The sequence below is a fragment of the Pelecanus crispus genome, chromosome 4, assembly GCF_030463565.1.
Source record: "Pelecanus crispus isolate bPelCri1 chromosome 4, bPelCri1.pri, whole genome shotgun sequence".
Lineage (NCBI taxonomy): Eukaryota > Metazoa > Chordata > Aves > Pelecaniformes > Pelecanidae > Pelecanus > Pelecanus crispus.
Genome location: NC_134646.1, coordinates 6,193,530 through 6,337,708, shown reverse-complemented (window position 1 = coordinate 6,337,708; position 144,179 = coordinate 6,193,530). Strand labels below are relative to the sequence as shown.

Sequence of the window (144,179 nt, the reverse complement as noted above, 5' to 3'; positions counted from 1 at the left end):
CAAAGCAGGTCCATCAGTGCCTTTAGGAGACCTACGTATAAAAGCCTACACTTGAGTTCTGAGTTACGTAGGTTGCTATTTTTAATGGGAATGACAGACAAAAGTCTGGTCATATCATACAAATAAACTTCTATACACAAAAAGTATCTTCTGCGTTTCCTTTTCTTTTCCCCAGAAAGTTTTGAGCTTTGAGCTATGCAAGATGGATGAATGAGGACGTAGTCTTGTCTTTGGAGTTTATAGTGTCCAGATTAAACTGAAGATATTTTCCAAAAGCATGTGTTATGTATTTAAGAAAAGAAGTTCACTGTGGGGTGATAGAGATCAACATTTTTTTTCCTGGAAGAAGCTTTGTTTAGTTTCCATTAAGTAATGAGCTGCGAAAGGATTTGGTGCTCCAAGAATCCAAAAAAAGACACCTAAAACACACTAAAGCAAAGCATTGTCCTGTGGGACAATTCCGTAGTACAAATTGGTGCCAGTAGGCATTCCATCACTGAAATATCAACTAGAAATAGCTAAACACTGAAGATTTGTTCCAGAAACATTCTTGAGAAAATTGTTTTCCTGAAATACATAATCATGCTTATTTTTTTTACATTCCACTGTTTTTACTGGTTTGGTAGCCTTGACAGGAGGCATGAATCACAAACTTACAAGCAGACAGCATTCTGCATTCCTTTTTGTGGAAAAGTCAGGCCCTAACGATTTTTGCAAGATAGACCAAGGGAATATGCAACATGATTATTGCTTACTTGAGTTTCATTTACATAAAAATGAGAAAATAGGATACTTCTACAGTTAGTTAGAGCTAGAGCTAGACATAGGCAATGAAATTGAAAGTAGTGTGAAAACCATGTTCTTTATTCTTTACTTAGCCAGGTAGTAATTTATTTTCTAAAAACAATTTGTTTTAATGGAATTCTCTGTGAAGTATAACACTAGTAAACATGAGTGAGAAGAACAGAACAGAGAGGCAGTGGAGTCAGCTGAACTTCATATTGAGGAATTGTCGGTCAACATACCATCCAGCCTTTTTTGTTCAAAAGGTTACTCACTATTCATTTCAACAAGATAACCAATGTCAACCCATATGAAATTTTTCTGAGTGCTGAATATTCACAATTCAGTATCTGAGCTGTTTGCTCAACTTAGTTCTTTGATATCATTTCCTCTTCCTGACTGGATAGCCTTCCAGGCTAAATTTGTTTGAAACAAACTATGTCATCATTAAATTAATCTCAATTTAAAGTCCAACATTCACTTTCTGCAAACATATTGTCACAACAAGCAAATAAAAATGAGTGCAAGCATTTGCTGGAAAAACAGTGAATATTTTCCTGTAATGTTTTTGTGCCTTTGCTCCTATCATGCAGTCTTCTGTAAAATATACTAGCAGTAAAAAGTAATAAACAATTGACCAACACATATCCATTTATTTAGAAACAGTTTCTTGGTGAAGATTTGAGACTAAGACTTTGCATATGTCCTCAGTTGTATGAGAGGATATGTTTTTTATCTAGCCACACAAGAAGATCTCATCTTTAGTTTCTACTTGTGAAAGTAAATTTGCCATGATATCAAGCCATAGCTCCTTACACATAGACCTTTCTCCGAAACCACATCTATGTGGACCTCAAAGCAGTGTTTTTAGGCTTACAGTTATGTTGTAAGGCTTTTGGGCTGTAACAGCAATCACTAGAACCAACCCCAAACACCAAAACTCCACATATGCTTATGAAGAACTCAGCACACTCCAGCCATATTGGACGCGCACAGATTGCAGCTCATTCTAAACAAATTGCAGTTAGCTGAAGGCTGACAGAAATAAATCTTATTGGCTTCAGGATTGAATTTCACTGGAATAGCCTGGCCCTCAAGACACTCATAGAGAAGACATGTGTTTTCAGAGGTACCAGGACCCCACGCTGACAGCCTACCCTTCCACTCCAGAATAGATTGGAAGTAGTTTGGACAAACAACTTTGAAAAAAATCCAGATTAAGAGTTCTTCCTTGCAAGGGCATCAAACTCTGGTAGCACACAGAGTTCACTTCTGCTTGAAGAGCAAAGCTCACAAGTTCAGAGACCTGTGTAATGTAAACAGTACTATTAATCTGTACATTTGCATAAGGGTTTTCCTGGGTGAGCACCGGGAAAATATGTTGTGAAGACAGTAGATCAAGTTCTACACAGATTTCGATGGGTATACAGTTCAGGTCACCTATTATCACTTCAAGATCTCTCTGTAGGGCAGAAAGACAAGTATTACTTGTAAAAGGGCTACTTATAAAAGGGCTACAAGTATTACTTGTACAAAGTCTGGGACTCCTTCACTTCTTGGCCGTTCTAAGTGCTTCCCAACTTGTAGCATTAAAACTGATATTCATATAGGAGACAACCTGGAGCTCAAATCTGTGTTTCTACTTTGAATTGGGGTAAGCAACTTAATCCTCCAGAGACAAAGTTTCAACATCTGTAAAAAAAGGTTTGAAAGTACTATTTTCCCCTGAAGGGAGCATTACAAAGTGAACTAATTAACACTTAGAAAGGGTTTAGGGTTTCAGGAAACTAAGTGCCATGGAAATGAAGGGTGCTGTGATCTCCTTATAGTGGAATATTTGCATTTGGCAAGGAATTGAGAACTTTGGCTTTTAGCCTGTGCCTTAGCATCTCTGAAGTGTCATGCATCCTTATCAACTTTTTATCTACACTCACATCTACTTATCATTTCCAGAGAACTGTTACTTTTATCATCCAAAAGTGGCAATTTCCTAACAAGTCAAACTTTGTTTCACTGTTATTCCATGATATCCTAAAACTAGATACCATAGGTTTTTCCTTGCATTTTTTATTTCAGCTAGACAACTCTTCACTCCCTCTGCTTTAGAAAAAAAATGAGTACAGTAATGGTTCTGCTTTCAAACTACAGAACATTCTGAGTTTTACACTTCACAAATCAGCTACTGCTATATAGGAAATACTAATGGTGACAGCTATGAAAGGAAACATCCTTTCTGAGTCACAAACTCCTAGGTGATCTGCCTTTGTTTTCTGGAGTTGAAACATGGTATGAATGTTCTAAATTAAGAATCAAAGCATTCCATATTTCTGAGTACAAGTATAAATTACAAGTAAGCATTTATAAAATATTTCAAGCCCTTGAACAACAGCAGGACGTCACAGCCCATTCCACAATCACTTTTGGACTGGTCCATTAACATTTTATATACAGTTGGGTGTACATCTGATAAACACCCCTGCATAACAGCAGATAACTTAAATATACATTGCAGATAACTTTGCATATTAAAACAAAGATGCAAGAAACATGGGGAAAACCAAAACACCAAATGCAAACACCTGTAAATTTTCAGAATTTTGAGATCTTAACAATATGTGCATCCTGGATCCAAGCATTCTCACACTGATTTTGAGTTTACTGAATGGCTGGAGACTTCAGAATGGATGAAATCCAGTCACCAAATGCTCAAAGCTTCTAAAACTCAAATACTTATCTGAATTTGAAATATGTCACGAGTTTCTCTTTGTACAGTAGAGATAATTTATGTTGTAATTGGTACACATCCATTAAATTATGCAATAATTTTTAAAATGTAACTTTTTTTAAAAAAAGTTATTTTAAAAATAACTTTTAAAATGTGCAGGCTTACAGTAAGTACATCAAGAGCATTTAGATTGAAAGAATATTTCTTGATATTTTAATTCTGTATATTGAAAAAGAAACAAAGCAATACCAAAGATGTCATTTTTGGTCTGTGCTTTCAAAGGTTACTCTGTTAACTGCATGTCAAGCCAAATTTTTCAGAATTGTGTTCTTGAGAAATAAAGCTCTTGAGGAGATACATAGCCTGTAATGATGCTACAGTTGCAGTGTTCAGTTTTAAAAAATCCTGAAAAATAAGTCAGAACAGATTTGAATGCTTTGTAGATTTTCTTTATCCCTGAAAAGAGCAAAGTAAAAGTACGGATCTTAAATATTTAGCATTCATTAGTGTTGTGTCTGTAATACTGTCTCATGTGACCACATCGCTCATCATAAGCCAGTTAGGCAAAAAGGATCTCAAATGTGACTGCAAAGCTGAATAGTTAGGTTCCTTATCAAAATGGAAGGATCAATCAAATGGATTTTCCACTGGGGTGTGTCCTGGGTCCAGTGCTATTCAATATTTTTACTACTGACCCAAATGGCAGAACACAGAATAGGCTCATTAGATTTAGAGACAAATGAAGTCTGGTACATTGCAAGTACTTTGGAGGACAAGAATAGGATTCAATATGGTTGTGATAAATCGGAGATATGAACAGAAAACTTCAGATATTTTTCAGCTTGTACAAGTGCAAGCGCCACGCTCAGGAATAATAACCTGCACAGAGCCAAAATGGGAAAGAGCTGAGGAGGAAGAAATTCATATGGAAAAGGGTATAAAAATTATAGCTGACCACAGACCGGACATGAGTTAACAACAACATGCTGGGGCTAACATAGAAATGTCATTCTGGAATGCAGATAGCATGCAAGTTTGTGGAGTAACCCTTTTGCTCTACTCAGCATTGATAAGGCTTTCACTGGATTATTTTGCCTAGGTCAGGGACCACACTTCAAGAAATTTATGAACCTGTCAGACACAGTCCCAAAGATAGCAGTAAAAATGATAAACAGCCTATAAAATATGAATTATGATAAAATATTGGAAAAGTGGGATTTTTAGCCTAAAAGACCGAGGCAAAGCTTGAAAACAGTCTTTCAGACACGTAGAAGGCTACTTTGTGTCTACAGAAGTAACAGGCTGAAATTCAAGCAAGAAGATTCAGATTATATCTTCAGAAACTTTTTATAATGAAAGAGTCATGAACAGCAGAAGAGTTTGACCGAGGTTTTGAAGATGTCAAGGCAGGCTGACAAGTGCCTACCATGAAGGACCCAAAGGTTGTTGCTTTTGCCTTGGATTAGATGACTTCATGTTCCTTCTAGCCCTATGATCCTATAATTTCTGTTTGCCCTTTAACCTGCTTAATTCAAAGCACTAAAGGTCATGACATACACCACACTGTGAAATACCTTTCATTTCAATGAGCCCAGTACGTGTTTCTGCTTCGCTACCTTCTACTTTCACTTTCTACTGAAGGCAAAAGACAAATTATTGTTCTCATTTGAACCAATTGTTTTACCGAAACGCCAGCTTCTCAGTGACGATCTAGAAACTTCAAGGCTCAAGCCTGAGAGATATGAACCTTGTGGTCCTTATTCAGATAAACAATGAAGGGCAAGAAGAGTCAAACACATACTTGCTGTTTAAGGAAGTGTGTCAATATCTGGCAGCTTGTTCAGGAGGCTCATTATCTTGTAGGATTGAGCCATCAGTGTTGTTCAGGAGACCGAGCTGTATGTATTTCATTCAGGCAGATAGAAAACAGAAAGTTAAATCTTGAGCACTGTCATAAAATCTCCAAAAGATTGTTTGCTGTTTAATTTACAACTTGAAACAATCGGTACAGCTCAAACCGAAAGGACAGAAATTATGCAAGTGACCACAGGAACTAAGAAAGAAATTTTCTTGTATTACCAACAGTGGCATTAATCCTTCTATGGAGATGACTAGAAAAGTTGGAGTGTAGGGAAAAATGTATTAATTTTTTCAAAAACAGCCCTATTGCTATATCAAATTTCCATCCACAGCTCGTTTGGAGGTATTGTAGGGAGTAGCCGAAAGGCATAAACTGTAATTACAAGTCAAACCATGCCAAGACAACATGGGCATTGTTCAAGAAGTCATGCCAAATGACATCCCAAGCACACAATGTGGAAAGAGGGTTTGCCAACAATTTTCATTTGTGAAAAATTATCTCGGTATTTTGTTTCACTTCAATATTAACCCTGTTTGAAAAATGCCAGCCAGTTACATAGGGGCTGGCTGCAGTCCAGGTGTGAAACAGTGATGAAGAGGGCCATTAATGAAAAATGCCAAGCCCTGAGTTTCATGTCATTAATATTTATGACATAGTGGGAAGAGTCTTATTTAAATGCCACTTTGTGTGTGGGTTGGGGTGGAGGAAGAGTGGGATGGTAGGGGAGGAGAATTACAGTATTTATGCTAAAGCGTCAAGGCGTCTTGACAGGGAACAAAGCCCTTTACAGACAGAGGGTAGTAATAATTAGTCTAATGTTTGGATAGTTACACTTTACGTGACCTCTGATTTTAATGGCATAAAATTATAAAAACTGCCTATTCTGTCAAGCTGCCAAGTGGAATGCATTTGGATGGGTATTTGGAAACCAAATATAATTTTTAACCATCATCTATTATTTTGGGCAAATTGCCTAAAGTGGACTGAACCTCAAATATTTATTTCATGCCGGCCTGCTCCTCCTGAAATTATGTTGTAATTTCAGGCAGACAATATGTTTTGTTTAACATGATGCTGTAACTCCTACCAGTGCCTGCTGAAGTCCCAACGTAACTGATTTCCTCCCTTTGCAGACAGTGGGCAAGAAACTGTGTGCTGCCAGTCAGTACTGCCCTAGATCCTTCCCAGGTCACAGGAGGGGATCAGGCATTTGCACATCCAGGACTTTCATAAGCAGTGGGGTTTGTACACTTACTAGATTTAGTACTTAGGTTCTTCCATAATGAAACGCTACTCCATACTTTCAGTGTAATCTGTGCTGGAATGACAATGCTCTGCACTTTGTCACATGGACGCAGCAAGTCACCTTCATACTTTTATACAATTCGCCTAAGATTTGCATGAACTATGTAGCCAGTCCTCGTCTCTCTCTTTTTAATTGCAAATCGTCTCCTTCTTTTGACATAAATAGTCTGGTTTATGTCATAACTTAATTCCTACAAACTGCTGTGTTTTTTCAACTCACGTTGTTATGTTGAGAAATAAATGAAGTGCACTATACACATATTTTTCATGCAAGTGTCTGGCATGCGTATTGCTTACATAAAAATACAGCATTGTTTAAAAAAGAGAAAAATTTTGAGGGACCTGGTATGAGATATCCACTTTTTCAAAAGCAGCAATCCCTTGGAGATTAATTTTTTTCAAATGACAGTATTTCATAGGCTACAAAGAAATATCTGCTTTTCAAAATGCAGAGAACCATCAAGTGAAATCAAATTTACAATTTTATATGAAGGAATCCTCATATTGGTAGCACTAAAATATAAAATGAAATAATATTGGAATTAATTGTTGAAAAATTGTTTTAATATGTGTTAATATAAGCTTGGTAGCATACTCTATTACCCAGGAAATGTATTAACCCTGAAGTCAGTGTCTCCTGTTTCTATTCAGAGAAGGTCAAAGCTGAGGTTCAGCAGGAATCTAGAAACTTTTAAGGCAAGGATGAATGAACCCCTGGGGCATGTTTTCTTAAATTACGTTAGGGGTGCTCTATAACTCTATCCATCTAGAGTATGCAGCAACATCCAGAAGTTAAGAATGGGGTGATTGTACTTTGGACTTCACAACCAGGCCTGAAACAACAAAGAGGTTAGCTTCTCACTGACTTTAAACCTGTAAGTGATGACCATGGAGAAACTCCTCCTAGTGAATGCTAATGAAATTTTCATTAGTAGGGAATTTCTTACATGGAGCTTAGCATGCAGCGCTCGGATGCCGTGGCGGTGGGGATCTGGAGTACTCAGTGCTAGCTAGGGGGATTGCAAGGGCGTTAGCAGCTGGAGAAGGCACCTAAGCACCACGTTATGTGTCACAGTTCTGTTAGCACTTTAGGGCAGTGACCTCCCTCTGGGCCCAGCGACTGCAATACGAATGGCATGGGAGGAAACTCTACAATAAGGAGCAGCAGTAGAGGTGTCAGTTCCTTGTGGCACAAGCCATGCAGTACAGAGAAATGGTGCCTGGAGATGACAGGGTGGCAACAGGTAACCAAGACACACAGTATTTTCTGGCTCTAAGATGACATCTACCTATATGTGCGCTGAAGTCGCTATATATGCCATCAAAATAGTCAGAAGCCAGTCTAGACATATTCCTGATTCTAGAAGTTACTTTTTAACATACATTATTTGCATTAATCAACAAATTAATACAATTTTCAGCTGTGTTATCCACTTACTGAGTTTTCTTAGATGTCTCTGACATTCCTTATCATTCTCTTTAGTCCTGACTAACCTAAATAGGTTACTAGAACCTACCATATGATAATTCTGGAGGTTTGCTACTTTGTTTGCAACTATTATTTCATTCAATTTACTGCAAATAAATTTAAGATTCACTTGATCTTAGGTTACCTCCAAAACATTTTATATGCATTGGCCCAAACCATTATTTAGCTCATCAGATTGTCTTTCTTGCTAATTTAAAAAAGAACAACTGAATTATTCCATAACCCTGGAACGTGCCTTTGTGCTTTAATACAATACAAAAGAACCAGCACTTTCAGAAGCATTCACTAAAATTGTGTGCCTCCCTTTGCAGTGCCCAACTCGGATTAGAATGATGAACACCCAGATTGCCAAAGCCATCAAAACTCTAAGTGTTGTCAAAAGAAGGTGTAGATCTCCACCATTCCTGAAAATAAGAAATGAGTCACCTCAAACTGAGCTCACAAAATCTGGGAACAGTAACCTTAACAGATGCTTCTCACAATGTGATCCTGATTTTCAGTGCTTGTGTTTAATAAATGCGGATCGCCAGAGCCCCACTCTGCAAGGTGCATTTATTTGTGCATTATATATAAAGATTATATGCACACTCGATGTTTGTATTTCCCTTTTGTAAACTCATACAGTGGCTCTTTAAATCTAACTTTGACTTTTATACATTTGCCAGCCTCATCTCAGAGTCCACATTAATAAATTCAGAAATGCTGGTTGCCATTTCAAAAGAAACCTCCTTTGAAGGAGAAAAAAGTCTCTCTGATAATTCTAGGATGGCCGTGTTCAAGACGCACTTAGGAACCAGGCTGGCTAGAGGGCTTGCCCAATACTTTTATGCTGCAGCAGCGTTAAGTTCAAGGGGAGGTTGTCCAGCATCTGGAACTGTTTAGTTTTTACTGAGTGTTTTCCACTGAGCACTACGATTATCTTATCGCTCTTTACTACTTCTGTGCAATGTATATATGTGTGTTTCAATAAGGTTATCATTTAGTGGGATTACTGCATCCACATAATTGCATCAATCAAGTGACCATTTTAGACACAGTTCCTCGGCATTTGATCAATTTTCTGAAAAGAGGGGAAGGTCTTTGATTTCAGGCCTAAAGAGGGTCACTGGAGAGTGATCCCAAAGATGCTGAACACAGAATATGCTGACTCTTAAATGATCATGAAAACTGTAGCAGCCTTTGAAGTGAGACTCACGTACTTGTGTGTCATTAAAACTCTCTTCTAAGTCACTAATAGAAAGCTATCTCCTTCAATGGAACTGATGATCAGGACATCTCAAAAGCAAGTATTTAGGTGAAGAGTTCAGCTAATAAGGTCCATGACTCCTATGTGCTTCCGTACCTCCTGGGAGGTACCGAGACCCTCCAGCTGCCCTGGCAGTTAATGGGAGCTGAGGATGCTCAGTATTTTGCATAACCCAGCTATAAATCCATTACACTTAACTGAATAATCTCAAGAGTAAGAGAACATCTGTCATCCAGTAACAGCAAACACCATCTGGTTTTGTATCACTATATTCCTACTTACTTGAACAAATGAAGCTCAAGTGACACTGGGCATTGCTTCAAAGAAAAAACAAAATGTATTTACACTTGTTACTTTGCCCTTTTGCACATGTTGAACAGCTATAATGAAAGGCTTTGCCTACAAAAGCTTTCATTAGCATAATTTGTTATTTGTGCTTTCTCTGCTATTGTTTCAGAATTATATCATTTTTCTCTAACCAATTTGTGGAAGATATCTAAACTAGTTATGAAATAACTCACCTCCCATTACTCCTGACCTTAGCAAGTAGCCTGTTTTGTTTTTAAAGATAATATCAAGAGTCCTTCTTGATCTTTTCAGCTTCTGCCCCGAAGAAGAATGGTTGGTCCAGCCTTCTGCTTCTCTTTGCTGGTGCTAAAACAAAAGAACTGCAAAAGCAGCACAGTATCAGGCCAAAAATCTTTTCTGTAAGAACAGACTTCTGGAATTTCGCCAAAAGAAATTTACAGTTGAGTTGGTTTGAACACTTTGTACTGTTCATAATTCATAGTGACTTCTTATTAATATTTTTAATGTCTGGAGGAAAATGAAATTATACTTTACTGCACTCTGGAGTCAATTTTTAAAGATGTTCAAATTATCTGACTAGATAATTATTCCTCTTCTGGCTTTTGACTCTGGTTGTTTCTTCTGTCACTTGGTTAAACAGATAGCAGAGCATGTGCCCTGGTCTAAAGTAGGAAACGGTTCTTTAGGAAGCTTTGGGAAATCCATCATTTAACTCACTACTGCAATGTACTCTAAAGGCAGTTAATCATAACAATTGGTGCTATGCTTTCCAAATTTAGCCCTCGAGGGACTGATGTGCTGAGCACCCCCAGAACAGTACTCGACTTGAAAATCAAACTTAGGGACTAGCAGGAGAAAAGGTTGCTCAAGTAGGCCAAATGAACCAAATATAAACACAGCTCTGAGAACCAAGAGGAAGTTAATGGAGAACTAGAATAGCTTACATAAATCTAGAGAAGCAAAAATACATTTATTTGGAATCTTGGAATTCAGAGTCAGTTTCTATCTAGTGCTTGGTTGAACATTTCAGTCAACATTTTACAATGTTATTTTCTATACAATTTGTACATTTTATTATAATTTATAGAAATAATCTCTCTGTTTTCCTAAGTATGTACAGAGGCAAGTTCTGTAGGTAGGGTTTTGTACATACTTGACCAATTATGTCCATGCACACACCTTCAAAGAATAAAGCATTTTATTTGAAATGCCTGCAAGCTCACAAATGAAGTTGCAGCTTTAAAATGACTAGCACTTCTAAAGCCCCCAAAGTCTTCATCCACACAGCTGAATTCCACACTTGCATGTCTGTTCTCACCATAAGACTGAAAAGTGACCTCTCAAGGTAATGTTTAATATTATTTATTACATGTCTCACAACAGCATTTGAGAACCTGTGTGACATGTTCCCACTGTATTTAGAACTGTGCAATATCTGTAACACGAAGCTGTCTTGTAGATTTAGATTGTTAGCTCCTAATAGACTAGAGGTAGGAGGAGAAATAAGCTCTGAGAGTTGAAATGTTAGAAACCAGCTCTATTGACTTCCAATCCAGTGCATTACACAACAGAATGTGCTGACTCTTAAATGATCGTGAAAACTGTAGCAGCCTTTGAAGTGAGACTCACGTACTTGTGTGTCATTAAAACTCTCTTCTAAGTCACTAAAAGAAAGCTTTCTATCTCGTTGCAAGTTGAAAATAAGAATTTGTGAAAACTCCCCATGAGCACATGTGGAATAGTCTCAAATATTTTGCTGCCATGAGAGCTAGCCTTCAAAAACAGACACTGCAATATTTTTCTGGTTTTATCTACATTGCACGCTGTAGTACAGCACAGACATAATCGAGCTAGTTCTGACCACACTACCTCAGCTGCTGAAAACAGGATCCTTATTAGTGCTGACATTAGTGCAAGCTTATATATCTCACTCTCCCTCAGCTAAATTACTACCATGCTTCTCAGAATGCCTTCTCAGCATTAAATTAAATTGGAAATTGTATTGTAAATTAAATTGTTCTTTTGTCTGGCTATCTTTGGTTTCAGAGAAGCCTTACTTCTCAAACAAACAGTATCATCAGGCCTTGGAAAGGAAGACATAGGGAGAAGCCACTTGTCTTCTTTTGGCTGCAAATCAACTGGATGAAAAGGTTTCTGTCATGATCACACTCCTAGATTACCATCTCCTTACATTTGTTGACATAATTCACAGGTAGTTAAGTCCTTAAGACAGATATTTCAAAACAATCCAGGTTAGTTTAAGTATTACTAAGAGTAGTTTGAGTAGCTTTTTTTTTTTTCTCTAAATGAATGGCGTTTAGCACAAATTTCATGCATACTTGCGGCACCAAATTTTAGGGATCGGTAACCTCTGCTGGAGGAAGGGCAAGTCTTGATGGGAAAGTTTAACTAATCTGCACTGGGGGGCATTAACCTTGTCAGTCCAGTTAGCTGTAGCCTGAAGAGGACCCAGCTCAGCAGCCTCACTAAACAATGGGCTGACAGAAACAAGTCCTGCATCTGGGATGTGAAACAAGTCAGGAAATTGTCCTTCTCTACACCACTGCATGTCACACGGCCTATTTTCAGATCATTAACCATTTCACTAGCACTGAACGCTTCTCTGTGAATTATCTACCCATTTTTCAGGAAAAATCATTTTAATGTAAAGTCACTGCTCAGGACAATGAAAGCCTTGTGACAAGCAAAGGCATAACAAGTCTTCTTTTCCACTTGGAATATGACCTGCCATACTATAGAAAGCCCTTATGACACTGAAGGAAAGAATACTATGATACTCTGATCCATTTTGTTCCCTGATAAGGTGTTAGTGGAGCTTGCCATCTCCCCTTTTAAAGGGGCCAAACCTAGCTGGCATACAAGGCGGCCTCAATTTGTCCCAAGAGACTATCATTTGGCAAAACGCCTGACCACTGCAGCTATTTCGCAGCAATTCCCCATGATCTTAATCACAGGTTAAGATTATTAAAAAATGGCAATTATTTTATTGGTTAGAGCTGACATAACCAAAGCTAAACACTGTCTGCTCCGCCTTGCCAAAAAACGTACCTGTGAGTACCCACCAGCACTCTCCACTGCTGCACAGCCACTGCTATGCAATGGTATGCTGAATCTGTGCCACGTGGAGCTTTTAGGTGGGTGTTTTCTCTGAAAAAGAAAATTTTCCCTGAAAACTTTCTCTGATTAAGTTCCTGGAAAGATCATAGGGGTTTTTTTCCCTTTTAATAGAAGACAGGTTCCAAAGTGACAATTTTATTCTTGCAGTGGTAAGAGGAATTTGAAGTTTCCCTAATAACCGAGTGTTTTATGGTAGTGTGCAAAAACTTGAGAGAGAGAGAGATATGAGGTTTTCCAGTCTGGTTGGATAAAAGACTTAAGGAGGCTTTCAGGGATCACATGCAATAGTATCCACTCACTGGTAGAGACTCCAATAACAACCTCTCTTCTCCTGCTATTTATAACTGATACAGACCAAACCCCTTTCTCTCCTTCTCTGATCTCCCTTTATGCTCTTTCACACTGGTCAACCTAGAGCATTGCCTGGTGTCACCTACAGTACAGGAAATTTCAAAAGGAGACAAAATTCTTTCCTGTACAAGCCATAGGTGGATGGTAGACTTTTAACTGTCCTGGCTGGAGATGTCAAAGAAGGCAGTGCAATCCTTCGTCCTTCAGCAACAGGAATAAACCTTTGTTTGACAGTTTGCTGATTCCTAGATTATCTCTTAGAAAAGATAAATTGGCAACTTTCTCCACTTCCAGTCACTAACCTACTTTCATGTATCAAATGACTTGATACATGGAGAAACAATGATTCAAAATCAGAGATCAATGCTTTAGTGCAGCAGGCAAGCAAAACGTAACCTATGACAAAGTAGATCCCACGTATTTATAGAGCACCTTACGGCCAAGTTCAGTTAGATGACAGTGGCAGGCTGGTGTCTCAAGCCTATGTTCAGTGCACTTCTCCCTCTGGGATTCTGAATATTTATTGTGAATTGACCACATCTTTCTCCTCTCCTCAGTAATACTTTGACATGATATAGCACCTCTTATTTCTCTTATGTAAACATTTTTATAAGTGTTAATGAAGGACAGCTTGCAATGCCTTTGTAAATTAAAATAAATATTTTATACCTGCTTTGCAGCTGAAGTAATCTGAGACAAAGATAATTAAATAATGTAAATTATTGCTTATGTTACATTATGAACTATTTTGGTCAGGGACTGTTTTTTATTTATTTAAGCCCAGAAATAAATTAATAATTAGTTATGGCAAATAATCAGTTATAACAAGAATAATCCTAGGTCGTGACAATGGTAGAAATGGAGATAAGGAATTCTGACTCTTTGCTATATCAAGCCACTAAAAATTAGCCAATTGGACAAAATGGGCAGAAAATCAGAAGGAAGCATAACTAAAACCCTACTTGCATATGGGAAGAAATCACACTGCTGGAAGCCCTGCTCATGAAACTGAGAACTTGAGCTGCTAAGGTACTCAGTGTCTTTCTCTGGTTCATAGCTCCAGCTTTCCACCCATCTCTCCACAGGTACTTTATTGGTGGTCTCTGCACCGCAGCCATAGATTAGTTTGTGAGATGGAAATTCTTCTTTTCTGTGAAGAAGCCAGTTCAAACAGCAGAGCAGGCTGAGCGAGACTGGTGTGCTCCTGGCCCATGCTGAGCCCCCCACATCGCATACCTCTGGCTGTGCCTGAGCATCGCCTCTCGCTATCCCAGCAGCACAACTGTCGGGACAGAGCTGACGGCCAGGTCTGACCACAGCCTGCCCGCGCCCGCTGCACACTCCCTCCATCCCACACGTGCACGGCAGAGCGCACTCTGGCTCTAAGACCACCACTGGCAGCAGTGGAGATTCAGGGCAAAGCACTTGTGCGGGGCTACCCAGCTCTCCGTTACAGCAGGGCTGACTGCATGTGCATGCCTCTATCAAAAAGTAACAGCCACAAAATATCAAAGGCTGTTTTTCCTCTCCGAACGGACTGCCTGTTGTTTTTTCTCAAAACATGAGTCCATCTGCGTCTTCCCAAGCTATGGATGTGCGGAGACATCTGCGTCACTGTGAAAAAAGCATGTGTGTTTGCTTCTAACGGGAAGTCGGAATTGCCAAGAAATAATTGTCAAGACCCTTTGTTGTTTTCCTTTTTATACCTGTTATTTCTGAGCAAAAATGACCTGAATCTCCTTACCAATGTAAATCTGAATTAAGCTCACAGAGTTATGGCGAATAAGGTCCTTAAAGCATCAGAACAAATATTCTTGAATCCAGAGGATATCTATTGACTTCATTTGATCGTACAGATAACCTATGTCTACACTGAGCTCTTACTGAACATCACTGTGCTTCCTGTGTGGTAGCAAAGTTCATCGGGCTGATCTGGCTCATCCACTATATTAGTCACTCAGAGATATTCAGACTGATGGACAGTACTAAGTATTCCCATGACAGCACTGGAGACAAAGACAAGACCATTTCTGTAAACTCTTGTGGTACACAAGCAGTAAACATGTTATTTTAGAAAAAGCTGAATTTGGTAGTGTAAAGAAAAATAGTAAGAGCTTTTAAAGCAAAATTACCGAGGTGAAATAAACACATTATCATCATCCAGATTTGATGCTTCCTTGCAGTTCTGATAGAAATACCACTTCAGGTGCAAATCTCCCAAAGAGGACAAAATGTCATTTTGAATAGCCTTCTCCTTTTCACTACATTGGCGTAAATCTAGGTAAACCCTAGTGAAATGAATTACTCAAAACATACAGTACAGGGTAGAGAGAAGAATTTGACCCACTGCACAAAGAGTGACTGTGCTTCTAAAATGTATTTAGTTTTGCAGTAGTGATGAGAATATGACGGTGAAGCTGACAGCAAAGATGGATCCAGGTGTCACTGTAGCCATTTCTCATCGTGAGCCTGTGATGTTTCTACTGCATTACTGCGTTTGGCAAGGTTAATGATGGGCACGAATCTATGCATCATATCCTGTCATTATCACGGAAATATGAAACAATGAGCCACTCCTTGCCATAAAATACCTGTCTTTCACAATTCCTCCTTTTTTCATCATTACAATTCATTTAACTTATTGCAAGGCGGCTAATACGTAAAAGCAAAACATTTTGTTTCAACTCTGCAAAAGATGTGGGACTTTCCTGCGGAAAACCAAGCCACACAATGACAACACTGTTCATTAAAAATACAAGCTCTGCCATGCAACACAGTTTATGACTTATCGTTTCTGTGGCAGGAAGGCCATTATTTTGATAACTGGGATGATAAGCTCTGGAAAGAAATCAAAATCTTTTATCCAAATCTTTCAGATGGATTCTTAAAATGCAACAACAGTTCTTCATTATTTTTCCTTTTTCTTTGGAGATTGCATTTGGAAGCTGCAGCTCAGCCTTAACTAGTAAAAGTTTACTTACACACAAGGGAACTGTAGCATGAAGTGTTCAAAATGAATGAGAGGAGAATAAAAAGTAAACAGAATTTAAATATTTTTGCTTCTCAAGACCAAATCATCTTTTCAATCACATATTTAAAATCTGATTTACATCTCCCAAAGTAAGAACTTCTGGCATAATACCTGAAAACACAGACTTATGGGAATAGAGTACAGTTTCATAAATATTGATGTTTGTCTTCAGAAGCTTCCAGATTAGTAAGTGAAGTCACAGGTTTATCCAGCAAATGCGAATCTATAATACCTTAGCTAGTAGTGGCATTACATAGTGGTTTGGAATTAATCTAAGGCAGCTATCTGTTTGAAAGAAATCATCTTCCTACAGGAGTATCCTTGGTGTTCATAAGACCTCTATCTTAAAATCACATTACCAAAATACTAGAAAGTCAGGGGAAGTGATAGATTTCCTCAGAGGGAGTCCTATCTCTGGACACTACTGGCTTTTTTCTCCCAGACATGATTACCCTGTGGGAGTTGTATGAACTTATTTGAAGGCCACAATTTTTGCTTCAGAATGGCTCAGACTGTTCTGAGCTGCAGGTATTTTGAAAACAAAATTAAGTTTCCATACAAGGTTAAAAATATTCACTGAGCCCTCTCCCACATCAGACTGCAGGAGCTGAATGCTACTATGCTATCAATACAGTCAGTATATTTTGCAGGAACAAAATATAAACATTGAGTTAGAACACTTAATATAAGTTTGCTAAGTACTTTTGCTTCCTTTCTTGGTCATGGTTATGAGAACATGTTTGTTTAAATGTGGAGGAAAAAGAATAGATTCCCCAGACTTCCCTCCTTTGCCAGCAAATACAGTGCTCACTGTACATTGCATAACATGTGGTGAGAAGGGAAAAATCAGATTCTCTTGTTAAAATACTTGTTGCCTGTCACTAGTTTGTGTTCCTCTTTTCCTATAAATGGACACTTAGGGCCACCTCAGTTTCCACTGACATCTACAGGGACAGGTTTAGTTCTTAGGAATAATGAGAAAGGTCTTTGGTCTAAATTCTGCGCTCTCATGTACTGGCATCAATCCCAAGCAACTTTCCTACCACTCCGACAGCAATGCTGAGGAGGACTGGGGAGACGGCAGTATTCTGTGAAACTGCCCTGAGGGTAAAAGCTCTCAATGTGGAGGTTTAGTCAACCACAGCAAATGTGTGGTACTGAGAAGAAGAGAAGGATGCTACTCCAGCCTCACACCTCTGCTGGGCTGCTGAGATGCCCAGCAGCAGCAATGAATTCGAGAATCAGAGGTTGCAGAGCAGCCAGGCATAGTGAATGAGTTAAACCGCAGCTAGTAGGAGAACACGCGCTTAACTAAATAGCATGTATGTGCTGCCTCAAGCTTTCTTCTTTCAATGAAATCTTCTAGTTAGTAGGAACTAAGCCCACCACCCATCTGGAGGCTGTTTGGCAGTGTGCGAGAAGTGAGGTTTTTTATTTCAGTCGCTTTCCAGCAGACCGTGTTAACATAAGAAACTCATTACTACTTTCACTATTGGAAAAACTGCAGTGACCTAAGGGAGCCAAGGGATGTGAACAGGCAGAGACTCATCTAGGACAAAGAAATCGAAGTCGCTATTCAGGCACATTAACAGGCTCTTTGAAGAGCAAGCCATGCACCATGCTCTGTGGATAAGGACCTCGGCCCCAGCAGTGACAGATCAGTGCCTTTCACAAGCACATCGAAACTCTTACATACAAGTAAAGCAGAAAGGGCTTCTTTCCTTAATTTCTGGGATATACAACTTCCAAGAAGGAATTTTAATGCAATGTGCATATATCATTTCCTACCAGATCCACAGAGATGGACTTTATAGAGTCTGATAAAGCCAACAGTAAGACGAGTCTATGTATTAACTTCATATCCCTTTTCAATGAATTTGTGTCTCATCCCTGTGTGTCAAACATCTGTGAATGATCCTGCCAAACTCTGGAAGCTGGCTAGGAACTACCGAGTGCAAGTGAAAGCATCTCTGCTCCAGATAGCATGGCTGCATGAATGCTGCTGCTCGTCTGCCTGCGGAGCACACACCGTGCCAGCTGTTTGACAGGATGAATTGGAAGGGAGATCGATGAGAGGCTCTCTGAGAGAGGCCATGGCACACTTCAAAACATTTTGTCCTTTCACTCCCCTGCTTTTATGCACTGCTCATATTGCTTCAGCTATTTCACTTCTTTAATCTGATAAACATTAATAAAATGACAAGTTCTCCTCCCAGCACTGATTTTCTTTTAAGAATTTCTTTAGGCAGTGAGCTTACAGTCTGCTACTTGGCCAGGGTCAGACAGCTCAGCTTACACAGCCACCTTCCTGCACTAGCACCCAAGGATTTATGTAGAAAGTTTCTATTCTACTTCATGGTCAGTGAAAATCACAAGGCCTGCAGCACAACCAGCTTTCTTGTAATGTCCTGTACTGAAGGGGACATTGTTGGTGATTACACAGATGTTTTTACCTTTAACGGCTTGCTTTAATTTGTTTCATTTCACTGCGTTGTGCTTAGCTTGCTGACTAATCTGCTCTGCTGAGGAATAAAATATCAGTTATATTTTTCTGATTTTTGGAATAAAGCCAGATTAACCTGAACCCAAATTGCCCGTTTTGTCAACAAGAAAGAAAGTAAATATTAAGAAAAGCTTTTCTCATAATTTTGAAGGCCTTTTCTTCTGTGTTTACAGCTCTTTTTTTTTTGAGCTTCATGAACTTTTGTGTGGGCAAAGTTGGGTTGGCCTGAACAGTACGCAGAGAGAATTTCAGGCCTGTAACAGAGATTTGCTATCTCTGAATTAGATTCTTGATTAAATGAAACACATTTTGACAAGCTCAGAGTTGCCTTTTGAAGGTCAAGCCAGGGAACAGAAACAACACTATGCACAAAACACAAAGGCCTGGTCCGTCTCCCAAGGAACTTTACTAAGCAGCACAGATCCGTGAGCAGCATACAGCGAGATCAAAAGGACAGCAATAAGCCAGAACCACCAGTGTGCATGGTCGGATAACGATGGCTCTCTATTGCTATTAACTTGTGTTTCTAAATGCTACGGAAGAAGCGTTTTCTGAGGGAGATTTGAATAGGAGAGGATATTGTGCTTTTGCACTAGAGTGTAAAGTATTTTCAAGCACTGGTGATGGTAAGAGCATGAACGAAAAGGAATATGGTGAAATGTGGTGAGAACACTAGAGATACCAGAAAAGAACTTTGCTCTTGAGCTGGAAGCAGGAAGGTTATTTAGAGGGTGATGGGCAATATGCAGAGAGACATTTCTCTGATTCCTTCCAAAAAGAAACTAAAAATAGGAGGGCAAAAGAAAGTTAGGCTATCTCCACACTGGTTTTTTGAAGTAGTGGGTAAGAAATGTTTAAGCAGATGGAAACCTTAGCAGATGGAAAGAAGCAACAGAGCAGGTAGATTCCAGCCTGAAGCAGGAGCGCCATTTGTTCTGGGAGCATCAGAATAAATCCAGCTACGTTTTTTCTATTTCTTTTTTGTGCCTGACAGATTTTTAATTGAATTATACTAACACTGTAGACAGTGAAGAACCCACGCAGGAGAGACCTCACTGTCTAACACCTATCTGGGACCGCACAGAGCTCCAGCTGAAGCTCCAGCGCCGGCAGGCTGTAAAGCTCTCTGCTGCGTGGGTGCTGTCCTCTCCTGAGATGTTCAGTGACACCCTGACTCTCAAGGAGGGTGTTAACACTCTGTCTCTTTTCAATGGGGCTCTTATTTTTTTTGCGATGTTCACACTACTTTGCTATCTTTACCTTTCTACCAGAATTGCCTGATGCTGGCTGGTGGATCTGAAGGGTCCTGGAGTTAAAGGAACTGGCAGATACTCAAAGACACAGATAAACACACAAACTGAAAGACATTTCACTCTTTTTTATTAACTTGTAGTAAGAGCTTCAGAAATTATTTTATATTACTATTCATGAGCATAGCTCTTCAGAAACAGCAAGAATCCTGGGGAAAAAAAAGGAAAAAAGAAAGAAGCTCCACGTTTGCCTGACGGAGGTTGTTTCAGTCTGAAGCTTTCCTACTGAGATGTAAAGTGACCAAACTGTCCTAATGCTTTGAGCCACTCTGAATGAAAAACAGCCTGAACCCTCAGGGGCCGCCGCAGCAAGTAAGGACTGTTAGCAAATGAAAACAATAGTACTATGCATGTTTTGGCTCAATGCACAGAGGTGTTGTATCTGTGTTCAGACCTACTTTCTGCAAGTTTTTATGGGTGGAAAGCACTTGGGAGCACTTGCAGCTCACTTTCAACTTTACTGACTAGTTTAAGAACAACTTGTATTTCTTTATTTTCTTCCCTTATTAATAACTATAAGCATTATAGAATTCCAATTCCTTCTGTCTATACATATAAATTTATATCCTTTATTATTATACAATTTCCATTCTAAATAATTCATACTATAGCAAGCAATAGAATTACAAGATTACAGCAATGGCAAAATTTGGTTTTCCTAGTAGTAATATTAAACTCCATGCATCAGTTAAACTGAATTAGTCCATATAAAATGAACACCTTTCAACCTCACTAAAAATTCAAAACCATCAAGAAGACCAATTTGGGTTTTTTTTTTCCTTTTGCTAGTTTTCCTTCCATTCAACTCTGTATTCTCTTCTCTCCCCAAACTACTTTTAAGTAGCAAAACAAGGTTGTATTTTTATTCACGCACACAACAGAGATCACGACATTAAGAGTCAGCCACTAAGAAACCAAAGGGAATAGATGTGATTTATCCCCTATAAATTTGCCTAAGACAGAAATGCTGGAAGGATAAATCAATCCATGTCTGAAAGACACTTAAACAGCAGATTGATAGAAGACATAAACTTATCAAAAGAACTATTCTGGTCAATTATCAATAACATGTGGGGTTTACTTTACACTGAAAGAACATACAGTGGCAAATGTTTCCTGATTTATCCCGGGTTTTCAGGACCTTAAAATAAGAACAGAGGAAGAGACGTGATTCAGGGGAGCCTGCAGTAGCCATTTTCCTGTAAATACAGAATCCAATCCTGTCAATACAAATTTAATCAGTGGTGATTTTTCCTCACAAGACCCATAAAGTCAGCTGTGAAAGATAAAACAGATTTTGGCAGTTACAATCAACATGCATGCAATGCAAATTCAGATCATGCAGTACAAATGAATCTGAAGTCTGTACAAATGTATTGAAGTCCAGTGCTGCAATACTTTCTCTGGATATGGTTTTATCTGTTAATATCACTGTACTGGCAGTGTTTACCATGCGCTCTAGGTAGCATAAAATTCTTATAGAACACAGAAAGTCCCTCTTCTAGATTACTAACAGAAGAAAACACAATGACAGATAAAGGCCATGTACCACACACACAAAAATCCTGCTTTTTGGTCCATTTTGCACCTCTGGCATCTGGTCTCGTAGGGAAAGGAGGAAAATAGCAGGGCATACGTATGTGTTCGGAGCAGGATAAACTGAGAAGCCAGGCTGCAGCCTGCAAGTACTCAGCTGTCCTCGCAGGCTGGCCCATGCTGTGCCACATTTAATTTCCTCAAGGGTGCTCATATTATTACTTGAGCTGTGAGAACACCACACGGACTTCTGTTTCCACATAACCATTTTACTTGGGAAATAAATAAAATTAAAATAAATTCAATAAACTTAAATAAAAATTAAATGGTTTTTCTTTGGGTTTCTAAAAAGAGACCAGACTTTGCAGCCAGAAAGCAGGAATGTCAGGCACAGCCGGTAGCTCACAAGCAACTGGAAGGAGTTTTAGGCTCATTGAGAGTCTCCTTAATATTGTTGTTCTGAACTGGAACAGTTTCACAAAATTTTGTGCTTATTTCTGTATCACTGTCCCCGTGTACCTAGCTCTTTTTGGCAGCTTTGTTCTCACACAGTTTGATTTTCCCCTGGTCTAAAATCTACACTGAAGGCCTTAGAAGTGGGGTGCCACAACAGCTAACATGCAGGTACTCACCTCCTTTACTGGATAGGAGACTTTTTGCTTTTGAAGGATGAAAGCCACAGTTCATATTTTCACATTCTACCAAAATAAATTTATGCCTAAATTTTTAAAGTGAAAAATCCCAAGTAGCTGGTCACTGATGCTTGGCTGTGGCTTCCAGGAGTACTTACATACGGCACTGCTGGCATTTTAAATCCCAATGTATCTAACCGACTGCTTAAAGACATGAACAGAGCCACCTACATCCATTTCAGTGTCCTATTCAGGCACTAAATCCCCGTTATACTCCAGAACTGCCTATGGCCGAGCTCCCTCAGAGTACCCCTATGAGCTTGGTCCTGCTCAGGGATGAGCCAGCTACCTGTCTTCAGGGCTGAGTGGCCAAGTTTCTCCTCCACCACAAGCCCACAGGCCAGCAGATCAGGCAGTCACCAGTGAGGTACGTGCTGTTTTCAGATGCTCACATTATCCATTTGGGAGCAAAGACACCAAAACAGGTCTGCCACATCTGAGAATCGGGTGGTGTCGCTTGCAGCCCATGACACGCTGTTGACATAACTCTTTCTGTCTCTCCTAGGACATGGTATAAGCTGCTAGAAGAAGCTGTGTAACCCCCATGGCTATAGAAAGCACAGATAGATTAAAAATCACCTCCCCTGTGGTTTAGAAGACTAAATGCAATACTAAAAACAAGTGACTCATCTGAAGTAATTTTAGCTATGATGGAAACTTTTTCTATAGCCTAAGTCAAATCACATAATCTTTCCACTTTGTTATAGCCATCTGTAATATAGGACCGGTGACAACTATTGCTGTCCTCACTGATCTAATGAGGAAACACTGATTAATAGATGCAAATGGTATTTGGGTTCCAACAAAAATTGGTTTACTTTGTCATTTGTATTGGTTTTACAGCAGCACGTGAAGTACCAACTATGCTAAATGCTGCAGAAACACATGGCCATGGACAACCCCTGCCTCAGAAAACTAACAGCATGCAACCTGCCGGTGATGAAATGTAAGTAGCAATTTCAGAAACGAAGCACCAAGTGGGAAAAATTATGTAGTCATGACAATTTGGACCTGGTAGCCCTTGGATCACTCACTATTTTCCTGAGATATACAGCTTCACCTCTTCAGGAAAGCAGGGTGGTGCTGACCCCAAGCTATTTGATGGGAGACTGTAAAGATCCATTTCGTTGATTTGCTCTAATAGTTTTCTTCTTTTATTTACCAGACAGAAACTAGTTACCTAGTATCAAAAGGTTTTGAAGGCTCCAGGTTCTCGGGTCAGCCAAAACTTAAAAAAAAAAGAGATGAGGCAGCATGAACAGCCACTGTGGGGAACACCTCTTCTACAGATAGCAGCTGATTTGGGATCAGCAATGGTATGTTGTGAATGCATTCATTCAGATTCCCTTGGCTGAACAAATGTCTACACCACAGATGTCTGGAGGGATAGGCATGAAAACTGAAGGAGAAAATGGAAGGATCCTGAGTATGCCATACCCCTCTGAAAAAAATCAAATGGGATCCAGAAATAGACTCACGCTCATGTATAACAACCTCTTTTCAATCTGACTGTTCTCATACATTTTGTTCTTGAGTATCATTAAAATGCCACGCAAGCCCAATATATTCATTTAGCAGTGCTGCCGTTAGCCTCAGTTACAAACTAATCTCTTACACATTTTCCTTGCTTGTTCAGAACAGTGCAGATTTTGTGGTTATACCTTTAGGTTGTAATATCAACGTTATACATAAGTAATCTCTCTATTCACCTTGTTTACCGTTTAATTTTTTGTTGGTCTTTCACAATCGCAGATTAACACTTTACTTAATTACCAGAATATGCCTTGTGCATTCCTAAAATGCCCTGAAAACAATTTTTATGCCCACTGCATAATACTTCAGTGATATATCCTGCATTTACTTGTAGGCTCTGTATTGGACTGGGTACAAACCTCCATTCCCCACCCTCCTCCTTCCATAAATTAAAAAAAAAAGAGTGAATATTTGATGACATACCCACCCAAGCAAGAGATCTATTTGTGGTACAGCTTCCAGAACAAAGGAGTCCTGACTCCAGTTGTGGTCTTTAGAAAGTATAGCAATGATCTTCATTCATAATTATTTTTCCAGAACTAGTGATGCATATAGAATACCAATGATGTTTGTTCTCATGAGTAAATCAGATCACAGTTTTACTAAAGTATGTGTCCTCCTAATGGGTCAAAAGGAGTTAATTTATTCAGTTAAGTACAGTGTAAGCTGGGTCAAAGGAACACCTCATCTTTCAAAAACGTCTTCCACATAGATCAATAGGAAATGTTCAACAGTTTAATTACCTTGGGGTCTGAATAAGATCTATTACTCTAAGTAAATAATGTCAGTAAAAGAGTATAATTTTAGAATCATAAAATACTTTAAAACTTTGGCACTAGCCAGATTTATTACATTTATCCATCTGTAGCAGGACCGCACTGTGATACAAATTTTCTAGGCATGTTAGACAGTGTACAGCAGATGCTTCACAGAGTTTCCAGGGCAATGACTAAACAGCAGTTTTACTCATGATGTTAAGATAGAAAACAACAAAATTAACTGCATATACACTTTTGTGAATGTTATACCCTGGGTTATGAAGATTTCACAGTGATAGTAACAAACAGTACTAGAAAGATTAACCAGCTCTGTGCCACTAAAATATTCCTCATGTGGTCTATCAAAGCAGAAATTCATATGTTCATTACTAAGATTCCAAAATATCAGGAAGTAAAATAGTACCTGTTTAACAGGTATTAACCCTAAACCTCAGTAAGCTAAAATTAAAAAGAACCAAACCAAGAAAAACATGTCTTGAAATCCAACATGAATTCCTGAAGACAGAGGAGAAGCAAGCATTGTTCCATTATTTAATAAGGAAATGGCAGATCATTTTGCCTGACATCAATGTCAGGAAAACTGATGGAAAGGCTGGTACAGGAAGCAATCAGTGTACAATTAAAGGATGATAGTACAATTAATGCCAGTCAACATAGAGAATGAGTTTTGTCAGAAAAAAAAACCCTTCCTATTTTCCCATGAGATTATGAATTAGTTTGATGGAGGAAACTTCTGTAAGATTTCTGTAGGGCTTTGGCTCACAACTTTACAGCATTTTTGGTAAAAACCCCAGCAATGTATAATATCAGTGTGGTCCATACTAAATGGACCCAAACCATACTGAATGATCTCAACAAAAATATAAAATTATTGCTGGAAAAAGCTGCAAATTACAAAAAGTTATAGAGTGATAAATAATGCAAAGGGCAGGCCATTTATGTAGACCAACTAAGATCACTTAGTAAGGTCTGGACTGTATTTTAACACAGAGAAGACAAAGTTGTTCATTAAAAGAACAAAGAAAATTGGTCTTGTGTCCAAGATGGAAAATACTTTGTGAAAAGCAGTGACTCTGAAAAGAAAGACATGGTAATAGTAGACCCAAGCAGACATGCGTTCTCAGAGCAAAGTGTAGGCAAAAGTTATTCTTATTGTACAAGATGGGGGATAGCTGGTAGGAGTTGTTGGTGCTATTACACCTCTCTGAGGTTTCAGAGAGATCATTACTGGCAAAATGCACTGAAAAAAACCATCTCCAGAAAACCAAGGGCTTTACTGAGAGAAACAATACTAATAATTTGTGATAGGGAGCCTTTAGAAACTCACATGGTTAGGTTAATATGTGAGACATTTAACAGAGAATTATGGTCTATGAATACAGAAATGGGAGAGCAGATAGCTTTTTAATCTATTGGAAAAAACATAATAGGCTCCATACATGCTACTGAAGACACATAAATGCAAAGGAAAACCAGCAGAAATGTTCAGCAGCCAGGAAAACTAACTGTGTGAACACCACACTTGGGGACGTGTTGGATTCGAGTCCCTATATAAAAACAATTGTCTTTCTAAAACCGTGCATGAATACTGAATTGCTGGGTAAGGTTCCATGGCCTTTTATTAGGAAAACATGAGGACACCATCATAAGAGCAATGTATTTCAGACTGCTGTGGATTTACTTCTTGTTTTGCCCCACGAGAATATTCCCCCCGTGTTCCATTTCTGGCATGCTATGTTATGAAAATACCCACAGCAGAAAACGTTGAGCTGTACGTCATGCTGCCCACTGTGCCAATGCTGGTCAGATCCTCAACAGATTTTGATATGTAGCCTGCTCTCTTCTGCAGATACAGAATTTATCTGCTGCCAAGCCTCGAGCAAAGCAGCATTATGTTTAAGAAACATGAAAGAAAGAATAGCATAGAGCTGCATGGTGGTGGGAAAGATGCCTTTAGCTAGTGGGCACTGGGGCAACTCCTTGTAACTGTCAGTTGAAAATGCAGAGGGAGATTGAAGCCACGAATTGAATTAAATTCTGGATCCACTGGCTGGGGTGAAAGCTATTGCACTACTCCGGTGGAGTCAGGGTTTTCCTTCTCACACATGCTTAAGCAGCCCATACAATCGTAAACAGCATGGTCCAAATTGCAAGGATCTGTGCTTGAAAAACAGCTGACTAATCTTTCATTTATATAGCTTATCACTGAGTCTCCTTCTCCCAACAACCACAATTAGGAAAAAAAGCCCCTTATAATTTGACTTCATAATTATCACCTACCTGCATCATACCCAATCACTGCCCAGACCTGTGCAGGAATGTAGCCTGCAAGGTACCCAAGTATCCCTTCCACTTCATTTAGTATTGATATGTGTTCAGCCGGATTACTTGATCCTAGCTTGGTGAGACACCGCAGGAATGGTAGAGACAATCTGGGAAACACCCAAAGTGAAAAGGAACGGTCAGAGGGCTGGAAAACATGACATTCAAGGAAGAACTGAAAGAAGTGGCACTACTTAGCTTGAAGGAAAGAAGGCCCAGAAAGAGAGAGAGAGACTTGGTAACACTCTTCAAATGGATCCTGAGACTTCCAATAGAAAGTTGAAAAGGTTAAAATTTCAGCATACTGGTCAGCTGACATATTAAATGCTAATATGTTAAACTCAAATTCTAAATTACATTTTTCAGGAGATAAAGTTAGACAGTATTTTCCAGACAAATGTCTGTGTATTACAAACGACTTCAAGAAGCTGCTGCTTTCCTGAGGCTAACAATAATTTCGCACGGTACTTTGATTGACGCAAACGCTCAATCACATTCAAATCAAAATAGGAGGAAGCTACTATTTTACATGGCTTCCTGTAGGACATATGCAATGTTATCCCAGAGGAGAAGGCAGGTTATGCAATGAGTGAGCAGCTCTGCATAGCAGTGTTTATTTGGGAAGCATTTCCAGTAATTATTTGGAAAGGACTGAGAGAATAAACTGATAAGACATTCTCATGATTTAGTATTTTCATCACTAAAGTAACAATTAGATTTTAAATGAATTGGATTTTGGTTGCTATTTCGCTCTCTTTACGTAACTTAAATAATGGAAGGGAAATGGAAACTTGCTTTACTAACATTAGGATTCTTCCACTGCGTGTGTGTTTGCATGTGTGTGTAAAAGTGCTGGCTAATAAAGAAACGGAATAGTTTTATCTACCTTATCATATTCTAGCCTCACTGGAGATATAGTACAGCCCTAAACTTGTTTTAGGAGCCAACATGGACCAACTGTTTTCCAAATTTAAGGGATGGTAGAAAGACAGCCAATTCCCACTTAGCAAAGCTAAACGCTGCTCCAATTCACCTAATGAGTAAGTCAGACAAATAAGTCAATGATGGTGACATTTGAAACCCTATTTTCTTCTCTTTTAAAGGGAGACGATATAGAAAGAAATTCCTTTCAAAGAAGTTTAAATAAATATAGAGTTCTTTGAGCATAAAATATCACATAAATACTTCTTCTCTGATTACATACTTCCATATTTGTTCTTACCAATTATCATGAGTTAGCAGCATTTTTAATTTATGTGCCTTGGACATAAAACACCCCCCCACCCCACCCCCCCGCCCCATCTTTCTTATCTCCTTACATGACAATATTTGCAAGACATGCAAATGAAAGACTTTGGCTATAAAGCCTTTCCATCAACCTGTCCTGCTATAGAATGGCCTACTGCTGGAAAAGCATCCTGCCTTCTATACTGAGTTCTCAAGCGTACTGCTTTGCCACAAACAGCTTTTAAACTTGAACCAGGCATATTTATTTGTATGCCATTACTACAAATCCTTTTCAGGTTTATAGCTACGGCACATCAATTCTGTCATCTGAGTTCTGGAAACAAACTGGAAAGCTGGGCGTGAGCTAAGATACACAGAGCTTTTTCAGAGCACTTTGGAAGCCAAAATTATGGAAGACTTTTTCCACTTTTACCATGCACTTTGTTATGCTTGGCCTTCATCCCCTCCTGTCACCTTAAAAATGAAAACAGCGTGTTCATTATTATTCATGGAAATTCATTGGATATGGAGAAAGTATCCCGTTTTTCCCCCAACTGTTCCATTTTTATTTCTTTGGGGAAAGACTACGCTATTCTTTGCTTGGCTAGCAGTCTCTTGAACTGCTGCTTTGCCACTGAATTGGCAGGCAGATAATCATTGGCATTCGCTTTACTGATTCTTATCTGCAGGGTAAATAACGGCGTGGCCCGTCAAGCCCCAACAAAGTGCCCAGTGCTGTGGCACTGCCCAGCTTCCCCCTCCTTTGGGACACTGTTGTAGGTGTCCTGGCTCAGCCTGGGTGGCTGTCCACAGGAGAGTCAGCTTCACCCACAGGTCCCAGTACCTTGTGGCATGAAGTACAGTGATGCTGTGTGCTTCTCAGCTAGCCTAGGATTTCATAGTACGTGTTTACAGTGCTCAGTACAATTATCTGTTCTTGACTAGGGCTTACTGCATGTTACTATGGTATAACTGCTTACTTCTATTAGTGCTATGCTTAATTACATGAAATGAGACGCTATGTATTGCAGCTGACATAATTTCATTGACCATTACCTTGTTATCCTCCTATGAGACAGAGAGAAAATCCTATCTTATGTTTTAAATAATTAAATTATATATTTGTATTCATCCTTTTGTAAACAAACTCTTTCTGCCTCTTTACAGAACAGATATTTCCATGTGTTTGGTCATTCTTGTTTTTCCTGTCTAGATCACCTCTAACAATGCTGCAGTTGCTTTTTGAGATGGGATGAGCAGTACTATGATCAATATTCCACATGAGACCATTCAGGAAATGGCATTTCAGACATTTATAAAATCTGCATTTTATAATTGTATGTTTTACATTTCTGTTATACTTCTTAAGCATTCTAACATAGTGCTATTTTCCAGAAGATTTGCCTAGCTTAGAAACTTTTATTGCCATGTCTACTGCAGCCTTCAAAACCCTTTTCCTGAAATGAAACGGTTAATTAGAAATCTGTGAGTTACATGACAGGTTTATTATCTTTTTTCTAACATACCACAGTTCCCAGGTTTTGACGCTAAACATCAGCTTCATTTATTGCCATGTTGTCTGTTTATGCAGTTTGCTTGGCAATTCTGTATTTCCCTGCTGAAAGATTTCTCTTTGCCTTGAATAGCAGCTTGACTCTTGCAGCGTGTCTTAACTGGCTTGTGCTTTATCGTCACATTTGCTTGTTGGTCACCGTGCATATTTCTCGTGAGATTCCTTTTATAACAGAGTAATGTTCACGTAAAAGTTCCCTTTCTGTGTGCCTCATATTACACACAAACTCTCATAGCCAAAAGGCACACGTGTCCAAGCGAGTGTTATGTGCAGATGTGACACAAAGACACAGAAGAGAAAACTTTTCCCCCAAGCTCATGGACAGGCTCTTAATCCCTTTGCTGTGAAGCTCTTGCTGCTGCCCCTTCTCAGTCTGCGGAATCCCAGCTCTCTGGAAGTCGAGTCTCTATGAGCACTGCAAAAAAATTGCTAAGGTGTGCAGGCACGTGTGCTCTACCTGAAGTGCACTGCCTTGCATACACCAAAAGGGGTTTAAGAGTAGCAGAAACCATGTTACATGATATTTCTCAATTGATTACACAGGAGAATAACTTTAAAGACCCCGTATATCCCTCTCCCCATAATCTATCTGTTATTCATATCTTACCTTCAAAGATACCGCATGTGATGACACAGGAAACCACACCCATGCATCGTAATTTGCGCAAGGTCTTTTGCGAATGCAGATTATCAATTAGTATAAATGTGTGCACGTGCATATCTTAGAATGGAACTCAACACGTGAAAGTGATGCTCAGCATTAACCAGAATTTCGATCCGAGCTGTCTACTATTAGAGAAAGTAGGAGCTGCGAGTCTGGAGCATCATCAAAGCCAGGCTGTGCTTACTAAATGTCTAAAATGGATCAAGAAGCCTCACTGTAGGCATGAAGGCTTGAAAAGCCAGGGCTTTAGGACTCGTATCCAGGCTGAGGTCTATCAAAGATCATATATTGACACCCAGCAGTGAACTGCGCCGAAGCAACACCCGATTTACCACTTTTCCGAAGCGGGCTGAAACAGGCCGTACCTTGAAAAGCAAGTAACTGTGAAGTGGGGACGGGGGACGGGGGGGAAATGCCTTTGCCTGACTCCGGGAGAACAATTTACTTCTTCATCGCTTTTCTTTTTTTCCCCAGCCCCGTGGGGACTGCCTGGGCCAACCGCTCCAGGTCAGCCTGGGCGCAGAAGAGCCGCCAGCCCCGGGCCGCGCAGACAAACGCCTCCTTCTGTCCTTCTGCCTGCCCCCCCACCCCGACCCCGACCCCCCGCCCCGCCGGGCATCGCCAGCACCGGGGGCTCCCGCCGGTGCCCCCGCGGCGGGGCCGGGCGGGGCGGGGCGGGGCGGGGGCGCGGCAGCCCCCCGGGCCGCTGCGGGGCCGCGGCGGAGGTGGAGCCGGCCGGCCGCTGCGGGACGGGCGGCCGGGGCCGGGGATGCGCTGAGGTGCCGCCGGCGCGGCGCCGGGGCCGGGGCTGGATACCGGGGCTTCCCTGCCGGCCGCACACCTGGGAGCGCGGCGAAGGCAGGGCGGGGGAGCCGGCCCCCCGGCGGGCCGAGGGCCCCGGCAGCAGGAGGAGGAGGAGGAGGAGGAGGAGGAGGAGGAGGGCCGGGAGGGGGAAAATCGACGGGAACGGCAGCGGCAGCGGCAGGAGGAGGCAGAGCGGCGGCGGGAGCGGCGGCGCGGAGCATGGAGCGGAGCTGCCCCCCCCCGCCGGAGCAGGAAGCGGTGGAAGCGTGGCTGGACGATCACGGCGACTTTGCCCGCTCTTACTTTGTTAGGAAAGCTACAAGGTAAGACCGGAGCGGCGGCGGGCAGAGGCGGATCCTTTCTTCCCAGCAAAAGGTGGCTCTTCCATTTGCCTTTGCTGTCTCCAAAGGAAATAAAAAGAAAAGCCATCCCCCCGCGCCGCCCCCGCCTCGAAAGAGCAGAAACGTGTGGGCAGCGAGCAGCAGCCCCGCTCGGCCGCCGCCGGGGCGCACATGCGGGCGCTCCTCGCCGAGCGCCGCGGGCTCCCGCCTCCTCCCGCCTCCCTGCCCCGGCCCGCGGGGTCGCGTCAGCCCCGCACCGCCGGCCGAGGGCTGCCCCGGCCTCGCAGCTCCCCGCCCCGCGCTTTTATTCATTTAGTGCGGGCTCTCCTAGGTTTAAAACGGGCACAGTCAACTTGTCGTGAGTGGCGAGCCATGTTCTTTCTCCCTGCCCCGCGAACTGGATAGACATTATGCCGGAGCCTCGGATGGCAACATCTGATCTCTCCGGGAGAGCGGCTTGTGTCATTACTGAGTAATCTCAAAGCGCTGCTCTTGGAGAGCCCCGTCGCCCTCTGGGCTTGTCACCTTTTTGACATCTCGGCGGGCGGGGAGGGCGGCGGGTTAAGCGCCGCGGGAGCTGCCGGGCTGCCAGCGGCCGCTGAAGCCGTACGCGGGGCGCTCGAGCGCGGAGCTCCGCCCGCGGAGGGGGAGGCGGAGGTCTGTCCCGTGGGGCGAGCCTCTCAGGCTGCCGTCAGCGGGGCGCGGATGCTGAGGGGAGCGGGCTCCTGCAGCGGGGCCCGCCGCGCTGCGCGCCGGGGCAGCGGGAGGGGAGCGGGGGAAGGGCCGGCGGCGGGGGTGGCGGCGGCGGGGCGCGGCCTGGCCGGCAGGGGGCAGCCTCCGCGGCGGGGCGCGGGCGGGGCGGCGGCGCTGGCGCAGGGCCGCGCGCACGGAGCCGGGGAGCTCGGCCGGGCCCCCCCCCCCTTGGCTTGACATGCTGCCGTTTGGAGATAAGACGAGGTATTTGCTCACCGTTGTCACACTTCAGCAGTGGGACTGCAGTCGAGTAGATGCGGCTGGTTTTAGAAGCGGAGGCAGGTTTCCGTTGTGCGTGTTCTCCGATACGCAGAGCCGTATCCCGCGGCCCGCCGCGGCGGCCGGCTCGGGGCCGTGCTGTGCTTCGCTCCTCGCCCCGCGGGCTCGCTTCTCGCCTCCTCCTCAGCCGCCTGCACCAGCTGCGCCCCGCCGCCCATGGACTTCTTCCCCGAGTCCCTTAGCGGGGATGGACGCATTCTGAGCGAGCTTTTGCTGCTGCTCCTCTCCGCATGGGATGGGGCGGTAAGAAGAGAAACCCCATTAATAATTGACTCGCAGCAAGCTAGAAAGCTTCAGGGGTCACCTGCTCGCTTGTGACCATCTGTCAGGCACTCCCCTTTCCTCTGCTGCTTCTTCCTTAGGTGCACTGAACAGAAAAAATAATAAAAATGCCTTTAAAAGTGCCTTTTAAATGTTGATTTTTTTTTTTAAAAAAAAAAAGGCTGCGCATAGGTGTAGGATGCATTAGATGGAAGTAGTTAACCTGCATATTCTCCAGAACACCAGTGCATGGTACGGAACTGAAGGGCAGCTTGTTTGCCCAGGAAATAGGGGGTTAGCAGCCTTGAGAAGTAACATTTTATTAGTTCAGCCTGTCACACTTCCTTTGCAAACTGGAAGTAGTATTGAACAAATAGGAATGCTAATTAATAGTAACCGCTGTGTCAGATTTGTTTTCCCCATGGAGAGGTTTGGTTAGTCTTTTTTTTTTTTTTTTTAATGCTGAGATGCAGTTTTGCGTTTGTGTGGGTCCGAAACGGGCAGTAGTTCACAAAATACAATTCAGTCATGGCTCCGTGACGGCGATGCCTCTGCAGTTAGAAAGGGTTTTGCAGAAAAACTGTTGACTTTGAGTTCTTGCTTGGCAACAATTCTGTGATGTTCTTGAAGTGATGGAAACATTGCATTTGTCTCAAAACTCTCTTCTCTGCTGTCTTGCATGGAATGTGGTTTTTTTTTTTTTGTCCTTACTGTATAAGTAGAAAACTATAACTATATAATAAGGAATACCTCTTCTATATGTAAGTTTGTATTTGAAAAGACAAATGACAAGTTACTTGACTGTATGTTGGTTCAAATTTTATCCACTAAAATGATATCCTGTAAAGCTGAGCAGTTTGAAAGAACTGATGTACTTTGTAAAAAGGTGTAATATTCTACGTTGTAGTGTTATTTAGAGCTTGAAAAGAGAAAAACCCTAAAATTTAATGCCATGCTTTGTTTCACTTGAATATTTCTACAACAGCAATACATTGAACACAGACTGTGCTGTTAATGTTTTGTTATTTAGCATTATATTTGCTCTGTCAAGTAAAGCAGCGTTCCTTGAACTAGTTTCAACTGTTTTCTAATCTTAATTTACTGCTTCTCATTTTTTGTTTTGCTTCATAATATGCCAAAGTCCTCACAGGTCCTAAAAGCAGTAGACTAAGAAGTTAGTTAATTTGGCATCTTGCGGGGCACAGAGGCATATTCTACTTCACATTGCGAGGCACAGTTGCTAATGGATAGTTTCTGTATCTGTTTCTCAAATACTTACACACAGGAATAGGAAAAGATCACCAGCTCAACCAGTTATTACAGAGTAGTACAAGTCCTTTCCACTGATAGTGATGAGCTTTGAATCAGAACCTAATTTAGCAGTTTCATGATAGGTATTAAATAATTTATTTTCTCTGCAATTAATTAATTCCCATAGTGTTTTATAACATAGTTCTTTTGGTAATTCCCACAAAAAATGTTTTAATTAGGTGTCTAAATAATACTTAGAAATGCTTTGGGTGGTCTTATGCCTGCTGATTTGTTTTGTTGGTTTTTTTTAAAGTATGGGAATCACATCATCTCGTATAGTCATTGAAAGTTACGTCTTGTTCCATTTTGCATAGGTCGGTTTGATATTAGTATCTGTTTTCATAGTTTAACTAAAAATTGTATTTTCTGGCAAGGTGGCACTTCAAAAGCAAATGTTTCTTTTTATTCACAACTAGTTTGTATTAACTATCATTCATAATGTGACAACTGTTAAGAGTTGCTAGGCTCCCCAGTCCATATTCTGGATTCTTGGGGAGAAGGGCTGCAGGTCGTCTACTTAACAAATTTGCACCTGCTTTCCTCCTCTCCCCTAAAATGTGTTGTAGAAGATAAGTATATACAACTGGCTTACACCTCGTACTTTGATCCTGCAATGCCTCGAGGTTGATAGCATCTACAGGCAGGCCACATTACTGCCTTCCTCCAGTCTTTGATGGCTAGGTGGACTGACATATTCTGTGATACAGCTACGGTGATTGACTTCCACCTGTACAGTGCAAGGTTGTAATCCTACAAGCACGTAATCCAGGTGAATAGCTTTAAATTGCTCCCTCCTTCGAGCATGTGAATAAACTGTGATCCCGCGAGTAGGAAGCTACCGAATCAGTTAGTTTTTTACTTGATTTTGTACCAGGGAGACAAGTGGTGTACAGAGATAATATAAATAGCTATTATCCATGAAGCGTTGTTACAGTATGATCAAAGTGCGGGACAACAAAGGGGAAATGTGTCACCAGCACGCTCGGTGATGAGATGAATTTGGTTCACTCAGTGATACAGTGTGCTGGTTGACAAACCTTCTGGCTGGAGAGTTTGTTGCTGCACACTTACGGGTTCAAGAGTTTCTAGATGCTTAGCTTCTAATAAATTTAAGCTATTTATTTTATTCCTTTTTTTTTTCAGCTCTTCTTGTTATTTTTCCCCTTTCAAAGTTTTAGAATCGCCTATCATATTCTGGCTTCCCAGAAAGCAGAAACGTTTTGAAGTAAAATGATTCTTTTAGATTCTGTCTTGTATTTACTCATACTGTTGTTAAAGGCTCTTTGTAGCTGCTGCTACAAATAGAATTGTTCTAACTAGACGTTATAAAGGCAAAATCTGCAGCCTTTTTTGTCACAAAACTGTACTGCATTTATGGCTGAATTTGTTACACTTTTTGTCTTCCTGAAGTTTTAGCTTTCTATGTTTTTTCCCTTAAAAATAAAATCCAGGCATTGTCATGTTCAAACATCATACTTCTTTTAACCCCCTATGGAATACTTATGTATTTCTGACTTCCTGTTTGTCCGTAGTGTTAAAAATATGGGAGTGATTCTCTCTTAGTGCTCTTTGCGATCAGAAGCAGCAGACTGCCAAAACAGCCAAAGTAAAAATTCTCTTCTCGGTTAGAGGCAACTGCATTGTTCCAGGCAGTTTTTGTCTGGTTTCCTAAATGTATGGCATGATAGATACAAATTATTAACCCAAGTCTTGTATGCCTTTCACTGGAAATAAGATTATTTCGTTCTAAATACATCTTGGCTTATTAGCAGGGTTGGGAAATATTTACAAATGAATTAAGGTGGGGTTGTATTTGGAAAAATAAATGTCCTTAACAGCATGGTACTTCATAGCGCTTCACTGAGGATTCCAGAAGTGGCGTTTACTGGGAAACTGCTGGAATTCAGAGATTGCACAACTTGAATATATCATTTACATTTATTACTTTGAAAAAACTCAAGTACAGTTGTGGGGTTGTTTTATTTTTTTCTTCTTGATGGCTGGCGGACAATCAGTTTGTAATGTACTGCTGCCTGCAGTACTAAATTGCTTAGGACATTTGCCTCCTAATCTCTGTGTCTAGAGGGCTTTTAAAAAATGTCTTTGATGTTTGATGTTCAATCTCATAAATATTATATGGCATATGCATTATGTCATTGTTTTGTTTGGTAATATATGTGTGCTCAATTTTTTCTAATTGAAAGGAAATTAATTTTTGGAGCAAGTGTATGAAAATTCAGATTTTCAAAAATAGAGCTACTGAAGATTTTCTGCATTGAAATGTGCTTTGGCCTGTATTTTTTCTTAAAAAGATATTACTGACATTAAAAAAAAAAAATCCTAAAAATATACAGGTATGAGCCATACTCATCCCTAACATGACCTTGGTAGGTAGGCAGTGAGTTTTAAACTTCTCTGACTGAAAGAGCCCTAACAGTTTTCCAGTGGAGGCACAGAATCCTATGCAAATTGTTTGAATATGCTGAAAGGGGACTTGCTTTTCTAAGTTATCCTATGTGAAGCATTTACAACAGGACTGCAGACCCACTGATTCTTTGGACCATAGCTTGAAAACCACAGGAAGTAGTTGTGTTAATGCAGGGATCAGAATATTTTCTCCCACTTACTTGGTTTTATTAGATGTTTACAGAGCTTTTCTGAGAATGAAGGACAGAAAAAAAAAAATCGATTTTATGAAATCTTGGAAAGTTTTCTTGTTGGTCTAATGATTTCTGTAATTGTCCCACTTATAAATAACATATCCATATCCTTATGCCTTTCTTGATAACTGCAAAGTATTAAGATCATCCCAAAATATTTTAAACTCCTGATTCAAAAAGCACTCAGGAAGGTAAGGAATGTTACCCACATTCATGAAGTTGTAAATGTGATTAAGTATTTTTGGCATTTATTCTTGGAAATAAAGCTAGGTGTGTGCCGGAGTATTTTGGAAACAATGTCTAAAACAGCAATTATGTAGACTGAAGAAACTGTCATTTGGGAAATGGTAAGAAATCCCTTACTAGCAATTTACATCTCTAATTCCCCAAAAGCTATAATCTGAACTCCTACACAGAATCTTTGGTGCGAAGATAAACTAGTCAGCAGATAGTACTGAGCAGCTAGAAGGAGAAGGTGCTTTTACTATGTACTATTTGCCCTAGGTAATAAAGAAACAAATGGGCGTGCACAATACATTAATTAAAATCCAACTGGTAAACCATAGAGGACAGGTAGAAAATACAATGGGGTCAACTACTTTAGCAATTAACATCTTTTTGCCTTCTTTGTTTCAGGGTAACTATTATCATATTACAGTACTTTTGATAATGCCAATAGACATGTCAAATCTCATTTCCAATTTTTTGCTCTTACTAGGAAGACTTCAGAAAACAGGGTCAGCTTTCTGGCAACTGGGAAGAAAAGTGGGGCTGAGGCATACGTTGCCTCTGTGGGAGGCAAGAAAGTTAGACGCCTTTCTTTTATTTCTAAATTGTAGAAGTTCATGGAAGTTTTGTGTTGGGCACCTGTTGAAGAATCATCATGTGAGGAGGAAATTCATGTCTTTGTACAGGATTAGGACAAAGATTACATATATAAAATAAAAATACCAAATAGTCTAATTTTGAAGCTGAAGTGAGACTTCCATAATGTGTAGACATTGTGCTAGCTCTCTGCACAAGGATAAAATTCATGATACCTCACCTATGGTGTCTCCAGATCAAATAAAGGACATCATAGCCTATGTTCATGCTTATTTGAATGCTAGATTAAAGCTGAATTATGTGGGAATATATGACTTAGATCAAGAATTACAAACAAAGCAATTTTAGACAATACGTTCTTGACTTGAACTAATATGCTACCACCTATTTTCATTTTCACCATTAAAGAGGAAGCATTTTGCTTTTGTCATGAATAAATATAATTAATACAACCACAGAATACAAGTCTTTCTCTTCCTTACTGGCAAAGAAACACACATAAATTTACATGGAATGCTTTCTCATTTATATGATTTACTTGAAGAAAAGAAAAGGGAAAAAAAGGCATTAAATACAAAAGGAGCTATTTATGAAGTGCCAGAAAAGAAGCCCTACTCAAATGGCCCTTGTGAATAACTCAATGGCTGTAATTTCACATTAGGTCTGGCACTGAAAATATAGCCACAAAATATATTTGCTTAGTAAAAGATATATATTTTCCCATTTATTTGTGCATTATGGTGAACTCACCCCAGCACAGAGAACCATCCCAAAGCCTCCGCACCACTTACGTCCTACTTAGCCCCTATTTTAGGAATTTAAGTGGAACTGGAGTGGTGCCTGAGACTTAGGTGAGGTCTCCAGGCAGGTGTGAACTTAACTTTTAATCTGTCTTTCACCAAAGTTGCTGGCATTGTCCTGTTGCTTTCCACAACAAAATCATTAGGTACATAGTAATTAATTTAATGTTTTTGAGCTTGGAACAAGAGGTAAACATTTGGAGGAGAAATAAAAGTCATGTTTTAGAATCTGACCTTCAGTCCTTGAGGATTTATTCTGTCTTTCTTTATAGTGTAAATAGAAAGTCCCTTCTATGGAGGAAAGCTTTCTTGTGAAAAGTTAAGTTTGCAGTTTGGTTGCTAAAGAAAACTTGAAAATAGCCATGAATAGTCTGTTAGTGTTAGTCCTCCATCTCAAATACTTTTGCTTCAAATAATAAAGCAACCTCTGCCTCCTATTTTAGAAAAATAATCTGAGCATTCAGACAAGATTTACATTATTTCATAGTTCTAAAAAGTAGTTGTTTCACTCTTTCATAAGCATGGTTTGAATCAAGAACTAGAGTGTTTAATTTATATCTGTATTCAAACAGAAGTCAGTCGGGCCACTTAACATGTTCAAAGCTAAAGGTATGCTTATATATTTGACTGAGCTGTGCCAAAAAATTGGCACCGACTTTAAGTCATACTTCATCTTCAAAAACTGTTTGCCTACCGCTGTTAGAAATAGTATCTTTAGCAACTATAATTGGGAAGGGTTTAAGGAAAGACAACTATTGTCTTTGTCAATTTACTTTTTTAGTTAGTTTGAAAACATGTCTTTTACAATCAATTTACTGTTTCCATCTAATGAGGCCTTCTACAGTTTGTTTAAATCTTTCCATGCCAGAAAGGAGACAAAAACACTTAGAAAATGATGGTGAAATAGGAAGTACTGGAAAGAAAATGGGAAGGCAAGTATAACATCAAAGTGACTTTGACTTTCAGACTCATTTGTTAAAACCAAATAGTTTTCGAGTTGTTGCTAATGCTTTAAATGATTTCGATGTCTAAATTATGTCAAGATGAGGGAAAGAAATTTGAAGACATCTAGTGGTTATTTTAAGGAAGGCAACTGAGAAAATAGTTAGGAAGCTTGGCTTGAAATATTGTTGATTTCAACACTAGCAGGATTAGGCCACAGGAATTCAGACACTTGAAAGTTGGCATCCGCTAGTAGGCAAGTTTGGGTTGAATCCCTCTCCTGAAGAGCATTATCAGTAACTGCTGTTTGAATGAAAAATGAGTAAAACAGTCCACGCAGCTACTGAAATGTTACACATTGTATATATGAAAGATTTATGAGCAACAGAGAAAATGGGGAATTATTAGTTGTTTCACTGAAAGCTACTCATCACTCAGTACTTTTATGGTACAGTAATTATTATGCATTCTTTGTGCAAGATAAGTAAGATGCAGTATACTACCATTGTTGCATCTCGGTATTACTTTTGTGCTCAGTTTTTGCACATTTTGTCCAAAGATACCACATACTTGCTGAATGGTCACACTGGTGTGGTCTTACATATGTAGCATGGTTACATGTGTGAGCAAGACAATTGTAAATCTGGCTGTTACTCTTTAAATGTCTTCACTGTTTTGTTGGGGTTTTTTTGAGAAGTGTGCTGTGTATTTTGAAGATAATCACACTGAAGCAAAGATGTGTGTGATAAATTATGTAATATTTCCAGTGTATGAGTAGAATATTAATGAGTGTCAGGTCAGCATGGTTTGATACATATGGCACAACAAATAAAGCAAGGTTCTCTTCAGGTCTTAGACCTGAGGTTCTCTTCAGGTCTGCTTGGGCCCTTCTGCATGACCTGGCTCGAGCCATGTTGCTTCCTTCTGCCTGTGTTTTCTCACCCAGTGATTTTCCATTTTTGTTGCCTATTCATATTGAAAACTTCTTGCTTTAGGGACAGGTCTACTTTCTGTACATTGTTTAACAAATCGGGGCCAAAGAGTCTTAATTCCTCTGAAGTTCCTGAGTTCTCATGTAATGCAGATAATGTGTACTTGTATACAAGTGATTATAGAGGGGAGGACCACACAATCAATTTTTGTCTTCAAATGTTTTATCTGCCATTGTATTTGCATCCCCTTCTCATCCCTATCTTTCCAAAATTCCTCTCCAATTTTGTCACCTGCTGATGAGGTCGCTAGCCAAATTCAGTAGTCACTGTTGTCATGCTGCTTTGAAATTGTGTTTTATAGAGGAAAGACTGGATTTTGCTGATAGAAGTGACTAAAAATGGTTACTGTATATTCAACTATTCCTGTTTATGAACTCTGGGATAAATTACAGCTTTCTCGAGTGGAGGCTCATACTGCCGTAAAGGATGATAGTGCAGTAAAGGATGCATGCAGCTAGCTCATGAGGAATGGATGCTGATGCCTGTAACTCCTCAACATGCAGTAATTGCTATGCTGGGATGGAGACATTGCATTGGTTTTAACTATCTGCGTAGATAGCTATGGATCAGTATCTGCTCCTGTTTAATACACTCCTGCAACTTCTGAACTTCTACAGCAAGGGTCTTGTCCTTACAATCAGCTCTTGACAATGCCAATGCTTACTGAAGACTATTCATATGAATAGAGCAGTCACAAGTGTTTGTTTCTTCCTGTAGGCCTTTCAAAATGACATCTTAATCATACATAGCACTTGTTACTAACTTCCAGTAACCTCACTTGTGGTTCAGTATGTCTCTGGTATTGGATATCTGTTGAGCTAATTCTGTGCTGATAAAGTAGTTGTGTTAGTAATCATACTCTTCTTGTCATGCATTGTTAAATAGGATTGAGTGTCAACAAGCAAATGCATGCCAAGGCTTTGATAGATTTTAAATAGAGTTAGAATATGTCAGTTAATGTGAAATGCTAGTTCTTCCACCCATGTGTATAACTGTGTGAGTAAAAGGAGCTAAATAGTTTCCTTGTTAGAAGAGGCATTCAGTAAAGGTCAGTGAACACTGTTCTTATTCCAGCTGAATTTGAACGGCTTTCCTGTTGCCCAAATAAAAATGCCTAAATGGTTTGAAGTTGAAAACCATGCTTTAAACAGTATCGTTAAGGATTTGTTGTTGTTGTTAACCTACAGAGTTTTTTGAGAATCGCACGCTATGTTGGCAAGTTATTGGACCATCATCTAAGAGACGTTAAAGGGGACAGGAATATGTTACTCATAATTATGCAGCTCCACATACAGTTCTGTTCAATGTCAAAGTGCTTCATAAATAGTGCAGAAACCTAACAATTAGTCAGTTCTTATTAAAAAAAAGTAATTACTTTCATGTGAAAGATCTTACAGTTATGTTCCACACCCCTCAATAACCTCCATAAGATAGAGAAATGAATACTTATTTTACATAGTAAAAAGGCAAGAAGGTAAAAACTAAATTATCTCATGGCCACAGTTTGAGAACTGGTATTAGAATTCAGAATGCATTGTTCTTACTGGTTACTATTACTACACCATTAAGACCAGGGGACGTTGTTACACAACACTCCAGAATTAAATGGCAGGTTTCAACTGATAAACCAAACTTCTGCTTTAGCTTTTGCTTTGTCCACAAAGGGTACCTGATTCTTCCTCTGCCTTGTATCTTACATCAACACATCCACGTATGTAAATTCAGAGTAAAACAGAGCTAGGTGAAATGATGGCATTTTATATTCTCCTTTCCTCATGTGTAAACAAGCAGTGAATCAGATTGCTCTACAAACTGCTGTCACTCAGCAATAGTACAGGTTCAAGCCTGTGCATTTCCAAACATGCCTAGACAAAGTACACGGCTTCCTATGCCTAATCACTTGCGAGTTTAAGAATGCTCTCCATCTGATACTAGGTTATTACAGTTACTTTTACATCTTATTTTACATTAATGCCAGTCCTCGATGTTCAACAATCAAGTCAGCACACACAATCATGAAACCGGGTCAAGTCACAAGACTTCTTTTAAAACGGTTGATTATTCTACCTTCTTGTGTCTGAGGCTTTAAATGCACCCAGCTCGCATTTTCAGGTTCTTTTCTGCAGCCTTAGTGCTAGATGCTAAATTTTGTTTAGAAAAAGCTAAAATTTCCAGGTAGTATCTTTTGCTGAGGAAATTAGAGTAAAACAAAGAGAACCTGCATATAACTTAACACATATGATGACAAGAGTTATCAGCACCGATTTTAGAGGTCGTACTGTGTTTACTTACAAAGTTTTGCATTTTAGAGCTTTTTATTTTTCTTAAGGATACTTTTGGTCATTTTCATCACAACTTTTTATTCTGTTTTCTCATTCAGTTTAATAAATGAAAATTCCAAATGTTATCAAATGCTAGCTTCTTATTTTGACTCTCATTGAAACAGCTTTTGCAAATGTGATATTGCCCTATGCAAATTATATTATGCATTTCAGTAATACATGGTCATGGCTCCCACTTTTAATATTTATCCTGCTTAAATACTGTAAAGTAATCTTGTTAAAGTCAAAGTTCTAATCTATTAATTGTTCTTTATGCTTCTTCCCTGCAAGAAACATTTGGATGAGGTAACCCCACAAAAAAATATGTATCACTGCTGTAATAAAGAAGGATCATTGGTAGTTTTCAGTAATATACTTAAAAAGCAGAGCTTACTTCCTTTAAAAATAAGTAGCTAAGCAATGAACCAAAACTCTTTCAGAATAACAATGGAATTTCATTGTGTTCTCTGGCACCATGTTTCCAGTAATTGGACTAGCTTTAGGTTGCTGGGAAATTTATAATAGATGTTGATTGAGGTATATTGTTGCTACAGCAAGTGCTGTTCCAGGAGCTTCATGGAAAATGTAAAAACATGGAATGACATCCTAGCTCTGTGGAACTCGGGCAAAACTCCCACCACCTTAATTGTGTCCAACTTTTCATTCAGTGGTTTTGGACTCTCATCGTCAGAAAATTCACAGATGTCCTATGTGACCACACTGACCATTCAGCCTTGAAGATCACTGGGGCTATAAATGATATTAGCCATGTATGTAAGGTTTTGCATGGTCAGGACCAAAGTGCACAGATAGAAGCCAAAATAAAGAATAGTCTATCATCCATTTATTTGGAGTTGCACTGGTGTGAATAAGAGAAGAATTTGGTTTTACAGTGCTACATTGAGTGATATTTACCTCAGTCAGATGTAGTCTTTTGAGGGGAAAAAATTACCAGGTAGCTCACACTGAAGTGGAATGGGTACAGTAACATAACACCTTTGTTTTGCCCAGATGCTCCCTTTACACTCACGCTATTTCCTAAATCAATTCAATTTTTCATAGCATGTTTGTCTACAGTTGAGGTCTCCAAATGATATGTGATTGCAAAATCTGAAAAACTCTTTCAAACCTTCCTAATAGAAGACAAGTAAGTTTTCTGTTATGCCTTGCTTGCTAATAAAAATAATACTGGTGGACTTTAGATTTTAATTGGTTGCTTTGCTTTGAATTAATGGTTAATTACACTTGCAGTATTGCATTCTACAAAATAGATGAAGCTGTTCTGTAAGGAAAAAAAGGCTATGTACAGTGCTTTTAATATTCAACAGATACCGATGCATGTAACCGATCAGCGGCTGACTAACCTGACTAATTTCCATGGTTTCATTCAGCTTCACTCTCGAAATTCCTGTGGTCTGCTGAGCAAATAAAAAATATCCCAAATTTAAAACATGACCACCATGAAAGGTTTCCAAAAGATCAGACTTTTTAATAGGATTTTTGCTGTTCATAGGCCCATACATTATGTAATTCAGAAAAAAACATTTCTTCTGAGAGTAGATCATGTGGTATGAGGAATCCTTGACACTGAGTAAATGAAATAAAAAGCCCTGTATTTAAAAAAAAAAAAGACGACCAACAGATTTTGGACAAGATAGTATTATAGTGATAAGAAAAAGTATACTCATGTCATTGATGATATCTGTGCTTATGGATAATTCAAGATATGCTGTATTTAGTGAGGACATTATTAGGGTGGACATTCTAGCACTAAGTTAATTTGAGAAACAGTTAAATACTAGAGATACATGACTTTTTAAATTAATGGTAAACTCTTCAAAAATACAATTTTGGGGGTATTCCGTATTTTGGGTTGAGTTAGGCAATGAGTTTCATCTGCAAGTAAAGGAAATAGGAGAGATGCATGAAAACAATCTCTCTTTTCATTATTTTGAAGGGGACTGAATTAGAAATATTCATGTTTGTTTCTGACAGTTTTTAAGCAAAACTTTTGTGCTTTGAGTCAAAACAGCATTTTTCATTAACTGAGAGTGCGGGGAAAGTTAACTTAAAAACAGTGTAGAAGCAACAAAAACAGGAGGGCTGCAGGTGATTTGACAGAATTAAAGTTCAAAATTATCTTTTTAGAAGTTAGAAATGGTCTAGAAAAACAAAATTAAACCAGAAAGTTTTGTCTTCATATGAATATATATACATCTTATACAGAAATCCAAATCTTAGGAAGGACCAGAACTTTTCAAGTACAGAATTACAGTGTAAACTTCTGATCTCCTATATTCTGAAAGCCACAGCATAAGCAGTCTTCCTCTGCCGTATTCAGGTATTTCCTTTAGGCAGAAATAGGTTCCTTTTTATGGGGCATAAAACATTACTGCTGAATGTAGGCTAAGTGCTGTGTAAAATTGAAGAATATTGATACAGAGGAGCACTAAAGGTGCATTCCTGTCCACTGTATGAAAAGGTTTAAAGTTATCCTTTTTGCAGTGTACTCTTCAAATATGCGTTTGTTCCTGAGGATTTTTAAGTTACATCATTTACTGTATTTTTATTTTTGTTTTACAGAGAAATGGTTAATGCATGGTTTGCTGAGAGAGTTCACACCATCCCAGTCTGCAAGGAGGGAACCAAGTCCCAGAGTGAATCCTGCACTTGTCACCAGCCGACCTGCGCTGAGACCACCAACTCTGGGGCGCCAGCAAGGAAAATCTCTGCTTCTGAATTTGACAGACCCTTAAGGCCTATTTTTGTCAAGGACTCAGTAGGAGCAGTGAGCTTCCTCTCCGGCTCTGAAAAGAAGGAACAGATGCCTCTGCAATCTCCAAGGATTGAGACCAGTGCAGGAGATCAGTGCTCAAGACTGTTAGAACTTGTGAAAGATATTTCTAGTCATTTAGATGTCACAGCGCTTTGCCATAAAATTTTCCTACATATCCATGAGCTTATAGCAGCTGATCGCTATTCCCTGTTCTTGGTCTGTGAGGATAGCTCTAATGAGAAGTTCCTTGTAAGCAGGCTGTTTGATGTGGCGGAAGGCTCCACCCTGGAAGAAGCTTCCAACAACTGCATTCGCCTGGAGTGGAACAAGGGCATTGTGGGTCATGTAGCAGCTATAGGCCAGCCTCTGAACATCAAGAATGCGTATGAGGTAAACCAAGAAAATTTATCTTGAACAATTCTTGAAAAAAGAAAAAGCCGTATTATCAGCTGTTGTTAATATTGCCATTGTAGTATATGTATTTGGAGCTACATTGACCTAAATCAGTCAAGATGCAAACCTGACACCATGTTTTTGGTTATAGTACATGTATTACAGATACAGGCATATACAGAAATATGTAGCTATGACTAATGCTAGAGGAATGCTAACATCAAAATAAATTATGTTAAGTTTGACATTAGCAGTCAGATGTCAGCCCCATCTTAACCAGCTATGTGCACACCAGTATTTGCATTTCTAGCTTTGGACACTGAAAGGTTTACATTTCTGCTTGTATAAGGACGTAATATACTTCTGCACCAAAATGAATGAAATTGTGAGTGTAATTGTCTGCAAAACTGAAGTCCTATGACTAAAAATACTTTGGAGAATTCAAACAAGCAATCTCTGGTAAAGCACAAACACTAACCACATTCATTAAATTTTGTTCCTCTGTGGCCTTATGTCTTTCAGTATATTTCTGTAATTTCTTCTTGATGATAAAAGCTGTACGAGGGATGGTTAGTCCATGTATACATTTATTATAATGATGGTCTAGGCTCAAGAAAGGCTTATCCTAGGGTTTGGGGGTTTTTTGTTCTTTCTGGCAGTTGTATTTATCCACAGGCACTCCTGTTCCACACAAATGCTTTTTTGTTGTTTTTTTAACACACTGATAGTAACAACTTTATATAATTATTAGCTAGTAATGGAACCTTTGCTACCCAGGGTAACAGTTAAGTCAAATATGGTACTTTTCTTAACCTTTAAAACAGGGAAGAAAAAGAACTGGTCTTTAGGGAACTAGTCAAATAATTGTACTTTTTTCTTGTATCAGGATCCAAGATTCAATGCAGAAGTTGACCAGATCACAGGGTATAAGACTCAGAGTATTCTCTGTATGCCAATAAAGAATCACAGGGAAGAGGTAAGTTCAGTATTGGGATCACTTCATGTAATACTGTTTCCAGCTATGCTAACACTTTAAACTTTTATTAGCTGGCAGTCATTATCTTACAGTATAAAACCATCTCCTTTTTTAAAAAGACTGCTTATGTTTGCTTGGACTTCATCTTATCTAGTTCAGTAATGTAAGCCAAAGGGAATTGTCAAGAACAGTTTAATCCCAGATGCAGAAGTAGAATGTATGTATTTAACTCCAGAAGTGCTCCTCCTGGTTCCTGTACCAAGCGTCTGTCAGCATTAAAGTTCTCTGCGCACTTATCAGTCTAAGTGTACTCTCAGATTGCAACGCAGAGTTACTGTACTTCAGCTTAGCTCTTATCTACATTCTTTTCTTCTGAGGACACGAACTGGGTTTTATCATTGTCTAAAAGGATGGTTTTTACATTCTATTAACTCAGCTTATAACTAATAAATTAAGAAACGTGTTAAGTGCTTAACATCAGGCATTGAAAAACACACAGTGTCGATTCAGAAAAGTCATCCACAAGTCATAAAACTTAAATCAGTCCTAATTTAAAACAATGTCAATCTGCCCATTGAACTCTTGTACATATTTCCCATCCATGCTACTTCTCACAGAAGTTCTCTCCTCCTGTCTGATGCTATTGCAGTAGGGAGAATTCTTATTATGGGCTAATGATGTCTTCTTGCACTGAGTAGTTGAAGAGTGAATTCAGTAAAGCCAATGAAAGGAAAAAAAGTGAGATCCACTGTTTTACTTAGGGAATAAGTAAAGTAAGTTTGGGGTTTTTTGATCCTGAATGTAGTAGCCTTCAGCCACATCACCAGTTTTTAGAATACTCACAAAGTGTAAGGCTCTCTATAGAGTGTGTCAGAGCTTTAAAATGGAGATTTTCTCTCCTGTAATTCCTTTATTTTTCAGAGTATTTATAGTTTGCTTCCAGAAAACTCAAACTCCAAAAAGAAGTGCTGCTAAGATTGGTTTGAAGACATCATACCTTCTTTTCTTCCTCTTCTATCTTTCACTCCCCTTATGGAATGTGTCACCTTGGCTCTTACTGCACTGAACCTTTTTTCATTAAATAAATTGATTAAACTCTTGACTTAACCTGTTTGTTGAATCTTGCTCTAGCTGACCCAGATGATCAGCCAGGACTCCCTTTCTTCACCTACTGCTAATTTTGGTTTAAAATATTTTTTTCAGTTCTTCCAAGGACAGCACTTGATCCTCTCCTACTCCCACTCCCACTTAAAAGTCTTCCCCTAACCGGCAGCAGCCGCTGCTGGCCCTGGGCCAGCTGATGAGCAAAGCAGATGTTGTGTGAAGAGCTGTCAAGGACCAGTGGTCCATGTCAGGCTGATGCAAGGCTTTAAATTTCACCCAAGCCACCCCATTTTCTGTTTGTTGAATGGAAAAAATGTTATGCTCTATGTAATTGGGGTCAGAAATTAATTACAAAATCTTGCTGGCTAGGGAGCATGAAAGTGCTTACTTCTCACCGGGTCGTGATGGTAGGTGGGGGAAGGAATAAGAGCTGTAGTCTGTTGGTCCAATACACCATGACTTACAGGCTGAGTAAACCTGCAATTGGCCGTATCTTCAGCTAGCTTTCTACTCCTAAGTGCATCAGCAAGTGGAAGTGAAGCAGGAATTTGTTTATTTTGAAAAGTTCAGCCAACCTGAAGTTTGAAGAGAGTGCTACACTCTACTCACATGCAATAGTTTGAAGGGGCTAAACTACAAGATTTCTTATAGGAAAGGACAGCACTTTTTAATTTTTTCTGATTTTAAAGTATCTACCAGAAGATATTTCTCCCTCTTACTATAACACATGGCTGACATGTTTCTGGACAGATGTTGGAGTCAGTGAATCAGTCCTCAGTTTGCCATTTGCACTCTGCTGCTTTTTCTGTTTAAAAAAACCCAAACCAAAACAACAAAACCAGAATACTGGTTCCTCCCCATTAAAAAAAAAAAAATCCCCAAAGGCCCAGTAGTAGTATTGGCTAGTGAATACTGCCTTAGCCCAGGATGGCAGCAGCCACAGGCAAAAGAGGATTCTGGAAGTCATCTAAAAATAAACACTGAGAAAGAGAAGCAACTGGGGTTTTCTGATTGTTTGTTTAGTATTAGTACTATTTTTTTTTTAAACAAAAAAGTTAGTAATTGAGAGGAAGAAAATGTCATGCTGATTATTAAATCCTCTGGGCCTGCTGAAGTATGGAGATTTTTCCAGTAGATGTTTTTCACATTTGCCTATATTTCCATGAGGCATGTGAGAAACCAAAGTCTCACTTAAAAATAAAAGCTGAGGCAGGGACTCATCACAGCTGCTGTAGAATGTCTACAGGAATGACATAATTTTCTGTTATTTCTGCATTGTTGTCTTTCAGCTGTGCAAAATAATTTCCATAAAATTCTATTTCCATTTAATTTCTACTAAAAGCTGTAGGATTTTCTCATATGGGAACTTTTAGCTGAATTAACTGAGACCTATCTCCAAGGCTCTGAGTATGTGAGATTGAACTTCCTACTAATTGGCTAGGGAAATGTTTTATTCTGGCAATGCTCACTCCAATTGTTTAGTTTGTTTACTTTGCCCCATCTCCTGTCACTGGGAAACTCTTCCCAACAAATCAGGGGTGCTACTCCATTTACAACAGCCTTTGAAAATATCCTGTTGAATTCTACTGTATAAAATGTGACCAGTCATGTTGCTGTTAGCCACTTAAGTTATTTTCTCCCACAGTGAACACTTCAGATATAATACATCACAGTCACTGCAGTATAGTGTAGATCTAGCCAAGCTAACTTTAAACAAACTAACTCAAGTTCCAGTAGCAGTCTTGCTGCAGGATTACGGAGATCAGTAATTTGCTTCTTGGGTGGATTTTCAGCTTATGCTGAGATGTGTGTTATAGTAGCTAGACTGCTGGAAATCATGCAGACTACTGCTGGCACGAATGACAGATGAGGATGTGAAAGTTTTGTTGATTAAAAATGAAAGTCTGTAAATACAGTTCTGTCCCTGCAGGATAATTTTATAAGCCTGAATCAAAATGCTACAAGACCAGGAGAGCAAAGTAAGGTTAAAACCACTTAGTTTGTCTTCTCAAGTGGCTATGTTCCTATCTTGAAAATGAGATAAAAGTTGAGTTTCCTTCTTCCTGTTACCATTCTTTGGCTTAATGCAATTTTTCTTCAGGTACCAGCAAAGTAAATAAAAAAATATATCTTCTTAGGAAGCAAAATTACATTAATTATATTTTTAAGCCAGCTGAAGTAAGAACCAACTAAAAAGGTAACTAGCTACCTGTAGAGCTGGAACAGCTTTCAGAGAGTTAGGCCTGTAATCTTAATGCACAAAAAATCGCAGCATGGAACAATCCAGATAAAATTCAGAGCACAGTCATCAGCACTGAAATCGCTAGTCATCATCTACTGGGAAATACTCTAGGTAGCCTGCTACTTTTAGAGGCAGGAGTCAGCTATTGCAAGAAAATAGTAAAAATAAAGCGCTCTGATAATTAGAAGAAATCTCTCCTTGTAATGTGGATCAGGTTTTATTAAATGGGATAACTGGTACAGATCAAGAAGAAAGGTTACAGAACAAGTAGCAGCACTGGAAGATTACCTATGTTGCCAGCAAAAATACAATTAGGAAAGCTGTGTTCAGATGTGGTAAAACAGGTGTGGATATTGACTCAGTAATTGTCAGAGGGTTTCCCCCACTCCTTTTTGGGACTGAAAGAGAACAATTCCATCATCAAAATTACTTTTTGTTTTCATGGTGTATGTCTATCTTACGTGATCTGAATGGAAAATAACAAACTACTTGGTTTCTGATCCAAGGGGAATTTTTCCAACTGACTTAAAAGAAAGCTGGACCACTCAGGTCCTTTACATACAGCTTGTTCCTTTCTGCCCACCCCTTATGTGCTTTCAATACAGCAAACCTGGATGAAGGCTCTTGTGAGCCTTCATGACTACTCTAGATATAGCTTGTTCTATAATCCCACCTACCTAGTCAGACTGGGGGTGAAGCTCATGAGAAAGAGTGTGTAGCACTCAACAGCTGACTGGTTACTTTAGGGATTAGGCCAGAAACTCACGGGTATCAAAGTATAAGCAGGTAGTAATTCAGGCTTTCCTCTCCCTTAGTCTTGGTTTTCTTCAGTTCAGAGTACTACCTTAAGCTTTTCTAGTAGTCATCCCCTTTCATAGCTGTTTTTAACCCCTTTCTTTCCTACTAGTTTTGTCTTGCATGACCAAGAAATATACAGGATAATTCTGTAGGCATAGTAGGAGAATGACAAGGAATCAAACATATGTATCTTTGCTTTATTGCTACAGGACTCAACTTTCAAAAAAGTTCACTTGGTGCCTGCCTGTTAGAGAATTAAAGATATACAATAGTGTGCCTAAGTAACTTAAAAAAAAATCTTTATTTAGACAGGAACAGTGCTTTCATGAGCAAGTGTTTGAGTGGACTGTCATTTTTTTATGACATTCTCCAAGCTTTACAGAGAATTAGCTTTATCTCACATATGTCTTGTTTATTGCCACAAAGATTTCACACTTCTAATGTACCTGTTATCTGAATAAGTTTTCAGCTATATGTATAGCTGAGCTCAGAGCAGTTAGTCACCTTTGATTCAATTTTTCTGCTGGTGCAAACATAACTCCCAACTGGAGATCACAGATCAGGCCTACTGTTATTTCAGATTTGTTTATAGTAAGTTTTAAAAATGAGGATTTGGGTTTCATGCTGTGCCTAGTATTCTCTAAAATGCAGGCATATGTTCTCCATGGCCTAAAATGCCACCACGTGATTTACTTTCATCCTAATTACATAACTACTTTAGTAATAGGAACAGATCCTCTTGAGTTTCCTACACCTTCTCCTAATTACCTGGTTGCAGTCAAGACTCCAACGGCTAAATAACATCCATCTGAGGTTTTTCTCATTACTGTTTCTACACCTCATTCTACAGAATTTAGTGAAGGTCACTGGAATTTGTACTGATATAAATGAGGCCAGAATTTGGATCAGCTTGATTTTTAAAACTGTTTATTTTGTAGGAAAAAAATGGCACATACTACAAAGTTGTCTTTAAAAGCTTAGAATGCCACTGAAACAACAACAACAACGAAAGGTTTGCATCTGCACAAAATGTTTATCATCATCAAGACAACCGTGAATTTTTAGCAGGTTTATTCTCCTCATTACTCCCTCCCTCTTCAGTTAAAACCTTTTATTGAAAGAACTCAACAAAGATTTAAAAATGACCATTTCTCTTGGAACACATGCCTTTGTTAATGTAGCAGAAACCTGCAGTGCTAATAAAGTGAGCCTAAATAGTCTTTTTGCTATATTAATATGGTCCTTTTACTGTTTTCTTATAGCTTTTTTAAGCACCACAGACTTTCCTTTCATGGAAGGGATGTGTTTACACAAGATGAAAGTACTCACCTTTTGGATGCCTTAAAAAGCCTCTGAACCTCATTAAAGTTGTCTTAGCTCATGCTGGATCAAAACTGAAAAAAATAAAATAAATTCAATAAATACCCACAGAAGACAGTGGTATGAGAAAAGGCCTAACCATTAATCTCCACACATGTAGGTTAACATAAAAGCATATCGACTGGTTAAAGGATTTGCTTACTATTAAAAATCTGCTATAGAAGTATATAAGGCTAGTTGTACATTGTTGCTACAGTAAGAACGTTCACTGGATAAGAAATATTCCTCACTGAAGTAAATGAGAGGTTGACTGTGGGAAAAACTGGGTTGTATGGAATGGAGCTGACAGTTAAGCTTTATTTCAGACAGACATTTTTGAGCCCACAGTTGGCAGTGATTCACGTTGCGGAACAATGACCTTATTTGTAACATCAGTATTTTGGGAAGGCTAGGCTGAGAGATAGTAAATTGTCTTCTTTTCCATTACAAAAATAAACCTGTATGCCTTCCATCAGTTTAGCAATTATAAATTTAATGATTAACAGTTAAGTACAACTTTTTAAAGATGCACACCACACAGTTTTCTTCTGATACTGTTTATCCCAAAAAAGCAGGATGAAAAAAATACCATCGTTAACACCTTGCACTGGTCTTACACTACTTGGATCTCAAACAAAGGAAGTTCTTTGCAGCTTTGTCAATCATTTGTTGTAAGTGTGCCAAAAAAATCTGAAAAGAACCAAAAGCTTTGCATATACTTTATGGCTTCTTACCACGTACTCTTTCGTGTTATTGTACTCGGCTAGGTGGGCTTCATCTGTGCTAGCACATTCTAGCCTCTGAGTTTATTGCACAGCAGATTTACTGAGTTTAGCAGAGGAGGAGATCCAGCCGTTTAAACAGATGAACAGTCTAACTGTAAGGAAGTGTAGGGTTTTCGTGAGTGACTTCCAGCTCCTCCCAGTTTCAAGCCTCCCTCTCCTACCTTTTGCTCTGGCACTACTCCTCTCTTTCAGCTCTGTCCTAACCTAAATTAATTCCAGGTGCTGCTAGTGGCTATTCAGCTTGATACCATAAAATGCGGGCTTCCTTTCTGGGTACCAGTACAAGTAGTGGCTCAGATGTAATTGTCCCCACCCTCCACCTGGCACCTTCCTCAGAAGGTCACCTACTTTGGTACCTTTCTCATCCACCCTGATAAACAGCATTGGGTTCACCACTTTATAGCTCCCACTCTTGATATCAATTACAGAAACCTGTCATTACTCACTAACAGAACATTTTTTTACTTCATAAATCAAGGAAACTATACTTTCTACAATTCTTTTAAGCCTGAAGTCAGATTAGTAATAATTTGCAGAGTCTCAAAAGGAATGGAAGCATACTGAATTACATTAGGGAAAGGCTAAGGCCTTGAAATCCTATAATCTAGGAAATGTTTATGCATCAGAGAGAAACATTTATTGTAGTAACAATTTGATTTAATAGAGAACAAGAGTGTGCATTAGTAACATATAGTATAATAAAAATAAATAGCCTTTTTTTGATGGAATCACAAAACATTTGAGATAGAAAACCTGTCATTTTCACCTTATCGACAGTGAAAGTCAGAAGTAGCTCAACTGAAATTAACCTGTCTCTCCTTCTGAAAGCCTTCCAGTTTTAGTGTGCTGTGAAATTACGTGGTTAATTTATGACTCAGAAGAGTAGAAGCGTGGAAGTACAAAGACAAGAGCAGAATGCAGAAGAAGTTTAAACTAGTATACAGGACAGAATGGTCACTGCCAGTACACAGCTTGAATAACTGCAGTGGGGAATCTACAGAAATACTATCCCAGTGAATTAATTTTTTAAAGAAATGCTCACTTTGTCTTCATACGGACTTGTATGAAGGTCTCTTTAAATTCTCTTGTTTTCCTTGGGCTCTGAAAAACAGATCCAAGTTCCCGGAGAAGATGTCTGTGTTGAGTATGTAAGAGTGAGTCCAAAGCAACCACCCAATTTCATTTCTCCCCAAATATCAGAGTTAGAGCCTGCATTAGAAACTGGAATCAGGACTAAGCAAAGATCTGAATTCCGTTTTCATTTTTATAAGGAGTTCTGCTGTTTGCAGGGCAGATTGGTTTCCTGAGAGGCTCTCACCAGCGTACAGAATTGAACTCCACAAAGACTGGCAGTAACAAAAGCATCATGCTTAAACAGTTGGGTTGTTCTCTCACATTCATTTTACATTTTTTTAAAATCTAAGCCAACATTCTGTATTGAGAAGTCATGTTCATTGGCTAACTGTCCTCTATGTAGAAAGTTGCAAAAGCACCTGTAGCTTGGACTCTAATTGACTGTCCTTAAAGGGACTGTTTTCTATTTTGTAAGAAATCATGTTTTAATCTCCCAATGCATGGAATTATGTCCAGAAACTTGAAATCAAATTTTACCACAGATTATTTCTACACTAAAAAAGCATCATCTGAAATTTAACATAATTTAGATAGAACTTTATAAGAATAAAACTGGATGTGTAATCTGGCTTGGTTTATTGTTACACAGATTCCATTTTCTTCCACTTAAATCCAAAAGGAGACAAGCCAACACAGGAAGTAAATGGAGCCGGTCTGTTGATGTCTTTATGTCATAAATCATAGTAGTTTTTTTCTGGGTCAGGTAAACCCTCCTTGTTACTATCTGTGCACTGATTTACTTCTGTGGGCAGCCTTAATTTATTAAGCCTCTTGGCTGGTGATCTTAATACATAGTCCATTTGAAAGCTAGGACTTAAGCAATGTGCCAAGAGTAGAAAGAACTACTTAACAGAAAGCTGTTAGTGTTGATCAGGGCATATGGGTTTGCTTCCTAGGTCCATTGCAGATGTCCTGCAGGACCTGTGAATGACTTTTTACCCTTTGCTTAGCTGCTTTACCTGTAAACGAGGATTCTTCCCTACCTTCTGAGTTGCTCCAGAGGGAAAATAATTACACAAGTGGTGAGATATCAGCATATCTTGGCAAGAAGGACAGTCTAACTACCAGCTGAAGCATAACAAAATACCTCTTCTCAGTGTTGGTTTAATGTGGTCTTAGTAAAAGCCTACCTTTAAAAACGTACTAAGTTTGAGTAACAAACTTGAGTCTGGCAGGAACACCACCTCTGTATACTATTTTTTCAGCAGATGAAAATCCGTCCAGATTCAGAGAGGTACAAAATGCAAAAAGATCACGGTAGCCAAACTCTAGATACAGTAAGGAGGCTACGTTTTGGAAATTTTGTCAGAGCTAGCAGGAAGGGTATTTTCTACACACACAAGCAGATGAACTTTAGAGAGCTGTTGCATGGTCTGGCTTATGACTGCAGAAGCATAAACTGTTGTTGTCTTTCTGGGAGATGATTGTTCCAATTTATAGAATCAATGTTGGATCAAATCAACCCCTCCTCATAAGAGCATCGTAAGGACTCATGCCACTTACTTTTTTTGCTATTTCAGGTTCATGCTCAGCTATCTGTAATATGAATAAATTAGGAGAAAACAGGCTTAAATACCTTTTGTTATCCAAAGGTCAACCAAATGAATACCTGTAATGATCATTTATTATCTTCTACAAATATGTCTAGAAATAGAATCCAATGACAGACTCCTAAAAATTGTCTAATTACTCCATTTTGAATACACTAGGTTGTTGGCGTGGCTCAAGCAATCAATAAGAAATCCGGAATTGGTGGCACTTTCACTGAACAAGATGAAAAGGTATAAAAGCTGGACATTTATGTCTCTTTTACTTTCATAGGGCAGTGGGGGATGGATATGTTATTACTTTTCATGCTGATCAGAAATTTTAAATTTATTAAAAATTGAACACCTCTGGAAAAGTAAAAATTCCTGGTAATACTGCAAATTTATTTCTTTATGAGGCCATGAGAAATGTGGATGTGAAATAGTTTAATTTCTGGATCAGCATACATCTCTGAAACACAGGCTTACTCTACTGAAATGCATTGTAAAACAGTTTCATAACTTTTAATAGCCATCATTTTTATTAATTCGTTCCAACTCTCCTGGCATTCCCAACAAACATATTCTGAATATTAGAATTTGTGTAGTGATTCTTTTTTAAATACTATATCACTTCTCAATATAGCAATTGCAAGATGAGAAAAAGCTTTGGATAAATTATGAACAATATATGAGATAATCAGTAGAGCAGACAGCACCTTGATTCCTAATTCTCACACTGCAGTTCCTTTCCAAACATTTCCAGACTTCACATTCAGATTGATGTAGGAAAAAACAGACTGCACTCAGGCTGAAAAAGTTAACTTAATCCTCAGCAATAAAAAAATCAGAATTCACCCTTTCCCTTTGAAAACTTCCCCTTTAAAACAAAATGCATACTGAGTATCTGCAGTATATCAGAATTAATCCCATTCCAAAAGGGGAAAAAAATTGTGGTTTTGCTGTGTTAGCAGAATTTTATTTCCACCTTCCAAGAGATTGAATTTCCCCAAATAAGAGAGGCACTCAGTTTTTCTAGATAAAATATGCATTGCTGCAAAATGAGTTGATTCCTCTGAGCTGCTTCTTATATCAGTCCTTCTTTTACCAGGATAAACTGTGAAGATCATTAGTTTAAAAAAGGGAGAAGAGATCCTTGAGGAAATAACAAATTATGAATAACTGAAAAAAACCCCAAACCCTGAAAGTGTGGTTGCCAAATATAAGTTTAAAATATCAATTAATACTTCAAAGTGAAAACAGAAAATTGTAGTAGCTTATCTTTGAATAGAGTTAAGATGCTGTGAGCCATTATCTTCATGAGGTGTTGATGTTCATTTGTCTTCAGGATTTTGCCGCGTATTTGGCATTTTGTGGAATTGTTCTTCACAATGCTCAATTGTATGAGACATCTTTGCTTGAGAACAGGCGTAATCAGGTATGGTCAACAGGTTTGTCCCAAGAATACAGAAATTACGATGGTTAGCTAGTAATCAGTGCCTGCTCTTGATACTTCTCATACAGTAATTATTCCTTGGCTATTTTTAATTACTCTAATTGAATGCTGTGTATCTCTGATAAAGCTCTAACTAACTATACTGAGAAGTAGCTGGGTACATTCCAGCTTGGGCTGTGAGAAGTGGACCGTCTAGGGGAAGAAGGTAAAACTACATGTCAGAAAATTCATTCCATGTCAATACACTTGATATTGTCTGAAGTCATCCTGTAGCTCACTGTATGTATTATACAACCAGAGCTGTGTATACTCCAGAAATTTCAGACAGCATTATCCCTACAGAAGGGTAGAGGTAATACAGATTGCTCTTTCAGTTTACTACAACTATAAATAGTCAGTAACCATATTTTCAGTAATGATCAGATGAAAAACTGAATTTCCTTCTGATTAATGTAACTGTATTTTGCAGCCATCTTTATAACTGATGGATTATTAATGCCATGGCCTTTACAGGTGAATATGTCTGCCACATACGGTATAAAAAGGTTTTGGAGAAACAAGTAGGCAGCAGTTGTTTTAAAAATTTTCTGGTAGGTCTGAGTTTCCAAGTGGCTATCAGTGTTTGTAAATTGGTACAAATTTGGATAATCTTTTCAGATTGGTTCCATGCTTCTTGTGAGGAAAAAAGGAATATAATATGAGCATATCAGAGCAGCTAAGTCCTTCAGCAGCAGCTCTGAAATACAGCAGACTGTATCTAAATGTTTTCACCAAATGAGATCATTAGGATCTGTTAGAATTACAACAGATAATAATTGTGTTCAAAAGTCTTAAGAAATGTAAATATCACTGTTTTTAGAATGCACACATGAGCCATGGGAAACTACTAGGTTTCCTAAGGGCAAGTAGCTGTGTGTTGTCTGGATTTCTCAGGTTTCATTTGATGAACTGCTAATGCCTAAATCAATTCTGTCTCTCTGACCAAAAACATCAGACAGCTAGCTATGCTATTTATTTCTTCCATTGAAAATGTCAAACTGGCTATTATTTACTGTTACCTTGCAGTCAGTGTGAGAGCCAAAACTTAATTTTGGTCACAGATACACGTGTTGACTTCCTTGATTCAGGGAAGAGGAGAAGAATCAAAGACAGTAGTCATGGTAATTATTGCTTAAATCACAATTAGTCAAAATTTCACAAAAGACCTTTTCCCCAGGTGCTTCTTGATCTTGCCAGCCTAATTTTTGAAGAGCAGCAGTCTTTGGAAGTAATTCTGAAGAAGATAGCTGCCACTATAATATCCTTCATGCAAGTGCAGAAGTGTACCATCTTCATAGTGGATGAAGATTGTACTGTGAGTATGTTTTTTGTCTAAAAGCAGAAGTGCTTATTCCCTGGGAGCAGCGTGGCCTTTTTCTGACTCAATAGTATTTCAGAATCATGGCCTGTCCCAAGATCCTGGCTCACTGAAGCAAAGCACAACCCCAACTCCTTTCCAATCTGCTCACCTGTGTTTCCTTCCTATTGAAAATAGGCTGCAGAACAAGGAGCAGGATATTATGTTGCATGCCTCAGTCTTGTACTGGCATTGCTAGTTTTACCTTTACTACTCATTACAGATACAGGTATACTAAGATCTGGAAATAAGGAAGCATTTCCAGGTTGTGTAGCACAGAAACAACACACAGCACTTGTGATCATCTGCCACAATCCCATCTCTCACTGTATTTAGAAGAGTCACTCCTGCACACAAGAACACAGAATAGGAATTTACATAATTTTTCTATTCACATATTCACACTGTCCTTACAAGTTAGATAAACTCCAGCACCTAGTTTGCAGTCTGTAGTTTGAATCTTTAGTACAGAGAGAATCTAATTTCTCTTTACATTTAGGCTTCTCACCTGTTTAAAAAAGCTGCGTGGAAAGCAACACAGAGATCAGTCAATATGTTTACAACATTTTGATGTCCTCACCTGACCAAGCAAAGCAGGTCTAGAATTGGATGAATGTTAAAATAAAATTCTGTGCTGACAGATAAATTTGGCACAGCTTGTAAATACTGGCATTTCTTCTCAGAGTGATCAGTAGAGATTCAAGACACTTCACTGATATTTAAAGTTGTATCAAAAGATATTTTCATGGTAGGATCCTATATGCTTGCTACTAGATGTGAAATGAGGTTAAAAAATTTTACACTTGTCTCTATTACAGAATAGGTTTTGATTAACTGCAACAAGCTTTTCATGAATACTACTATTCTAACTTATGACAACCTTATACACCTATATATTAAAATATCCTCTCGGTCTTCCAGGATTCATTTTCTAGTGTGTTTCACATGGAATCTGAGGAATTACAAGGTTCAGCTGAAAACCTGAAGAGGTAAAACAATGAAGTCAAACTTTTGTTCATTCCAGGGGAATGTTGAAGAAACAATTTCCACTGTATTACTGCTATTTTGATAGAGCAGGTTTTGCCCTGAAATGTACATAGACAAACTCTGTTGCCTTACAAGGTCATGCTGAGCAGAATAGGAGAGTAGGGCCTGATCTCTTCACTTTTGTCAGGTCTAAGTACATAGTTGTATCACAAGGCTAAGCTATGGAAATGTACAAAATATAAGAAGTAAAAATCTAAGTTGTTGGGCTGCTCTAAAACTGATCTGTAAGAAATCTGTGTAGATGATTATGTTGTAGACATATCCACATTAATAGATACTAATCCTATTTATTATTTTAATTAATTATTTTAATAATTATTCTTATTTCATAGATAGAGAAGCTGACTCAAACATGACTGACTAAATCAAGAATGAAGTTCTAAAGTTCTAACTGTCCATCCTCTTTGAGAAACCATTAAGAAGTTCAACTGGAAGGGAAAGTTGTAGAAATAGCTGAATTAAAATACCCAAATTAAATAGTTTCCAAATTTAGTCTGAACCTCTGTATTGAAGTTTGAAAATTACTGTCTCCATTACCTTTCTCTGTCATCAAAACCAGTTGTTTCAAATAATGTCAAAAAGTGAGACACAGTTGTATATAAAATGCACTACTGCAGATATAGTGTGCAGAGAGAAAATGGAGATTTCTGTATCCCCTTGATCTTTTTTTGCAGTGAACATTTATTATATTAAATTTAATTCCATATATTAGAAAATTATGTCCCAAGTATGTGGCTTGAGCAACTAAAAACTGTTGAGCTGTATTATGATTTTAGACAATGTACAACCAGAAAGTACAGAGGTACAACAGGCTAGTAAGAACACAGGGTGGAAGAGAAAGTTTGTGTTTACTTCCTCTTCTACACTGTGGGAATGATAAAGAGAATTTACCCTTCCTCTTCATTATCCCTTTCATGGTTACTAGTTAATGGACTCAAAATGTAATTTACTGCTTGCATGGGCTATCAGTAAATTATTTCTCATAACTGATAGGGAAGGAATCTTGGAGGCTTAACTGCATATCTGAATCTTGTTCATGAGACAGCACAATTATATGCCAAGGACTGTACTGTGAGTGAACCACTGGAGTCAGAACTTCTGCTATGCTTGAAGGGCACGATTTTGGGCAATAGAAGAAATACAATGACATGGATTAGATGGGAAGTATTACTTTACGTAAGAAAATTTCAGGCTTATTATGTAATCAAGGACCCTGAATCAAACTCCAAATCAGACCGGTTTTCAGAACTGTGGGGCATTGCCTTGTATAACCAAGTTTGTGAAATAACGAAAGACTAATTCCCTTCCTCCACCACTGTGAACATCCTCACAGCAGAAGGATAACTAAAGTCAAGTCAAATGTCAGAGGGAAGCTACAGGAGCTTGATGGGAATAGGTTTATTATTAGGACATACATCCTCCGCAAAAGCAGGCAAAGGGTCCAAGAGAATTGAAATACCTTAATTAAATACATTGTGGCTAAGAAAGTAGGAGATGATTGATTCTGTAAAGATATTTTATGTCCTGATTTGAAATAAACAGTTCTATTTCAGTAACAGAATCCCCATGCAACTGATTGTGCCTTTACTTTTAGAACAAATTTGAAATCAACTTAGAAGAAGAAAATTCAGAAACGTTACCTGCTGTGCTCTGTTTAAAGAATAAGTGAATTTCATCCAGTATTGATTTTTCAAGTGTGTCATATTTGTGAATGGAGCTTGTTTTCAAAAAGTTCTGTTTATTTCAATATAAACACAGTTGTTCATTCTTTATCCTTATCTGTGTAAACTGTACTGATTTGTTTATTTCTTAAGTTTGGTGTTCAGTGTTAACATTCTTGAATATTAGAGAAATGGTGGAATGTATAAATCAATCCACTCTGCAGTTCTGTGATGACAGCTGGATTAGGATCCAGGATTTGAACTCAACTCCGTATCTATTGGTTATAGCCTTTCCTTATACAGGAAATAAATTACAATTACCTGCTTTGCATAATGAAATGACCCATTTTCATACTAAGTGCGTAATAATAATGTTGTATCCTTCAGGGACTATGACACAAACAAAATCAATTATATGTATGCTCAGTACGTCAAGAATACGATGGAGCCTCTCAACATCCCAGATGTCTGCAAAGACAGAAGATTTCCCTGGACAGTAAGTAAAATAAGCTTAATTTGAAATTCAGAAATGGAAAATGTTCTTCTCTTTACCCTTCAAACCTTTTTTGTTTTCCCTAATTATTTCTATTAATTTAATGGCCACAGTTAGAATTATGCAAACACAAAGGAAGGTACATTTGCCTGGTAAGATCCACTACTGGTGAAGAAATGGTACAATACTCACACAGTGAGCCAGGTGGCCAGGGGAGGGATTTATCGCTACAGCCATTATTAAAAAAGCCTAACGTTAATTTGTCAATAAATAGTGTGATGTGGAGAGCTTGCTGTATATTCTATGGAAAACATTTAAGTGAAGAACAGCTGGAGGTTTTCACAGCAATCCTCGGTAGTTTACTGTGAGTGTTGGGAGTCTCTCAGAAGTTCCTTCCCTTTTATGCTCTCCTTTCCCTTCTTGTTCTGGCAAAGATTAATGTTATAGATGCAGATTCTTGGCTGTTTTGGAGAAGGAACTACTTCACTTTTCTTTGGGAGCTTTTGCTTCACACTTCAAGCATGAGCTTGTGGTATGGTGTACTATTGAACACACAGATACTGGAGAGTTAGGAGGGTAGGTCACTTGGCAAGACTCAGATTACAGTCAGGTTGCCTTCAAAGTTGTCATCAACAAAATGCAAACTTGTAATTCTGTATTCTCCTGTCAATGCAGAAATTAGAAAGATGCCTGCTCTCATTATATTTAAGCCTGCTGGCTAGAGGGTCTCGGGGAGAGGGTAGTAAGAGGGAGAGGAGTTATTATGATCAGATAGCTTCTTACCAAACTTGTTCTGAGATGCACAACAAAAAGGTCAGAAAATACAGTGTTCAATGTGATTGTTCCAGTAAGCGGAAAGAAGAGGCAGGCTCATGGTGGAGAGCTGTGTTGCTTCCCTTTTTCTCTGTGCAAGGTTTCCTGGATGTTCTGGAGTGGGTATTAGAATTAGAATTGAATTGCTGATGTGGCTAATAATTAGCAATAATTGCTAATGCTAACTGTTGCTCAATCCTTCATTAGGAATTGAGTGCTCACCACTTTGCAGCACAGGGCCCAAAGCTCTCTTAACTGCAGGAGTTGAAGTAAAACCAGAATCAGACGGATGTATTAGATCAATAAAGAAAGAGGTGATTATTTTGAAGACATTTTAAAATAAAATTAATACCTTGAGAGATACAACTGCTTGCCTGAAACAGGCCTTTCACTTTGTCAGTAGGGTTAGAGTTCTTTTGCATTTTTCGCTGGAATCTAGATGACTTACACCTTATACATGAAACTCATAAAAAGAAAATAATAGTACTGCTAGAAGGAATTTTGGATAATGTTTTTCAACACACAGTGGCTGCATTTTCACTACTGCGTAGGAGCAGTCTCAGGGCAGAGCTATAGGCTGAATGTTTTGAAATCTGATGAACCCTGACATGAGGGGAAATCCCAGGTGTACCAGGTGCCCTAGAAACCCTGGCTTGCCTCTTTGGAGGACATTCAACAGCATGCTTACTCACCTTATGAAAATAACTTTGTGCTTTCTAAATGCTTTGGTGGCCTCAGCTACCTAGGTAGTGACATGAGGCAGAACGACAGCTTGGGTTTATTCATGGAAGAGCCGTGATGTTGCCTGCCTCAGGTTCAGGCCACTTACAAGGACAGTATGGAAGACAAATGCTAAGCTTCAGCAGGCATGTGTATATGTTCTTCCATGAACCAACAAAGTTAGTGCAGTGGAGACAAAATTCAAATATCTAAAAGACTCCTTAAAGGCATTTAAGCCTCTTTTTGCTTAATCTCCTTCCTGTTCATTAATATTGGGTCAGGCATTCTTATTAAGCACTGTGGTCTTATCTCCAGTCCAGTCCAGTTTGACTTTCAATGCACCTGAACTTTACCATGAAACAGCAGGTTCTTCTCAGGGTAGCCATAAACCAATTTTCATGCAAGCTTGACTTTGTGCTTCTCAGCTGCCCTTGCTGGAGAGGTCTAGGGAGAGATGCTGATTCTTATATCCTTTTTTACATCTCATTTCACAGGTATGTCACAGTCAGAAAACAGCAAATCCTACTCTTGAGTTATTCCATATACCCTCTTGATAATGGGCTACTATGAAGTAGTAGTACTTAAGTTCCTTGGGGCATGTAAAGTATCTGGCATGATGTAATCCTTTAATGTTTTCTTTAAAGAATCACATTTCCTATTGCCACTTGTAGACATTATAGTGTTTGTGCATTTGCCTGCAAAGAATCTGTCTACAATCCTTGCACAGCACCAGAAAGCAGAGCAACAATAGTTAAAAAAACCCCAAACAAATAACCTTTTGATCTGAAATATTAGTGTGTACCCATTTTTTTGTGTTGCATACAATTAGAGATTGGACCAAATGTACTTCTCAGCAACTGCCATGTTATTCCAGGAGCGGTCAGAGCAGAACTATGTCCTGTTCTCACCAGGTATTTCAAAAAGATGCATTGTCTTTTTGTCCCACCCTTCCACCCCCCAAATAAATTCAGTTTCCTTCTCTTGGAGCACGAGACATGATAAAAGGTCTTTGGAAGACTGAAGAATATTGCCCTAGTTGGTGGTAGTTTTCCTACCTGTTGTTCTTTGGATCATAATTTGGTCTCCACTAGCCCCCTTTCATTGCCTTGGTGGATTAATTAAAGCATCTCCAACAAAACAAAAGAGTTTACGAAAATTTTAGTGCCACAAAATGCACAGTTAGCTTAATGTCAGGTAGTTACTCCTATTTTATGACATCTGTTCCTCACATTGCCATATTGCAAGTGAGGGGATATGCTGGAAAGGGGAGAGGTCAGTTCCTTTAACAACTCATCATCTGATGAGAGTAAAAAGGTGTCCTAAAGCCCATCTGATCTCTTTTCAGCTGTACTGAGTGGAACACACTGTCTTGGTGCAAAGTTGTCATTTTCATGGAAATGGTACCTTCTAATGAAAGAACCTATTATAAAATTAGCACATTTTTAGCACAGTTATGCAAGTCACTGTTAACTCCTACTGCATGAAGATTATCATCATTATCTGTATTATTATTCACCAAAGCTTGTACCAGATACAGTGTTTATTATACCATCCAGCCAAAGATGTGCAAACTCTTTGAAGACATGGTTGCTTTTTGAAGGAGTATGTAAACCAAGAATAGTTGTAGACCGCATCTCTACAGCTTTTTCACTTCAGCCACCTGAACATTAGCCTTTAAAATTGTAACTGTATTTTTCTGTTTATTTAACAGAATGACAAAGCAGAAAATGTAAATCAACACATAAAGAGTTTGCTGTGTACACCAATAAAAAATGGGAAAAAGAATAAAGTGATAGGTAGGTATCTTTACAAAAAATATTTTTATACATGTCATAGAAATATTTCTGTGCTCCACAGTAAAATCTCAGCAACATGGAATCTCAACCCAGGAGTAAAGATCCTTAATTAATCATGTTTTCAACTAGTAAGTCCCCTGCAACCCTGACTGTAAATTGCTTACCTAACAAGTTACCAAGTATCTACAACACTCTTGTGATACTTCACCATTTTTATAAAAGCTTCTTTGCATTTGAAAATTTTCTGTATGCAAAATTATTTTCATTGCTTCCTGTTCAGAGAGTCAGTTACCACTCTTGCTTGTGTAGATCTTTTACAAGGCAGTGAAAGGAAGAGAAGATGTAAATCAGTAAAAAAACTCTTCAGGCCTGAGCTCTCTGTAGTGCTGGGCTTTTAGGGAACAGTGGTGGCATGTGTAAAGGCAAGCTGAACTGCACAGACATTGACGGTTTCCTCAAATGAGACTCAGGTACAGAAAGATTCATCCATTCGAAGGCTAGCTGCCGTGCAGTTTTGGTGCTACGAATTGCCCTTTGGAGGTGCCTGCTTCTATCTGTGGATTACATAGGGAGTCTACAGTCCTATCGTAAGACACTAATTTAAGTGTCTAAAGCTACCCAGTGTAAATATCTCTGCAGCATCTCCTTTGTTTTGTCTAGAAGTACTTTTCTTCTATTTTAAAGAGTGGCCATAGTACGGCTGGTTTCCTGGGGTAACATTTTCAGAAGTAATTTGACATCCACATAGGTCCACATAGGCCTAGACGCTTATGGAAACTTAGAAGCCTAGTTATCTCTAGTTCCCTAAAAATAATTAGGTGGCCTTGGTGTGGGTCCTCGAAGATGAGTATACACTTAAATAGTTTTGAGGATCTGGTCAGGGAATAAGCTTAATGAGCTTTCAGTCTTTCAGTGAGTTTCAGATTCACCTTAAACAAAGGGATGATGATGCTTTTGGAAATTACCAGGACTTCCCTGTCCTGTGAAGAGTAGAATGAGTGTCAGCCTGCTTGCATGGCATCAGTAAGTCCCACAAGCAAACAGAACATAAAATACCCTAATTCCTAGATAGCAGCGTGAATCCAACTTCCTCAGCTTTGCAAAATTTGGCAAGTAAATGTTAAGAGTTCCAAGAATGCATTTTTTAATGGTCTTCAAATATTTTTCCTTGATAATTATGGCAAAACTGCATAACCCAATGTATGTAGTAAATATGAGGTCCCTTTTCCATGAAGACAGATCTTTTTTAACTCCTGAAGCAGAAAGAGAAGCATCATCTTTACCTAATGGAGTTCTCTGAAATTTCTTTTGATATCAGCTTCTATAATGAGTTCTTTTACTACATTGTTTTAAATATTCTACCAGACCCTAAAAAACCAAGATGAAGATTGAACCATTGAGCTTTAATTAGAGATATTTTACTATTCTGTTAGGTACTGATAAAACAGTTGCATCTGATCTCATACAGTTTTTTTTGTATTGTTATTTTCTGTGGAAATTCAAACTGAAAGTTTCAGTCAGGCCACCCATTTAGGTGGGTTTTTCAAATCTGAGTAATTCTCATTGGAAAATGTTCTTCAAAGTCTTTTAAGGTTTCACAGCGTGCCTAATGTTCAGATCTTTAATAGGGCAAGGTCAAGAAGTTGTCTTTGGGACAATACCCAGACGTTCCTTTAGCATACTATATACTATGTAAGACTATTATTATAGGTCTACTTTTTTTATTCTTAAGACTAGTATACCCAAAACCGGCATTTGGGAAATGGGGTGTGCAGATGGGCGTGGGGTGGGAAAAACTGTCCACAGCAAAACCAAGCAAATCTTACTGGCAAGAAAGATGAAAAGAACTTTTTTATTCTCCCAACTTGTGCATTTTTCAGGTATGTGGTGAAAGCTTTACAGAATCTTTCTGTGGTTTTATAACTATGTCCCAATAAAAGACTTTTGAGTTCCTTTAATTTTAATGTATGGACCCCCTCAATGCTTTGGGGAAGCTTTTGAAAAAGGCTACAGTTAAAGAGTCTCAAGTACTACATAGTATATTTACTGCAGTTCTCTCATTTTTTAAGAGACATTTACATGCATCTAAATGCTGTGTCTTTAGAAGAATTCATTTGCTTTTGTGGCTTATTCACTCTTGAGTCTTAATCTTGTGTTCATTACATCACAGTTGCTATGGAAATAATTATAAAGTCATAAACAGTACTAAATAGAGATCTGAAAGTGAGTTTCATGAGATTTTCCTATAGAGTTTTATAAGTCAGCTTCTTTTTCCCAGAGAAAGCTAATCTTGTTCTTAGTGAATCCTTATTTGCTGGGATAATATATTTTTACTATCATTCAAGTATCTAGTCATCTTGTTCCATTACGGTTCAGAATCCTGTTTGCAATATTCAGATACCACAACCCCTGCCACAACAGTTTACAGCTACAGCTAAAATATTCTTACTGATCTCTTTAGAGGAGACTCTGATACTAAAATAAGTTCCCCAAACAGAATGTAATTTGGAAACAGGACAGTTTGTCATTGTCACCAGACATTAAAATTTCTACATGCAATGCCAGTGTTCTTCTAAAAACACACTTTGCATGTGTGTGCTACATTCTTTTCCTCAGTTTTTCTACCTCCTGTAACAGGGACGATGCACACTTGCTCCCTCAAAGACTTTTTTTCCTTTTAATTAGAAACCTTAATGAGCTTTTTTAGTCTGTAAATATGGAGTACTAAAATGCTGGAAATACTTTCATATAAAAAATTAGAATCAGCAAGTATTCTTAAGCTTTGAGCCTCAACTTGGGTATTCTCTGTTTAGTTCATTTATTTTAAAAAATTTCCAGTACTGACTCAAATAAGGAAGTGAAAACTCTGTGTACCACTGTTCTGACTTTCATAAATGTTCTTTTGGCACGGTTACAAAAATTTAATTAGCCTCCAAAGGACAGATTGTCTTTAGGGATTAAATCAATCTAAAATACTATTAATAATAAAAGTTAGGATGAAAACGACCCTAGAATTTCACAAGATAATCATGTCTGTAAAGCCCCACATTTTTGTTTTACAAATCCTAAAAAATATTTTTGAGTCTACTGAGTAATATATAACGTTTTAGCATTTATTCTAGAATACAGTGAAATTACTCTAAAAAGCTTCGGGGAAAATCCTACAGCACTCCTGGGTGTCACTTCTATGTATATTGGTAGTTTATACTGTAGGCTAAACTGTCCTAGACTTAATTTTTCTTTTGATGTTCCATACGATAGGTGATATGTTGGCAGTTCTCTGTATTACTTCTTTTAATTTCTGTATCCTGGCATAGGGGTTTGCCAGCTTGTGAATAAGATGGAAGAAAACTCAGGCAAAATCAAGGCTTTCAACAGAAATGATGAACAGTTCCTGGAAGCATTTGTCATCTTTTGTGGCTTGGGGATCCAGAACACACAGATGTATGAAGCTGTAGAAAGAGCCATGGCCAAACAGATGGTGACATTAGAGGTGAGCTCAAAATCTAGGTGGTCCTTAATCAGCCCAAAACAGGTCCTAATTTTCTCCAAACCCTGCCTGTTCTACACATAAGTGCAGCTACTCACATGGATACCGAACAGAAATTGTTCTCCCCCAGGAGAACAGCATTTGGCCCGCTGAGCTGCACAGGAATTTTTCTGCTTGTTTACGTATCTGCCAGCAGACTCTTTTATTTGGTATTGTATTTTAACTTACTCATGAGGTTTAGTGGTGAGCTGAATGCATCTTTTCCTCTACATGAGGCTACGCATTGGCAACATAGTGGATTTGTTCTGTTGCGTAGGAAGAGGAAATGGTTTGGGGGATTAGGGGCTTCCTTTTCTTGTCTGAGGTTTTCTGTGATGATTTTGGCTCAGTCCTTTAGACAAATGGGTTTGTGGAGTAACAGCAGCATTATTGTAGGTTTTCAGCAATTTCCTCAGACTCCATCAAACCATATCAAGATGAACGTCATCTGGTCTCAGCCTTTGAATTGGTTACTGTTAAATTTAATAGCTAAAGAGGGCTTTAGTCTGAGAAGCTGAATTACTCAGAGGTGATAACTTGAAGCTGAAAGTGAAAAATTTGTAGACTTTGGATCTCCTAACATTCATTATGTAAACAGAGTGTTTGCAGAATTCCTAAAATGGGGATTATGTACCCTGTAGCCTCTAAAAGAAACGTTAAAACTCTCAAATAAACCTTATTAAGGGAACCGTATTAAGTCACGTTAAATAAAAAGGTAGTAAAATTATTGTCAAAATAATTTCAGTGCTTTAAAAAAAGAGAGCTGTTTGTTTATATGGCAAACTAGCAATTCTTTCTCCTACTATAACACTTTATAGATAATATACGAAGTCCAGACAGATTATAGGTTAGTATGTAAGATGGCTTCTTTACAAAAAAAGCCAGCCTCTAGTTGCTAAAAAAACTCCATAACATTTTCATGTCCTGTGTTCTCAACAGCTAAAAAATATGAGCTTATTTTGTTAATTTAAAACAAACATACTGTCTTTCAGACTTTTCTGCCAAGTTTCAGTTAGGGCAAAACTTTCTTTTATGTCTGAATAAACTCCTGAAAGGATTATTATGGCAACAACATCAGGCTCATAACTATAGCTGTTTCATGTATTATTTGTCTTTGAAAGTGGGGCATGAAAACTTTCCAAAGAGAAAATCAGAGTTCTTTGCTCTTTTATAGAAACTATTTACATTTTCTTGGCCTAATTACCTCAAGAAGATCCTGTGCTGTGGAAGATTTGTGAAAGCTGCAGATACCTCCCCATATGCTTTCAGATAGCTTCCTTAAAACCAGTGCGGGCCCTGCATGGACACTAGATCTCATCAGCAAATGCAATTTAATGCAATGCAGTGCAGCTGCAAGCTGAAAATTCTGCTTTAGGAAAAATACCTTTTTGTCACATTGCTCTTTTTCTTGTACTAAGGGCTGCTTTTCTCTTTCTGTAGGTTCTCTCATACCATGCTTCTGCTGCTGAGGAGGAAACGAGGGAGCTGCAGGTAACAGCGGTAATTGAATTTTTTACTATTACTTTAGAAATATTCCTTTAATAGAACAACAAAGGGCAGTCCTTTATACAGATGTAAATGTGCAGAAGCATATCTTCCAGAAATAAAAATTACAGTGAAGCTTAAACTGATTGGTTCCTGAGTTGAATCAATACATCACATAAAAGGGAAATGTTACAATGTGTACAATGAGAGATACAGGTTGGCCAGAGAGCTGCAATTACAGGAGAACCAGAAGTATACCGACCACCTTTCTCCTGAGTTTCAGTGACAGTAACAGCTGATGCAATGTTAGTATCAACTCACAATGATTAAGTATTTCAGAAGCAAAATGTTGAGAACTCTTCTTTCTGCAGCCAAGGCTGAATGTTGTGTATTTTATATCTTTGGTACCTTTCCAGCATCCCAAGTATGGGTGCAGCTTTATGGCCTTACAGAGAAATTCTGTATTTAATTGTTAATGCAATGATTTTTTTTATTTTCATAGTTACTTTTCTGTGCAGTGTCCTTTTCTGCTCATGTTTAATTCTGTGTTTAGAAACCACTGCCTAAGAGATAACTACAGCTATGATTTGAAGTGTAGTTCAAAGCTCAGTCTGTGCTTAAGTCTCTCCAGTTCTCTCTGTTGGAGCAGACATTCTGGGGAAATAGCATCGCCCCTGCTGTACAAAAAAAAATGGGAGGGATGGAGGGATGGGAAGGAAGGTAGACACAGGGGACCACAAGCTGGGTAGTATGGGACTAGACTGGACAAGCAAGGTGCCACAGAACAAGGCACAAGTGTAAGGATAGTTCTAGAATTAGCGTCACACAGGTTTTGAACTTCAGTCGTACCACGCTGTTGCCATCAATAAAGAAGCACTGACAAGACCAGCATGCAATGCATCTCCTAGGGTTTCTCTTCAGGACTTGCATTGTAACCTCTGTGGTTACATCTTTACTGCTAAATAAAACAGAACCACAATAAACCTAGCGCTGAACCAGTGTCCACCTCTACTGCTTAACTGTCCATGTGCTTCCTAGCACAATCTTGGCTCATGTCAACCACCACTTTCTAAGGCGGTACCAGAGCACATGGTACCAGAGCACATAGCACAGGCCAGCTCCCATAGGCAGTGTGGATGAGTGCACCAGGTTTGGCTTCCTCTAGCCTACAGTCTTGCAGCGCTATTCGAGCAGGTTTTGCACCCTCAGATATATCACATCACATCCCAGGGCAAACAAATACCCTTATTTTCATGCTATGAAGCCATCACTCTGAATTTTAACAGAGCAGTCAGATTAGTTCAGATAATTTGAGCTGAAAAAAGAAAACAGGCACTAAAAATAAGGGTATCTTACAACTTCAGGGCACCACAGGGAGCCCAAAGCAAACCATGGACCAAGTACTATCTAGTATGGACAAATCAGTTCATGGCATTTCGCCTCATTGCTAGAGAGTGATCCCTGTCCTGTTTTATACAGCCGTTCTGAGCAAGTGATTACTTCAAGTACTACTTCAGGGAAGTATGTAAGAGTGGCAGTTCCTTTCTTATGCAAATGATTCTTTCCTTGCAATCTAACTTACTTTCAGCAAGGTGTAGAGAACTTTTTCTTTTTTGGTGTGCTGACAAAGACTTTACAAAAACTTCCACAAAGTACTTGTGCTAGTATTTTCATCTAATTAAGAACAACCTCTGCCACATTACTGGGATACCTGTGTGTTGACTATCTTCCCATTAACACATCATAGAAAGACTTCAGTTTTGAGACCAGCAATGTGGAGCAGCTAACTAATATAACCACCTTGCCTGAAGTGACAGACAGATGTTACTCGTAGTTTATTCCAGGCTTCAGATTGTACAACTTTGATGTAATATATGGAGATGTGATCCAGGTGCCTAAATTACAGTGATGTAGCAAGTTACTGTCTACAAACTGGGCTGGTGGCTAAAGCTAACACATTGCATATTACAGCTTTTGTTCCACTGCTGAGGGTCAGCTGATGAATGGCAATTTACTTGGCTTCAGAATTTTATTAATTTTTATTTTGCACTCATATCATTGTATCAAGCCAGCCAAAATAGATTAAAATGATCTTTCTAGATATGCCTTTTTATGATTTGCTTTGTTTTGCTTCTAAATAATCTGATAGCACAGAAAGTAGATGCTTCATCAGGCAGTTGGACTAGATGATCGTTGTAGGTCCAGCTGGAACTATTCTATTCTTTCTCTTCTCTTCTCTTCTCTTCTCTTCTCTTCTCTTCTCTTCTCTTCTCTTCTCTTCTCTTCTCTTCTCTTCTCTTCTCTTCTCTTCTCTTCTCTTCTCTTCTCTTCTCTTCTCTTCTCTTCTCTTCTCTTCTCTTCTCTTCTCTTCTCTTCCTTGTGTAATAGGCTGCAGTAAAATTTTTCACTTTCATCATCATTTCCACATACTACAGAATGTCATATTGCATCAGGCACCTCCTTTGAGCCTGCATACTGTCTGCAACCCGTGGTTTTATCATCCAAAGCAAATGAAACAAAGCAAAACTGTTTACAGTTGCCACTCAGTTACCACAGTGGTCCCACATTTTCCTTAGCCTTCCTTTTGCTGCCAATGTATTTACAGAAGCCATTTTTGTTGCCCTTCCCATCCCTCTCTAGTTCCAACTCAAGCTGAGCTTTGGTTTTCCATCTTCATCCCTGCACACTTTGGTAATGTCTCTATATTCTTCCCAGGTAGCCCATCCCCACTTCTTCCTTCTGTGTACTTCATTTTTTTCATTTGAGCTCACTCAGGAATTCCCTGTTCATCCATGCTGGCCTTTTACCATGCTCGCTTGACTGCCTGCATGCCAGAATGGACTATTCTTGTGCTTGAAGCTTTCCTTGAAGGTAACGCCTTGGTGTATGAAATGAAGTTATAAGCTTTATCTGTAGGTTTTTCAGTCATAAGAGAAGACAAGGTTTTAAAATTATTTTCTATACTTAACCAGGTAAAGAAATTGAGTCATTAATTAATTTTTTACTACTAATTACTATTAATAGAATGCCTATAGTAAGCCATAGTAATTAAAAAGTCACAGTTATGCAAAGAGGGGAATTAATGGGCACATTTTCTTCTTTTCTTGACTATTTCATGCTCTTTATAATATTACTGAGGTGGAGAAATTGAGCAAGAGGTTGTAATTTGGTCACTGCTTACAGAAGCTGACCATAGCTCAGTAACTTGAAATTAAAATAGCTGATGAAGTCTCATGCTGTAAAATGGGGTGCAGATAGCTCTACAGGCTTCAGTAAGTGAAAAAGAAAATATCTAATGCAGTTAAATAACACTTGAGTAGCTGTAGAGTGCAGTTTTTTATGTCTCAGCTGAAATGAAACTTATTGTTGTGGCTGTCAAGGGCAGGAGATCAAGAAAGGGAAAGATGAATTATGAATTAAGTCAGAACACAGGCATGAGATGTTCTGTTGAGCTCCTACTGTGTCCTTCCAGCCCTTTTCCTCATGAAATACCAGACTGCAGTTGCAGTTTTTCAAAATTATGTCATTAGAGTTCCTGAATGGTTGCATTATTTTCCACTGAACATAGAGGCCTGGTGGTTCTTTCACATGCTTATAGGTGAAATACCACATGAATCCAAACCGAGGGACACAAAATTACTGGTACAAGAAATGTGTAAGAATGTTGGAATTTTTTTAATCATCAGGTTTCAGTATAATGTGAAGGTAAAATTTAGTATCTCACTACTTCTCTGGTGAAAAAGCAGATACTTATGTTATGCTTTCTCTCTCCTAGTGCTAAGTTGTGTTCTCTTATTCTTCTCTAGGCTGCTGTAGTACCATCCGCACAATCTCTCAACCTAACTGACTTCAACTTCAGTGATTTTGAGTTATCAGATTTTGAAACAACACTGTGCACAATTCGAATGTTCACAGACCTCAACCTGGTGCAAAATTTCCAAATGAAACATGAGGTATGAATGCTGTCAAATGCTGCTTCACATAAAGAGACAACTTAGTTATTAGGAAATCAGGAGAATAGTGAAACGAGCCTACAGTATATATAATTGGAACTCTGTGTTAAAGAGTAGTTAGGAAACTAGGAAGGTATATAGAGTGGGCAGTACTGGGGTTTGTCCTCAGTTTGGTTCTACTGAATGATTAATAATTTAGTTAATGGACTGTAAAATGCTTTTAGAAAACTTGGGAAGTGGAGCTAGAGGACTTGGTTACAATTCAAATGAGTTTGAAAATGTATAGCAAAACCAGGAAGAATAAATACATAAAGACTAACAAAAACAGTCAAATGCATAAATTAAAAATGGTAAACAAAAGAATAGCTAGTGGTAACAGAGAAAAACATTTCACAGCTACTAGTATCAGAAACCGTGTAAAAGTCAATAATGTGCCATAGTAGCAAAAAGGGGCAACTTTCATTCTTTACTGACAGAGTGGTATTTAAGGCCCATGGAGTAATTATGTTGTAGCTCATATTTGAAGAGACACAGAGATACAAATCAATTTTTAAAAATAACAATTTAGGAGATTGAGGAAAGTTTGAATGAATTAAGCTGGTTTTCTCCAGAAAACAGAATATTGAGGAGGGAGATGATAGCAACTTTTCAGTAAGTGAAAGACTGTTATAAAGAAGACAGTAATATTGTTCTCTATGTCCGTATAAGGTAGTAAAAGTAATTAGCTCAGTCTTTCCCCCACAAAAGATTAGATTAGAGATTAGGGGGAACTTGATAGTTATGGAGATAGTAAAGACTGAAACAGATTACTTATGTGAGCTGTGGAAATTTCCCTGAAGGTTTTTACCAATAGATCTAGTTGTAGATATGCACCTGTCAGAGGTGATCTAGACAGGTATTTTTATTTTGTTCCTGGCCCTGGAGGTAGACTAGATAATTGCTTAGGCCTCTTCCAGTCAATACGCACAATTTCTATTTGTAAAAACCTTTGTTTTTAAATACTTTATTTTTGCTTTGTATATTTTTCAACAAAACTTCCAAAGTTCAGTATCAAAATGCAAGATTAATTTGGAGGACTTCATAGGCAAACAAATTAGTGAAAGAAAACAGGTATTTAGTTTCACAGTACTTAGTTTCACCTTTGTAGTTAAGGCCAAGAACTTGTACTTCCTTAAGGGATATGTCCCAACAGAAGAGAGGGAGTCAGGTAGCCCAGTAATGGGTGGGCTTCTAGTGTCTAGTGGAGCAATTGTAATGTATTTGCAAAACCAAAATAACACCATGACAATAGACACATAATTACGCATCTCAATAGAAGCAAGAGAACATTGACAGCTTTGAAGCTATGCTTTCACCTTTCCGTACTAGGGCTACAGAAAACTGGCAGTAGCCTAGCACTCCTTTTTTAACAGTGGAAAGGCAGAGAATACTGCTGCTTTTGTCTGTGTGGAATCGATTATGTGGGTGAATGATACTGGATCTTCATTTCTGTCAGTAAAACATCTTTCACTAGGAACACTAAAAATTTTCTTGAACAAACCAAGGCCTAGATTCTCAGCCAGCATTTAACATAGAGCAGTATGCTGTATCCATTCAAACCAAGGGACCTGTTCTAGTACACATCAAATTACTATCTGACCTTCATACCTTTCACTTTCTTAGAAGTAAAGTATAACCCACAACTTGTAATACTGTTGTGCAAAACATCCAGGGCATACTTTCTTACTGCATAAAAAAATACTACCCAGCAATATAGTAATCACTGTCTTTCTGTCATACTTATTTGCTTTCCAAAGTCCAATTCTGCTTGTCTTTTGATAGGAGGGAAAAGCCACATGTTCATTATCAAAACAGCTCTTAAGAGACCTCTGTAAAAAGGTCTCTATCAAAAACAATTTCTCTATCAAATATTTCAGTACAAACAAGGATCTTTTTCTCCCAGTTAGCTCAACATAACTCAGTTTCTGAGTCAACAGCAGTGCATCTGACACCAACATTTAGCCATTAGTAACAACACCCCAAACGCGCATACTCAATGAGAGGCTGAACTAGTGGCTGTAAGCATATTCTTATCTATGTTCGCAGTTACAAGTATGTTATATTTGAACTTAATTGAGTTAAAAGGAAGGTTTTTTTCTGTAAGAGAGACAGTTTTCAAGTGGGATTAGAGAAAGATTTGTTTTCATAAGAAGAACAGATTTCTAATACATTTACAGTTAACTCTCTGATGCTGTTTCTTAAAGGTTCTCTGCAGATGGATTTTAAGTGTAAAGAAAAATTATCGGAAAAATGTTGCTTATCACAATTGGAGACATGCCTTTAATACAGCGCAGTGCATGTTTGCTGCTTTAAAATCTGGTAAAATTCAGGTACATTTTGCTGTTTCTACATTAAGAATCTTCTGGCTAAACAAATTCTATAATGATGCATAGTTCTGATTGTCATGTCAGTAAGATGTTCATCATTCCGTGGTATTGCTAGTGAAATCACAATAGTTCTGCTAAAGACTTCTGGCTTTAAGGGCTTGGTTTGTGAAATGATTGTCATGTTGTTAGGTACCCAGATTCAGTTAAATCCTCTAGAAATGATCAGGTAGATGTTCCCAGTGGGAGTATCTCAAATAAGGCACGTACATGATTATGTCCTTTTTTTAAAGTTAAGGCTTATGCTACAAGCAAGTCAAAAAGGTGGAGAAGAAAAGGACTGACCCTAATTCAGGATGTTTCCTTCTAATATTCAACGGGAAATTTTTTAAGCTCAAACACAGAGCTGAGTACAGCTTTAGACAAACAATAGAACATTTTTTGGAAATAAAGATTTTAAATGCTTATTTCAATGCTTTTTAACAATGTTTCAACCTTCCACTTAGACGACACATAATAATTTTAAAAACAACCTAATCATGCTTTATTACAAATACTGAAAGGCTAGATGATCCCCAAAATAAGAAAGGTACTGATTCGAGATTTTTCCAAAACATGTTTTTAAGTTTTGGTTTTATATTCTTGAAGAAAACAAAATGTTTCTGTTTGTTCTGAATTAACGTGTTTCTTCAGTTTGATTACAGACAATTGTTATTAGTTGGGTTATACTATTTTACAGTAAGCACTTCTGAGAGAATAAATAAATCCTATTTATAGACCAAAAAATACCAATAATGAAGAGGCATCCCCTTCCTCTACAAACTTTGTCTCACTAAGAAAAAAGACAAAAGGTGCTAGAAGAGACAAAGGCAAAGGCTTTCATATTCCTTCTGTACTGAAATGGATATGCTAGTTTTGCTCTGTGTGTGTTCTAACAATCTCTGATGATCCTGATAGCTTTCTTGCTATTTTTGGAATCCTATCAGTCTCCACTGCAATTTCCATAAATTGTTTTATTCCTGACTACATTGGATTCACTGGATTCACTCCACACTGATTTTCATGTCCTAGATTCTGGAGTCAGAACAGCATTGAACATAAGTGTCTCAATTTTCTCTAGTTTGAGGGGAAAAGCAAGCATTGGGGGACACATCTTCCTAGGAGAAACACAAAATCAGTCATTTCCAAACTGATTTGTCTTTGACTAGACTAAGGACAGGTTTCATTATGCAGAAAGCAGGTGCAAATCTACAGAAGTTGTAAGTGCTTAAAGCAAATTTGGATTTGATTGTGCAAAGGTTACAGCCCCCCAGTGGCAGTGCTGTCACTAGCTGCTCTTCAAATTCCGGTCCTGGCTGTTGTGCCTGCTATTCTTGTCCCGTTACGAAATGCTGCATGAATACTGAAGCTTTGTTCAGCCTCTCTTTCTCACTGGACAGATTTAAGTAAATTTTCTATCCAATTCTATTGAACAATATTAAAAATACAAAAGAGAAACTGTAACCTCTCCACTAATCCTTGTTGGAGCTCCAGAATAAACTCTTTAATAATGAGTCAGATATTTTGTTAATTTTGTTTTCCATGGGTTTTAAACTTCTGTTAATTTATTTGCCCAGTGATCAATGAAAAGCATGACACTTTTGCCTTCTGATTATTCCAAGGACATTTATATAATAAGTTTTTATACCTACTTAGTGAATGTAGCCTGACTCCCATGAGGTAACAGAGGAGCTGAGCTAAAAGTCATGTGGCCAGAATTTTAAAAAATTCCTCATGCTCTCTCTTCGCTGCCAGGTGACATTATGCAAGTCACTTCCTCTTCTTCTGTATTGGTTTTCTCATCAGTATACATAGGGGTAGATGGTGTTCCCTCTGAAAACTGCATTGAGGCCTACGGAGAATGATTACTAGTGTGCACTACAACTTCAGAGATAACACTTATTCTCAGCATACCATTTTATGTCCTTGTCCTCCTTGGCCCAGAACTGTATCTGTTATGTGGGTAAAGACAAGACAGCAGGTATAAAACACACTGTGCAAAATAAATCCGCGTCACAAAGCTAACTCACTTCTTGTATTACTCTTTACATACAGAGCAAACTGACTGACTTAGAAACACTGGCTTTGCTGATAGCAGCTCTAAGCCATGATTTGGATCACAGGGGAGTGAACAACTCTTACATACAAAGGTAAGTAAGTCTGAGAGAAGTTAAATAAAAACAAATGAAGACCAAAATCACAGAGCTAGGTTAAGCACAACCTAATTGATTTGGTGATGTGAGGCTGTGCAAAGGAGGAAGTTTTTGCAAAGCAGTAAGTGCAAGAGCAGCCAGAAACATTCACGAGTCCAAAGCAAAGATGCGCAACCTCAGTTGTTGACTAACTACGATGGCAGATGAAGAGAACTCTTTGTAACCTGTGCAGGGGCAGCGTCTTCCTGCTCCTGTTCCGTAAGTCCCATCCACCATTTTCCATACAGTGACAGCAAAAGGTCCCAGCTTCTAAGGCACAGCGGGTAGGAAACATGCAGCTTTTCAGCTTGCTCCCTGCCCAACCAGCTGTTCCCCATCTAGTCTGGGCCAGCACAGAGCTGGGATCTGCAGCCACCTGATACAAAGGTGTCTCCCTACCATTTTGAACTCTGTTTTACTCATGATTTAGCCATGTTTTTCCAGAATTCTAAGTTGATTTGGATAAGATACATATTTAAAATCACATTAAAAATGTATTTGCATTGATTTGGGGTTATCTGTACTCTTTAACTTTGATCAATTCTGGAATTACAGAAAAACCTTTACAACGCAGAAAGTCAAAATACGTTTTAAAACCTTGAAACAAAATATTTTTATTCAACATAGTATTTTGCTTTGAAGTTATCAAAATGAAGCATCTGAACTCTTCTAAAATTTTCTCCATATTTTAATTTTTAACTAAAAATACTTGTTTTTTTAGAATTTATTAATAGTTTCAGATCTGCCCAAAATGTGTTTTTCAGGGAATTTAGTATTCACTTCAAATAACAGTATATGATTCTTCGATTAAATAAATAGCTTGACTTAAAACATGGTATAATGGGATTACCGTGATACGGCAATGTATCCTGATCTGACCAGAGATGGGGAAAAGATACCCAGAAACGTATACTTGTATCTTTTTCTGGCAGAGTTGGAGAGTGGTTTTGAAGTTACCTTTGGAAGAAGTGGTCTGCTGTTCTTGCTGTGTGTAAAGTAAGATACTAGGGGAGGAAAAGTTTGTTTGAGGCAGAGAAACTGAAAGGCAGAAAATAAGTAAACTGAAGCAGAATTCCTGCCTTTCAGATATATGTTCAGAATAACACTAAGACTGATTTGTAAAGCAAAAAAAAAAAACAAAACAAACCCCCAAACCCCACAAAATTGAAAGAGTAATGTTTTTCTAGTTCCCTAATAGGGGATTCCAGCAGTAACTGTAGCCTTGCAGTGATTGGAACTGGTTAGCTATTTTTTGCTTTATTTATTTAAAAATAAATTTCCTGGAAGACATCTGGAGATGCGTCATCGCCTCTCAAAAATGTCCTGGGAAAGTGTCATAGACAGCAAAATCTAACTTGCACATGCTGTAAAGCGGAGATGATTACAGCTTAATAATTCTTTTTCAATAGAAAGCTCCATTAATTTTGTTTTTAAATCCCTCATTTAAATCTAAATGAAAAGTTATTTTTTCCAGGAATGGATCCCTTTTGTTTCTTCCTTGGAAGCAGAGAGAGTAGGTACTTATCATATGATTCTTTTCTTAAGCAACAGGGTTTCAAAAATTAAAATAGTCCTGGTAGTAGAAATTACAGGAAATGAACTGCTTAAAGGTCTCCTGGTAGATATGCAGGGGGTTTATTTTCTTTTTCTTCCAAGCCCACATGTAAAGTAGGCAAGCACAGAGTATGAAAACTGCATAACCAAACTGCTCTGTTCACAAAGCAGTGGTGTCCTTTGGCCTGGCGTGGTGGTTTAACAGAAATGCTATGTACTACAGAAGTAGGGCCTGAGTTTATTTCCAGCACTTGTGTCTTCCCAGACAGCCAGGGTCTGTAAGTACTGAGCAAGCTCTAGTTTGGTGCAGTACTTGGGAAGATAACCTAAGATGTTTCTCACATATTTCTCTCTTCAGTCAGGATGAACTTTAGGGGACGCAGTATGCATCCCACTTAACTCAATGGGAATTTCACCCAGCATGCGTTGGCACCATCCTACAATTTATTTCCTTACAGAAACACGCAAGCATATTTGCTCTATACTCTTTTCGCAGTGGTCTCAGAGGAGGTGCTGGGCAGCCAGCCCATAATCCTCAGGGGCTTGCATCCTTTAATCTCCCTTTCCGCGTTTTTGTTTGTCTTTCCATCTTTCTCTCCACATTTTTGTGCTTCTTAAATCCCGGGAGTCTCCTCTTATGACTTTTATTTGAGTCTCTGTGTGCACTCACTTACATAGGGACCCAGTCCTGCAACAACTAATTCATGTGAATGATCCTTAATCATACAAAAAGTCCCATGGAACTATATCCTAAAAAAGAATTTCTTAGATGATTAAACATTTGTAGATCAGATTATAATTAGAGTAGTAGGTTCAGGATCAGCAGCAAAACAGACTTCCAAAAGAATCCCGATTTAGCTGAAGAGATGACATAAGCAACATGGGACCAGGGGCTGAAAATGAAGATACAGTACAAAAAGCTAAGAACTGTATTATGCAATGAGGAACAGGGGAAACTGGAAATCCTCAGAGAGGAGGATTTTCTGTATTTTGTCTAAAGCTACTCAAACAGTAAAGTCTATTTTCTAGACTAAGATAGCTTTAAATTCTACATCCACACAGTCGGTTTCATGCTGTTTTTCACTGCCTGTGGTACAACCAACATCTTGTTTCCCTTTTGGATTTTGCCCTGGGCAAAGGGTGGGTAATGATACTGCAGTAGTTTGGTCATGAAGAGAGTGGTGATGAAAGAAGTACCAATACAGTTACTAACACTGGGAAATCACTTGATCAACATTTTGGGCCCTGCACCAGAGTCCACAGAGGTCAGCAGGAATTTTTCCATTGGTATCAGTGGGCTTCCAGTTAGGTCTGCATTACTACTTATAAGCTCAGTAGTTGAGCTGACTAAATACACCAGGCAGTTGTTTATTTAATCTTACAAAACCCAAAACCTGTCACTTAAATTTTGCTTGTGAATGAACCCTTCTTGTTGCCTTTCCTTTCCATAGAAGAACTTTCGCTCTTTATAAAACCTTGTATTACGTTCTTACTCCTTGTGTGCAGCTGGTTTCTACAGGTAACAGAAGGCAGAAAACGAGAGTTGTCTGTGCTCTGACAAAGTAACAGCATTGCCTTTTTATTTGTATTCCCGCTGCATCCTTCCAAATGTATGCATTTTGTTTGGCCAGTTACACAGAAGGGGGAAAGGAACTGGTTAAGAACAAGCACGGGTGGGGGGGGGGTAAACTGATAATGAGAAGAGGATATTAAAAGGGAAGTTATTTCTGGATTAGTAGTAAGTTTAATTTGATTCCTCCATCTGATGGGTCTTTTTACTCCTCAGAAGTGAACATCCACTGGCTCAACTGTATTGCCACTCAATCATGGAGCATCATCACTTTGATCAATGCCTTATGATCCTGAATAGTCCAGTGAGTGCCACATTTTCATGTATGCTGAAGGGAACTATTCCCTATTTTACATTTTATTTTTAGCTTTTGGATAGATTCCCACCCTTATACATTCCTAAGTGATCTTTATTCCTTTTTGGGTAAAGAAAGCAAATGCAGCAGTTTTGAAATCACAGTCCTATTGCTGAGAGCCACCAGACCTTTCCAAGTGTTGCCTGATAAGGGAAGCCTTGCTAATATCCTTTTGAGTACCTGCTTCCTTGGACCAAAGGAAACAAAAGGCGTTATTGCCATATTCATGACCTCTTATGAACCACCAAACAAACCCAAGTCCTTGCTCTCATTTCAAAAAACATTCCGGCCTACACATACACAAAGCAGTCCTGATGAGACCAAACCAAACACTGCTAATGTTGACATTCCAAAGTGAAGCCAAACCTAAGTTAAGTAAATATGCAAATAAAACTACATTCTTCTTGTTTTATATTATTAACTAATTCTAAGGCCTGTTATTCAGCAGGCACAATCATTTCAAAGCGGTGTATTTTTCACTGCTCATTTTGTATCACAGGTATGGTACTTGGGCATCCTTTGTATTGTAATGATTCTTTCCTATTCAGACAGGAAAATACAGAAAAAAAGTGGAGGCAAGTTGCCATTTCACCAGCTCATAGTGCTTTGGTTTAACAGTGGGCTGCTGAGCTTATATTTCTATGTAATAGCTTGTTATTTATGTTGCTTCATAAAAGGAAAATATTTTCATTTATGTGAGGTGTATAGGCAGGTACTGGAATCTGTTGTAGTCCCTCTGCTTCAGGGAGAAGGGGGAAGAGGAAAGGGAAATGCTATGATACAGCTAGTGGCAAATGGACTTAAAGGCTTTGATGTTGCTCTGCTTGCAGTTTCATTTTGTAATAGTTGATTATCATGCTGTTGCTGTGCGGCTTTCTGCCATTACTCAAGACGACTGGAATTTTTATTTTTAAATTGGGGAAGCTGCAAAAGGAGGCAGGGTAAAACAATGACGTGATCGATGAATGATTTAGTATCTAAGAGACATTTCAGCAAACTGGTATGCTCTTGCCCATTTTACTGATAACCCTGGTTTTGCTTTTTTTGTAAAGGGAAATCAGATTCTCAGCAGCCTTTCCATTGAAGAATACAAGGCCACACTGAAAATGGTAAAACAAGCCATTCTTGCCACAGACCTAGCACTCTACATAAAGTAAGTCAGAGGCAAATTTGGCTGGATAGTCATTGCTGGATGTTTGGATTGTGTCATCATGCTGCAAAATCTTTTTTTTTCAACTTCTTTTAAAGGAGGAGAGGGGAATTTTTTGAACTTCTAAGGAAGAAGCAATTTAATTGGGAAGATCCTACACAGAAGGAGCTATTTTTGTAAGTAAAAGCAGAATGATTAAGAAGTCAGTTATTATTATTTGGTACCTAATTTTCCATGCCATGTTGCTGTGAATTTTATTAAAACCAGCAGATCTCTGTGCTTTGCGCCTGTACAAACTGGCACTGGCACACAGGTCGCTGAATGACTCCCCGGGTCTGAATTACTAAGTCTGCAGCCTGTATAATAAACTTTGTTAAGTGGCACGTGGAGTAACATGAGCATTTTTGTTCTTCCTAGTGAGTGTGGGGTTCCTCTCTAGGTACCATGTTCTTTTGTTGTTGTGACTTTATACTTAAATACTGAATTGCTGAAACCAATAATTAAAGATTCAGGACAGGCAGTTTGTTTTGAAGCTGATACTGGCAGTGAAGAAAAAAAAAGATTAAGAATAAAGACTCATATTGTAATGCACAGCTACAGAAAAGCAGGCTTACATAGGCTGTCTCAGAAAGGAAGGATGCCATATTTCAAATTCAGTGCCTTTAAAAACCAGTCTAATGTAGTTATGTTCTATGTCTATTCCTATTTCAGTCCTTGGCCCTCATACTGTCAATAAAGATGGCAGTCTGCTGCTAATGTCAGAAATAAATAAATGTGCTGTCTGTCCAGTAGCAAATAGAATGAAACAGTTCATTTGACGTGAATCCACCAAATGAGCCAGTCCAGATCTGCTCATTTCTGTGTGCTCATTTCACACAGGTAAAAGTCTACCACATCATTGAGCCTTGGATACCTTTATAACTTTGCTTTAATTTCACTTGTTTTTCTGACTTTGATGTTCCTTGAAATTTTATATTCTATTTTACTAATCACTTGACTTGGTGGTTACATACATTTCATGATACAGTAATTCATAGATTTCTTTCTGTTTTTTCTACAGAGCAATGCTGATGACTGCTTGTGATTTATCAGCCATAACCAAACCATGGCCAGTTCAGCAACGGGTATATGCTTAATTTTGAGATTTGCTAAATACAAACTCTGTGTAACAGCTTCTGCTTCCTCCATCTGGTCCTTATTGCAAAGGCAGTGGTGGAATGCAGAGCCTTAGGAAGCAGTCCTTCAAAGTGCTGTGTGTGGATTGAAGACTTTCTCAGGTCTTTGTAGCAAGATCTGTGCATTTAGCTATGTCACCATGTTAGCAGTAATCTGAAGGTAAATCGGGAATCTTTGTTCTTTCCAACATTCCTGTGTTACTACAAGGCAGTCAATTGATACCACACAGTAGTACCAGGTGACCTTTTTCTGTGTGTTGATCATTCCAACTGTTATCAGTAGTAAGATGCCTATGTGCCATTTTATTCATTTTCCTTTGTCAGAGTAAATATCAGCACACGCAGGTGGGTTTTTTGCGCACATATGTGTGCATGAAGAATTCTAAAAGCTAGCTGTTAAGCTGGAGAGTCTGATTATGGGGGGTCCCAATTCGATATATCCTAAGGAGAGACAGGAAACACAGGAAACAGTTTTGATTGTAGGTAGCAAGCAAACTTTTAGAGCTCTCAATGTGTGAAATCTCTTACAGATTGCTGAGCTTGTAGCTACTGAGTTCTTTGATCAAGGAGATAAAGAGCGGAAGGAACTCAACATAGAACCAACAGTAAGTGGCAGAATCATGTAGAATCACCTTTTTCAAAATGGCTTCTACAAACAGCACTTCACATTCCTTTCAAAAGCCACCATTTCTCCCACTGACGAGACTATAGGACCAACTCTTTCCCTGTCTTCCTAGTAGTCAGTTGATCTTCTGTGGTTCCCAAATACCAAGTGTGTCATTATCTCTGAGCCAGAAGAACAGTCAGCATTATTCTTTCTAAATCGGTATTACTAAATTGTCTAGGAAATACATTCCTAAATTGGTACCTATTTGCAACCTATCCAAAACCAGTAAGCTTGTCTATTCGTCTAGCTATTTGGGCTCTGTCACTCCAAAGACAATCTCCAAAGGCAAGTCATGCAGGCAAATTACCTGCTTTGTAACACGTGTACTGACACCCTGCTGTGCTGAGTTTGCTGTGCTTTTTAAGGTGCTGCTTTTTAATTCCAGCCTGTCTCTTTGATTTTGGTTGGGTTTTTTATTTAACGCATTTAAACACAGAGCTTGTTTACTTCTTATCTGCAGGATCTAATGAACAGAGAGAAGAAAAATAAAATTCCCAGCATGCAGGTTGGATTCATAGATGCTGTTTGTTTGCAACTGTATGAGGTATGGTGCCTAAGAAAGAATTGCAAATATCTAAAACCAGAACTGCTCACTATAGCCTCTAATAGGTGGAGATTTAAAATTAGAATAAAAATCAAATAAAAAACTAGTCTCTAGTTAAAAAAGTTTTTTTTGCTATGTATTACATATGGTCATTATTCAGTTGAAGAAATGATTATTTTAGTATTTATTATTAATGGTATGTTTGTCTGATTAACTTATTTTGTTATAATTTTTTAAAACCTAGTGGTAATTGCTCTTCTCTGTGCACTTGATGTTAGATCCCTGGGTTATATTCTGGATTCCAGCAGCTCCAGTGAGCTGCTACGATCATCAGGGAAAGTCATAAAACTAATGCTTTGCTCTCTAGGAAAAGAATGGTATCCATGCCATGCATTGATAAAAAGTGTTGTTTAAGAGTTTTAAAGAATTCAGAATTCCTCATGCAAAAGGTGATATGCTATGTATAGGAAATTTACTTGAGTTTAACATTTCCCATCCCATTTTTTTCTTTCTCTTTTATCACACACAAAAGCAGTGCATGGGAAAATTCATTGAAATGTTTTTTATCCTGGTCACAAACTGTGTAAGCAGATACTTGGTCAGATAATAGTGTGAAACAAAACCATAATGATTTCTGGGTTTTTTAAACCAGTAAAGCACTAGACTGAAAGCCTGTTCATTGGGACTGTAGCAAGTATTTTACAGGAACTGAGGTGAGAAAAAGAAAGGTAAGGAACAGATAGCCTAACTTAAGAATCTTCCAGTGGGAGGAATAAGGTGATTACTCAAATTTTTCCCTCTTACACAGTAAACTTTTCTAAAAAGAATCCACATCCACCAGTTGGAAGGAAACAAGGACAGAGGAAGAAAATGGAGCTACTAGCTGCTGCCCCTGAAACTCACATGTTTCTGTGCTGTAGAAACTATTTGTCAGGAAAATAAGGCAGCCTGTGCTGGGAAGCCTCAGAAAACTGTCTCCAGTAGGAGGTAGGCCACTGAAAGAAGACCGAGTATCTGTGGAAAGGTACAGACTATAGAGACAGAAAATTCTTTGAACACCTGAGCAGGTTTGAATGCCCACAGCTCCAGAGCCTAAACTTCTATACTTTTTCTTGTTAGGGGAGGGCTTTACCTTTCCATTTATGAAAAGACCAGAAAATTTTCAGTTATTTACTCTGAAATATGCACTGCAGCTTACATCAACAGTTACCAAGAGATACGAGTCTAAACTGTACCCAGCTCCTGTACAGTTCCTGCAAGGAAATGATGTGCGTGAGTGATTTCTAGCTACTGTGCCCTTGTTTTGTAACTGCAGCCTTGTTATGCCACAGTGCATACAAAGCCATTCCTGGTTAGCAGCCAAAAGCACCTACAAATGTTTGGAGTCTTCTCCCTTCTCTTTAACTGGGGAAGAAAGAAGGAGATGCTACATCCACAGGAGGGGGTCTAAGCAGCATCTTTTTGTTCAGAACATGTTGCCTCTTAAGAGCTTTCAGAGTATCACTCTTGCTTGTCATCTCACCTCAAAGTCTGACCTGAACTGGAACAGCACGTAGCAGGCTGACAGTGTCTGGGACTTTATACGGACTCAGAGTATGCCAGCATGTGTCCAAACCTAACTGATAAGTGAGAGTGACTCACCTGCAGGGGCAGAGAGCGCTACAGAGGATGGGGAGCCTATGAGCAAGTGACAAAACCCATAACAGTACTGGTAAATCCAAGGAAGGGGCTATGGTTTGAGCTGATCCGGTGTTTGTTTATTTTGACTGGAGTACAAGTAGGGGATATTACCTGCTTACACAGATTTTTGTTTTCTTCACTGAGTCATAAATGGTAAAACATATAAACAACTTCAGTGTTACTTTGAACAAGCACACAGTTCACTCTCCAACATTCTAATGCTATAAAAGCAAACAATAAACAGGGTTGTAATGACAGCCTTTTCACCATTTCCTTAGCATTCATCCAGTCAGTAGGAATTTGACACACCACGCAAACAGAGATGAGTTCCCAATACAGCACTGCAAGTATGTGACTTACCATGTTATTCGGAGTAGCTCAGATCCCAACGAACGGAAGTTTTGTGGCTTGTGTTAGCTAGGTAACCAGTGCAGTTAAACTGAATGATCTCCAAGTCTTCCCTTTAAGTTCAGAAATCTGAAAAAAATAAGAGAAATGTGTTTCATTTTCTTCTTTTTTAATTGAAAAAAGTACCATTTAGCAGATATATTCAGACAAAACAGGAAAAATCCAGAGATATTTGACAGCCCCATTCTTCTTATAGTGGTGTAAATCAAGAATAATTCGATTAAGTCTACTGGAACTAATGAAGCAGCCTATAAAGCCAAAAGGAACTATGAAGATTTATGCAAGCTGATAATTCAGTAGGGTCCCTATGAAAAGTTACAGGAGAATTAGACATTGCTACCTCATGTTATTTGAATGAGACCTGAATTCCATGTAAAATTCTGACTGATTTTACATTTTGTGTAGTGACCAGCAGAGGGGCCAGGATTCTTCTCTGTGTACTTTGCAGTTGGTTATAGGAGTTACAGAATCAGTGGGCTCACTCTTTCTCGTACCTTGTGGTCCTGCACTGTCTGAGCTATTAAACTCCCACTTCACGCTTCTGAATAGTGTGACTTCATTCCAAAAGCCAACAGAACCCTTTATGCAAAAAAGGACTGACTGTCACAGTGTGAGGATATGTTTGTATCACTTCCATTGGGAAAGAAAAATATACAAAAATGCTTGGGTTTTTTTTTTTCCCAGTTCTATATTTAAATATCAGAATCCAGTTTTCCTTCACTCTGATATAGTAACACAGCCACATCATGAAAAATACTTGATTGACTTCAGTCACAGTTATTCCTAAAAGGCACTAAGTGTCAAATGTAATTCATCTCTCGTGTGCTGTCTTGAACTCAAATATTTCCAGGAGAACTCCTCTGAATCAGTTGATACATTGTCAGTGAGTATGGTCCCACTGATCCCACCTGCTCTGTGTCTGATTACCATTCCAAGGTCATCCTTATGACCGACCTTGCTATACATTCAGAGGACTGGCTTGCAAAGAAAGTCCATGCATAGTACTTCACCAGGAATACTGGACAGGTCACTTGTGCATAATACAACAAACTTAACCATGGTTCCTTCTGCACCTATGTATCAAGTGCTGTATGGACACTGCCACTCAGTCTAATCTGCACTAGTGCCAGGTGATTGTGTTCATGTTTGATGTGCAGCAGGAAGCCTTCCTTGAAGTTCAAAATACAAGTTCATTTTCAATTATAGATAGACCTCGTATTTCAGTCATTCTGGTCTCTCTCATGGTCATCTTCAAGAACACTTATTTTGTTGTTAAATGTGATCTGTTTTACATTTACATTGTTCTTAATTTATTTCAGGCCCTAACGCATGTGTCAGAGGCCTGCTACCCTTTACTGGATGGCTGTAGAAAAAACAGGCAGAAATGGCAATCCTTAGCTGAACAACAAGAGAAGAATCTGATTAATGGAGAAAGCAATCAAGCCAAACGGAACTGAGATGCTGATTTAACAACCACAAGCTTAAGTTCACATAGAACACATAGTAATAGGGGAGTACTGCATTTTGCTTAAACACTGTATGAATTTGGCTTATGTTTTGCCACTGCTGTATTATTTTCCCAAATTTCAAGACATAGCATGACCATGTATGTGCCAAGGTTATATAAAAATAGTATGTTTCTTTTATTACATCTGATTGAGATGGAAACAGATCTGCAAGGGTAGTTTTTGCAACCCTGTTCCACAAGAAGGTACAAGTGCAGTTACTCGACTGTCCCTGAGAGCCTATTACTTTACAGATGTATATAGTTGTTTAGTGATCATGTTGTGGCCAGTATCTTAAAGACTACTGCATTTTGCACCTTTTTTCCTCTTCCAGTCTTGCTGTGTTATGTTATAAAATTAATGAGCAGTCTTGCCTGTTCTCTTCCCAGAGGTTCAGAGGAAAGATTGGGACAAACTCTGGGGAGCCTAATCCAGCATATACTATGCTAACCTCTTTCAGGAGACAGAACTGGGCTTCGAAGTGAAAAAGCCCCAGAAGCTGTGCACCCAGTAGATTTTTTCATATTAGAGGAATGTCTTAGCAAATGTCTTACATTTGGAGAAATTTTTAAAAACCCTTGTGAATTACTAGGCTGTGGGGGTCTTAGGAGTTTTGTGGTAGAAATGTCATAATTATCTACGAATAATGGATAATGAACTACTTGAAGATTGATGAAATGTCACAACATAACTGACAGGCTGCCACAGAAGTATGGCTCCCCTAGGAAGCTGCAAGAAGCACACAGAGAAATGGAAACTAAACAGGATCATTTTTATATGCTGGTTTTACCTTCATTTGGAAGTTGAATTTAACATCATCATAACCAACAGACTGAATCACGGGCAGGAAGAGTAGAAGAGAATATGACTGCAAGAGCAAGAGATGAAAATCTGAATCAGAATGATGCAGGAATGGCACACTTCTGGTGACTATCAGTGACTGATTCTTTAGGCCAGTGCTGTGATGAAATGGCTAAGACCACTTTTCAGAAAGTTTTATGTTAACATCTTTTAAAAATAATTTTTAGCATTAGTTAATGTTAACAATGATTAATCACAATGTCTTAAAGGAATAGGAAAAAAGAATACTGAAAGGGAAAATAGCCAAGAATGCTACAGGGATTTGCCATTTGTATATAAGGTGTTAACGTTCAGAAAAGTAAGAAATCAATTAACTTGCAGTAGTAAAAAAAGCAACATTGATATTTTATTTAAATGAAGATGACTAATAAAAATTGTTTTGAAGTGGGAACCAATTCAAGAAAATTTACACATTAGACAAACCCCAAAAGAGTAATACAAAGAGAGTACTATTCTTTGGGTAGACAGGATTAGGACATTAATGTCAGCAGTCTAAGATTGGTTAGCAGTAGGTGTAACTTTGGCTGCACAGAGACACAGAAAATTGTTTGGTTTTTTTCAATCTGTAGTAATGATTTTTCAGTTAAAATCAGCAATAGTATTAGGCAAAAGTAATACATTTGGGATTGTACTTTGAAGCATGGGAGTTTATTTCTATCACAGTAATCCAGAAAATTCTAGTTGGAAACTGCAGTAAATTCTTCCCAGGAGATTATCAATCCCCCCTTGTAAGAGCTGGTTAGAAAGACAGTGAAAACAACCTCTTTTTATCAGTCTCTGCATTTAGATAAACTATACCAGAATCTAACAAAAGATGAAGCAAGTGTTTCAAAATGTTTGACGATACTGAGTTTCATAGTTGATTTTTTTTTTAATGGAGAATAAGGTATTCTGATAGTCTGCAGCATTTCTGCCAACCTAAATTATTTATCACTGATTAAATCCTATCTCAAACTTCTCTAATGACTACCAATAATACATTGCAGCTGAATTTGAAAACATTTTTCTACAAAAGTATTTCTCCTGATTTTTTTTCCAGATTTTCAAAAGTATGGAGTTCAACAATAATTAAGAATTCTAGGGCTACTGTTATGCAGTGCTCCATATGTGTATTTATATGCATACACAGTACAATATATGTATATAGTATGTCATAGCTATGCAGAAAAATGACAGCAGCCTACCCCCAGCACACCCCACAAAAAAAAAGTTTTTAGGTACTTTTTCATAAATAGGAAACTTTGCTTCAGGATTTGCATAGTCCTTGTATATTCTTTTCCTTGAATGCTTGAGATACTGAAATATAATTATTACACTAAGCGAGGAGATACATATTTAATATAAATATGAATAAAGTATATGTATATAAAGGTGTAGTCTTGCTAGTATGGTTGCAACTAGTAATTCATGGTGACAACACAGCAAATCAACTATTGTGATATTACAATGTAGTGACGTATCATTTACATTAAGATCCAGGTATTTCTTTGCTATATTGCGTGTTCAGCAAAGCTTTATTATGACATAAACTTAGAACTACTACAAAGAAGTGCTGGATTCATACCTTTGACTTGAAAAAAATGGACATGACGTTGCATTTTTTCAAAGGTTCACTTAAAATGAACACAGTTATACAGTATGTGCTTATATTTAATTACGTATCTGTATACATTTATCCCACAGAATCTCTTCCACTACAAAGATGGGAACATACATAGCGATACAGTTCCTAGTAAATAAACCATTTAAATGTCATAATACACCTGTATCTGTATATATTTCTACAAAACCAAACCCTTTAAACTACTGGTTTAAGAACCTTAAAAGCATAGATTGCTGCACTTCATGAAATTTCAGAGTGATCAGATTGCTTATATAGTGTTTTACTCTGCCTGAAGGCAAAGTCAGAGTGTGCTGGTTTTGTGTCACAGCTTTGTGTGAACTGTTTGCAGAAATTGCTTATTCCTTTCATAATGTAGATAGGTGACAATATGGAAAAAAGCCAGGCTGTTTTCTGCCTGAAATCCATTGCCTTCAGAGTTCAGCATTTTTAAATGCAGCTAGTGGATTACAGCCACGCAGCTGCCATTAATTTCATCATGAGTTGTGTATCTAATTATTTTAGTCAGGTCTCAAACATATTCTCCCCAACCTATATTGTCTAGCTAAACCAATCAGTGTGGATTACACAAGAAACAAGCTGAAATGGAGTTTATCACTTTGTCAGTTCAGTCTTAAGTCCATTAAAGCCATTGTGAAATTTTCTATTTAAGGCTTCAGGTACAGAATTTGTCCTGCTAATTTTTAATACTTGTCTCAGTGAAGACATCTAAGTTAGTATCCTACTTGTTCTCAGACATGGACATACTTTCTTTTTGAAGTCATTCCACAGCACAGTTGAATGCTTAAAGTACACTTTTCCTTCTGTTTTTGTTCCCCTTCTGAAAAAATTACTTGTCATACATATTGACATACACAAAATTACTGATTAACCCCACCTCTTCTAATTAAAAATAACAGTGAGGCTCTTAAGCTGTAGGTAGTACTTCTTTTCCAACAAGTTATTTACACGTCCAATATTAGCTGTAGAATGTCTACATTTTCTATTATCTCACACAATAAAAGCAAGGAGGGGAAAATAATGTAATGTTGATTTTGGAGATGGTATTGATTTTTAATTAGTAGCAGTTTAAAGTTAAGAGCAGATTACTCTCCTATCTTCACAGAATACAAGTACAAGCAGGCTAGTGATAGAAGTGAATTATCTATTCCATTGATGAGCAGCTGATCTCTCTTTAGAAGACAGGACTGAAGCCCGTTTTATGCGTCACCCTCTGACAATTGCGTGCATGTACAGATAAACTTTTGAACTCCAATCCAATGCATTTTATCTAGCAGCGGCACGAACTGACAAAATCAAAACAGTCTAATTCATATATAAGATTTTTCAAAATTAGTAGGTAACTGATTTTCCAACCCATTATACAGAAAGATTATGAAGAGCCAGATCTAGCCCCTTAAAATTAGGGGATGTTGCCCGAGTGATCTGGTTGATGCCCCTTGCAGTTATGCATGAGAAGACAGCAATGGGTTTTGATGGAAAAGATCACAGAATCACAGAATCATTTAGGTTGGAAAAGACCCTTAAGATCATCAAATGCCTCACTCATAATAAATTCATATATTTTTAAAGGTTTTAAAGAGACCTAGTATTTCAGGCAAATTTATACCTTAGCTGTAGTTAGGAGTCTTGTCTCTGTGTTGCTGTAGTTTTTACTTCATGTCAAATCACATGCAGTTTACATTCCACAGGGTTTCAGCTTTATTTCACAGTTCCCTGCTGTACTTCTTCAGGGACTTGCACTAATTTGAAAGATAAGCTTGAACATTGGAGCTTGAATAAAAAAAAATGAGCTTGGCCAGAGTATGATAAATAATGAGGGCCGGATTTTTTGGTTTGGACTTTCACAGGAACAAGAAACATCACAGAATCTGGCCTGGTAATTAGTGACACTTGCTAAATACAGCAAATTGTGGCAGCAAGATACTTTATCTTTGCCATTGCTAGATGAATGGAAATTGCATGGGAAAGTTTATTTTCCACGTAAAGTTTGTTTCCATAGAGAAACTCATATCTAAGTACCACTGTTTGTAAATGTATATTTATGTGACAATGCTATATAATAGCTGGTTTCCGCTAACTTTCACAGCATGAGCTTGTCATGCCAGGGCCTAAGGCATGCTCGGATGCCCATTTGAAGTCAATTACATGATTCCCATTTACCTCAGTGGGAGCCGGATTGAGCTGTATAGGAAGTGAAAGAATGGGTCAAATCCACCCTTTTTACCTATAAAGAGGAACCAACCTCTTACTTGCCTCACCTGCTCTTTGCTGTATTCAGCTATTCCTGCTGATGCCCAAGGTACCTTACAGATGTAACTGAAGTTAGAATTTGAGCCCTCTATGTATTCACATGGCAGACACCTGCATGTGTCTCTTAAAGAATGTAGTGTGAAATGCACTGTAAATAGTTTTAATATACCTTTCTATTATAGTTTAATAAAAATCTTAATCACAGTCACTAGCCACTGAGTTTGTCCATTTGTATTCTGTTATCTTTTAAAAATATTTGATGAAATATATAGTTTCTGGGCACAGTATTTTTGTACTAGGTTAAGGGGGTTACTCTGTATATTATGTTTTGCCTTTAAGCAGTATTAAAGTCTTCTGAATGTTATGTGTTCTCGCTTGCTTCTGTCCTATGACTACTTAGCAAAACTAGTTATATTACTTAAGAGAATCATTAGTCCTACTTACTGTACAGCTGATAGATAATATAGGTTATTTTCTACAGTCAAACTACTGCTTATTACTTATTTCCTCATTCTTCTCTTTGTACTCTTTTCATGCTTTTTAAAATAAAAAGGACGAGGTCAAATTTCACTGTTTGTTAATTAATATTATTGAGGTTGAGTTTTCAACACCTCATTGTTCCCTGATTCCAATAATTGCTTCTGTAAATTTGTATTTTATAATAACTTCTCTAGGTCCTAGAAATCCTGAAGAGAAAAACTCCACTATTAATATCAAGATACTTATAAGTACTCCTGAGATAAGCCAGTGGTAAAGTACTTCTCGTTTAAAAACAGCAAAAAATAATTCATTGCTACTAACCACTAGAGAGCACTGCAGCTACACTTACTAGGAGCTGGCAGAAACCAGTTTGTTTATTGGCTAAGTAGAACTGGCAAATACAACTGTTATACAGACCCATCCTCATGTTCTGCCCCCAAATAATCAGTTCCTGGGGTAGCATCTAAGAGAGATGGAAACAGTCAACCCAGTGACTTCAAACAAAACTGTGAAAAAATTATTTTGACAACAAAACCTCGCCTCATCATGTGTGAACTGCTGATCCTAGATGTAATCCTAGCCCAATGGGCTTCTTGGCAATTTCTCTTCTTTGCCCATTAGGTTCTCCACGGCAACACTTCTGGCTTGACTTTTTTTAGCTCTAGGCAAAACCAAAAAGTATGTACATCCCTGACAAACAACAGTCTCATTCAAAAAGTTATGAAGGGCCAGATTTAGTTCAGCACAAAACACAAGCACTGTTTGCTTGAACCAACTGCAATTTATGAGCGCAACTGAACAACTGTCTATGTATATCTCCATAGATCAGGTAGCCATTTGCTGTTGGGACTACAATCTTTCCAGCCCACTCACCAACCTAGTCATGCTCCTGCTTAGTCTTCGGTGGCCTGCTGAATGTTTGAATTCATTTCTGAGAAGTGGCGTAGTTTTCAACAGGAGTACTGGAACACATTTCTTACCCAGCCCAGAAAAGAATATAACCTTGAATGAGGACATTTTTATTGAAGAGGTGAAAAAGAATATTACACTCGGTCTTTCACATCTTGTACAACTACGATGCCTTTTTAACAAATGGAAAAGACAATAGCTCCTTCCTCCAGCCATATTTTTAGTAACAGTGGTGACAGCTATTGCTGACATGCATTTCACATTCCCATGAAATCTCACCCTTTAAGATTTTCAGAAATAATTCAAATGTGTGAGTTTGTTACAGCAGTAAGCTTTAGGATCTAAATTTATGGAATCTGAGAGCCATTGAGTTTTTCAGCCCTTCACAGGAGAGTAGCGTTTCTTAGCATGTACAGAACTTTAGAAATTCAATTTCAGTTGAAAAATATCACAAGTTATAAATACAGTAACTTTTCACTTCAGTACCTACAATACAGAATTTCTTGAAATACCTGGCTGCATGTTTTCCCCCCATTATTCCGAAGCTTTTATTTTATTTAACACGGAAATTTATCTTTACACTTCCTGAGAGAGTGACCTGTTCTCCAAACAGCTGGATTATTTTAAGTTCTGAGTCTGTACTATCAAGTAGAGATAAAATCCTCTTTCCTGATTAAATGAGGATAATCAATTCAGCCATAGCCTGCTACTACCCACCCAGTGGTTCATAATGGCTGATAAGCAGATCTATACTTTACACAGGTCTCTTTTGTTTAACATTATCAAAGATCCTTAACAAAAAAGAGGAGTGAAATCCATGGTTATATCGTACCACCAGTTTACATGATACATTCACATATAGGCATGTCTTCAGAATCCTTTTTTGTAGTAGTTAATCAAGTTGCTGGCACGCTATTTTATGATACATATGGCTTTTCAATGGAAGGGAAGTTCATTTTACAGATAAGTAGAGGGGTTAATTTGATCAAGGTCACATAAAAAGTCCGTTTCTGAGCTGGAAATAGAATCAGGATCTGGGTGTCCATTCTGACACATCCGTGTCACGTGAGACATGAAGAAAAGAACGTTTTGGCTTGAAGTCATCTCTTCCTTTTGGATACACAAATATTTAAATATGTGAGCCATATAGGGTGCTCTCTTGCTATTATGCTGAGCTCAGAAGAACTCTGAATCTGTTTTACAGATGAGATTAGATTCAAGTCACTTATCCAGATAATCACAATAATCTTTGGTGGAGTTTGGAGCTATATCATAATCAAGAGCAAAAGTGTCTGATCAGCAAATAGCTATGTTGAAATCAACTAAAAGTCCAGTTCAAATTTTGGAGAAACTGAAAAGACTGATGCAGACTTTCAATACTGTATGTTGTTAGCTCATTGGACTATAATTCAACCCCACCCTTCGATCACATTTCATATTCTGAACAAAAAGAAACTACCTCCCTAAATTTGCCTGCTACCAATTATTTTCCTAAAAAATATAGGAAAAGAGTATTAAGATATACATTTAAATACCTTAGATAAGCCTGACACAAAGCCCTATGAGTCAACTGACATACCAGTCTCTATCTGACAAGTGACAAATGGCACTTATACTCAGAGATTCATAAAACTCTTACTGGAAAAGCACACTTATTTTTATTGGCAACTGTGCAATGTCACCCTCTTTTGAAACTGGGCTAGATTCTACTCTTCTAGGTAATCCTAGGATTCATTTTACCATGCAGTAACAGATGAACAAAATAGCAGAGTTGTTAATGCTTTAAGAAAATCCTGCATTTTTGCTTCCAGATTTTTTTAACCTGGAGCTTATTAGCTCATGCACTTCAGTTCTCTTCAATAATAAACTCTCGAAAACATGCAGCACTTCAGGGATCAAGAGCCATTACACAGAAATTAAAAAGGAGTGTATACAGACACTTAAGAGTAAGTTTTAAGATCCACAGCCCACTACTAACTAATCAGACAAATGGATCTATACTCACTGGAAATTTCTAAGTAATGTTCAACTGTTGAATCTTCATGTTGAACAGACTGCGTGTTAGCAGCATGTAACAGATTCTCCTTGAACCGAAATAAAACCAGGAACTTAGCAAACAGACAGCTGGAGTAGGACAAAATCTAGCTCAAGTATGATCTAATCCTGCTGCAATACAACATCCAATTGCAATATGTACTTTGAAATTATTTATCCAAGAGGTGGCATCAGTTAGGTTCCATCGAGCTCCTTGTTGCTAGGCCACTCATAGTTATCCCAAAGTTGGCTTTACTGACATAGAGTTATCTGTTTATCATATCGACATAAATTTGAGCATTGTGGTTGAAATGCTTAGTAAAACTTCACAATAAGGGATCCAGGGGTACTTAAATGATTTAAGTGCCCAACCGTCTTTGCAATGCATCCCAAGACATATGGAAGAATACTGCAGTAAAAAACATGCATAAACACTGCCGAATCAGTTCACAACTAGCTGGCAGAAACCAGTTAGTCTGCATGGTTTAAACAGGAATTCATCTCTCTCTTAATATATAATATTATATATAATATTTACATTAGTATATTATATTTATGCTGGCACCAAGCCATTATCACTCCATGGTGAAGCTGAGTTCTACTGTCCTAGCTAATTTTAAGCAGAACAACTTGAAGACAAGCCACAAAACAATAAATGGGATAGACGAATATAACCCACTGCAAAAGCATTGTTGTCACCCAGATCTTTGGAACCTCATTGTCAATTGCCATCATGATACAGCTTGGTATGATTATCACAGACTGGCATGATGAGATTGGCATAACCATATAAGTTAATCATTTATTTCCATCCACCTCATTTACAGATCAAACTTCAAAGTTAATAAGTTTTCAGTGTTTGGAAGCCAGCATGTTGGAGAAAGCCACGAAGTCAAGAATACACACCCTTAGCTTTCATGACTTTCATGCAACCAGCAACACCAAACCCCAAGTTTTTCAATGCACCACCTAAGCAAAAATTGTAGTTTTGAAAACCACACAAGGAAGAGGCAGACAGAAGAAGGAAAAAGGTCGTGGAATATTCCAACATAAAAAAATAAATCTCTAAAACCAATTTTAATTATAATTTTAGAAGGAAACATAGCTTTTAGAGGAACTCAAAAGAACTCTGAATAAAGTGTGTACCGTATGATTCCAGCACATGTAAGAAAACTGAAGTCAGATTTTAACGTGTTAATAGTCCTAAGTAACTCATGTAAATTGTGAGAAATTAAAAAGACGGCTGCTTGTTCTAGCACTGACATTCCATCAGACCTCAGAGAAAAACAGTTCTTTATGCTCTCAGTGCTACATCAACATAGAGACACCATGAAACTCATAAATATTGACCACTTGTGGAGATTCTTACTTAACTGACAGATTTGTGGGGCTGATCTGAACAGGATCCTAAGGATTCATGCCCAGTGAAAAGAAATGTTAAGGAAGGGAAAAAATGGGACAGAAATGGAGCAACAAGCTTTGATGTGAAATTCAGGACCCAGTTACTCACTGCTCCCATGATGAAAAGGTTTGAAGTTGGCTGGTTACCCTGACTTCTGAGGGAGACCAAAGAATCACAAGTGGGGAGAGGGAAGTTGTGAGGTAACTGACTGGCAAAGCACATGTGAGAGATCTTCCTGCTAGTTGAGGACTCGCTCCAGAAGACCCTCCCCCTTTTTTAGGGTTCAGAAAAACTGCTGAAGTAAGTTTGATGTAGAAATTCATACTTAACCTGCAGAATATCACTACTCAGTTATTTTTTCAGAGATTAAGAAGATAGACTGGATTCAAATGAGGAAAGTTATCAGTAACATTAGTTTTGTTTAAATATATAAACACTACTTCAGATACCTTAGCATTTCTTAAATGAAATGAATCAGCAGGTTCTTTGAGAGAATGCTGAACCCACCTAAAAAGGAGAAAAGCTTCCTTGAAATGCTCAAAATAAAAGGTCATTTCCTATTTGTTAGATTTCATATATGCCTGAAATAATGTGAATATTTTGTATTATTTCAGGCCTCAATTTTCTACTGGATACAACAGAAGTGGTTCAAAAGTTGCAGTACACCACTGTCAGAAAGAACCCTTCTGCAAAGACTGTAAAGAGAGTTAATAATTTTGTTAAGCAACAATAAATTGGATGAACTATAACCTGACACCATGTTTTTTTATGTATATATACTAAATAAATAATAGACATTGACAATGCTAACTACAAAGGTCAAGATACACTCTGATGCAATAAAGAGAGGTAATCTGACTCTAATGGAAACTCATTTTGCCCATTTTCTGAGCTGGCTGAAGGGTAAAATGGGCATCCATGATTAGCACAGCACTGGCCACAGGCTGTGATGCTTTTTGAGACACTGAGTTTGGATTCAGCACCATGCTAACAAAAGTACTCATCTTCCATTTTATAGTTGTCTGATTTTTACCCAGTTCCAATCACAGGGGCTAGCATGTATATATCTCCCTAAGTCAAATGTCTTTCCTGTACCTGACAATGCTCCAGTTCACAGTGAGATGCAGTATTTCAATTTTGTCCTTCACAAAAGATGTTAATTCTGGTATTCTAGTATTTATATAGAGACAGGATTTTTTCCTACCAAAACTATGCCTACTTCTTTGCAAATTTTATTTTAGACCTTTTAGGTAAGTCAAGGTGATAAAAAACTGCAGGAAAACATGGGGAAAAAATGCATGTAAAAACTACATAATGAGACCTAAATGGTGGTGTTAAATAGATATTCTGCGGTGCTTCCCTCACCGCCATTAAGAGTAAACAGCCTGAACGCTTCTTTACCCTGCAAGACAGGAATATAAGAGGTAGGAAGAGGAAAGAACAGGTAGCTAGTACAGAAAGAGTGGCAGGCTCTGCTTCTTCCTAGCCTTAGAGGAAAAAAGGCATTTCTATGATGGAAGACCATGGCTTTGAGGAAGGCGAACGACAGCAGCTGGACCAGTGGAAGACAAGAGGACAAGCTGCAGCCTGAAGAGGACACGTGTCCACAACCTTGTCACTCGCAGGTGAACCTTCCCACACAGAACAGGGACATGGCCGTGGGTTCCTGCTCTCTCCCAGCTGCAGCTGCGCTGGCCCACCAGGTCAGTGCTCCACCATGTTCAGCATGACCCCGTGCTGGGGGTACTGCGGCCTCACAGCAACTGTTCATTTAGCAAACAAGATTCTTCATACTCCCCTCTTCCCCACACAGTTTAGGCAAAATGCCCAGGTTTGAAACACCTGCTGTGTAAGAGGAGGTGGCTCACTTCAAAAGAAATGAATTAGGAAACACTCATAAAAGGAGCTCTGTTGGCAGCTCTAACATAACCTCTGCAAATTACTGCCGGAAGAGTCTTCCTGAACTGGAATAGCTGTAGTTGGACCACGAGGTGTTCACAACTACAACAGACTAGCTTGCACCAAACCCCATCTTTCAAAAGACCAAAGGGTCTCGAAAAGTTGATTTTAACTCTAATGCATGGTGAGCTTCCAGCACCCTGTTTTGGCTGCAAGTATGGCACCTTTCCCTACATCACTTGCAACTGTATGAACTGACATTCTTTTTTCTTTTCATCGAGTGAGAAATACTTGAGCTATTCTTCCTCTCCAGTCTGTTAGCCAGATTATGATTTATTTCAAAATGAAGCTGACTGGAGTGAAAAGCCACACTATTCTAGTATTGCTAGCAAAGTTCTAAATTTATAGTTACACTTCAGTAATCTCTTGTTCCAGGCTGCAATCCGCAGATATACAAGATTATGGTAACATGAGACACTGTTAAAATTTGCTAAGTAGGGCAAAACCCCTCACCTGTGTGCTAAGCAAAATCCAATTTGGCGTTCAGGATTTACAGTTACATATTAAAGCTAACAGATAGCAAAGCTGATGCCATCCATGTGAACAGAACAATTATAACCCTAAACTTGTTAAACACAAAAGCTGGGTCAATAGTTTTGCTCAGTTTCAAGCAGCACCAATTAGAGGGGAAGGGGAGTGGGGGAAGAAGCAGCTAAGTCAGGGAAGACTCATGTTCTGCATTATCCTTGAACAGACAAAATCTGGGACCTATGGAAATCAACCACATCAGGTAAATTCACTTAGCTGCACATCTTTTTCTGTTGCAGGAATGGGTTAGATGCACATAGTATTCACTGAATGTGTTGTAATGAAGAAAATTTGTAGAAACTGCTCAGAATTTAAACTACGTATTAAAGAGTGAGCACATGAATACAGAATATCATCCTGATTTTCATAGCTCAGCACTAGACAAGAAGGAAGTGGATAGTTTTCTGAAACAACCTGCAGACATTGAGGAAATCCTCTGCCTCATGCTTATTATGTTGAGCAGAACAGATCTCTACCAAATTATAACAGACAAAGTAGAGATTTGTGTTTGGTTTGTTGGGTAAATAGATTTTCTCCACTTGCATAAAGACTTTCCCACAAGCATGAAGATACAACAGAGAGAGAAAACGTCAAGAAATGTTCTTAGTCTAATTACTGCTTTCACTAGATAGCTGATTCTTACTACAGCCCAAATATGGCAAACAAAATGAATGGATTAGTAATTATTAAGGCGAGCAATAAAGATACTGTCATGATTTGGGGGCAATAGGGAGAGATTCATCAAGCAGTGTGGTCACATTTGGAAATTTGATTAAACTACGGTAATCTTCTCCTTGAAAAGATCAGTGCATCAGTTGAGCTTTAGTCAGCCACATCATCCTGTAAATTGCTTTCAAGATAAGCCAGTACATAAATTCTCTTTGCAAAGATCTGTTTCTTCAGAGCAGTCCTCCCACAGACAGAAACATGGCATTTAATGGTACCTGGAAAATAGACAGAAATGAAAACTATGAAAAGTTCATGGAGGCAATGGGTAAGTCTTACTTTTCCAATGCCTTCTACAAGAATAATACCACTATGGCTGAGCACAAACTCAAGCTGTTGGTGAACTACCTTCCGGCTAGCCTGTCCTTTTGCTGTTTCCTGCTCTGCCCTTGCATAGTATACTGCATGTATTTTCAAAAGATTCCACGTGGGGGGAGGGGAAGATACTGAGAAATGTTCTGATTTTAATTACATTATGTTAATCTTAAGAAACTTAACTAATTCCAGCAGATTTATTTCAGCAGAGGAAGGAATCTCTAAGTCTACAATTGAGAAAAGGCTCAGAGAATCTGAATGATAAACTTTAAGCAGAATTCTATAGCAGGAATATTATTTTGATAATATGAAACTAGTTTAAAAGCTACACAGGGAGGAAATCATTCTTCAATTTTATAGAAACACATCATTCATGTCATTTTAACATCCTGATACTTAAAGTTTGTACAAACTGTATTTTATATGGATATACACATAGCCATTCCAGTTGGATACTGGTTTGTATTATATCTGTACTGCTGAATATGGCCTCAATAAAAGTGAAGAAGAATAAAATTTCAGGTCAGAATGCTGGAATAAACTCACCTGACCACATAAAAGTTCACTAAAAAGAGACAAATATGATGCTCTAAGGTTTTTTTTTTTTCTCTGATTGATGTTAATTGATTTTTCTAGGTATTAACGTGATGAAAAGGAAGTTGGGAGCCCATGATAATCTGAAGATCACTATTCAACAAGATGGAAACAAATTTACTGTCAAAGAATCAAGCAACTTCCGTACCATAGATATTGAATTCACTCTGGGAGTCAATTTTGAGTACAGTCTGGCTGATGGGACTGAACTTACTGTAAGAGACTTTCTATATAATTACATATTTATTATATGATAATAACTTTATGAGGTACAGTTTCAAGATAAATGATTTGTCTTCCTAGTTTTTAATTTAAATTTTACTTTTAAAGTCTGCTTAGGAATGCTTGCAGCTGATACACAAAAACACAAGGTAGTCTTAACTGTTAATGGTTCAACACTGTCCTGTGAAACTCAGGGTTCCACAGAGTGCCCAAAAAGCAGAATATGTAGCAATTTTCACACGATGAAATCCAGGTGATTGCAATTTTACTTCTTATAATACTCAAGTACACCACCTAGAGTGCAGAGTGGGTATTTATAAGAAATTACTTTGTTGATACAATTAATTAAAATAAGGTGTACTGAGCACTAAAAAAATCTAGCTTGGCTATTAAGCAATTAAATAAATCAGTGGTTTTATTAAAACTTCATTTTTACAGCCTTTCCATCAATGTCCAAAAAGCATTATTACACTGTTTTAATCTCTTCTCACTTGTAAGCTTTCCTGCAGTCTTTAAGTCAAATCTGTGTCATATCTATTGCAAAATATTTGGGGTTTTTTTCCCCATTATAGGGTTCCTGGAACATGGAAGGAACTAAACTTGTAGGAGCATTTACTAGAAAAGATAATGGAAAAGCACTCACAGCATACAGAGAAATCGTAGGTGATGAACTTGTTCAGGTGAGTTAAGCAGTCACTTACATACAGCTTTACAATATAGTGAACTGAAAAACTTTAAAAGCTGTTCTGAAAGTAGGAAATATTTTCTTCAAGCCAAATCTTCATTTGTCTTTAGTTAAAATTCTCAAGTCAAGTAATCTATCAAAATTTAAAACTTTAAAATAAAACTCAAACTGTATCTTATCAATGCATGCTGAAGCCTGTGAATACAAGCTGTAGAGAAATATATAGAGAGATATAGATGGATATCTGTATACACACACTATATAGATGTGTTCTGACTGAAGGCCCTTTTCTGAGTGTCTGCCTTGTAAAAGCCTTACCACAGGAGCTTACTACAGGGTAATGCTGTCAATGGCTGATAAATGCCCTTTTAAAACAAAGTCTGGGGTTGGGGCAGGGGATGATGGTACAGAGGGATAAGTTTGAGACAAAAGGGAAATGTTTCACAGGTCTGCAGTAAAGCCAGAAACTGAACTGAACTGTAATGCTTTAAGATCCTCTCTGCTAGCGGGTCACAAGCTTCTTAAAAGAAATAAAAAACCAAAAATCAACCTTACGGGCAGGTGTGAGATTTGAGATACCACAAACATACAGTCCAACCCTTCAGTGCTTCTCCACGCTTCTGCTTAATAAAAGCAGTCACACAGATGAAACTTGTTAAGTAGTGGTATTGGGAATATGGCGCTTCAATACTTTGGTTTTTTTCTGAAGCGCCCAAAAGCTGTCCTGTGGTGGTTCAAACGTTTGCATAGAGAATTTATGCCTATTGACAACAGGCTGCTTGCTTTCTTTATCTTCCTTTCCTCAGAGCCTGCACAAGGGCTGGTAGGCCCCACATGGCCACCAGGCACAATTAATTGACCATCTCTCAATAGCATCTGTGAAATGAAACTTTGTAATGGCAGCCACTGATTTTTCTTCTTAATTTCTTAACAGACCTACATATATGAAGGAGTTGAAGCCAAGAGATTCTTCAAAAGGGGCTAAACACTCCACCCAGAACAGCACCGGAATCAAAAACCAATGAAAAAAGACCATTTTTCTACATATTGTCTGCTTGTTTTTCCCTTTTATACCCTCACAGCACCTCCTAAGCTGCAATTATTTAGCCCTGTTGAAAACACAGACTAGTTCCTTGTTTACTGTTTTGCCTTGAATAAACAAAATCCAATTACAATTTGATACAAATGTTAAAATGTTATTTGTACCAAGTCCTACCTGAGTGCCATACTGTAAAAGGCTGCAAAAACTATTTTCTAAAAGCAGAACTTAAAACATTTTTTTGTTCTCAAATAGCAACTTAGTTTCCTTACACTAATATTTATATTGATAAACAGTTTCTCTGTCTATTGAATATTGCTTAATAAGGATGGCAAAGCCTAAAAGAAACCTGACAACATCCACATCTCTAAGACTATTTTGTGTAAATATAAATATGGAATAAACATAAAATACAGTGTGATAAGTCCTCCAAGTCAGCTTGGAGGACTTCAATGATATCCCATGGATACCTCGCTCATATCAATAGGAATAATATGAAGCATGTACTGATGATACACAGATATCTCACATAAAGTAATTTCATTATATTTGTTTCTAATGTTTCATGACCATGCTTTTAAACATGCAGATTTTGAGTTGTTCCAAATTATTAGGGGTTCGAATCATTCTGCATCAGGAAGAGTATTAGCAGGCTATCAGTGAGTTTCTCTCACGACATGAATAAAAATATTGACGGTATCTTAACAAGATAAAGAATGATTTCAGACTACCTTGACTTCAAACACCGGTGTTTCTGATGGGTGTCAGCACCAGCTAAGATCTGCTGTGTCCCTCTCACTATGCCTCTTGGTGGTCATCTAGTCCTGTCCCCATGTCTACAGGGCAGCCTGCTTCCCAGCCCTGGACCCTTTCTGACACATCAGCGGAACAAACCTGTGTGCTGCTGGCACTCTTGTCCTTCAACAAATATGCCCCAAGCTCTTTTTTTGGCTTCTGAGCTTTTCGCACCCATGCTTCTACTGCCAGAGTTAGAAAAAGACTGATTCATGTAAGGCTTTGCTAAAAGGTCACACCACCATGTGGGCCTGAGGACAGCCCTGAGGTCTAACCCAAAATATGAATAGAGCCGTATCTCTAAAATCTCACAGCACTTCATCACAGAATTCCCTGATGATGGTAAACAGCTAGATAATCTTCTGCCGTGTGCTTATTCACATGCTGTTACAGGTCCAATTTCAAATATAATTTCTGGGCGGGAACATTTACATTATGATTTTAATGGTTTTTTAAAGTACCTCGCAAAATTTACTCCCCTCTTTTCTTGGCTCTCCTCGATTGTCTTTTTGCTGGTGGTAAACTAATAAAAAAGAAACCCTTTTTTTCTTTCAGTTATTTTTATAACCAGATGCTCTCTTAGCCTGTACTTTTGTGGCCTTCAGCGTCTCATAGCTCCCTCTACCGCCAAAATGCTCTCACGACACAAACAATATTTGAGTTACGAGCAGGACAGATCACCCTTCTTTATGAATTTGGATTTCCTCCCCCAGATATTGATTGTATGCAACTTCCAGCGTAGATATTTTTTACATAATCATCTTTCAGTGGGTAGATATACCATATATATCGCAATGAAGAGAACATGATTTTAAGCAGTCCTTCAATTACAAAGAGATGTAAAACTGAAAAGCAAAGGTATGAAAAAAATAAAACCCCACCAAACAAACCCAACACCCTAAAATCTGGAAACCACACTATTACAAAATTCTGTCTATCTCTAGGCTATTTTGTTTAGATACTAAAGCCTTTAAAAGAGAGAGCGACAAAGAATAATGGCTTGCAATAAGCTATGCGACAGATTCTTCCATTTAAGCTACGCGCACTGGAAAAGCAGACTAAACTGTAAGACAGAAGCCCTATTCGTGGAAGCACTGTTGTAGAGTTTGACCTTCATTATCAGCTGCATGTCATTATTGCTTCTAAATTGCACAGAAATACACTAACAATTACATCTCAAAGGTTTCAGGAAATTGGAGAATGCCATTTTATTTCTTTTAGAGGCTTTACTGGCTGGAATGAAAGCTGTATTAAGTTTCGGAATGTGCTCTCTCTTTCTTCCCCAAGCATGCTGACCCTTTAAGTCTTGCACCCTCCTGGCTCAGCAAGTCGAACTCTAGCCCACCCTCAGTATCAATGCGCTTACCTCTGCCACACCCAGCCCAGTAACACTCTGGCTCACAGTTATGTTGATCTAGGTTACCAGATTTGTTTGACTGATTGGCTATAATAATCAGTAGGGGATTTTTTTGTCAAGTATTTGAGAAATTCTTTTAGTTAATTCTGGATTACATACAAGGCCACAAACTGAAACGTAATGATAATTATTTATTAAAAAAAAAAAAAAGATGAGAGCTCAAAAGTATGTAACAACTCCAATTACTGCAGACAGATGCAGTCAGCAGCTGTACTTAAAAAATAAGGAAAAATCTTTAAAGACTCAGTCTCCAATACTTGATATAAGATCATCAATTAAAGGGATAGAGGAGTGGTATAGCTTCGGTAAACAAATACGATCATTAAATCAGAATGTGAATGAGAGAACCTAGTAAATTTGACTAGGACTTTTGTTTCCTAGGCAGGAATTTCAGAATTACATTATTTTCAAACTAAACAGGAAATTGTTTGCTTTGAGGAAACCTACAATCCACAGTTCCTTTTGCTCAAATGAGGTAATACAGATGGGTATAAGACTTAAAGGGGAAGCATAGTCATTGTTTCCTCCCAAAATCTCTCATATACTTCACCTAACACACATATGCTTAACTGATACTTCCTATATAAAACCAAAGTCAAGTTCATTCTTATTTCTAATGATAGAACTTATTAAGGAAAATAGCCACCCCTAAGTGCACGCTTATGAGAAGTTAAACTGATCAGATACACCTGCTCTGCTTTCTGCAGCAAGTATTGCCTTTTCTCTTTATAGGAGGCTGAAAAGTGTTAATAGCTCGAATGAGGAAGTTTTTTAGTATACTCCTAAGTTTCTGGTCACTCTTCTAGCCACAATGAAAATAGCTGCACTCCCTTCTATACTGAGTGAACTGGCTGGACTGAGGGCAGTACCTTCCAACTATGAGTGGCATCAGGTTGTGCAGCTTAATTTCTCATGCAGCTGTGTGTTGTGTAAATGGAGCACACACTATACACTACCTACATGAACTTCCCCGCGTCTGTTTAGGGTGTACAAGCTCCAACTAACCTTCAAGGATAGGAGTTGTTATCTTAAAACAATTTCAGTTTTCCTAAATTTCTTCACAACAGGATTTCCCAAAAGGTCTTTTAGTTTCTTCCAGAGCATCATCTGCTCTCCAAGAAACCGTGTCAGGAAGAACTTGTGAATGTTTATTTCCACACAAATCCCAGTACAGGTTAACAGAACAAGGCGAACACGGTTTGACAGGACTGACCACCCACGCCCTTGTCTCACCTGGAGCAGCAACCAGTAGCGCCCAGGTACTACCGCAAAAATGTCAGTCACCAGCACAGAGAGAACTTCCACAAGCGTCACTTCTCCCAACACCAGGAGAAGCGGGAGCTCCCTCCATGTCCGGTATCTTTACCACACGAGCCGGGCCTGGCACCGCCATTAGCCCCTCAGCAGCGAGCGGGCAAGGGGCGGCGACGGCAGCCTGCCAGGAGAGCAGCGAGGGAGCGCGGCCGTGCTCGGAGCGGCCGGCAAAACACCGGCGCCGTCCCCAAGTCGCGACAGGGGGCCGCGACGGGGGCCGCAGCAGCGCCACGCGCGCCCCAACGGTCACCAACGGCCACCAACCGCCACCCCCAGAGGAGCGGGGCGGGGCGGGGCGGGGCGGGGCGCGCGGCGGCACGGGCGGCGCTGGCGGGCGGTGGGCGGCGGGGCGGGGGCGGGGCCGCAGTACGTACGCCCGCTCTCATTGGCTCCCCACCCGGAAGAGCAGCGGGTGCCTGCGCGGCGGCTGCCGAGGACATGGAGGCGGCGGTGGCGGCGCGGCGGGACCGGGACGGGCGGCAGGAGCAGCAGCGGGGCGCGGTGGCGGATGGCGGCCAGGCGCTGTCGCTGTCGGGGCAGTCCTACTGGCTGGATCTGTGGCTCTTCGTCCTCTTCGATCTGGCGCTTTTCGTGGTCATCTACCTGCTTCCCTGAGGGCGCCGGGCCCAGGTCAGCCGCCGCCGCCGCCGGCGGGGAGCGGGTGCGCTCGGGCCGCGGTGCCGCCCGGGGAGGGCCGGCTCTCGGCGGGGTGGGGCGGTCCCGGGCCGGCGCCGGCCTCCGCCCACCGGCTGGGCGAGCTGCAGGGCGGAGGCGCTGGGCCTGCACCGGCTGCGGGAGGGAGCAGGGCGGCCCGGGCCTGCCTGGGGTGCCCGCCGGGGAAGGGACCGCTCCTGGCAGGGGAGCGGGCACCTGCGAGCAGCTTTGGCTTTCCTCGCCTGGAAAAGCCTCAAAAGGCCTGGAAAAGCCAACAGGGTGCGCTTGCAGCCCGGAAAACCAACCGAAATCTGGGCTGCATCCCCAGCAGCGTGGCCAGCAGGTCGAGGGAGGGGATTCTGCCGCTCTGCTCTGGTGAGGCCTCACCTGCAGCCCTGCGCCCAGCTCTGGGGCCCTCAGCACAAGGACACGGACCTGCTGGAGCGGGGCCAGAGGAGGCCACAAAAATGGTCTGAGGGCTGGAGCCCCTCTGCTCCGAGGCCAGGCTGAGGGAGCTGGGGTGCTCAGCCTGGAGAGGAGAAGGCTGCGGGGAGACCTTAGTGCGGCCTTCCAGTGCTGACAGGGGGCCTGCAGGAAGGATGGGGACAGTCTTTTTAGCGAGGCCTGTTGTGACAGGACAAGGAATAATGGATTTAAACTAAAGAAGAATAGATTTAAACTGGATACAAGGAAGAATTTTTTACACTGAGGGTGGTGAGGCACTGGCACAGGTTGCCCAGAGAGGTAGTGGGAGGCCCCATCCCTGGCAACATTCCAGGTCAGGTTGGACGGGGCTGTGAGCACCCTGATCTGGTTAAAGCTGTCCCTGCTCACTGCAGGGGTTGGGCTAGATGGCCTCTAAAAGTCCCTTCCAACCTAAAGCATTCTGTGATTCTATGATAAATACCTCCAAAGAAACATAAAGCTAATTCCAAACAGTTCTTGGATGAGAAAGTATGCTTGGTGCTTCTTTCCTGTTTGCTGTATATTCCAAAGGACTGCATAGCACTGCAAAAATAACCAGACTCTTTGTGTTCTCTGTAGAGCCGCTGTCTAACCGCAGGATGCACCTTACGAAAACAAGCAGGGGAAGCAGAGGATCATTTGTGAAGTACAGACCACTGGGAACACGACTGTGCTTGCATCCGAATGCAAGAGGCACATATATACACTGTATCTTACATCTGGCTGTATCACCAGTATTACTGTTCAGGTTTTTACCTGTATCCTGTTTCTGTGTTCTAAACTGTGCCTTAAAGGTCACATAAGACGGCTTGACTGCTTTTGTAATTAGTGCCTAAAGGTTTGTTAAGCAGCAATGAAAATACGAACTGTTTGAATAAAAACAACTGAAAGGACAGACTGTAGAGTGGCTGAGAATAAAATCCAGCTCTTATTTAGACTGAAGTTGTAACTCAGACTTTTCTCCTCGATAGATGAAGCTTACCCAGTTGTTTTACTTTCAGAAAGTTAATCATGATGGTTTGATGCCGTTTGGTTTTCTGTTACACCTTTCTCTATACCACAGTGAGTGTGAGATTTTAGCTTCAGCAGTTAGTATGCCTTCTGCAACGTGCCCGTGTTTAACAGCAGTAGCAGCCTACTGTCCTTGCTCACTGATGTAGATGAGACAGGTTCCAATTTCCTTCCTATAACCAGTGAAGGAGCGAGCTTACAAGAACAGCCTTGAGCAGCTGGCAGGTTAATTGTAAAGTACCCTCTTCCATGTACCTTCCGTGGATGACCAAGTAGACAGTAATAGGTTTCAACTTCCACGTGCCCTGTCAAAATTTCCTCTGTCTCACTATAGCGAGACTTTCAAAACTCTTAAATAAAGGAGCCTCTTGCATTCTCAGGAGAAAGAAAAAGAAGCCAACTACATGGAGTAGGCTTTCTACCTGATCAGGTTTTGGGGAAAGAGAATCTTCAGCTATGGATTAAGGGGGTTCAGTTTTCTTGAGTATTTTTCCCTTGTGAATGCTAGTTTCTAATTCTGAGAAGTACAATGCATGGTGGTTGGGGGGTTTTGTTAAAGTAAATACAATAAAATAGCTAGATTTCAGAGACTTTGAAGTGTAGGGTGTTTCAGTGTCTTCTAAAAATTAAATGAAAACAGGCTACTACCAGGTTAAATAGGATTTGGGATGCAAAAATGGGCATATGCTCTCTTTTATTTTTCTTTCATTGTTAAAGACAATTCTTCCATTGACAGTGGCTTTCTTTATGTAAGAACGAGATGCCTCTACCTGCTAGCATTTCTGATCTTGGCTGCTGGTACCTACAAAGTAAGTCAGCAGTTTCGGAGTTCTTGACTCATAGTGCAGAAGAGCACTAAACTGTGATTGCATTCTCACAAATAGAAAAATGTTTTTTCCAGTTTTTCAGATGAAGCTATTAAAGAGATGAAGTTCACTATTTTTATGCCCTGCTCCCAACATGATTTCATCAGGGAAATCTCAAGGGAACAACCTATTAGGGAAGCACTGTAATGTTGCTCTGTTTCTCTTTTGGTAAGGAAGACAGGTGAGAAGTCTTAATAGCCTTTAGAAAGTTAAAAGAAATTTCCAGGTATCTTCTAGTAATTTAGTTTTCTCCTTCAGCCAGATCTGACACACAAGGTTTTACTTATCTCAGAAAACAAAGCTAACAAAGTGCAGGCTTGTGATGCGTTGGGCTCAAGCTATTTCATATGCTCCTGGAGCACATGAATACATATATCAAGGCATATTTCACTTATGTCTAATAGAGCAAAGGTAGTAAGGCAGAAGAGCTCGTGTAACTAATCAATCAGTTATCACTAAGTCTGTGGGATTATGGTATTAAAATTGCTTTATGCATTTCACAGATATTTAGAAAACTAAATAGATTTAACAGCTTTATAAACGTACGCTTCCGAAGATGAACTTTACTGTTCAAAAAAGGTAACTGAACTGCTATCTCTGCAAAACTTTCAACCAATAGTAGCAATATTATCTGTCACTGTTCAAAAATGTAGTTCTGGAAAGCCAACTTTTTTTTTCCTTTTTTTTTTTTTTAGAAAAATGTGGAGTACAAAAAGAACAGAAGACAAAGATATTTTAAATTTTTATCTGATAGTTTGAAGAAGCAGAACTTTGCAAGAAAATAATTCTAAAGACTGAAAAATATATTAATTACATGACTTGTTAATGTCTTTACTGTTACAAAAATTGTCTAGGCTCTTATACAAATCTATAGCCAGAAGGGGACATTTATAAAAAAATAAATAGGCACCCTAGGTAAGTTAAAACAAGTTATCACATATTAGTTAGCAACTATTACGTACATACATACATGGAGTGCAGAGTCAAATACAAAACCAAAGGTGCCTCGATTAGCTGTCTATTTACTATAATTAAATACCTGGTAAACATGGGTCAAATAGAAAGTTGTCTGGTAAGATTGTTTCAAGCAAAGCAAGGAGACTGAAGTACATCTAAGTTACTGCAGCTACTTTAAAAATAACTTCACCAGTTGTGCTTAGTGGAAGCCAAATTCATTGGTATCAGTAATAGGCATTCATATTGCTCATTGTACAGAAGTATGAACATTGCTATGCATGTTTAAAAATAAGTGTTCTAACATCATTCACAGTTGTTCCTGTGCTATCCATACATAAAAATACTGTCATTTCAAATACAAGATTTTTTGCAAAACATTTTACAAATTATACATTATTTACAAATCCCAATAATCTTTGTTTTTACACAAGCATTAGAAGATAGTTTTACTTAACTGGCTATGTATATTATGTAACATTGCTAGATGAACTAGAAAAGTTTAATTTACAGGTTGTGAAATCTCTCTCAAAAATATTACAATTAGGAATCTTCCAAGTTCTTACATTTTCAGGGTACTTTTTCTGTATTCAACTGATTTTCTTACAAAAGGGTAATTTTTTTTTAAGTGCTGTTTACCAGCAGCCATACCTAAACATGCATAATTATTTGCACTTACAAATTCCAGAATTCATTTTTCTCCCCAAGTGCTACAACAAATTTTGATCAAGAAGGTAGAAATAAGATTAATCCGAGATACCTGGTTTGTTGCATATATCATGTTCCAGTTCTACTGTAAGTTACATGTAGGTTTTTTTTAAAAAAAAAAACAAAAACAAACAACAAAACTGACCCTGAAACAGAATAACCAAAACTACTGTTTAAATGTACACCTTGGATAATCGTGCTAAACAATTGCCAACATTATTTGGTTGAAGCACTAAAACTCAGGTAAGCTTTATAAACATAAAAAAGCCTTTCTAAGAGTGCAAGTATAAGCAAGTGTTTATTATGCATATTTAACCTTGCATTATTTTCGTAACTAAAAGGCATTGATGTTTTGATGTAATCAGCAGCACCCCAAGTTAACACTCTCATATGAATAATGGCAAAGTTTAGCCTTTCCGGATTGCATCGGGCTTTGCTGACATTAATTCTAAATTATACACTGTTCAATGTTCCACTAAGACTGAAACAGAAGTCTAAGCCCCTGCCTCTGACAGCACAGGCACAGCGGGGCATTTCAAACACTGAGAGCTGCCGTGAAGGCGAAATCCCGTTCGCCCTTCTTTCCTCCCCAGCCCTCACTGGGCCATGTTGCTGGGCCTCAGCCCTCGCTGGATAGTTCTGTGCACTGATTTAACTAACCAACGAAAAGCCAGATAAATCCTCCTCTTTGTTACTGAAATAAGTCAGGTTAACAAAAGATGTGGTAAATGCCAGAGCTGCCAAAACTGCAGGGGAGAGTGCTAGAGCAGAGAAAGAGAGGAACCTCCTCTTTTCATCCCCGCTCCGCCACCGCAGTCTGAATGGCTGCAGGTTCAGTCAGCCTGATCCACTAATACAGAACATACCCACGTGTAGGACTGCTCCGAATAGGAAAAAACGTTGTCAGTAAAATAAAATGTCTGATCCCCATTAAACATTGCTCAAAATGTCAAGCTGAAAATAGATAGGGAGTTCAATAAATAGCAGCATTGGCTTTGCATGGAATTGTAGAATACATCAGAACTGAACATAACTAGTAAATACATCTAAAACCTTAAAAAATTAATCTTTCATAGTTGCATGATAAGTCTGTATTTTAAAACTAGCATCCTATTCTGCTATATCAGTTTGTAGCTTATGCGGTTAAATTTAATTTTAATAAGTTAAAGTACATAGCTTATAGGGTGAACAAATCTGATAAATGTGTTTAAAAATGTACGCTAAAATAGAGCAGGTATATTAGTAGGACAGTCTATTACTGCAGTTTACTTGAATTCCCTTTGAAAATCTTATTTAACATTTGCAAACCAGAACCATTTTTAAAGAACTATTATTATTAAGGCTTTTCAAATAAAAAGTTAAAAATTCTCTGGGTAAACTTGTATTGAAGACACTTGAAGGTTTGTGAAAGCACAGACTCTCAGAGAAGTCAGCTGAAACAAACCATGTCACCTCCTGCTACCTATCAGGGCAAATAGCGTTCTATTATAACTACATTTACTGCATTATATATGGTAATATGTTTATCCCTTTTGTTCATCTACGTATGTTGTGACCACAGTCTGAAGGAACACTTTTTAAACTGCAACTAATGAAATCTTCTTACAAAATTAGTAACATCTAGTTGATCCCGCTGCTGTAAGATGCATACACCCAAAGGGACCATTTTTAATACAAACTCTAGAAGACAAGCTGGGTAACAGAGGTAAGCATTAAGGCAACTAGAGTAAGAAATCAAAGAACCACAAGTTTAGCACCTCTTCTCCTCCGTTCGCCTCTATTTGCATATTCATTTAAACAGTCTAAATCCTAAGCAAAGTACAGTCAGCTGGGTACCTCGTTATCACACACACAGAGATTCAGGGTTTGTGCCCATTTACAGACTACATGAAACGCAGAAGTCGGATCCAGATTTTTTTTTTTCCCCCCTTTTTTTTTTTTTTTTTTTAAGAATCTATCTACTGCAGTGCATGCCTTCTACATTTGCCTCGTACCTTTGCTCGGATGTGGGATGCCTGGGCTCAAGAGTGGCATGGTATGTAGCACTCAGTTCTACTCCAGCTGATGGAGGATGCTTTTCTTTGTGAAAGCTTCCACTATCTGTAAAATACAGCTTGGGTCTCTGATGATATTTCATCCTGTATGTGTCAGTCATACAACTATCTACTGAAAAATAAGTCGTTAGAGATACACTATCGTTTCCATCCACATAGCCAGCACTTGGTCCTGTATGACGAGATCCTTTCTTTAAAAAGTTTTCAGACACAGTCCAAAAGTCATTCACTGATAAACGAGGCGGAGAACCCGGTTTATGAACAAACAGTTCATTCCCTTGAAACGGCTCTTTAAGCCTTTGTTCGTTTGTAAATACGCTGGCTTCTGATGCAGATTTTAAAGGTGTACCTGTTTGCCTTAACGGAGTATTTTGCAACACTTCTGTTGATTTTACATCAGCTGCCAAGTTATTTTCTGGCGGTGGCAACGTATTCAGAGCATATTTCTTTGGCGGTAAAGGGGGAGGAAGATTCTGGTACACTGCTTCAGGCACCCAAAGAGCATCCGCCCTTCGGAGTGGGTGCCCGGCATGCTCACCGGGAGGGGGAAGCACCATGGGCCTTTCTGACAGGTTCTGTGGCACACAAGGTGACAACCCCACCTTGGGACCAAACGTTCTTGCGTGATGAGACTGCGGCTGGGAAGAGGAGTGAAAGTCATTGTTGATCACCTTCCTTCCACAGACGTTTTCTGTATAGGGGTGGGGTACGCCATCAGCACAATATATGGACGCATTCATCTTCTCAAACTTGTCTGGATTAAGCCACTCTGAAGAATTCTGTTCGTTTGCCTTGTTCCTACTTTCTGACTTAACAATATCTTTAAGAACTGGCTGTAGAGCTGATGATGGGGAGAGTTTCCTATTGGTCTCAGGCATTTCAGCTCTGAAATACAAAACCACACAGGATGTAAGTATCCATAAAAACGTAAGAAAAAGCTCAAATAACCCAAGGATTTTTTTCAAAGATGGCCTTGTTAACACTGCTTAAATATTCAAACTGACTAGAGAACTGGGATCTGCTTAACATACAGCCCTTTGATTAAAAGTTGTATCAAATCACTCCAAGGTTTCTTTCATTTGAAATGTAAAGTGCCCCAAAAAATCTCTGCAAGAGATTGAAAATCTATAAAGATAAATTCCTTCAACATTCAGGAGTATGTCAAACACAACCTCTTCTCTCTTCCAAGCATCCCTGTAGCTCAGTCTGATACATCCACTTTTCAAATATTAGATGTTACTTCTGGGTGCTAGATTTGTATTTAGATTCTTGATTTTTAGGAGGTACTGAGCACTTACAGTTCAAATTAGAAACAGCAGGCATATAGCAGCAGCTTCTAAACAGAAGTTACCTTTTCCTCCCCTTCCAGCCAAACTTTTCAAAACCTTATGGGGTTACTGCGCTAACCACAAATTGGTTAATCACTGCCTGTTGCAGGTACGTAAATTCAAACCAGAAAACCATTAACACCCTTTGCGCTGGTAAGATGGTTTAAAACAATGTAAGCTGTCTGGTTCCATTGACAGTGTCAAAATTAAAAAAAAGACAGAGAGCATCTAGTCCTATCAATTATGTAAAATACAAAAGACATTGTCTGTCACTCAATACCTTAACTTTTGCATGCTTAATATTGATTACTATCACATAACAGAATTCAGTATTTCTTCAACTATTACACAGTAAATTAATGCCACTATTAGTTACCTCTTTACTGGAGGACTGGGCACCTGCAAATGTAATTCTGTCGGGAAATTAACATGAGGTCTGTAGTTAACTTCTGAACTGACCTGGTCTTTCCTCAAGTCTGGGAGTAGAAAAAAAAAATGTCAAAACAAGCAGAAATACAGTCCAATTCCTTCTTTGTAATTCCTCAGAGGTTACAAAAAAACAAACAAAACAGGACAATTAATTCTTTTCAAGATTTGACATTGATCAAAATAACCATTTTGAAGAGAATCTGTCACAGGTCAGATCTTATACTCATGCAAAATAATCTGGAGGAAATGTTCTTTTTTTTTTTAATGTTACCAGAAAATAGGTAATTACCACAATTTTGAAGTCCTATAGACATGTTTTCAAGATCATCTTAACATTTCATCTAATTAAAAGCACATTTTCAAAAGCAGCTTTTTGTAAAAGCATGTTTATTCAAACATCCAAAATAATTTAAATTAAAACTAAAAACTATTTATGATTTCTGAAATTTCACATCATGTAATAATAATTAAATGGAATGAATACTGTAGGGATTGGGGGTGAGGTTTTCTTTGTTGTTGTTTGTGGGTTTGATTTTTTTTTTTTTGAAGAAATGCATTATGCATTCTTTGAAACAGATTTAAGGACTTAACAGCAAACTGTACAGTTCACAAAGATGCTGAGCAGGCAGAGAGCACTCTCAGTCATGTGCCCTAAACACACAACAGGAGAGTGCCCGGGCCAGTACTACTATACTCACACTTTAAGAAGTGCCTTTTATTCACAGGCAAAGGCAAAGAATCATTCTCTAAAAGCACACAGTTTCTCAACAATGCAGCTCCTGGTAAATATTAAATAAAGGAAGCATTGAAGTATCCATGTCGACACCACATAGAATAAACCACTCTCTTGGCAAGTGACAAGCAACGGTCTATTTGTTTAGAGATAGATATTAGAAGTCTTCCTAATGCAATGATTGGCCCATTATAATCAGTCACCTGCTATGAAGCCATTCAAAGGAAGTCTTATTTTGTGTACGTATAGACTAGATTCATATAACTACTATTATGTCCATTTCAGAAAAACAGGAATTAAATTAAAAAAAGGCAGCATACATTGCCTGACTTCTAGTAGAATAATCTTGTGTTCAGTGAACAGCACTAACTTAAGACTTTCCATTGGGGTAACATAGGCTGTTCCATTCTTTCATCAACAAAAGCTACAAAAATTGTAATCTTACCAAGAGAAAATTTTTTTTTTATTCACTTGTTATTTCCCCAAGTTTAAATAAAGTCTTGGAACTTTTGACTTGTGAACATATGAGTCAAAAATCCAACAACAGAAAAGAACTATACTAAAATCTTTGGGTGATGCTGTTGGGTGATGCTTGTTTTGAGGGTCAATATGTGCCCTATCTTTAATCGATGAAAGACTACAGACACTCAGTCTTTGACAGAGAACACAGGTCGTCGAGGCTAAAACGGCAATACAGCACAAGAGACAAAGCCCCTATATGGCTTTCCTTCAAGCCTTGAAATGAAAAAAAATTAATTAAAAAACCTCACTATTCCAGCATGATAAACAATACCACAACCTTAGAAAGAATACTTTTGAAAAAACATTGTTACTGAATGGGCCCGTGCGACATTGGCAAAGGACAAGTAACTAACCTGAAAGAAAGTTCAGAACTGCTCCAGTGGGCCATGGCATCAGAGCTAACTAACACTGAGGTAATATTTCAAACAGAAAACATTTCATTCTGGTGTAGATTTTAATGAACTGTAAATCGCTTTACGGGGGGGGGGGGGGGGGGGGGGGGGGAAGCACAGGCTCTGACACATTATTTCCTGTGAATATTTCCAATTCAGTACTTAATCTCAGTCCCAATGTCAGGATACAGTCCTAGGAATGAATTAGTTAAATAATTTGCTAGATTAACAGTGTCTGAAGCTAGTGTTTTTAACTTTTGGACTTTCGGTATTTCTATCGCCTTTTATACAAGAGCACGTCTACCTAAAAATCGCAAATAAATCACACATACAACTGCACTTTCATTCCCCAAACCGCCTGATGTGAGGACCATAGATTTTAATTTTTTAATTTTAATTTTAACTCCAAGCCAAACTCCTCAGGAATTTAGCACGTTCAGCCCTTCTGAGAGGCAGCATCACAAATCGGTCAGGAGGCGGCAGCAAAGGTTAATAAACTGTTTCCTTGGTGTGGCCACGGCACACATTCAGCCAAAGCTGCTCAGCAATACCAGGTGGTTTGTGCCTTCAGAATTCCAGCTAACTTAAAAATAGATTTGTTATTTTCTCTTCTGCTGACAGGATATCCATGCATGGTTAAAACCAGACGCAGTCTCGATTGGGAATTTTGGCTCTATGTTCTTCACAAACCTAAATATGGGACGCACAAGCGCTGTGCTCAGCTGGAGACTGCCATCCTTATCAGTGGGTCATAAGAAGCTTACCAATAAATGAAATGTAACTGTTTTCTGACATACAAACCAGTTTGCTTTTAAGATTTATGAACATCTGTTTTCAGATCTGAATAACCAATCTAGCTTTTCAAAAGATTAACAGCCATTATATAGCCAACAGGTAGGACAGACAAGTTCTCATCCAATATCTCCATTTACACATACAAAGCATTTGCAAAAATCTGCAAAGCCCAATTTCTGAGGGGGGAAAAAAAAAACCGAAACCAAAAACCACATTAAGTTCAACTTCCTTCTAATGTGGTTTAGCTGCATGTTTCCTGTACTTTTGATTACCTGATTTTTTTTTTTTTAATTGCCACTAAAAAAAGCAAGGTGTAATAAATACTTTTTGTAACAAGTACTGTGGCAAATTCCTCTCTCCAAATCCAGACATTTTTCTGTATTCAGTAAGTGACAGATGAACTTACCGGAAGCTTTGGAAATGCGGAACAACAACATAGTCCCAGTCAAGAAGGTAAACACATTATAACTTGTCCAAAACAGTATTATTTTTAAAAAGCAGTGACCCCTCTTCAGGAAAAAAATCCTTATATTCAAGAAACTGTCCTTCTGGAGCAACATTCAGTTGCAAAACTTTTCTTATATATTCGTTAGTGGATTTTTTTCCATGGCTTTGAACATCAGGAAAAAATGAAAAGAAAGTTCCACTGTTGTTTTTTTTGGGGGTGGGGTGGTACATACTTGCATGTGTGTGAAAGTTTAAATAAATTCTGAAGCGAAGCAACAGCCGACAGAGAACACCAATTATTAACCTCCCTTCACTCTTATCTGCCTGTCTTGAGAAGTTTACCAGGTCTTTGTTTTAAAACCCAATCCTGAACCTTTGCATAATCTATTTTAAATTGCAAACTTCTCACATTAATAAAATGAATTACAAATGCGAGAGTGCTTTACATTTCTATCTTCATGGGCTGCTTGACTACATTTGGAAATCTCATAAGTTTAGGGATTGGTTTGGGTTTTTTTTTAAACCAAAATCTTTAATCTATCATTTAAAGACACTCCAGAAAAGCATTTATTTGTTTCTATTTCATGTTAAGTAACTTAAGTAGCTGCATGCTTTAATTCACTACTCAGTTCTTCAAACACGACAGTCACATACATTGACTGCACCATAAGGGTAATAACTGGATCTTCTTAAGTATAGTTGCATATTTTAAATTATCACTATAAATGTATGGTTTTCCTAAGAAGGTGAGTTTTCTTTTTCAGAATTATGGCTTGTTTGTGGCATTTTCTGAAGTGACAAATAAACAAAGGCAATCTGGATTCTTCTTCACATACACATCAGAATGATTCCAGATTTCAGCTGGAGTTGTCTCATGCTACTGAACTGAGTAATTATTACTAGGAAAACCCATTTGTAATACTTGTAATATTGGATTTGTAATATTACAAACACTGCTTTGCATTTATTTTCAGAGAAGCGATTATTCATTTATGGCATTGATTCCAAGTACATCCTTTTCTGAGATCACTGAACGGGCAGATTAATACTGCATCTTGAACAGGAGGCCATCAAGCACTTGGCCAATTTTAATCACAGTGGTTATTCAGCTGAGAGCTTAGTTCAAGAATGATGTGCTCTGAGCTTTGGGGCGGGGGGGGGGGGAGAATCTAGAAAGCAGGGCTTCTAGGATGTAATTTTTTTTTTTTCCCCCTTAACCCTTCCAACGGTAATGCCTTTTATTGAAATGGTCAGGAGTGGCAATTTCCTGAAGGCACCTGTGCCTTAGGAATCGGGGAGGGTTGTCACAAAAGCCAGTAAAACCCCTTTACGACTGAAAACGATTATCAGTAAGTAGCTAGCACACAGACTGCTCTGAAAAGCCATTAAAAAAAATTCTATAGCCCTTTCCAGCTTCCAAGAATTACAGTCATCTTTCTTCAACTTGAAGAATGTGAGGTTGGAAATTTTGCCCTCACACTGTTCATGTCACATGTTCCTTTATATAAAAAAAAATTAGCCTCCACAGTTCATCACATTCAAACTTCATAAACACTAACTCATTAATATAAATTAAGGATACTTTATCTGCTTCATATCCACGTTTTTCTGCCAAAATTTGATCACACAAATTAGGGATTGGCCTTGTGGGACATTTGCTTCAGCGCTACAGTTATCTACTGCTTACTAGCAGTGAAAGAAGCAGCCATTTGATCTGCATAACCACTGTGTGATCCAATGTTACTATCTTTATAACGCTCTAACAATAAGTTTATTTTTGTAAGTCAGGGACAGAATTCCTCAACTGCTGAACAGTAGCCTTATTCAGCTCCAGAAAAAAATGAGGAACTGGTAAAGCAGAGTTATACAAATGGTGGGCATAATTAGAAGTCCAACATTATTTCCATAACAAGTCTTCCACACAAAAAAACCACCCAGGGATATTTTTTCAAGTTGCCGTGAGAGACTATCAAAGATTTCTTAAATTCCATTCCTCTCTCAGAAAGGACAGGCCATTTCTTTCTTAAAGTACTATTTTCTCAGAGTCTGTCTGGCATTTACATACCAATTTATGTCTTGTTCATAATATTCAGAGTTATAACATAAGGTAATACAACTGATACCTGTAAATGACTACTGTTGTCCTTGTTAAAGGTGTCCTGACACACTTTTTAGACAACCAAAAAAATGAGTCTAAATAAATCTTTAACCCCACATACATGTGAAATGATCAAATTCTTCAGATTTCTTTGCAGTCCGTTAATCAGTTCTGCTGAAAGTATTTTTTCCAAAACATGCACACATGTGAGAACTTCACATTTCATTTAGAATATACACATTTTCGTTATGAAACTATTCAAAAGTTAGTTACTGAATTAGAGTAACTGAATAGATGGGGTCTTATCATCAGCATTTTATAACTCTAAGGATCACCTGGAATCACTACACTTTTTTTAAAGAAAATGCATGATGCATGTTGAAAGCTGTAAGTATACTGAAGTACAGTGCATGGTTCTCTCTGGAGAATACTCATTACTAAAGCTCAAACACTGTTTGAACCCACCTATTTTTCATTCTGACAGAGTCCTTTATGTATTTTTCACTGGTGTTTTTTTTTTACTTTTTGCTATGCAAGTGTGGGAGGTTTTTTTGCTACCGGTGTGATAAGTATAGTATAGTACAGAGCTAAAGCAGAATAAATGTCATGCAAAACCAGATCTTTGAATTCCGTGCAACATCAATTTTGGGTTTGTTTTTTTGTTGTCAAAATAAACAAACACCAAATTAGTTCTCCTTCTACAACCAAAAAATAAATTGGAATAATGACAGAAAAGATAGAAGTGGTATGGGAACGCCCCCCCCCCCCCCCCCCCCAATTTAAGTCTTAGAAGAAACTATACTATACATTATTTGAAAAGAAGTATGATTTCTATAAAAATCAAGCATTTCCTGGGGAAGTGGCCTAATATTTATTGCACCTCTTTGTACAAGCACCATTCCATTGTTCCAGCAACAGTAGATAATGATTTTGGCTGGCCTCATGCTGACCTATAATATTTATATGCCAAGGCATTTATCAACCTTATAAAAAACTCAACAGACATATTAGTATGTAAAAGGAAGTAGATTTCCTTATTACTAGTGTTTCTTCCTGGTATTGCTTCATATCTTGAAGGAAAACAAGTGGTACCATAGTCCACCTGGACATTTTTAAAAAGTCTTCCTTAGTATCCGCAAAGAAAGCTCATGGAAATGATTTTGGGGAAGACACAGGGAGTGAACAAAATTACTGTGGTTTGGGGTTTTTTTGGTTTTGGGTTTTTGTTTGTTTGTTTTTGGGTTGGTGGTTTGTGGGTTTTTTTTTTCAGGGGGGTCAGGGAAGGAACATGCACACTTGCTACAGAAAACCCCAAACATTAAACAGAAATATGTTCTTAAAGCAGAATATAAGCAGCAGAATATAAGCAGCAGAATATAAGCAGCAGAAATGGAGATTTACATTTAATCATTTCCATTGGATCAAAAAGAAGTACCGATTTAAGGCCAGTGAAAATGAATTATACTGGATGTTGTATGCCAGGATTGAGCCATCCAAAAATCACAGGATCATCAAATGATAGAGTGGTTTGGGTTGGAAGGGACGTTTGAAGATTACCTAGTCCAACCCCCTGCCATGGGCAGGGACATGTTGCACCAGATCAGGCTGCTCACAGCCCTGTCCAACCCAACCTTGACCCTTCCAATGATGGGGCCTCCACTACCTCTCTGGGCAACCTGTTCCAGTGCCTCACCACCCTCATTGTAAAAAATCCCTTCCTTATGTCCAATCTAAATCTACCCTTTTCAGTTTAAAACCATTGCCCCTTGCCATGTCACTACAGGCCTTGGTAAAATCACTAATACCGGTGAACAATAGTGTTTACGGTTCTTGCACAGAGGACCTATGCCAGCCAGAAGCAGTTACGCACTGGCCACTTCCTCAGGAGGCAGTGGTATAGGACATGCACAAGGAAGGACAAACTGTTTATCAACCTATACAGAAAACGCGTTGTAACAAAACACACCAGGAGAGGACGACTGTGGCAAGAAGAATCATTGTATCCTGATTATCTAACAATTTATAAAGAAGCTCTGGCCTCCCAAAACAATACTTATATTTTCCACACCAAAATACCGTATTTAAAATAGATCCAAACGCTACAAAAAAAAAAATCACCTAGCCTGTTACTGTGGTGTTAGGTCATGTGAAACAACTGTTTGGGAGACATGCCATGCTTTTACATGACTCGGCACACAGCTGAGCACTGCCACTGCTGTCTGAAAGGAGATGCTAAGAACAGGTCAACTCCCACCACGCATGTTCATGACCTAGCACAGAAGTAGATGCTGCTACCATCACAACACAAACAATTTTCTTCACATGATGGTGGAGCGCTGAAAAAACCCCAGCCCCTCCATTTGGGAACCCATATATCATGGCAGATAGCTAGGAATCCATTTACACTGTACATTTGCTTTACAAGAAAGCCAAGAAACTGAATAAATGAAGGTGCTTTGTGGAACAGAATGCTTTAAATGCCCTGAAAAAAAGTGATACGGTTATTGAACTGCTGCTCCATCACATTTCCATCAAAATGTACCAAGAAGGGATATGAACACTTTCCATCTTTATCTATCAGTCTAACTCACTGAAAAGGTTAAAAACATGAACAAGAACAAAATTTGGAATTCACTGTGGAGGAAAAATACCCCACAAAACAGACTTCTTTTGCCATTTTAAAAAGAGTACACAGGCTACGATGAGTCAGCAAGAGAGCTCTCTACTGAAAAAAGTATATAAAAAACCTAACATCATGGCCAAACAGCCATGAATTCCATGCCAATTTTCTTCTAATACACCTAAATACAGCCAACCTCACACACAAACTGTTTAACTTTGAAATATTTGGTTATTTGTAAATATTTTGTAAATACAAAAATATTTGTAAAAACAAACAAACAAACAAAAACGCAAAACCCACCAAAGAAAAGCAATTATAATGTATATACATTTTTCAATTTTATGAAATATCATGACATTAACTTATGCAGCAAAATTATAAAATACAAAAGGCTAATCAGAAATCTGTCCATCTCTTGTGTGACATTAGTAAGTTAGTATTAAAATTTTAGTACATCTAAATTATTTTTAGAAAATTTCTTATTCTTTATACAAGTTAAAGTACTTACCATAAAAGTTTCTGTTCTGCTGGGATACTGAATGTAACACATTGTCAGCTTTTTTGGTTGACAAGTTCTGTTCGCTGTAAAAGAAGCAGACATGTAATTCGAAGGCTTGAACTATTGATGTATGATCACAAACTTTATTGCCTTGAGCGCATGCAAGTGTAAAAACTTTGCCTTTGTGAAAATGACCCTTGTTATCATCACTGTCACATTTTTACCAACATGCACACTTTACAGAAGATACATAGGATAGTAGGGGTGGCCCTTTAGTACTTTTAGCACTGCTCCTACATATGACAAGGCTGTGATGATGCAGAGGAATTTAGGATGCCCCAAAGCCTTTAATATGGACAGACAAAAAATACAGTTTGTGAAGCTGGTGTTCCCAATTTGTTCTGGAGATTGGACGACTGCTCGTCCCAGCCTCCCTCAAGAGTACAACAGCAGGATGCCTAATACACAGCACATAAAAAGCAAATTTTCTTGATCTTAATATCGCATCAGCCTGCTTAATAAAGACAGCTGGCTCCCCAAGCTATCAACAGAAAAATGATGTGTCACCTGTGAGAAAGAACTACCAACTGCACTTTTTGTCATTGTAAACTACAGAATTTAATAAAAATTTCAAAAAATGCTTATTAACAGAGCTCAACAAGAAAGCATGACAGATTTGAATATCTGTTTTCTGTTGTGATTTTCAAATGGAACAGATACCACTGATCACCTAATTCAATTTATTTGTAGGCTTTACCTAAAATTGCCACTTTAGTGCAGCAAAAGAATATTACCCATGTGGGTAGTATTCTATATGGTTTCTAATTTATCATCAGTATCACCCATGTCAAACAAATACATTTTTCAGTGTTAGTAGTTTACACCCTGAATATTTCAAAGTTAAACATATAGTAGCATCTGACTATGACAAGCTTAAGTTTTCCAAAAATGCAAAAATCTCATCAGTATCAATATCTTAAGTACGTGTAACCTGTTAGCTAACATTCTATCTTGTCCATTTTCCTAGTTTGACATTTTGCTATTTATTAATGCTTTGTTGTGACAACAAACATCATTTTTCTAAGTTGTGATTGCCACTTGGTCTTTCATTCATAGGGATTTTCATTTAAAAACTTTTTCTCAAACTGGAAGAAAACTGGAAGATTACAGCAGCAAACCCAAGAGGAGAAAAAAAAAAAAAATCAGCAGATGTAGTCAATCTTGCTGGTTTATTTAAGCAAAAAGCATGCCTTACCAATCTAGGTAGGGAGCTGACAAACACCCTGCCAATTCCTTCCTTCTCCAAGAGTAAGGCAGGAAAGAAGATACACAGTGGCAATTTTTCAATTAAAAAAAAAGACTCTTGTTATTGAAAGGATAGGAAAAATATGAAAGAAACAGGAAGAATGGAGAAAGAACCTAACAGAAAACAAAACACTAAGTAATTTTTTTCCACCTTCTAAAAGAACTTCCAAGTAATTCATTTGTATTTCTTTTGTTTTTATTAGACAAAGTCTGAACAGTTAGATGGGAACTAGTGGGTATTGCCAGTCAATTCTAATTACATAAAATCCTTCTGAAAGTCCCAAGAAGTCATTTGTATTTTGATAAAGTACGGGGTTTTGTATTTGACAAATACTTAAACAACAGCGTAAGCAGATTCTTCATGGACTAAGTTGTTTTAAATTTATCATAGTCTCTCTCATAAAGACACATGCAGCATTTGGGCATCCCATTTACCTCTTGGGCATGTTTAAAAATGTGGCATGGTTACAACTGTAGAAATCACTGTTCGAGGCAACTGTAACCACTGAAAATATAAATATGGCTTGGAGTAACTTTACACATATTTTTATCATTATCCAATAAAAAGCCCATGAACTTGTTGTATCGTGGGGTTTTGTACAGTTTGTTGGGAGCAGAAAGGTGGGAGGGGGGAAGGAAAAGCGGGGAATAGATAAAGGCATGGAGTAAAAATTGTTTTTTAATGGGAAGTGGACACCACAGTCATTATCTCTGGTTCGGAAAGTTCGTAAAGCAGCCGAATGCAACAGGCCAAAAGAATACACTTACAAAACACCACTCTACCTGCTGTCGTCTTTCATAAGCATCTGTCACCAGCTACTGGTATAGACTGAATGCATGTTAGATGAACTTTTGGCCCTATCCTGGCATGGCCATTTTTATGTCCTTATTTATGCAAAATAAAATAATTCCCTAGGAAACTAAGAACTAAGCAAATGACTGATTTTGCTTTCTTGCAGTTCCAAATTAATCAAAGACTTTTCAATTCATACAGAAGCTGTATTTTGTATGTTTTAAGTCAAAAATTTGTTCTGGTAACTTGCTACAATACTTTACGAAAAACGTTTTAAAATTTTGCATCTCTGCTTAAGAGAATTCAGAGCCTTTTCATTTCCTGGTATTTGCTATTCTCTTCCCCTGTAAAATAACTTTTCATGAAAATACACATCCAAAAACTTGCTCAAATCCAGCAATCATTTGTGACTAGGCTTGGTCTCACACCTGTGCTCTTCCATTTTATGGATATAAACAAGATTCGACAGAAGAACGTATGGGTTCTAGCAGGAACTACGTTCCACATACAACTTAAGACACACAATACAGAAAACCGCACGTGGAAGGTTGATAACTTTGTATTTCACAGCACCACATAATCATTTAAGTTGGAAGGGACATCTTCAGACCATCTAGTCCAAACCCCTTGCTCAAGCAGGGTCAACTGCAGTGGGCTGCCCAGGACCACGTCCAGTTGGGTTATGAGCATCTCCACAGAGACTCCACAACATCTCTGGGCAACATAGCTGTTACAAGCATACATTGATTCTTAGTAAGTTTAATGAAGTTTGGCTACTAAGCACATTTTTGGCCAGCTTTAGTAATTTTACACTTTTCAGCAAAGATTTCTTTCAAACAGGTCAATCAATTATCTAGTGATCAATATATATGAGGTGTTCTAGAAAACTGCATTTCAGAACAATGACTAGTAACAGTATACAAGATTGACCTACTGCCATTCCCATGCCCTTGTCAGGGGCCTGTCTGTACAACTGTTACAGATATGATTTATATAGACACTTGTATTCCATTGCAGATGGCAAGTCACCCACAGTCTAAAAAACTTGTAACTAAAGAAGCGTAGCAATTATTTCAAATTAACACACCCTGCCCCTCAGGAGGGCTTAGCAGTTCTTGCTCAGCGTCTTAATAATGCAGCTCAGCGCCTTCCAAACAGAACTAGCGTTGCAGCCTCAGAGTGAAGGTAAACTTAACACTTAATTGTCCACAGCCTTATTCTAGACACATTGCTAGCCTTCTACATACCTGACCTCAAACGTATAAAGTTCCAAAGCATATTTTCTTGATTTTTTTTTTTTTGCAACAACACATGAATATCAGAAGAACTTATTTTTCTGTAAATACAATCTATGCAAGTTCTAAGAGCGTTAGCATTACCTGCAGGAAGCACTTTCTTTAACATTCTTGACATCTGCTGGGTTGATTCCTTCAATAACAGGTGAGTCCGGATTTGCAGATCCATTGCTGATGTAATCACTGCTTTCATAGCCGGATTCTGTCCTCTGAATTTGCCAGTTATCACCATGGATTTTTCTCTCTGTAAATCCTTTGCTTTTTTCAGCATTCCCTTTTCCTTCCGAATCCAGTGAACTTCGACTTCCTGTATCCTGTTTTGTTTCATCTTCATATATAGTCATTAAACCTTTCTGGATTTGGTTCTCTCTTGGCCAATGGTTAAAGCTTCGCTCCTTTTCATGCTTAGATTTAGCGTTAGGATTTGCCTTGTGCTTTGGGCTATGCTGCTTTTTCACCGTCTCACTGAAAATGCTGTCTACGTTTAGGGTCTCTCGCATAGGTTTCCAACCTTTACTTCTGCTTTTGCTGCTGCTGACACTTCCTTTGTCCCTAGCATCTTGACTGGTGTCTGTATCGTAGCCTGTGACACCATCAGTCCGGGTCCTCATCATTGGTTTCTCCCCAACAGGAAAAGCTTCTGGTTTATTTGATCCAAGCACCTGTACAGAAAGCTTTGCTTGGGGAGGTGCATTGTCATGCTTATAGGAGCCTTTTCCCTGGCTGCTGTATATGCGCTGATCAGCACAGTGTCTAAGTCCATTTCCAACTGGAGGAGACCCTGACTTAAAATTGGAACGATCTTCCCCAATCAAATCTTATAAGAAGAAAAAGAAAGAAGCTCCATTAAAGTTCTCATTAATATTTAACTGATATTGTTACAGTACTTAGATTTCTTACACTATCTCAACAAATTCAGCACGTATTTCAGAATACTGAAAACTAGGAAACTCTAATCTTACAGTGTGTTCTCTTAAAAGGAGAAAAAAATCTGCACATCTAGTTATTGATGCTAAAAGCTATTTAACCCATTGATTCTCTGATTGTATTTTTAAAATGTACCTCTTTGTCTCCCAGACTCTCTTCTTGGTCCTCTGTCTGCATCTTTTCGTAAAGATGTGAAGTTTTTCATATCAGCAGCTTTCTGAGCACACTCTCTGGATATATCCTTTAGCCTGTCTTTTTGATCGCTGTAACATAACTTAGCTGCAAAAAATACTTTCTGTCAAAGATCATTACTAAGAAGTCATTCATCATCAAAACACACAAATATATTCATGTACCGTAACATTTAGTTTTTAATATTAGTATTACTTAAAAAGACTAATGAATTGCATGACACATTAAGAAAATAAGGTGTAGAGTAGAGATATAAATGTATAGGTATCGCCAAGGAGTCAACTAGACGGAGCTAATGAAAGTAACCAAAGCTGCATTATGTCGAGCATGTCTTACAAACACCTCTTACTTACTAAAATTGAATGCTTGAGCCATTTTCAAAGCATATACCATTGTGGTGGGTTGACCCTGGCTGGATGCCAAGCGCCCACCAAAGCTGCTCTGTCACTCCCCTTCTCAACTGGACAGGGGCGAGAAAATGTAATGAAACGCTTGTTGGTCCAAAACACAGCACTATGCCAGCTACTAGGAAGAAAAGTAACTCTGTCCCAGCCAAAACCAGGACACTATTTGCATTGAATTCTATGAATTATACTGGAAAAATGAATCTAAGTAACCTTGTCTAAATGTGAAGGTCTACTTTCAATAAAACAGTGGAGTCACTGTTTATGAAAGCAAATCCTCCTATTTCTGAAAAGGTAAATACTGACCATTTCTGAGTCATCACTCCATCAAAAAAAGTTACCAAGCTGAGCATTCTCAGTTTTAAAAAGTGTAGGAATTCAACAATAAAGACAGAGGAGAAACATCTCAAGAGAAGGCAGCATCTCTCCACCTGAGAAGTATGGGGAGTTCAGAGCAAAGGCACTGACAAGTAATGCAGAAGTCACTGCCTCATATGACTTCTTAGAGCTTGATTTGCTTGGAAGCCTAACGTACAGATAGAATGGATTTTTAAACAGATATGACAGCTTTTTTTACTGTTCTTTCCAAACATAAGACAAAGTCCATTAATATACAGGACTACAAATAATGCTGCATATCACAATACTGTTGGGGAACAGCGTTCCTCAAATAGCCGATGATCCACGGAGCCACACCATGTGCTCCAAAAGATCCATCAGCTTCAAGTTTCTAATGTGCCTTTTAACTGACAATATGATTGAAAGGCATGATGATGTTTGAGAAATGGATCAAGGCCTCAAGAGCCACTTTAGTGCAGAAATAACAAGGGGTAATAACAAAAATTTTGCATTTACAGTTCTCCAGAAAAGTTAACATTCCATGGCAGATATTAAACATCAGTTGTTATTCAAAGATTCATTCAAGTCAATGATGGAATTCTTCCTTTAGAAATAGTTCTAGTCCAGAGGTTAGCACATACCTGAAATGCTATCAACTGAAATATTCCATAACAAGACATGGTTGGGGTCTTTTTGGGGGTGGGACTGGGTGGTGGGGAATACATACCTGGACCTCTACCACCACTAGCTTGAATATGGCTTCGACTGAATGCTGAATTATCTGGCTGAAGTTTTTTATTACTCCTCTGATTAGTGGGGTCTCCAATTCCATTCTCTTTCATGGGGTCTGATTTAGGAGCAGAATGCTTTTCAAATCCTATCAAACAACATATCTATCTTTAGAAATCAAAGGCTTCCTAATTCAAAGTTTCCATTATCTAAATTAAAAACTTTTTAATTGCAGATTAAAAAAAAAAAAACCCGAACAAGAGAAAAACCTCACCAAAAAACCACACCACATGTCAAAATGCTAGAAAATAAGGTCTGTAACATTTTATATACTGCCATATTTATAGTGGTAGACCGTAGTGGAATGGGGTCCTCAATTCTTTCTTCCCTGAAACAGTCTATGTCTATTGCCACTCATTACATGAAGAGGAACATGCCAAATTCAATTGGCCTTTTATTTAATTTACTTGTATGTTATGTTTCACATTTAAGAAAAAAAAAAAAAAAACCAAACCCCAAAAAACCACAAGAAGACAGCAGTACAAACTACAGAACCAAAAGACTGGATTCTTACATATTGAGGCCTATGCTACATGAATCTCGGAGAAAATGTCTCCTGCAGCTCGTTTTGGTTTTTCCCAAAGTTCTGAATTGTGCTGTGTGTCTGTGTGTGTATATATACACATAAACAAACACACATGCTCCAAATATATCTTCTCTATTTGTATGAAGCTTTAAAGTATCTTTTTGTAGCATTTTAAAGGTGTTGTAAATGTATCAATACATACACAAGAACATCTGCATATAGAAATATACAATTTTCTTCTGAAATTACTGGTTATGTGTAAAGTAGTTATAAACAATCTACAGTAGAAAATCGTTTTTCCCCATTGTCCATGAGTCTCATTTGTATTCCCTTACCAGACATGAAACAGTTCTAATACTGAATATATACACTAATCTCTTTTCTTTTGAGACCCTTTAGATAATTGTTGACAAAAGTATTTAAGAACAAAGCAGCTAATCTATTACCTTCTCCTTTATAATCCCCATTTCAGAAATACAGTTGATGCTGTTAAAAAAAAAATCTTAATTACCCAAGTCTTCCCCAATTGCTCCCGCTGCTTTGCATTGAGACCAGTGAATAATCTGCTTTGGAGCATCTTCTGGAGATACAGCTGTGCCATCTGGGTTCGCATAAAATAGCAACAATGGCTGAAAGTGACATCGAATGCACCTGGAGACCACATCTTTCCATTTTGTTCCAATCTAAGAAGAAACAAAAAAACCAAACCAAAACGCTAAAACTTTATCAACAGCATTGAACCCAATGATGGAAAGAATAATTTATTAAGCAACAGGTAACAAATGCCTAATTCCAAAGGTACATTAAGATTCAACATTTTGGCACATGAGTTTATGTAAATTGTGGCAAAAAGCTAGAACCAGTATTACATGGGCTAACATCAGAACATCAAGACTACGAATACAGCTGCCAGTAATTAGGTCTTCTTTTTCATTAAAAGTACACATTCAACAGTAGACAAGTGCAGTAACATTCTGAAACGTGGCATTTGGAAGGCAGAACTGTAAAGTAGCGAAGTCAGTTCTAAAATTCATTTGTGAAAACTGATTTACAAAACTAAAGGTTTATTTTAATAAAGACATTTGACTTGTTTCAAGTTTGGTGTTAGAAGAATGCATTCTAGAGGAGTAAAGATCACGAAATTTGGTAGCAGTACAAAAATTTACCTCTTTTACATTAGCATCATCGAACAGCACCCATTTGCAACTCTTGGTGTGAAAGGCAAAGGCACAGTAATGTCGGCTTGTGTAGCAAATCATTCCCACAAGAAAAAGTTCACTATTTTTGGCATTTTCATCTGTAACCCTATAAAACAGCTGTAAAAATGGTTATATATTTTAAAACATGTGTAAAACATTTACCCTCAATTTCCAGACCTACTAGTGGCATTTCACCAAGGCAACTGGTATTAAATATCTATATTATTAATATATATATATATGTTGCATTATACATTTTTTTCATGAGTATAAATAAGGATTTTTGCACTTATTAGGTCTATTTTAACATTTATTTTTGTAGAGTTGAAAGGGTAAAACAATAATGCTCTGGAACAATTCCACAAATTTCAAACTGAACATGATATTCCTAGATTTTCAAGTAGGAATTCACCTACATTGATCTTTGTACTTAGGCATAAGACACTTCTGACGGGACTTTCTCCTCTCACAGGAACTACATCAAGCAGCACATTGTAAAGAATGGTAAAAGTAGACGTAAACTTTGAAGTTAAATTGTGCTTTTTTAAAAATACTTATGTGTGTGTATATATATATTTATATTTTGTATATATTTACATATACATGAAATACATGTAAAATGAAATTCTAGAATAAGCAAATAGTAAGTTTTAGGTCAGATACCCCAGGAAGATAAAGTTGTGTTGCCAGATTCCGCATAACCTCTTCTGTCAGGTCAGAGTGTTCCGAATCCCAGACTAAACCAATTGTGACAATCTCGGGACAATTCATAAGAACACGACGAATTTTTATTTTTTGACCACAGTTACTCTAGAAAAAGGAAAAATAAAAAATATGATGGGAAGGAAAGCAAAGATGTTTAAAAAAAATGGAAGTCCAAAGTTGAGTTACTAGACAAGAAATAGTGCAACAAAACAACTCTGCAATTCAATTCTCAAATTTAATTACGGTGTTTGTTTCTAACAATTTAATGGTAAAATTCTTCATCGTAAACACACTCTGATGAAGACTAAAGCTAAACTTCTACATCCAATCACCACCTTAAAACAGAAATCTCTGAAAACATCCACATCACCACCACAACTTCTCTTGTGTTCCCCCTCCATTTCAACATTTCAGCTTAGGTCTATATGTTCTTGTGTACTTTTCGATGGTTCATAAATTAACAGTATTTACACAGAACCATTAAAGGAAGACAGGAATTAAATAGAACAAGCTAAAAGAGACTATTTTTGTCAATAGAAGCACGAAATTATTCCAATAGCAGACAACACTGCCAAGCTGTCAGAGTATATGAACTAAAGCAGCTTCACTCAGAAAATACACCTGTTCCAACAAATTCAAACCACCTAGCGCTCTGTTGAACATGAAGGGAAGAATAAAACACGGAACTAATAACTTGACTTTCTAAACAGGCCACTTGTACCTACAATACCATGTTTATCTAGAACTGGAGCAATAAAATATAAATTTAAGGGCTTTTTTAGCCTAAGCTGGACCATGCTGAAGTGGCCACAGGTAATCCTGCTTTCAGGGGAATGCTTTAGCCTGATTTAATATCCTAAAAAGTCCTCCCTTGTATCTTGAAGTAATGCAACATCTTTGTTTACTTACAGGACACTTTCTGTAGTCATCAGCAGTATTTGCTGCCTGCAGCAATTCTGCAAACATTTCTGGCTTGAGACGTTCATGCCTCTCCATCATTCTTTCTACTTCATTACTGTAAAAAATAAATTGAAATAACTGTGTATCTCCCTTCGTAAGAGTTAACAGATTTCAGTCAACTCTCACTTAACAATATCTTATGACTAAAAAGAAAAGATACAGAGGTAAAACAGTAGCAATACATACTTTTTGTCAAGCTCTCTCTACATCTTGCTTTTGAAATCCAAATGTAACTTTTGGACAGTATCTCAAAAACACATTGTAACAAAGGAATACACATTCATTTTTAACACCTACAGCATTTCTCTGGCATGCTTTGCTTATTACTGGAAGGGTGTATATAGAAAAATGAGATACAAAAATAAAAGCTCTTACCACAGGGCTGTGGTAGAAATATAACGCACAAATTCCGTAAAAGGCAATGGGTCTGATGATGCTCCACAACTGCGACATACACACTACAAAAATAAAAATACTTTTTATTTACTCAGGACAGTGGAAATAAATTATTTGTTAAAGCAATCAAATAAAGGTCTGACCTGTTCATACAGTGTCATAGCAAACTTCTGATGAGAAATACAGGATTTTGAAGTGCACATATCTGTTTCACTGTTTGGCACTAGGTGAAAATGAATCCTCTCAAGGATATTTTCCTAAATAGAAATAATAATGTAAATATAAACTGAACTGATGAAGTGAGAATATGAGCAATGTTACAGTTTAATACTCCAACTACTCCCCTTGGCTCCAAATAGTACACCTAAAAGTTTAACGTGTATTTAATTCTGTCCCTATCCACAACCCAGTGGATGAGGATTCTCTTCATCTCAAGGTTTCCAAACATTAACAAAACAGCATCAGACAACAGTTACCCAACTGTTCTTCCAGAGTGCTTTCCCCTTTGAAGGAAGTGAATCTTCAAGAAAAATTAAAAAAGCTGTTCTTACAGTAAGACATGATACTAATGTCATTGCATGCAATGACTGAAATATTTTTTGTATCAGGCCTCTGTCTCAGTTATTCTTTACACTTTTACGTTTTTCTCTGCATATCAATCTGATCATCTGATCACATTTAGCACATGTGCCAGCAAAACAAGTACTGTTGACAGAAGCATGGAAAAAGCTCATAAATAGCACATGCCTGATCCCATGCCAAGTCTCATTTTTTAACCTTAAAAGAAAAGAAAAATAAACAAAAAGAAAAAAAAAAGTACTATCATTGTCACCAGTTTGGCCCCTGAATCAGCATGCATCTGGCAGGTAGGTATTCATTTGTGGATACTTCCAAAGGATGTCCAAAGCTGAAAGTAATCAAAGCAGCAACCATATTTTCTGTCCCTCAAATCTGTGTCTGAAGGTTAATACTGATTTTTTTTTTTTTTTGGTGAACAATTTTCATTGCCTAATACAGGACTTCTTCAAAAGGCTTCTTTACCAGCATTCTATGTGATCTTGAGTCATCTTTTATGGCCACAGGAATGGCTCATGTTTTTCAATGAGACACTTCATAAAAGCAGAAAGTAATTGCAGCAAGAGTCAAGATCTTCAAGTATTCGTTCACTCTTGGATAAGAAAATGGAAATCCCTTCTGCAGAAGACTTCAGTAATAAGCTGGCTAGTTCTAACGGAACATATTTCAATAGCTGATGAGAGAATACTTGGAGGAGCAGGCTACATATTCAAACCCGTAGGTGCCTCTTCTCCTGAGAAGATAACCCTTCTCTCCCTCCAAAAACTTTTAGGAGAGATTGAGAGTTCATCATCCTCACCAACCTTCTGTAGTAACAATGTTTCACATATCCCTCTGCCTGAGCTACAGTTAGGGAAGAAAGTATGGAACAAATGCAAGATTACCCCATCCCACATTGCCAGACACTTACTCCATGCGTTCCCCTAAACTGGCACAAAGGCCAGTAGTTATTACACAGCTTGTATCCCATCTGTGAGCCTGGTGCTACCAAAACAACAGGCCAGCTTGGCATCCTCAAAGCTAACGTAATTCTCAACAACTATCACAAAGAATACTTACAAAGCATTCTGCTGCATCATCCATGAATCCAAGCTGGAAACGCTGTTCATCCTTAAAACTTTCTGCCAGGGCATGTCTCATATTATCTGATGGGAGTGCTTTTTCTCGACTGTGTTGAAATTGTGAAAATATTGCCTAGAAAGGAATATGATTACTTAGCTTCATTAGCCACTTGACTAGACACTGTGGTTCTACATAAATACATCAGTTCTTATGCAGCATGCCTAAACAGCAAATATATAAAATGTTTATAATTCTATGCAACTTTAGAAATTACTGTTTTCTCTTAAAGTTACTTAGGTTCTGTGTTCTGTTATTCATTCCATTATAACAAGTTATGCTACCAAACTGAACTTTGATCCAATAGAAGAACAACATAGAAGTATATAAAAATGCAAGTGATTGACTTTAGCTCCCAGAAGCAACACAAGCCCTGGTTTGTAACTATGCAGCTTTTTTAATTTGGCCACTGGAATAGTGCTTCATGCATAAGTATCTCATCTTTAAAGATGGTGTGTATCTCTCATGGCATAATATACTACCGCTCAGGTTAGTTAACACCCATCATTCATTAAATAATGTAACATTCACATTACTACTTGAGACTGGAGTGTATCTTTATTAACATTATGGGTATGCAAAAGACTTCCATAAATTAGGTAGAATGCTAATAATCCTTGCTATTAAATCAGCTCTCTGCTGAACCAGTGCACACAAGAGAACAAGTCTATCTGCAGTTCCAGAACATGAGAATAAATTGCACCTGATTTTTTTTTTTTTCATTTCCCAGAAGAGATAGTTGGCTACTACTTTTTTTTTTTTTTGGCAGAGATACGTATGCAAGTGACCTCATCATTTAGCAAGTAACGGAGATTGATTTTGAAAGAACTGAAAGTTAAAAGCTATTAAACGAATGAGAAAACATTTGCAGATATTAAAGGGTGTATTCCACTGTCAAGAATTCTAAGTGAAAATTTTGAGAAAAATGAAGAGAATAAAGACAAAGCAAATCAGGAGAAGTCATGTAAAATACAAATAAGGATATGTATTCTTCACATAGGCTTCCTATGGTTAAAAAAATCTGTTGGACAGAAGGCAAAGATACAACAGACAAGCAAAGTTTCAGTGCTAACAGAAAGTAGTGTTTTAACCATGATGCATTCCAGGGTAAGTGTCTGTCAAATATTTAAACTTCCCTCTCATAACAAAAAGCATGGACTACTGATAAAAATTACAGTCAATATCTCAAGGTAAACATTCAAAATTAAGTTCTTAACCGATCTGGTAATACAAGTTAACTCTGCTTTGAAAACATTTATCACTTCCCATTTTGGCTGCTAGGTCATTTTTGGTATGCAACAGAGCCTTACATGTCCAGCTAAAAAAAAAGTACAGATAAGCAGTTATGCAGATACGTATGCTCATTTTAGTGGCCTGCATAGTCAGAGTCCCAGCCCAGTGTTATGCAGAGAAGAGCATATTTAACTCTCAGAACACCACCAAAAGAAAAAGATAATGGATTAAACTAAAGTAAACCAGAATTTATTGGCTATGCTTTTAGTTTATAGGAGAGGCTGATATAGATAAAATATCCTTCTTTATTGGTGAAGAAGTAAGAAGGGTTAAAATAGCCCAAGTCCACAAAAAAAAATGCAACCCCCAAACCAAAAAACAAACCAAGTCACAAACAAGTTACTGAAATGCATCCTCATCCAGCATACACACTGCATGAAAATCAAAATGCCCCAGGTTCTGAACACAGAACAAACAGAATCACTCAACCAGTATCTCTAAAAAGCCAAAAAAGCAAACGCAGTAGTGTACATAATGACTGAGGACAGATACTTCCAAATGAGTTAACCACAATGTTTTGAGTTCAGGACCTAGGCTACTGGCCATGCAGTTACAAAGATCACAACTATACTGTTAACGCAATAATTAATTCCATTCTAACCAATTTCAGAACAGGCAGCAATACCACTTCTTATCAGTATTCTTGGGAACGTATCAAAATAGGAAGACATGACAGTCCAGGCAATGCAAAATATTCAGGTACAGTAATCCATTTAGATAAATCGCACAAGAAGATGCATCATGGGGGTAATCAATCCCTCAAGAACAGATACCTGAAAGAATAAAGAAAATTTCAAGTCCTAAATTACAGCAGCCTTATGAAGCAACTGAAGCTAGTGTATTGCCCTGGAAGGGGACTTGAAGTGATGCAAAACCTATCTTATTTTGTAGTGGAGCCTCAAAAACTACAGGAAGACAGAGGGTATTAAGGTACAGCAAGTGGTACGTTTACCTTGAAAAAAAAGAAGCACCTGGTCTTCACAAGTGTATCATTAGAATAGAACGACTCATTACTTACAGGTTCAACTGCAACACACCATGAGCACTACCTTCTTCATGTTTCTGAGCACACTGAAGCTCCTACATTATTTTTCGCTATGATTTCAGTGATAGGATTAGTCATGAAGAGTACATATTGTAACACATACATTCCAGCCATTCTCACCCTTCAATCCCACTTCATTTCTTAAAGGCAGTTCCAGTGCAGCATTGAACAAGACTGTATAATGACCAGAACTTCACATGTAATATGGGTCAAATCAAAAGGAAAAGGCCATCAAGTTTATGCTATATTATGACATCAGATATGAACATGAATCCCTATACATGCAAAACTCCAGGAAACTAAAAGCTATCATCCCCAGACAGACACAAGATTTTGTCTGAAAACATAGGTATGCCTGAGTTACTGTCTGGACCTTACGTACTAACAAAATCAAGCATCCAGCATGCAGAACAACATGATATGCATCAAAACACTAACGAAACAGAAAGTCCCAACAAGTTCTGTAGAGTCAACAGCTTGTAAAAAGGTTGGAATAAAAGCATCGGGAAGTTAGTCTGAATATGTGGTCTCAACCTACTCCAACTTGTTGGCTTTTTAAAATTAACCATTTTAACCAAAGAAATAAAATGGCACCTTTTAAAAAAAAAACTATATTCGGAAAAAGACAGAGACACATTCAAAACCAACTGTACCACACTGCAATCATGATAAACACTAAAAGTGGCTGAAAAATCCCTACACAGTACATAGATTATACACCTCCTGTAAGATTAAATAAATGTCACTGCAAACAGTTCTTGCCTAAAATGCTTATTCAGTAACAAGGTTTGGTTTGTGAAACTCCCCGAGAATAAACTCTAAAATACTTGGCTTATCCTTTCCTACAATTTAGCATTGTCAAAAAACACTTCCTACATTTTCAAATAGCGTTGTCCCTTTCAGCTCCCTTCAGATGAGTGATTCCCAGTTGTATCTATCACTACATCTACTACCATATTTGACTATACGGTCTACAGTCCTGCATTAGAATCCCAAGTGTCTTTATTGTCAAATTGCAGTAAGAGTAGAAAGTACATACTACTAAAAAAAAAACCCACCCATTTTTTTTATTGTGATTTTTATCCCAATGAAACACAGGTATCATGCTTACAGCTGTTTCCCTAGCAACTGCAGGCAGCCAAATTACCAGTGCAGTAAAAGCAATAACAACCTAACAGAACACAACATTTGTTTACAGACTTCAGAGGAGTTACAAAATTGTTTGAAGCACAAGTTTTACGCACTACTTAAGATATGCAGATCTGACTTACTTTCAAACACTAAGAAGGTAACAGCTTTCATTAGTTCTCCAGTACCACTACCTGCCTTTCATCACTTACAAACCGAACAAGTAAGTTCTGCACTGTTACCATCAACTACCGAGTAAAAAAAGAATCTTGAGACCTTATCAGACAGTAATCTAGTTATTGTAAAAGAACTGTATTCAAACACTATGGGAAAGAACAAAAGCATATGCATGCAAATAGAAGGAAAAAAACTCCAAGAGGCTAGCTAGAAATTTTCAAATAATATACTGTCTTTTAATAGACAACAGTTTTATGTTTAAGCAGACTGTAAAATTTGTGTACTGTAAAATTTCTTCTTTAAACACAAGAAAATATTTCTGTTACAAACATCTGTTACAAATGTCCTTAAATCTAAATTGTTTCTTTACACAAGAATGACTTAGAGTTACCCAGATATATATAAGGATATAAATTAGTAAAAATTAGTTAAATTATTTTTCCCTCATTTTGAAAGATGATTCTTCCAAAAATTATTATTTACCTTTAAAGCACAAAATATGCACGCATCTCCCTGACACACATGTCCAGTTAAACCTCTTAAACTTCGTCGAAATATGTCAAGTTGCCATAATACCTACAAAAATAAAGTTCCACAGAAAATAAGTAATGAGTTCTGAAGGTTCTACATTTAACACAGCAACAAATAGTAGTTTTTTGTTTTTTTTTAAATTTCACATAACATGTACAACTTGAGCACCAACATTGCTACAAGAATTATGGTCCTTTTCCATTAGTTTGGTAAATTGTAGAAGTGAAAGGTTCGCATTGACCACTCATAAAATTTAGATCTCCTTTGTAAACTTTTGAAACAATGGCAAACAATGTACTTTGGGTGGAAAAAGAGCTGAAATACTCTTAAGGAAACAAGCAGCAAGCTAAACTGTGTACAGAGATTGCAATAGTCATCTTAACGCTTTATGTAAGAGGAAGGCGGCTATGGGGTTTACTTAATTTCTTTCCCTCTCTCCCCCTCTGTGCTTTCTTTCAAATTAAAAAAAAAAAAAAAAGAGGATGGAAACGTGGAAACAGAATTGTTAGGTAAAATGCAAGCATCATTTTGGGTTAAATCTATACTACATTCTTATGGTCTCTTACTAAAAAGATTGCAGAAATGAATTTGTTTTTCCACAGATCAAAATAATCCTGGTGCTTAATCAGGTATGTTTCTACCTTTTATTTACGTAACTACTCTATAGGAAGGTAATGTCAGCTTGACCACACTACGCTGCTTTCAGTATCTAATGTCTTAGGTACACAATCAGTGCAGTAGTTCAGAAAGTTGCCCATTAAAAAAATAAACACAACCCCCCCCCAAATGAGTTCTCAAGAGGCTCAGTAACACAACAGCTGCAAATCCAGAAAAAAAAAAATCCTATCTATAAATATAGAAGCTAAAATGAATTAGGATGCATTTGAAAATGAATGTCAACCTCAGTTCTGAAGGTTGAACAGAGGTTAAAAGAAAAGAAAGGAACACATTCCTCCTTGTAGCAGGGCAGTCACCCACTGATCATCAGCCACCGTTTGATAAACAGCAGTAGGTTGTGAGGTAGTAGCATTGTCTGAAACTATAACTAAAAATGACTTAGGGTTTAATTTTAGGGCACCCTAAGGGAAAATAGCAAAACTGCACGAGAATATAGGTCAGGTTGTTCCCATTGAATGTAAACCAGCAAACTCATTCTACTAAATCTATTGTACCTTTTTAAACATATTTAGTTACCATACACATACACACCACGTAGATATAGCTCTCATACCTCTTATGATTAAAACCATTTTTAAGACTTACAGTTTTTTTTAGGAAGTCTATGCATCCATTAAGCCCTCTGCCAGTTTGGCAAATAATTGTGTACAATTTGAAAAAGATCAGGTCCAAAATCTAAGCATTACAAAAAAAAAAATTACATTGTTCTGCTCTTTATTTGCACAGCCTAGAAATTTTCTGTTGTTGTTAATTTCTAAAAAGAAATTACAGTATAAATGAAACTGTGCCTGCTATTCTGACTTGCAGACAATGTGGAAAGGCTAGCATTGCTCTGTCACAGAATTAAGTAGATTCCCATATTCCCTGTTGTAAGTAGGCTTGTAAAAACTCAAATTTTTATCATGCTAATGTCACTGTACTATTAAACTACACTTGAGAGATCTAAGGAGCCAACATTTTTTCGATTACAGCTCATGTAAAAACAGAAGAGTGTAGGTAAACACATGCAAGAAGTTGGTCGGTAATACCTACGTATACAAACAGTAAAATGAAATCTAAGTCATATGTCTTTGGTATCAAGTATATTTCCTACTCTAATTCCAGAAATCTTTCCTAAAATTGGAATCAAAGCTTTCAACTATATGTGCATCTCCTGATATGCCCCAGTACCACAGACTCATGTGCTAATTCTGAGAAAATGGGATTTTAACACTGTCCTATTCAATACAAGCAGTAGTACTGGTTGCCCCACATTAAAAAGTGTCTTGTATATTTTGCGAAGTAATAAAACTGCTATGTTTGACAGAAACATTAGTTTTAAAATTCAAGCAGCAAGTTTTAAAAGTCCTAAGTTTCCAAATACAGAAGGAAAGTTTTTCTGATATTCTTAATGCGTGCAAAGTAACATGCTGCCATTTTTTGCAGAAGTAAATATTTAATACTCTCAAATGAATTCCTTAACATGAAATGCTAAATAAAATTACTTCCACACAGCTGTCTTTTCTATGATTCCCACATTTTCTTTTTTTTTTTGAAAGTCCATTCCATTCCAAAATGACACACTATTCTGTCTTACTTGGAATCATTAAGAAGTTTAACTGAGAACTGAATTTAACACCATTGAAAAATGTGCTGTATTTTTCTGTAGAATACACGTACTGCAATACAAATGGTAAAAACAGCATTGCTAAGAGAACGCTTCCCTACTATGACCATCTAAGCTGCTACAAAACTAGAACTGTTTAATAAATCAAGTTTTTCTTACCTGAACAGCACTATTAAGAAAGCAGCTGTTTTGTCCCGGTTCATTTAATAAGCCTTTTGTAGGGGCCAGGGACAGTATACTTCCAGGCTGATAAACTTTTCCAAGGTTACCCCCAGGTTTTCTTAAGAATTTCACCCATGCCATTATTTTTTAAACTTTATAATTGCAATTTTTACGCTTAAATATTTAAGGATATGATGGGTGCAAGGCAGAGAAGAAGGTCCTAAGAGAACTGCTCTAGAGTCATGGCATTCCATTCAACTCTGTGCAATAGTAACCATTCGTGGGTTCAAGTCCATCTTCCATGAGCAGCTGTCAGCCATCTAAGGATCAGTTTCTCAGTTAAAATACAGCTATACAAAGTTTTTAACTCTCAGACTTTAAAAAAAAAAAAAAGTGTCCAGTTAAGGTTAAAACGTGTTAAAGTTATTAGAATAAAAGTTCTTATTAAGCAAGTTGCACAGTAACTGACTTCTCCTTCCAGGGATATCAATAAAGTAGTACTATAAATCATTAGTTGTATTATATCGCAAGTTCATATATATCACAAAAATGGAAAATTCTTGACAGGCGTTACACTCCTGTTCTCTCATTTTGTTCCATCTTCTTTTTACTTTTAACTGTAACCCATGAAATATATTCCAGTTTAGAAGACTCCATGTTTATTTCATTCTCTTTCCAGTGAATCTGAAATAGAAAAAAACCAGAAAATATAAAAATGGAATTTTCCAAAATGTTAAAGACCATCTGAATCAGAAAAAAGATCATGGCCAAAACAGCTCTTAATCTAAAGGCAGATGCATTAACCAGGGAAGAGGAGGAGAAGCAATTGCCAGCTACGAGTTGTTTTTAAGGCAGAAAAACTAAATTATTTTACCTGTCATAATCAATTACCTTCTAACTTATTATACACCTCTAAAGACCACGATAAAATTACTGTAAAGGTTCTGCTGATAATATGCAACAGCTTATAAAAAGACCATATAAAACATGAG

At 38.3% G+C, this 144,179-nt stretch overlaps 3 protein-coding genes and 1 long non-coding RNA gene across 8 annotated transcripts; 3 read left to right on the top strand and 1 right to left on the bottom strand.

Moving 5' to 3' along the window:
* The first annotated feature begins 31,400 nt into the window (after positions 1-31,400).
* On the top strand, positions 31,401-89,262 carry PDE5A (phosphodiesterase 5A). Of its 4 annotated transcripts, none has more exons than XM_075708809.1 (21): positions 31,401-31,504; positions 45,250-45,832; positions 46,722-46,811; positions 55,943-56,014; positions 57,108-57,197; positions 58,432-58,569; positions 59,533-59,600; positions 61,707-61,815; positions 65,057-65,141; positions 68,459-68,634; positions 70,111-70,161; positions 73,962-74,108; positions 76,352-76,477; positions 78,566-78,660; positions 82,043-82,130; positions 83,234-83,334; positions 83,430-83,507; positions 84,392-84,455; positions 85,037-85,111; positions 85,634-85,717; positions 89,125-89,262. In XM_075708809.1, exons 1-21 carry the CDS (start codon positions 31,401-31,403, stop codon positions 89,260-89,262), a joined length of 2,562 nt encoding a protein of 853 aa, XP_075564924.1. The 4 variants fall into 4 exon arrangements, with proteins under 4 accessions (XP_075564924.1, XP_075564922.1, XP_075564926.1 ...); XM_075708807.1 differs by having other exon boundaries at positions 70,111-70,170; XM_075708811.1 differs by lacking the exon at positions 31,401-31,504 and adding an exon at positions 35,993-36,144 and having other exon boundaries at positions 45,252-45,832; positions 70,111-70,170.
* Positions 89,263-102,284: 13,022 nt separating this feature from the next.
* Positions 102,285-104,884, top strand: FABP2 (fatty acid binding protein 2). The gene is made up of 4 exons (XM_009485409.2): positions 102,285-102,351; positions 103,035-103,207; positions 103,787-103,894; positions 104,834-104,884. The coding sequence occupies exons 1-4, from the start codon at positions 102,285-102,287 to the stop codon at positions 104,882-104,884; spliced, it is 399 nt and encodes a 132-aa protein (XP_009483684.1).
* A 4,100-nt stretch (positions 104,885-108,984) lies between these two features.
* On the top strand, positions 108,985-110,520 carry LOC142593464 (uncharacterized). Its single transcript, XR_012831024.1, has 2 exons — positions 108,985-109,094; positions 110,163-110,520. It is a non-coding gene; the product is annotated as an uncharacterized LOC142593464 (long non-coding RNA).
* Positions 110,521-115,076: 4,556 nt separating this feature from the next.
* USP53 (ubiquitin specific peptidase 53) lies at positions 115,077-143,328 on the bottom strand. Of its 2 annotated transcripts, none has more exons than XM_075708805.1 (15): positions 143,185-143,328; positions 140,694-140,786; positions 136,508-136,642; positions 135,016-135,129; positions 134,852-134,934; positions 134,426-134,531; positions 133,475-133,621; positions 132,779-132,928; positions 132,124-132,295; positions 131,025-131,174; positions 129,498-129,641; positions 128,520-129,252; positions 125,052-125,125; positions 116,881-116,986; positions 115,077-116,061 (listed from the first exon to the last, which is right to left on the bottom strand). In XM_075708805.1, the coding sequence occupies exons 1-15, from the start codon at positions 143,326-143,328 to the stop codon at positions 115,077-115,079; spliced, it is 3,336 nt and encodes a 1,111-aa protein (XP_075564920.1). The 2 variants fall into 2 exon arrangements, with proteins under 2 accessions (XP_075564920.1, XP_075564921.1); XM_075708806.1 differs by having other exon boundaries at positions 116,881-116,980.
* Positions 143,329-144,179: the final 851 nt, after the last annotated feature.

Bases quoted from the DNA above. Each gene is read 5' to 3' on its own strand.
- PDE5A (XM_075708807.1), top strand. From the start codon at position 31,401: ATGGAGCGGAGCTGCCCCCCCCCGCCGGAGCAGGAAGCGGTGGAAGCG. The intron at 59,601-61,706 runs GTAAAACAATGA...TGTATCCTTCAG, and splicing joins TCAGCTGAAAACCTGAAGAG to GGACTATGACACAAACAAAA. The intron at 78,661-82,042 runs GTAAGTAAGTCT...TTTACTCCTCAG, and splicing joins AACAACTCTTACATACAAAG to AAGTGAACATCCACTGGCTC.
- FABP2 (XM_009485409.2), top strand. From the start codon at position 102,285: ATGGCATTTAATGGTACCTGGAAAATAGACAGAAATGAAAACTATGAA. The intron at 102,352-103,034 runs GTAAGTCTTACT...TGATTTTTCTAG, and splicing joins AAAGTTCATGGAGGCAATGG to GTATTAACGTGATGAAAAGG. The intron at 103,208-103,786 runs GTAAGAGACTTT...TCCCCATTATAG, and splicing joins CTGATGGGACTGAACTTACT to GGTTCCTGGAACATGGAAGG.
- USP53 (XM_075708805.1), bottom strand. From the start codon at position 143,328: ATGGCATGGGTGAAATTCTTAAGAAAACCTGGGGGTAACCTTGGAAAA. The intron at 136,643-140,693 runs GTAAATAATAAT...ATTCCTTTCTAG, and splicing joins GCATATTTTGTGCTTTAAAG to GCAATATTTTCACAATTTCA. The intron at 116,987-125,051 runs GTAAGTACTTTA...TTTTTTTTCTAC, and splicing joins GCAGAACAGAAACTTTTATG to TCCCAGACTTGAGGAAAGAC.